Source organism: Mytilus trossulus, chromosome 1 (genome assembly GCF_036588685.1).
Source record: "Mytilus trossulus isolate FHL-02 chromosome 1, PNRI_Mtr1.1.1.hap1, whole genome shotgun sequence".
Taxonomy (NCBI): domain Eukaryota; kingdom Metazoa; phylum Mollusca; class Bivalvia; order Mytilida; family Mytilidae; genus Mytilus; species Mytilus trossulus.
In genome coordinates this window covers 88,108,941-88,232,076 of record NC_086373.1, presented here as the reverse complement: position 1 = coordinate 88,232,076, position 123,136 = coordinate 88,108,941, and the positions used below count along the sequence as shown (strand labels likewise).

Below are 123,136 nucleotides of genomic sequence, written 5' to 3'. Positions count from 1 at the left end.
TTTGTTAAGATCATTTGGATCTCTCATCACTAAGTCAACTTCTTTTTCAGTCATGGTGGTGCGTTACAAGTCAGAAAGGGTTCTTCCTTATGAATTACTGTATATACGTGATGTATGTCTTTATATTGGTGTATTCATGGTTACCATTTAATCGTTTCAATAAATGAACGTTACACAAATAGTCTATTGGTCTTCCATGTTGTCACGGAAAAATGTCTAATTTTGATTGACAGCTGATCTTCCTACAGAAAATATTTAAAGGACACAATTAATTGACGTTTTTTTTTCTAATTTCGATGATAATTGGGGTATCATGTTGAAAGTGTAACCTTCTGGTATTCAGTAAGAAATGCTAAAAAAGGGAAGGTTATCAAAAAGTGTGCATAAACTCGAACACAGTTTCTTTTCCCCTTCAAAGTTCAACATTTTTAGTCAATAATTTAAGGATGCTCAGATATAATTGACCATTTCCTATTATGTAATACAGATATTGGAGCTCTAATATCTTATTGTTTTACTATCGACTTTTGGTTGCAATAACGACCTATCACCGAAACACTTTCGATGTTTGTGTAAACAACAATTGTTTAAGGGCAACTTCAGAATTTATAATTTGTTAAACTCATATACATATATATTTAACCCTTATGGTCAACTGGGAGGCATTTTTGAATATTTTACACTTTATCGTATATCTGCGGCGCAAAAAAAAAAGCATATAAAACCTTGAAATACCACTTGACAACATAACTTGTATTTGATTACTTTTAAATACTCAAAAATGTGTGTTTTAAATTTATCAAAAATATTTTGTAACTGACACGCAATTATCAAAAACTTTAAAGAGTAATCAGATAAATATCAGTGAGAGATTACTATCAATCAAAGCCAGTAAATACAACCTTAAGATCGGCCTTTTTCTAAAAGTTCCAGCCCATTTTAAGAGAGAAGAGTTCAAATAGCCAAGCCTCTAATAAATTGTCATAGCACCGTTCTAATTTACTTTTGTTTTTAAAATACAAGATATATTTAAGCGGACATTCACAGTCATTCAGTCATTTACAAACTGGGAGATACACAGATCGTACAGAATTATCATGGCGGATCTTGATATGGTACACCGAGATCCTGAAAATTTGAACGACCATGTTAAGGTAAAATTTACAGCCTCTTGACTTGTAATAAATATGTTGATGTTTTTAAAGGGAAAATGATGTTAATTGAAAAACTTTTTTCCTCTTGTTATCTCATTTTTAATTTTGAGACATCTTCAAATTTCAATTGGAATTCTGGTGTCTGTTTATCAGATCGTCAAAATAATAAAAATGAACAAACGAATAGATCATTTATACTTTTTAGTATTTTATCTTGCATCACGTCTTCCTGTAAGCGTAAACAAAACTATATTTAAATGGCTTTTAATTACTTTCAAAATATTGAAAATAAAATGTCCATTTTAATCATTTTTAGGTCATGTTTGAAGACGTTTTGGGAGAGCCAGACGGAGCCCATAGCATTGACTGCGTTTGGAACCTCAGCTATAAGTGCTTCAACGGGGGGAAAAATTGTTGTTATAAGTTACTGACAACCCTGTGCGGTCTGTGTATTGGTTTACATTGGGGATGTACGTTTGCACAAATTACATTTGGACACGTTTGGTGTTTTACACCTGGATTAAGAGCGTGCTCAATTTATGCTGGATGTTGCCAGAAAGTTATTGGTATCTTTGTATCATGCTGCATGGCACCGTTCTGTGAAACATGTGGGCTACTGTTCAGTAAAATAAATATTACAAAAAGTTAGCAACTTATCTCGAGAATAAATTGTATGAACTTTAAAGAAAAAGAAATATGTATTTTTGTACTGTCATTATATTATCACAAAAACAATATCAACGTAAAGTTTGTATGTTAAAATCACTTATTTTGTTTACAAGATTTGTGTAATATTTGTTTATGTTTACCTTTTAGTAAAATGGCATTGAAAGATATTAAAGTGTTTATTGTCAATCATTATTATGCTAATGCATCAGTAAATACTGATACTGATACGCTTCCAGAAATGTTGATCATGTGTTGTGACGATTTGCTTTCTTCTGTTGAACATAGAATTCTTCCAAACTGAAGCAGATTAATTTATTTTTCGGCTTGTTTTATTCATAGACATATAAAGCCGCTCATGTTTAGAAAAAGGAGTACACATTTTCGTAAAAATAATCTAAACACATATAATTAAAAAAGAATTCCAATTAATTATCATTGTTGTCTGGAAATTTCCTTCACTTTACGGAATAAACAAAGAGATGGCGAGAAAAATATACCACTTGGAACACTTGGTTTGATAGCTTCCGTGTATTTAAAAAAAATATTGATAGTTAATGCAAGCTTTGAAATATCATGACTGGGAAATTTACGTTCTAATCGACTTTCCTTGGTTCTAAATTAACAATGAGACGTATTGAAATGTTGTAAAAACTAAGAAAATAAACATATTTGTTAGTGTTGTTAAATCGTACAGTTTTGCCTAACCGGATAGTCGGATAATCGTTCGACCGATTAACTGAATAATCGGTAGTTCAATATGGTTTTTAAATGCCTTATCTAGAGTTCCCTACGTATGTACGTTTTTATAATTCGATGAATTGAAGATGGTCCTTTGACATTATAAGGATTATTGGTGATGATTCCTGGAAAAGTTTGATTTTTGATAATCCAATACCACCGTATCTTCTATGGCGTTTGTCTCAACTTTAGATTGAAAAATAAAAATACTTTTTGGTCTCGTCGAATCGAAAATGTCTGCAATCGAGGATTCTTTCATTTCTCTTGATGTCACAGAAAATAATGTGGGGTGTTTCAATTTTAAATGATTAAGCCTGTTACTCGTACCATCAAGCATATTTTAATAACATTCACATCGGTTTTCATTTCACAATTTTTAAGTTAGCCTTTCGTTTCAGTGAGGTTTGACAAAGTCTTGCACAATAAAGATTGCACATTCAGAAGTATAAGTACTTGTAGACCCACGTTTTCGCCAAGTATTGATACATTTCTATACGTTTTTAGCAGGTTGAGTTGCGTTCCGCTAAGCTTTGATACGTATTAACTAGGTTTCTACTTTGTTTCAATTTGTTGTTGAATATTCAAAACATACGGGGCAGGTCCAGTTTAGAACAAAGGATCACTACGTTTCGATACGCTTTATTACGTATATTACCGTTTCGCAACGGTTTCAAAACGAAGTTAAGCGTAGCTCTTTAAACGTGACAGTGTGACTGAAGCTTTACTGATTTAAAATTCCATGTTCTATACTAATTATGGAAACTTAAGATCTTGCTCCGAGCTAAAAGACAAGTTGTCTCTAAGTTCTAATTATTTTTTATGTTTTTTTTATAAACAAAAGCAATCAATCTACTGGACAATTGATATGTTTAATTAATTACTACGACGATCATTCTTAAAAAGAACACATTTTTTTTAATGATTTCAATACACATTTAGATCAAATTTATTAAATTTAAAAAAAGTCCGATTAACCAGTTAGCGTTTTTGGTATTCGATATTCGTTCCTTCCGACGGTTAACCGATTAAACGTTGTCAACACTAATATTTACACATATGTACAGTATACAAAACTGGCACATTTAAGGAATTAACCTGGAATGAAGAAAAAAAATTGTTTGAAGTAACAAACACTTAAAATTTTACAGACGCCATCACGAGTTAATTGAACGTTACGTGCCACATGTGTTCTGCTCAACCTTCCGGAGCACCTGAGATCACCCTTAGTTTTTGGTGGGGTTTTCTATGTTGTGTCATGTGTTCTATTGTTTGTCTGTTTGTCTTTTTTATTCTTAGCCATGGCATTGTCAGTTTATTTATGAGTTTGACCCTTTGGTATCTTTCGTCCCTCTTTTAAAACAAAATCTGTCTTTAAAAGTCATATATTAGGCATGACAAGCTATGTTTTTAATGCGAAAACAATTCCCCTTTATTTAATAAAGTGCTTTTGTGTATTATTCTTGATGAGAAACATTCAAACCCAAAGTTGTTAGTTCAGTATCTATATGATAAAAATGTACTCGTATATAACTAGTATATATTTGTTTAGGGGCCAGCTGAAGGACGCCTCCGGGTGCGGGAATTTCTCGCTACATTGAAGACCTGTTGGTGACCTTCTGCTGTTTGTTTTTTTTTATTTGGTCGGGTTGTTGTCTCTTTGACACGTTCCCCATTTCCATTCTCAATTTTATCATAATGTAAAACAATGCCAAAATTCACAAAAGAACAAATTTTAAAAATTAGTTACATAACTTTTCTAAATTTATCAATTGTTAATTTATTCCAGAATCCATATCAGTTCCTACACGTTGTCTACATAGCTGATGAAACTGTAGGTAGTAGTAATTATTGGTTATGAAGCTTACATTTTAGTACTAGAAAACAAAACATATATTATATAGCTCGTGCATCAAACTCATTTACTTTAATTTTCCTTCATCAGTAACACTCAACTACATAGCAAAATGAAGATGTCTTTACATTGGTACATTCTAGTAAAAAATTACATGAAATAGTGCATGTTGATCATGTTTTACAATTTACCTAAAAAAATTGTAAATATTTCACATTGAACCGAAAATGAATTCAATATATATCATAAAGTCGGTGCGTCAAAATCGCTTTCTTGAATTTTCCTTCATCAGGGACGTTCATGAAGACAAAAAAATTAACATGTCTTCATCTAGTGCATTCAAGAGAAAATGAAGAAGAAAAATGCATTGCTACATTTTTCATGAATAACTAATGAAATATGTTAATATTTCACAATGTACAAAAAATGAATTAGTCCTTAAAGTTGAATAAGGGGTATTTGTCTTATCATTGAAGTGTATTTTCGAATAAATTTTGGGTTTGTTCGAAATATTAAAAAAACGTTAGACCTTTTAATTGTACTGTAAACTTTGTAACCATTGCGTAATATTACTAAGAAAATATTGCTTCATAAAGGATGAGTAAAAGATACCAGAGGGACAGTCAAACTCATAGAGCGAAAATAAACTGACAACGCTAAAGAAGAAAAAGACAAACAGACAAATAACAGTACACAATACACAACATAGAAAACTAAATACTTAGCAACACGAACCCCACCAAAAACTGGGTAATCTCAGGTGCTCCGGAAAGGTAAGCAGATCCTGCTCCACGTGTGAAACCCGTCGTGTTGCTTATGTGATAATACATCCGGTAAATAGTATAATTTGGTAGGTCATATTTGTGAAAAGGGAAGGGGATTGTAGTTATTTAACGAACATATCCGATATCATCTGTGAAACGGTAATTCCATAACGGTCAACCGTCTCGTGATGGTGTCCGTAAAATTTACGATGGGATGATTTAAACTTTACCATTTGGAACTCTTGGTTTAATAGCTTCCTTGTAACCAATCCTCTATCAAACAAATCGTGATAGGAAATACAAGCCCAGGAACACGTATCAATTTAGGAGATATGTACTCCGTATAAAGGCGCTGCTGGAATGTTGCTACATAGAAACGTGAAAGTTTACAATCGGGAAGCTTGAATTGTCTCTTTTGTCGTGAAGTTTTGTTTTCAACCGAACCTCATGTCAATTTCTAGATGTGAGTGAAGATATAGTGCAAACTTAACTGTATTTGTAGTATCCTTTAGCTTTAGTTCGATGGGATAGTTTCGTTCAACATAGTCATCAAATTTTGGATTATTTAGTGAGAGAACATAATCTATATAGCGGAAAGTAAAGTTAAAGGATATTGCTCATTTCTTAGCTTTCTTCCTAAGAAGTTCCTGTATGAAGTCAGCCTCATAATAATAAAGAAACAAATCGACAAGAAGAGGGGCACAATTGGTTTCTATTGAAATTCTGACAGTCTATTGAAAAAACACGTCCTCCAAACGTATGTCAGTTTCAGAAATCGGTACTAAAGATATAAGTCGTTTTGGCTCAAATCCGTCCTTAAACTTTATCTAAATTATGTAGCTATTGCAATATAATGTCAAAATTATTGTCAACAACCATGGAAAGAAAGGACTGAATCATTCCTAGGAATATTTCAAACTTAAAACAAAAATTTTATTTAGCAGTTCAACCATACGTTCAGCTTTTAATAAGTAAATATGAAATGATAATACTAATATCAAAACGTTTGATCTTTCGATCCTTTACACTACCATTCCAAATACTCGACTGAACGGTAGATTACATTTTCTTACTAAACATCACTTTTTCTTCAAAAATGCGAAGAATAAAGGCAACAGTAGTATAGCACTGTTCGAAATTCATCGATCGATTAAGAAAAAACAAATCCAAGTTACACACTAAAACTGAGGGAAACACATCAAATATAAGAGGGAAACTACGACTCAACAGAAACACAACACTAAAATGTAACACATACAGAAACGAACTATAATATATCATAGGCCATTTTTGAGACTTTGTATAGGACATTTTAAGAAAAAAAATGGTGGGTTGAACCTTGTTTTGCGGCTAGCCAAAACTGTCCGCATTAATGGCAATGTTTTAAATATAACATTAAAATGACAACATTAGATGAAAGGAATACGGTACAAATAAAAGAACTTGTTTTAAATAACGAATACTAATAATTTGTAAACAATTACAATTTGTTGACTACAGATGAGAACTGTAAAACTCGGTTTAATCCTTAATTTTCTACAGCAGGAAATGCCTGTACAGAGTCATGAACATGACAGTTGTTATCCCTTCGTTTGATGAATTTGAACTTTTGATTTTGCCATTTTAGAAGGGACTTTCAGTTTTGAGTTTTTTTGTGGTTCTGTGTTTTTGTTATTTTACTCTTCATATTAATTTTAACATCGGTACATTTTAGTTGCCTCTTATTTATATTTCTTAAAAAATGTCCATCGGTTAAATAGATGAATTAAAAAACAGATATGAGCATTCAATTAAATATAACAACTGATTTTCATGATTTCAATAATATAATTGTTGTATATCGATATTACTTGACAAAAAAAAACGAGGTTAAAACATGCAAACATGGGATGTCATCGAAAAATGGAACTTTGACAGCGACATGTAACTTTTGATTTGATGATTTCGGTTAATTTTTTATTGGTTTTGTTAAACAAAAAAGATCATGAGTTTTGAAAATCAGTAAACTACTATTTTTTAATACATTTCATTGATCATGAGGACTTACTTAATCAAACAATTTCGTATCCAATTGAAACATAAATATACACATAAAACTGAAATAAAAAAAATGTTTTTTTGTGCATAAAAACATATAACATATAGACAAAATGATGAAATGGGTGAATGGATATCTATATATCCGCCTGTATATAGAGTATAACAATGTCTACCAAATGATGCAATATTCTTGAGCTTTTCCTATTATGATTTCGTTGATAGAGGATAGCTACTTAGGCAAGATACATCTCAGTCGATAAATTATTTCAGCGATTACATTTCGTACTTGATATGATATTTCAGAGTATTTTTTTCCAATCATGATTTCTTGAATGGATGTTTTTTTCTTACAGGGAAACTATGAAATCGATAGTTACAAGTCGAGTCATTAAAATCACTCCCTCGACATTTATAAACACCATAACGAGAAAGTTTGAAATCGAAGGATATATACGTCATAAACATGCGAACTAGATTATCAAACCGGATCAACACATACTATTACTTGCCTTATGAATCTAAGGTCAACTTTGCCAGAGAGTTGGAACCAGTTTCTTAATAATTTCTTCATTTATCAGCAGCGATTTTAAGACTTCTATGTTATAAGTCATGACAGTACCGCATAATTACTCACTCAACTGATGACACCTCGGGAACTTAGTTCAACAGGAAAAATGAACTAGTAAATAAACTTATCATAGATACTAGGCTTAACGTTGTGCTTGCCAGATGTGCGTTTCGTCTCCAGAAGACTCATCACTGACGCTCGAATTAAAAACAAAAAGATAAACAGGTTAAATAAAGTAAGAAGTAAATAAGCATTGAGGCCCATAGAAAACAAAGGATCAAATACAGCTAAGGTAATCTATTCCTGACTTATTCGCCTTTGAAAAAAAATGACCGAACTGTTAAACATATCCAGAAAAAGTGTTTTCACTGTATGCCTCTATTGAGTTTAACTCTTTGTGACCACTTATAATAGCACCCAGGTGGGTAAGTCTAAAAAAAGGTACACAAACAGAAGTGAAGGCAAATTAAACATATTTTTAAGGTCAGGTTGGATAGTATTCTAGTGGAAACTATTGTTTAAAACAATCATTGATTTGAGCATTTATTTTGTAGTAAGTCTGATTCAGTGACCTAAACCAAACAATAAAACGTTGGTTCTTTTCCATCCTTTGTGTCACCCACAATTTTAAAGATCTGCTTCGTAACCGAGTTGCCCAATGTAGGTAGTAAATTGATTATAAATATGTCTTTTAGGAGGTTAATAGTTTCGCAATGAGTGTATATTTAGATATAAAAAAACTTACCTAATTTTACTTACAAAAGTCGAAATATCAGAAAGATTGACAGTCAATGACGTTCCATTTTATTAAGTAAGATTTAAAGGCTTTTTTAGTTCAATCTTACTAGCCGAAAAAATATCTGAACCAAAAAGGTCATTCGTATAAAATGGCAAATTATGGAATCTTTTATTGTCAACAAATGAAACGTTTTTCATAGATTGAAAATTGATGTAACCATTTGTCCGCCGCCTGTGTATTCGAAAGACAAAACAAAAAAATCCTATCGATAAAAAAGCGAGTCCTTTGAATGATTGGTTAGCACCAGTTAATTTAAGAAAACATGTTAGAATTGGCCTTGATATGAATTGAATAAATATAAAGCTAAAAAACCGTTGCTATAAACTTATTTTTTTTAATTATATGTTAAATTAGATAATATATTATTACCGAACATCTTTGGATCAATTTGGTCAAGAAATAAAAAAATTATACATCACTACTTCATGGGTATTTTACTTCCATAGACTTGAAAAATACGCATTCTTTATTCTTAATTCTAATTATTGCTGCCTAGTGAAATTTAGGGGATGAACGAATTATATCTGATCGTTAACTTCTCAATTTTGTTTTTATGCAAACATATCGAGGTTTTGTCCTATTTAAAATTATTTAGATTAATTGTTTGAAAACCAGATAAAAGCTCAAACAATGATTATTTGTCATTTGAACTGCTTTTGGCCCCCATTTTTTCTCATTTTTCAAATTCGGTTTTGGAAAGCTACTTATCATGTCAAAATATTCCCTGAGGTATGAAGTTTGTTTTGATGAACTTAGGAAAAAAACAATTCTAGCAACCGCTTGCGGTGAGGGGAGGTTTAAAATTTCGGTTATTATTTAAATATTGTAATTATCATTAACTTTGTAGATGTTCCGTACAACGAAATCTTAGTTTGTAAGTGCCTGCGCCAACGTGACCCAAGATTTTTTTTTATTCCAATGTCATGGGAACTGTTTGAACTGTCCATATCGCCATATTTACGTATTGGTACGCTTTTAAATTTTGAGAAGCTGTGGCAAAAAATCGAAATTTTTCCTTCTTTGGCGTTTTTTATGCTCTTTTAGCATTCTTAGCTGAATTTTGATTTTTTTTTCGGAATTTTGGTCCTCAATGCTCTTCATTCTTCGTACTTTATTTGGCCTTTTTAACTTTTTTGGATTCGAGCGTCACTGATGAGTCTTTTGTAGACAAAATGCACGTCTGTCGTATATTAAAAAAAATAGTCCTGGTATCTATGATGAGTTTATTTACCCCCCTCACCTCACCCATTTTTTGAAATTAACGGTTTTGAGGTTCATCCAAACAAACTTCGAACCTTAGGGAATATTTTAATGTGATCAGTAGCTTTCCAAATCAAAATTTGCAAAGAAATAAGAAAATAGTGGGGTCAAAAAACGGACCTTATCGTACCTTGTCCTTTCAATTAGCAATACCTTTTTTTATTTTTGTTTTGTTTTGCTATATTATTCTGAACGGATTACCTCAGCTGTATTCAGCAAACCTTACGGGATTGTTAAGCCTTAATGCTTTTCAACTTTGTACTTTATCTGGCCTTTTACAATTTTGATTTGAGCGTCACTACTGTGTTTTTTGTGAACGAAACTCGCGTCCTGCGTACACAATTATGAAAAATTTAAGCAATTGCTCACCTTGTCCTATTATACATCATCTTTTTTTTGTTTTTCGCCTACTCCGATGTTAAGATTATATGCGATGAATTATTAAAAACATCCGTTCCAATGCCTATAAATATTGGTTTGGTTCAATTATTCATTTCGGTAGAGTGTCTCGTCCTGAACATGTATGACATAGTTGACACTTGAAGTCCTATCCAGCAATTCTTATAACTCATTTCTATTGAGTATATCCGTTTGCGATTATTTGACCAAAAAATAATGCTGCTACGTCAGGTAGGAATTTGACTGTTACATCAAGTGCCTCGTACAGAGAGAATGCAATGATCGTTATATATATAGCTCGTTATATATGCTTGATTTGAGAGGAACACTGTAATCAAGATGCAGGTCTCTGATTTCGTTATGCTTACATGCTTCGAATTTTAATCAGATTGAAGGGGTAGTGCATATTTTCTATAGAGTAATGTCTAAAACATATAAAAAGGGTAAAGTTTATTGAAATAATAAAGAAATTTCAATCAGAAATCTGACACAGATATAGATTTCATGCTTGAAGCACCTGTTAAACATTCAGTTCAAAAATCAAGTACTGATCTTGAGCATCATGTATGAGTTTATGTAGATCCAATGTATAATGGGTAAATAGAGAGTTGTGGGGAGTGCATCCTTTTGCCATTAAAGATGATAGTATAGGCTATAACAGCAGCAGGGCTCAAGTAAGCAAGCGAGTGGTCTTTTTTTATGTGCTTTAATTTCACATTTACGACATTTTGCGTATATGGAAATTGGGTATGACTCTGTGAAACTTTATTCCAACCTAATTGCATGCCTTCACACAAAGTAGGGCTATCTAGCCAATGTATTTCTGTGTTTGTCTGTCTTTATTTTCTCGGAGTTGGTGTTTGCTGTGGTTTGTTTTACTGTCCAATAATTTCAGAATTTCTGTAACCCTTTTATGCTCTATGCTGATAATCGAAAGCATGATGATGACATATGTAAAAGCCTTTAAAGGCCTGTCAAGTAGCTTCTACAAATGTGAGTACAGAGAAGACCAATACTTTCACAGGTTATTTTACAGCATCAAATGTTTATGAAATGATGTTCTCAACTCTGTCAACTTTGACAGTCATCCTTTAAGTTGAGGAAAATTTGACAAACATTTCGAATACTCAAGCCCCTTTTTAAAATTCTGTCAAATATTCCAAATCCGATCCATCCAATGTTGGAACAAAATAATAATTTAGGTATATTCAATAAATTTTTAATGTTTATTAATTAATTTATTGTTCATTTATATTTATATACGAAGGATGACATCAGACTGTTATATTTGATGCTTCTAAATGTCTTTCTCTTTTGCCTCCTCCTGTTATCAACTTTTTTAATCACATGTCTTGTATATTGAAATGAATTGATTAATATGTATACATAAAATTGCTTACATCCACTCCATTTAAACTTTGGTGGAAAGTTGTCTCATTGGCAATCCTACCATATCTCCTTATTTTTATATTATCATATTAGTAAGAATTGCAATGGTTTTTTTTCTGCATAGATTACCTTAGCTGTATTGGCCAAACTTTTAGATTTTTGTTTACCTCAATACTCTATAACTTCGTAGTATTTGGTTCTTTTTAACTTTTTTTTTATTCGAGCGTCACTGATGTCTTTTGTAGACGAAATGCGCGTGTCTTGTTCAAATATAAGATTTCAATTCTGGTATCTATGATGAGTTTATTTCAATGATTATGTATTACTTAAAACAGCCAGTACATTTATCATTGAAAGTGACAATAAAAGACAACAAATATATAAAATCATATATTATTTTCTTGAAACATAAACGTCTTTAAATAAAGATAATTATCACAGATATTAACATTTTTTAAGTCAATTTAGCTATTTGTTTTGTACTTTTATGTTACTGAAGAATAGACCCATGGTCTCACAACAAGGAGCACAGAAACAGTCCATACAAATGCTGTAATACTTTCTCCATGCGCCACACTCGACTCTAAAAGCAGATAAACTGGGAGTGATACACCAGATATGCTCGAAAGCTAAACAGGCAAAACAACATCCCCAATATAAAGCGATACATATTCCACAGATTGCTGTCAAAAACTTATAACAGCAACTCTTTCCTCCTTCGAAACATCTGTAGCTGTTTCGCCATACACAATCAATGGCGTGAGCCCCTGGTACTTCTCCAATGGTATCTTCAAAGGCAATCTACAAAAAAATTGACTATAATGAAAGACAAATCTGTTCTTTTAGCGATGTTTTTATATTCTCTTGATTCCCGTTTAATTATACTGACAATCTGTATTTGCAAGAAAGTTTTTGAATTGTATACGTAACAGAATTTGTATCACAAATCTTGACCACAGAACAATAACATCTTATTCGAACATGCCAAAATTTTCTATTTAATATATTAGAATTAACCTAATAATAAATGTCCAGAAAACATGTCGCAAGTTTCCTTAAAAGTATGTAATGGAGTTATTGTTTTGAAAATTTGAATACAAGTTATAATCATTAATGTCTTGAAGGATAGCTTGTCAGACTACCAAAAGGCTAGATTATTTTCTTTTGTATAATTATCAGGTGTCCTTCTCTTTTTCATACACACAATTAATTTCTTAATTTCAAGTAGTAGTTTGATCATGTAAATGGTATACTGTTCATGTAAATGGCATAATGATTTCAAATGTAAATAGAAGGTAAGTCAATGAATAATTCAACATTTTGTGATAAAAGTATTTAGTGCATAATTACATACCTTTATATGATCATTAATATTATTAGGATCCCTGTTTTCCATATCTAATTGGTCTGCCATTTTTATGGTTTCAAAGAAGCCAAGGGTTCACCGAAACAACTATAATGAAATACTGTGTATACATCCATATACATTAGCTTTTATACGTCCACTCAGTACTCATGGTTACACTATTCTCTGCTCTCTTTAGGCTACATGAAGGTTTCAATGAAGTGCATTATATGATATTGTTATCATTGATAAAAGAAAATAAAATCTTTTTTGTTCTAAAAAGTTCAAAACTAATAAAAGTAAGAACCCAAGTCAGTTTTGTTGAAAACAATCAAGAGATTCGAAACATCTAATGAAACTACTAATTTATCCCTCTATCACCCTCGAATGCACGATGAAGCATAAAACCCAATAGAAACCTTTATATCAAAATCTAATAAAATATATAATAACAGATCTCCTTCTCTATTCAGGTAGAACTTAGATTGGGAAATGAATGTACCTTTTATTAAAATTTGAATTCACAAAATTCAATATGTTTTTATTCTTTGTGTTTTCTGAAATGATAACAAGCTATTTCAGTTTTTCAATATGACAATACTATCAAATGGGAAATATTAAATATAAAAAAGGAAATGATTGATATTCATATATCCTTCGCTCCATTTAACAATGCATTTCAATGAATATAAACTTTGATACGATGAGATGCTACTTATTTTGGCCTATAAATAGAGAAGATTTATAACCCCGATAACCACAAACACACACACACAAACATTTCCTAAATAAAATTTGTTTTCTGCAATGAAAAAAATCAAATTGAAAGAGTTAGGATATATAAACCCTTTGACACGTTGGACTCATGAAACAACACAGCCGAAATTCGTTCATTCTGTTGGAAATTTTTATGTACGGTTTCCCGTGTGAAACTAGAACTATCTAGATATAGAAATGGGCATATTAAATATTTTAAAATTTGTTTAAAGTAATTTCCCCCTTGATTTTCAAAGCAATAAAAAGAATGCTTCATTATTTGATGCAAACACATCATCAAGGTAATTAGTAGTATTGTTGAATTAATATATCGAATCTAGACGGATATGTATTGAGCTTGGTTTAAAACTGCTTTTTATAAAAATTTAAAAAAAATAAGACCACATGTTATTTAAGGGGCGCAAATGATGCCAATATAAATACCTACATCCTTTCGATAAATTGACTTGCCAAAACGAATATAGACATTGTCAGGAAAATTGCTTACTGTTGTAATTTTCTCATCACACTGCCAGTTAGTATGTAGCATACTTAACTCTTTTTAAAATTACTGTAGAATGTTTAATATGAGTTCTATCAAATACATACGCAATGACCATTAAAATAATTAAGACAACTTTTGGTAATATTGTGTGTGAGTGTTTGGTTCAATTTAATGTTGTCCACACTTTCACTGGTTTTGAGATTGATGCATGGTATGGACACTTGTTTATTTTTAAAGTGTTGGCCTCTTTATACGAGAATGACGGTAATGTTTGTATCTCCACCACTAATGAAATTTAATCTAAACAAGACTTATTACGCAAATATGATTTTCTTATATATTGCATATATCATTTAACATGTGAATAATGCACCAGTGTGCTTCCTTTTTATGTATATGCATATATAATTTCAATCATTATCCAAAGTTAACCGAATTTTATGTGTTTTGATGTTTTCTTTAAGTTTAGTTCATTTATGTTTTGGAGTTTAGTATGATGTCCATTTACACTGAACTAGTACACATTTTTATTTATGGGCCCACTGATTTTATCTGCGCTTTGGTCGGGTTGTTGTCTATTTTAAATATGCCCCGTTTCCATTCTCAATTTTATAATGCATTTATAATTTGACTAAATGTTCTAAAATATGCCAATTGTGTTAAAAACCCTAAACAACTTATAGGTACATGTATCTATAGCACGGCGTATTTCAGTCAAGATTCAAGGATACTTAGTTAATTGGCTCCTACTTAGAAAGTGGTCACTGCTTAGGAAAAAATCAGCTGACATTGGCTCTATTTCTTTCTCTCATTTCTTACAGCTAAGTCAAAGTTCCTAAATGTTCAAAAACCTAGTTGTCATAAAAGAGAGGCAAATGATACCATAGGGACAATCAAAATAAACTGAGAACGCCATGGAACAAAAAAAAAGACACAGCAGTTCACAAATCATAACATAAAAAACTAATGACTGAACAATACGAACCCCTCAAAAAACATAGATGACCTTTATTGCTCCAGAACGGTAGGAAGATCCTGTATAACCTGAGGCATCAAAATTTATCAAACTTCAATTAAAAGTGAACATTTGTAATTGTTGTATAAAAAACGTTAATGTAAATTATCACAATTCAAGAAATATTCGAATATTAAAATAGTTATAATGAAAATAGTTAAATCGTGTGTTAGTTTCTGTTGAAAATAGAATGCATTATTGTTACTTTCGTCAAGTAATTGTGACCTTAAAATAAGTTTAAGACAAGAATGTATAAATTCTTATTTTACATTTCACAATTGAAATTTTTTTAAATCACATATTTGAAAATCCTTCATGTGTCAAATAACGTATAACTATGCTATATTACAATCGTTGTAGGTGAAGAGCATAAAGAAACTCCATTTAAATAAACATTCAAAAGTTGAAACGGAATAATTACAGTTGTCAATATTGTAAAGATTGATCTAACCTTAAAAAACCTTCAGTTCGATTTGTAATGTATTCAGAATCTTAAGGTCAAGCTTCATTGTACATCTTTTGATGATATATTAAAACTAACATAATTAAAAATCAGTGTTTATTTGTAGTCTTGCCTACAGTCAATAACAATTTGATTTGTATATACTTAATAAAAAAAAAGGTTAAAATACTCAATTAAAACAAGTATTTTAAGTTTATGTATTTGCATGCATGATTTTGATTGTATATCTAAATGAAATCGTACAAAAACGTGTTAAAGCAAACCCAGTGAATAACTAAAACTTTATCTTTGAAAAAAAAAATAAAAAAATGTATTCTCCAGTGAAAAAAATATTTTCTCGGGCATCTGATAGAATTTTAATCAAGCTCTATATATATACAGCTAGCTTTTTATTTGGCAATCTAAATAAAATTACTTAAATATTTTTGTATAATATTTGTTTGCCATTGCAACTAAACAAAATCTATTAATATGCTATACAGAAGAATTTATTCGTCTATATTTGCAACGTTCCTATAACCTTTACTGTCTAAATGTAGTCCTGTCGGTCGCTCTCCACAGTTCGAAATGAGCTTGTACCTTTAATATGTTCTTAGAAAAATCGAAAGAATTTAAAATCTTACTATCATTTTTGGCCAATGCAAGATTCTAACTTAGCCTCCCATTTTGAATGACCTTAATAGATAATGTGTGGAAGATTTTTTATTTATTGGATTAGAGACCATAAGACAACCAACTACAAAGTTTGCCAGTCTCGTGTATGTCGGCAAATATGGTGTCCTTCTGTACAAGAATAAATACTTGAGAAACTGAGACTAGACCATTTCCATTTAGATTGGTTCTGAAATATCAATAATACGTACATTTTTTTTTGTTTCTTCTTTTTATTATAAATGTTACATTATGATATTTTTTTCAGTCTTCAAAATATTCTATATTTTACTTATGCTGCTGCAACTGGTTCTTAAAAGTAATAATCAATTACTACTGGGTTTTTTTCACATTTATTTTACAAATGCCCGCGTCACACTGTCCCGATTTTGATATAAGATGGACACCCGAATGCGAAAAATGTAAGTTCGTACGGAGTTAGTCCCGATTTCGTTAAAATACCAAAAAGTGACCGAAGCAAGTACGATGAATAACGAAGTCTATACGATGGTGCCGAAATTAAATACGATAGTAAAAGATGGACATACGAAGGTTATCCGAAGACGGGTATTTAGGCTTCATATCTCAGCCGAAGCCTACACGATAGATCACGAAGGCTACACGATGGATAACGAAGGCTACACGATAGATTACGATGATGGCGCGATGGCCATACGATGTCTGAAGTACCTTTTACCTGTTTTGAACTTTTTTATGATACGAACAGAATTACGACAACATATCGTTTCTGTACAATCTGCCATGAATGACGGGAAATCGATTTTTTTGTCTAATTCTTATACAAACTAGTTTACTATCCCCATCGCCTACTACATGTAAGTTGCGTGTAGATAAAATTGTTATGGGCACTCTAAAACAAAAATGCTCAAAACTTGGAATGGTGTTACTCGTTAAGAATATCTTGAGCGCTATTGACTTTCAAGTTCAAATGTCAAGGTCACAGTGGCAGTTGTAATACAAGACAATATCACCCTATGGACACTCTAAAACAATATGCTTCAAAAGATTTTAACCACATTTTGTATATTGTTCCTCCTTGTAATGATCTGACATTTTTTCCTCTTTGTAATGATCTGACATTTTTTACGTTCAGGGCCAAAGGCCAAGGTGATGCAGATGGACTTGTTTTTTCTCCTTGAAATAGCATAATACACAGGAAATTGGTTGCTCAATTTTTACCTGCTGGTTCAAAAGACAATATTAAAGGTATTTCCAGTTACTGAATGTTTTGGTTGATTTCTAAAAAAAATAGTTTATGAATCAAATATGCATATTCAATTTACCATTTTCTGCATGTGTCATATACCAATATTGTGTCCATATGTGTCCCCAATATGTTAACTTACATACGAGAGGATGCCACGCTCGGCATTGACTGGTTTGAACTGTAAAATGTTTGGACTAGTCTGAATAATCACCCATAATTATGCCCATGTTTACTGATCTATCTGCAAGGTAAGATAATGTTGATCCCTTTTATTCAAAAAGAGCTCTTTCGAGGAGAAAATCATAATAATATAGACAAAAGGAAGGATGTAGAGAAAGCAACAAATGCGGCAAAATATGACATATAGAAAACAAAATGGTTATGGTGTAAACATTTGTGTGACAACAACTCAGACGATACATAAAAATATCAGAATAATGAAGAAAAAGTTGGTTTCCCTATATATGTGTACCTGCTGTTGGTATAAGAGGCGCGTTTAGGATTTTCATTATATTACTTGATATGAAAAATTGATAAAAAATAATATTTGACTTGATAAATAAATCCTGAGCCTGTAATAGCTGCTCTTCTTGTTCCATTTGAATTAATAGAAACAACGCTATCGCCTTTCTTGATCTCATAGAATCATATGATATGAGCTCCATGTTGTGTTAACGTCTTTGTTAACTGTCGTATTAGACTGACCAGTGCATATCGTGCATAGCACTTTAAATGTATTTAAGCGCGAAAATTAACTTACATTAATATATTTAGCTGGATTTATTGCCGTCGTAGTTCTATCTTGTCGCCTTCGTACTTTTATTCGATGGCAACACGACGGGATCACGAGGTCTTCACGTAGTCGTGCTGCCATCGCAAGACCTTCGGGTAGCTTCGTGATTCATTCGTGTAGACATCGTAATGTCAAAACTGCCCGATGGAAACGATGGAAACACGAATGCAATACGATGTTCAAAGATGCATTCCCGGTGACATTACGATGGTGAGGATGGTGATACGAACTCAATACGAACCCTCAACATCGGACGCACCTTCGGGGATTTTTTAACATGTTTAAAAATTTAGAACCCTTCCCGAAGTTGTCCCCGAAGGCTAGAAAAATTCGCCGATGGTTCTATGATGGTTAAAGATGGCACTACGAATAGCCCGATATGGATACGATCAGACCCGATTTTGAAAATTTCCATAACCGTGTTACCATCGGCGTAAAAATCGGGACAGTGTGACACGGGCATAAAGCATAATCCCATTGTTTCACAGCATGGCACACAGTAACACTCCATGATAATGCTGTAATATCTCCTCCAAGCTGTACATTCTATTCTAAAGTACCGCAAAAAGGTAGTGATGCACCAAATATGCTCATATACAACACATGCCATAGGTCATCCCCAACATTATGCGATACATATGCCGCATAAAAGTGTCAATAGTTTGTAGCAACAACTTTTTGATGCCTCGAAACATCGGTAACTGATATTCCATACACAGTCATTAGAATAGACACTGACTGGTTCAGACAATTCATCTTCAAAGGCAACCTGAAATAATAATAGCATATAGTTAACATTTCATCATGAAGCAAAGTACTCCTTTGAGTTTCTAAGAATTTGTCTTTCGTCAACAAATAAAACGAGATGCATATGAATCCATGTTATAATAAACCAATCGAACGTCCGACGTAAATGTATAAAATCGAACTGCGTATTCGTTCATCAGTACATATAAACACACCCACTTCAAAACCCCACGGGACATTGTTGAAATTACTGCTGTTATCTTAAACTCCATTATTTTATATTTCACAATGGTACCATGATGTTATAATGTAACAAATATTTGCATGAGATAGTTTGCCATTGCAAATATTTTCTGGCCACAGGCACTTGTGTCAAAAATACCCATAATAATGTTATATTAAGGTATATGGGGGGGGGGGAAATTCTGAGACAAGTGCCTGTGATTCTGTCACCTTTTATAAGACGCATGTTAAACTTTGCACGTATCAGGATACTTGATGAAAAGTACCCGAGATTCGTAAATTTTGTACGTATCAGTGTACCTGATGAAAGTTATCTCAGATCCCCTAACTTTGTACGTAATAACGTATATATCTGATGAAAGTTATCTCAGATCCCCTTACTTTGTACGTAACAACGTATATATCTGATGAAAGTTATCTCAGATCCCCTTACTTTGTACGTAACAACGTATATACCTGATGAAAGTTATCTCAGATCCCCTAACTTTGTACGTAATAACGTATATATCTGATGAAAGTTACCTCAGATCCCCTTACTTTGTACGTAATAACGTATATATCTGATGAAAGTTATCTCAGATCCCCTTACTTTGTACGTAACAACGTATATATCTGATGAAAGTTATCTCAGATCCCCTTACTTTGTACGTAACAACGTATATACCTGATGAAAGTTATCTCAGATCCCCTTACTTTGTACGTAATAACGTATATATCTGATGAAAGTTATCTCAGATCCCCTAACTTTGTACGTAACAACGTATATACCTGATGAAAGTTATCTCAGATCCCCTTACTTTGTACGTAACAACGTATATATCTGATGAAAGTTATCTCAGATCCCCTTACTTTGTACGTAACAACGTATATATCTGATGAAAGTTATCTCAGATCCCCTAACTTTGTACGTAACAACGTATATATCTGATGAAAGTTATCTCAGATCCCCTAACTTTGTACGTAACAACGTATATATCTGATGAAAGTTACCTCAGATCCCCTAACTTTGTACGTAACAACGTATATATCTGATGAAAGTTATCTCAGATCCCCTTACTTTGTACGTAACAACGTATATACCTGATGAAAGTTATCTCAGATCCCCTAACTTTGTACGTAATAACGTATATATCTGATGAAAGTTATCTCAGATCCCCTTACTTTGTACGTAATAACGTATATATCTGATGAAAGTTATCTCAGATCCCCTAACTTTGTACGTAATAACGTATATATCTGATGAAAGTTATCTCAGATCCCCTTACTTTGTACGTAATAACGTATATATCTGATGAAAGTTATCTCAGATCCCCTAACTTTGTACGTAATAACGTATATACCTGATGAAAGTTATCTCAGATCCCCTAACTTTGTACGTAACAACGTATATACCTGATGAAAGTTATCTCAGATCCCCTAACTTTGTACGTAACAACGTATATACCTGATGAAAGTTATCTCAGATCCCCTTACTTTGTACGTAACAACGTATATACCTGATGAAAGTTATCTCAGATCCCCTAACTTTGTACGTAACAACGTATATATCTGATGAAAGTTATCTCAGATCCCCTTACTTTGTACGTAATAACGTATATATCTGATGAAAGTTATCTCAGATCCCCTAACTTTGTACGTAATAACGTATATATCTGATGAAAGTTATCTCAGATCCCCTTACTTTGTACGTAATAACGTATATATCTGATGAAAGTTATCTCAGATCCCCTTACTTTGTACGTAACAACGTATATATCTGATGAAAGTTATCTCAGATCCCCTAACTTTGTACGTAACAACGTATATACCTGATGAAAGTTATCTCAGATCCCCTTACTTTGTACGTAATAACGTATATATCTGATGAAAGTTATCTCAGATCCCCTTACTTTGTACGTAATAACGTATATATCTGATGAAAGTTATCTCAGATCCCCTAACTTTGTACGTAATAACGTATATATCTGATGAAAGTTATCTCAGATCCCCTAACTTTGTACGTAATAACGTATATATCTGATGAAAGTTATCTCAGATCCCCTTACTTTGTACGTAATAACGTATATATCTGATGAAAGTTATCTCAGATCCCCTTACTTTGTACGTAACAACGTATATATCTGATGAAAGTTATCTCAGATCCCCTTACTTTGTACGTAATAACGTATATATCTGATGAAAGTTATCTCAGATCCCCTTACTTTGTACGTAATAACGTATATAAATAAAGGCAACAGTAGTATACCGCTGTTCAAAACTCATAAATCCATGGACAAAAAACAAAATATCTGATGAAAGTCATTTCAAATTCAAAAGCTTTGTAGAGTTCAGCGTGTGCAATGTTAGATATTTTCTTATTTTTCATCTGGATCGGTTATGCAATACTTTTACAACAAGAATGTGCCAAACCTTTATATAACCATTGTGCTCATTCGGGTCTCTGTTGATAAGATCTAGTTCCATTTTTTTTGTCCTATGAAGACCTCTCCTTTTCCTTATTCAAACTCCGAACAGATATTTGTTCAGACTTCTTATTTTCTTAGAAGGAGGTATTCCAGGTTTCTAAATTATAATCCTGGTACCTTTGATAACTATTTACACCACTGGGTCGATGCCACTGCTGGTGGACGTTTCCACCAGCCCAGTAGTCAACACTTCGGTGTTGACATGAATATCAATAATGTGGTCATTTTTATAAATTTCCTGTTTACAAAACTTTGAAATTTTTGAAAAACTAAGGATTTTCTTATTCCAGGCATAGATTACCTTAGCCGTATTTGGCACAACTTTTTGGAATTTTGGATCCTCAATGCTCTTCAACTTTGTACTTGTTTGGCTTTATAAATATTTTGATATGAGCGTCACTGATGAGTCTTATGTAGACGAAACGCGCGTCTGGCGTACTAAATTATAATCCTGGTACCTTTGATAACTATTTCAAGCCTTTTGTTGCTAAGATGTATAGAACTTTAAAAGTCAAATTATAAATTAAAGCTTACAAACTGGCAGTTCTGCAAATTTTTGGTGTTGACAGAACCATAAAATGTGACAAACACAACACCAATACATATTGCATTGTTAATAATGTTTTCTTTCATGTTCGTTTAAGATAATTATATTAATAGATTCTAAATCGTAAATTACTTTACAACCGAAGTTCTTGTGTACAACTTTTGAAAGTGATTTATATTTGATTTTTTTTCTTACTTCATGACCTAGAATGGACAGTATTAACATCAAAAGTTTAAGAATGTCTCTTTATTTTATTTTTTTAACCCGACATGAGGAAAACTACCATTGTCGTAAGTCCAGTACGAGTATATACTCGGCGATGAAAAGTCAGAATTGCAAAGGAATAGCCAAAATAGGTCGACGGAAGGTAAAACATTTACGGAACTCGGGATAAGTAACACACTTGGAAATCCTACATATACACTAAGTACGCTTACGAAGCAGGAGAAGCAAAATAAAATCGGTTCTAATCTACTTTGGTGTTAATCCAAAGGATGAAGACCAGGAATTTCCATCCTTATATTGGATTCCTGAGCTTCACAAGAATCCTTACAAGGAAAGGTATATTGCAGGTTCTTTTCCAAGTTTTCCAATAAACCTCTTTCTAAACTTCTAACTGCCATACCCACTGCAGTCAACGGAGGACTTCAGAAATAATCCCGAAACGGCGTATTCAAGAAGTGGTGCTAATCAGATGTGGATACTGAAAAATTCAAAAGAATCTTAATCATTAAAACCTTTGATTTTTCAACTCTTTATACCACTTTTTCACATACTAAACTTAAAGCTCAACTTAAAGAACTCGTCAGCTTACTTTGTAAAAAACCATACAGAGTCCTAGGGCGTGTACAGAAAGGAGAAAAGAAATTAGCCCAGTCTTTTAATTACACCTTTCGGTATATTGATGATGTACTGTCTCTTAATAATGATAGATTCAGTGATCGCTTACAATTAATATATCCAAGTGAACGTGAAATTAAAGATACTACCGACACAGATAAATCTGCTTCATATTTAGACCTTTTTCTCAAAATGACTACTGATGGTAGGTTGAATACCAAAATTTATGAAAAACGCGATGATTTTAATTTTCCTGTAGTCAACTTTAAATTTCTGTGTAGCAACATCCCAGCTGCACCAGCATAGGGAGTATATGTGTCTCATTTGATACGTTACTCAAGAGCTAGCTCAAAGAACGTTGATTTTGTTGAACAAGGAATACTGCTTTCTCTAAAATTGCTAAGACAGACCAATTAATCAATCAGGTTAATGTCATCACTCAAGAAATTATACGGTCGCCATCATGAGCTGATTGGCAATTATGACAAAAGTGTGTCAGAAATCATATCTGATATTCTTCCTCAGTCGTAATAACCTTCCATCATTACCGAACTGTGCAAAGAAATAACACGACGGGTGCCGTATAAGATGCAGATAGTGCTTACCCCTCCGGAGCAGCTGATTTCACTCCCGGTTTTTTAGTGGAGTTTCTTATTTATTATTTATAACTGTTGATGTAAAGTTCCTTTGGGTTTTTTAGTCTTTGTTTACTCCTTGTTTTTGATTGTTTTTGTCTTCTGCCATGCATTTACACCACCTCTCGTGCTGACCCAAGTCTATACCTCTTCGAACGTGTCACTGCCCACAATACGACAATCTAATAAAGATGTCATACAGACGATAATAGAATTAAAGGATGTATGGCAGAGTAAATATTTCAGAGACCTTGTAAAGGTTTTAAATAGTCCATGACATAGTGAACATGTATGTGGCATTATGATGGTCATGTAGGGTAGGGTTTATGACAGAATAAACATGTCTGAGACATTGTAAGGAATACGTGGAGGTTATGGCAGAGTAAATACATCTGTGTCATTGTGATGGGTATGTGGATTCTATGATAGAGTAAACACATCTGTATCATTGTGATAGGTGTCAGGGTTCTATGACGCAGTAAACATTAAAATGGTCAAGTGAGGTCTGTTACAGAGTAAACATGCCCGAGACCTTGTAACGAATATTAAGAGTGTATGAGAAAGTAAACATATCTGTGACATTGTTTTGGGTGTGTGCGTTATATGGCAGAATAAACATGTCTGTGATAGTGCGGTTGGTATGTGAGTTCTATGACTTTGTTAATATATATGTGACACTGTAACAGACATGTTGGAATAAAGGTAGAGGTAATCATTATTAAGACTGATTTTTTATAGATCTTAATTTTGAGTCATGTACATTTATGATAATTTATAGAAAAAAGATATAGTAAGAAGCAGGCAGTTTTGATTCTTTAGTAATCCTAATTTCAAGTTTAACCTTTTCATTCCAAATATGTTAAAATTACATAAGTATGTAATGGTTTATATATGAATCGGACATCTAACTTTGATGTTTAAAATAAGACCTATAGTATTGTTAAAAAACTAGTATGATCAACAGGACAATTAGTGTAACCATGTGGAATGCACTTACGAGTTGAATTTACCATCAATCTTTGTATGGTAATAGTATTTATAAAGGTAAAAAGTTCAAGAATTGCTGATTGAATTAATTGCACCGGGCCCAGAGGAGAAAGTGCAAAAAAACTATAAACTCGATTTGGATTAGAGATAATATTCTGTCAGCAGTTTTCCCACTGTACATTTTCAGCCAAGTATAAACTCAGCATTTATTTTAAAGAAAAAATCTTATGAACCCTTGTAATACACATGCTATGGCATTGCTGTTGAACAATTTGAATATCTAAAGATATGATATCAAAATGTACCTTAGGTCAGGCGAATGAAATATGCAGTTCTACCCAATTATAAGATAAGTGATATTGCTTCTGATTTCATTGTTGTAGTAGTTAGCACTTTCTGCACTACAGCGACTCAAAACTTGGAAAAGGTCAACAATAACTGAAAGTAGATTGTGTGGCATGGCATATGGACAGACAATACTGACTAGCTAAATATGTAGAAGTTCAAAAGCGTTAAATTTATTCTAGTGACAAACAAGTTGCACTGATCTCTGACAGATCATAATGATGATTAATTCAGTAATGTAGTGTACATTTGAATCTTAAGTTCGAAACGGGTTTTTTTCTGAAACAAAGTCAAAATATTTCAGGATATACTAGTAGCAAGAAATATTGCCCATCGTATGGGTACGTATGCGTTCCTAGACCCCTGCCTATTATATCGTCTCCTCTTACAAATACTAACCTATAATACTGCACTAGTACAGTTTGCACTCAAAGCAGAAAAATATAAACTCATTGGTCACATTCTCGTTAATATTCTATAATAATTTGTCGGGTGTGAGTTGATTCTTAACAAAATGTTTAAATGTTCATTGTTTTTAATCCCAATTTGAATTTAGAAAAAAAAAATCCGACTAGCTTTCGCAAAAAAATATATAAAACGTTTCAAATATATCAGCTAAGTAAGTTGCATATTTTCAATGTTTCTCTTGATTATTTCATTTCATGGTTTGTTTTCTCGTATACACAACATTTGGATGAAATCCAATGAAGAACAGAAGTCTTATGTAATTTTTTTTTAGTCCGGATAGGGTCGAGTTTAAAAGACCACGCTAGGACCATATGTCATTCACATTGAGATTATCGAGATGGTTTAATTCAACTTTTCAATCCTTAAATTACGCAATAAGTGTGACTTATGGGTGATAAATTGTGTGTAAAAACAGGAGCTCCATGCTTTCAATTTACAATCTATTTCGTTTATTATCTGATGTTGTGACAACTGTTTAAAATATAACTACATTTACATAAATATTCAATTAGATAATATCAGATTACATAGCATCGTCAGATTTTTTTTAACCGGACGGGTTTTTTTGGCAAGGTATATCCATATCACAAACTGGTCGTACATAGTTTTGACTTTTCGTGTTATTTGTTTTGAACCTTTATATTACTGAAGAATAAACCCATGGTCTCACAACACGGACCATAGTAACAGTCCATACAAATGCTGTAATACTTTCTCCATGCGCCACACTCGACTCTAAAAGCAGATAAACTGGGAGTGATACACCAGATGTGCTCGAAAGCCAAACAGGCAAAACAACATCCCCAATATAAAGCGATACATATTCCACAGATGGCTGTCAAGAACTTATAACAGCAACTCCTTCCTCCTTCGAAACATCTGTAGCTGTTTCTCCATACACAATCAATAGCGTGAGCACCTTGTACTTCGGCGAGGATGTCTTCAAAAGCAACCTGGAAAGAAAGAGCTATAATGAAGAAAACAAATCTGTTATATTAATGTGTGTTTTATATCCTCTGAGTTACCCTTTATCACTAATACTATTTATTTTCTAGAAATTGATCGAGTGGCATACGCAACAGAAAAGATTTTACCACAGAAAGATAACATCTAAACTCAAACATACAAATACATTACGTTTCATTCGTTACTGGCAACAGATTAATCTAACCCCCAAAAATACAAAAATATTTTCTTTTACATATGTGTAATAAATGTAAGTTTGACTCAGATTGCTGAATATTTCTATAAGTGTGTCAATGTTTGTTTGTCTTTCAGTTTCTTTTCCTGGAAAAAGTTTTTTTTTGAGAAGTTTTCATAAAACAATATTTTATATTCATGGTGTTCAGTTATACTAAACGTATGACGAGGTTGGTAATACTCGATATTTTTCGTTTTAACAGGTACGGTTGTTGTATTTTTTTTTTATAAAAGTAGTTTCAAATTTTTCAAATTACTATTTATGATAATATTTGTTTCAATATACAGTACCTGGCCAAAAGTATTCGTCACCTTTATTTTTTTTGCTATCAATCAATATAAAAACACATTTCTTAAAAAAAAATATTTGAGGGCTTTATGGTTGGATTTTGTTCAACAAGGCCTTACAAGACGCAGAATTGTCTATAGTATGTTTGTTTCTTTGGTAATAGTTTTGTCCTCAGGTGTTTTTGTTTTCTCTTGATATGAACACATACAATAATTTTTTATAATTTAATTTGGTTGAACATAAAGCGAATTTCTGAACAGAAAATAATATTTTGTGTTTATCTTGTGAAAAAATAAAAATGAATGAAACAAAATAATAACAATATAATAACAAAACAATTTATAAACAAATAAACAAATAAACATGTCACAATTATGCTTCTATTGGTACCAATATGCTTAAAATCAAACCAAAAATGAGCCCAAAATATTTTTTTTTTTAAATTAGTTTTATATACAATATATTGGAAAACATTTGAATAGACGAATACGTTTGACCTCACTCTGTACCTTAATATGATTATTTATATCATTAGGATCTCTGTTCTCCATATCCAAACCATAGGCATCTCCACTTGATTGTTGTTGCTGTGACATGTTGAAATTATTCAAAACTTTCGTTCTCTCTCACCAGCAATTTGCTCCCTTGACGATACATAAAATCTTTTTTATATTTGTGTATGTTATGACCCATGACTACACTCACACCTGGTGCCCGTCATTGGGTAACACAGGGAGCAAGGATGGATAAACTTGCACTGAAGCATTAACATATTTTAACGTACAAAACACTTATACAAAATATACTATCGATATGGAAAATGTTGAGATATTGTAAATAACCCAACACTCTTGGATACATCAATGGGGAAAGTATTCTATGGTCTCTTTGTAAGCGTTCAATACGACTTACAATCTTCATTTTATACTTAATGATTAATATAGACAAATTTAATATGTATTATGGTCAACGGCAAAAGTGCTGTATCAGCCATCTATAATGGTATCTATATTAGTAAACGATTCTTTCTTAATTTCTCACACTTGACTGGGCGGGTTAACCGGTTCGCTTATCAAAGACTTGTCCATCTATAGAAAGTGTATTTAAAAAGTAAATAGTGAGACACAGTCCTTGATTTTCTTGTAAAATGGAGTTGAAAATTATGCAATATATTCAAAATTCTCATCTATAACACAGATAAATGATAAAAGTTTTAAACTACTCTATTCGTCCCATATAGTACACATAGTTTTTCATTCATCCGTTTGTGATACTGATAGGTGATTAGAAATAGATAATAATACTGTGATATTGCAAAAGCCATATGATACTCTCTATTCATAGTACAAAAAATGCATATCAAAATTTTCGTACCCTTAACAAGTCACTTCTGTGTTATGTTTTTAAACAAAGAGAATTATAAAATTGTACCATGTATTTTTTTAAAATGAATTCCCTCGTCGAGGAATCTGTTTTAATACCTACATTTTCATACTCTTTTCATTAGACAGCGACATAGCGCTTTTTTTTTTACTTTAATCGTCTTTATGTTCGTTAACACATAAGGCATCAACAAGGGACCACCAATTGGTTCTAATTTTCTCTATCTGAATTCAGGTGAAACCATTTTTGTTTTATATCTCTGCTGTTATATCTCTTCTGCATGTGCCTTTAGGTCTTCCAGACTTTCTTGTCCCTTGTGGTGTCCAGCACCTTTATCACATGCCGTTTGTTATCGATACGCAATATATGTCCAATATATTTTCACGGCCTTCTCATGATCGCGTGTACTGTATTCTTCACACCTGTTCCTTCTGATAGTTCACTGTTTGTGTCCATCTAATGTTAATAATTCGTCTCAAATAGCGTCCTTCGAATCCTTTGATTCGACTTTCTATTTTTTAGATGTTTTCCATGTTTCTGAACCGTACTTACACTGGACAAATTGATTTCCCATGAAATGACCCAGAAAACAATTAATTTTGTAACTAGTTGTGTTTATTTCATAAGTTTTGTAACTGTAAAGGCCAATTTCTTGTTTTGAATTGTAACAAATTTCGTTTTGCAAATTTATTGATTTTTGATGAAACTAATCTAGGTACATTGGTTACTTTCCCCATCATATTTTTCCCTGAAAATTGAGAAACGTGTCACGACAATTTTGAACCCTTTAATTTTGAATTATATAGAAATATCAGAGTCAACAAATAAGGTATGTTGATTTTTACATTTATTCTATGCATTTTGTGATAATATGAAAGTAAATTTAGCTATTTCAATGCCGTTGATGTGAACTTGAGACAATGATAAATATCGCCAATCTGATAATTGTTTATTTTCGAAAATACGAACTTTATTCATTGCTTGTGTAAATCCTAGATGTTACAATGACTGTTTACTATATTTTCACACCTATGTTTATATTTTTGTGAATGTTTTGAACATTGTTTTTGGTACAAAATCTTATGATGATTGCATTTTCTTTGTAGTCAATCTCATCTTACTGTTTATACTTTGGATCCAGTCACTTCACTGTAACTTGGAATATTTTGGAATAAACTTGAGGTGTGAATTGTGTTATATTCATTTACGACTGATATTAGTGGGAAATATTCATTGACTTATTTGACGAATATGAGCACGTCACAGAAGGAAGAACCCAGTCTATTAATAGAATTTGAAAAGTGAGGACACAGATAAGGTTGTCAGCAAAATAGATCAAAATATAATTTTGAAAAGTGTGGACACAGATTTTGTACAAACAGAATCAAATATGGATAAGAACTTTGAAACAAATAAAACGGATGAACAGGAAGCACAGAAGACCTCAGAGGCGACAGGCGGAGCTAGGCCAAGAAAGTATACCGATAAAGGTAAAGAATTTAGTGAAGAACAAATAACCAAATCCTATGATGGATTAAAAAGATTAAGTGAAAAAATAATAAGACTAATTTCTGATAACGAAACATTCGAGACAATAAGATTGCGCTATGATAATTGGATGCAGGAATATGAACAATTTTATATCCAACATAGAATTCATTTTGATAAACTTAATGCCCTTGAGCAGGAAGATTATATGAAAATTCATACTATAAGAGATACTTTTCTAATGAACAGTCAATTCAAGATACAAGAATATCTCAATGCTAACCCAGTAAAAGTGCAGGCAAGTGTTCATGGGAGGTCAGTTAGAAGCGCGGACAGCTCGTCAGTATCTTCAAAACGACTAGAAGTTGAAGAAAAGAGGATTGAGCTTGAGGCTTCAAGACAAGCAATGAAACGTAAGCGAGAACTTGAAATGGCAAAAACGGCATTACAGTTAGATGAAGATGAACTTCAAATGCAAACTGAAATAGCTGTAGCTGATGCAAAAGCTAAGATATACGACAAGTTTGAAAAGGGTGAAATTGACCATGTTGAAACTCCAAAAGTAAAACTTGAAAATGTTGAATTGAAATCAAAACCTTTGCAAAGTACAGTACAGCCAGCTATCGAAACAGCAATTTTAGATCCGATGGCAAAGGTATTTCAACCAGTTAAAAAGAAATCAGATATTTTGAAGGAAACAAGTATGTTAGATTTCGTGAATCTACCGTCTGTCAACATGATCAAAAACAATATTAAACTTCCGAAAGAGAATGTTCATGAATCATACGGACCAACTCAAAGATAACATCTGCGCCAATTCAAAATTCAGCTATAAATACTAACAGTAGTGTAGAAACAGCCTTTCAAAGTATGGTGCAGCATTTGAGAAAACCGACACCGGAAATAAGGAAATTTAGCGGAAATCCATTGGAATATAGGAAGTTTTTAAGACAATTTGAATCAAAGGTTGTTTTGAACTGTGAACAAGATGATGAGAAGATGAATTACCTCGAGCAGCTGACATTTGGAGAAGCACATAAGGTAGTATCTAGTTACAGTCACCTGCCAGGCGATAGAGCATATAAGGCATCAATGCGTCATCTTGAAGAGCGATATGGTGATACAGATGTGATGGCCTCAGCCTTTATTAAAAAGGCATTGGATTGGCCCAATATTAAATCAGGAGATATTCAATCTTTGGACGAATTTGCATTGTTTTTGGTTGAATGTCAGTATGGCACGGAGAGTATGGAAGCCGGAAGTGTTTTAGAGTATTCTGAAAATATCAAACGTCTAATGTCAAAATTGCCCTTCCATATGCATGATCGCTGGAGAAATGTTGTTTTTCGTGTAAAAGATTCACATAGAACAGTTAAATTTAATGACTTTGTGAACTTTGTAAAAGCAGAAGCCAAAAAAGCTACAGATCCGACATATGGCAACATTGCCATGAATTATTCAAATTCTAGAAATACGAATCAACAGCGACAACATGGACAAAAGGTTTCAAATGTATGTGATGTGGCAAAAAATGCACCTACTGAGATGCGCTGTTCCTATTGTGAAGGTACACATGCTTTAGACAAATGTAAACGACTTACAGCTCGTCCACGTGAAGACCGAATCGCTTACTTGAAATCTAAGGGATATTGTTTTGGTTGTCTTAAGAAAGGCCATATGAGTAATAAATGCAATAGGAGACTCAAATGCTCAATATGTGCGCGACTTCATCCAACTATACTTCATATTGACAATCAAATTAACAAACAATCATCGTCACAGCAAGAGCCATCTGTTAAAAAGGATGATCCTCAAATACCCACAAATCATGAAGGCACCCAGCCAGTTGTAGTTAGCTCCATTAGTAGTGATGTGAACTGTGCTATGGCAATAATCCCTGTGCGAGTTAAATTGAACAATAGATCCCAGAGTGTCGAGACTTATGCTTTCTTCGACTCAGGCAGTAGCATAACATTTTGTAGCCAGAAGTTAATGCGTCAACTTGGAGCTAATGGAAAGAAAACTCAGATATATATAAGTACAATGGGAAACACACAAACTATTAATACATGTGCAATTAATGGCCTTCAAGTGTCTAGTCTGTCAATGGAACACATGGTGGATTTGCCTAAAGTATATACTAAGGAAAACCTGCCTGTATACAAGGAACATATTCCTACTCAAAGAGAAATCAAGAAATGGACTCATTTGGAATCAGTGGATATCCCAGAGATTGGTGCGGACATAGGAATTATGATAGGTAACAACGTACCTGATGCTTATACACCGTTTAACGTATGCACGGGACCGAGCGGCTCCCCACATGCCACAAAAACTAGACTTGGGTGGATATTATGGAATGTTATAAGAGACAGTTCAAGCTTTGAAGTGAATAGAGTTCATATGCAAAATGAAGGATGTGATGAAACACAGTTGAACTTATTAATGCAGAGCATTAACTTAGACTTTCCAGAACGAATGAACGAAGACAAAAGAAAGAATTCTATTGATGATAAAACATTCATGCAGCAAGTTGAGAGCTCTATACATTTAGAAAATCAGCACTACTGCATAGCACTTCCATTTCGAGACCAGGATGTTGTTTTTCCGAATAATTCAGTACAAGGCATAAAAAGGCTAAACGGACTCCGACACAAGTTTGCCAAGAACGATAACTTCAAACAACAATACTGTGATTGCATGTCAAAGATAATTGAGAAAGGCTATGCAGAACCTGTACCTACTGAAGATGTAGATAGAAATGATGGCAAAGTTTGGTACCTACCGCACCATGGAGTTTACCATGCGAAAAAACAGGACAAAATACGAGTTGTTTTCGATTGTTCTGTAAAATACATGGGCATTTCTTTGAATAGTCAGCTATTACAGGGTCCAAACCTTGCTAACAATCTTTTAGACGTACTTATCAGATTCCGACAGGATAAAATAGCAGTCTTAGGTGACATCGAATCAATGTTTTACCAGGTGAAGGTTCCAGTTGAGGACAGAGACTTTTTACGTTTCTACTGGTGGGAAAACGGAAATGTTGATACTGAACCTAAAGAATACAGGATGACAGTACATTTGTTTGGGGCTACTTCTTCACCGAGTTGTAGTAATTACGCTCTACAAAATACGGCAAAAGAAAACAAGGATAGATTTGATTCTTTAGTGATTGATACACTGACAAAGAACATGTATGTAGATGATTGTTTGAGTTCTACCGATACAGAAGAAAGTGCTATATCGCTTATTAAGAATGTAACTGAATTGTGCAAAGAAGGCGGATTCAATATGACTAAATGGGTAAGTAACAGTCAAAATGTTGTGCAATCCATACCTGAAAAGGATTGCGCAAGAAATATAGAGGAATGGAATTGTGGAGATGATAGTCTCACCGACCGTGCACTTGGAGTGTATTGGTATATAAAAGATGACAAACTTGGATTTCACATAAACATTAAAGAAAAACCGTCAACAAGACGCGGAATTCTCAGCATAGTCAGCTCAATCTATGACCCTATTGGTATCGTTTCTCCGTTTGTATTGACAGCCAAATCTATACTACAAGGATTGTGTAAGAAAGAAATTGGATGGGATGAAGAAATTCCCAACAGCGAACTTTCGTCATGGAACAAATGGCTCAGTCAGCTTAAGGGATTGGAAAACATTAAAATAGATAGATGCTACAAGCCTCAACACTTCAAGTCTATTGTTTCATGCCAACTACATTGTTTTGCAGACGCAAGTGACAAAGGTTATGGTTGTGTATTTTACATACGGTTAGTCGATGAAGACGGTAGTATACAGTGTTCCTTTTTGTTAGGAAAATCGAGAGTAGCACCGCTTAAATCGATGACTATTCCGAGGATGGAACTGACAGCTGCTACTAGTGCCGTTAGGCTTGGAAACATGATTATAAGAGAGATAGAATACTCATTTGATGACATTTATTACTATTCAGACAGTATGTCAGTATTTCGATATATAGCAAACTCAAAGACACGTTTTCACACTTTTGTAGCCAATCGTTTGGCTGTTATTCACGAAGCAACTAAAGTAAAGCAATGGCACTACGTAGGCACAAAAGAAAACCCGGCTGATTTAGCTTCGAGAGGAGCGACTATTGAACAATTTAACAGAAATCCACAATGGCTTCGTGGGCCAGATTTCTTATGGAATAAAGACATTAAATTCCCACAGTGTACCGAGGACACTAGTTTTATCGGCAATGATCCAGAAGTTAAGAAACCAGTGGCTGTTTGCACTGTAGAATCATTTGAAGGAATGGAACGTCTTATTTCTTACTTTTCGAATTGGGAACGCTTAGTCACCATAGCAGCACGGTTCGTACTTGCAGCCAATCACTTTAGAAGTGTTAAAGACAGTATTGAAATCGATGGAAACGGAAAAACGAGTATGAAGATGTCTGATACGCTTACGACAAGTATAGTTGAGTGTGCAGAGAGGTCCTTGATTAGTTTTGTGCAACATAAACACTTTAATGATGATATACAGACACTTGAAAAGAAATGTCCTCTCAAAATTTCTTCTAAACTGAGCAATCTGGATCCATTTGTCGACAAAGATGGATTGCTTAGAGTTGGAGGACGATTGGAGCGATCGGATATTTCGTACGAATCAAAACACCCTATCGTCTTGCCTAAGGACTCACCGATATCAAGACTTATTATTGAGAACATTCATCGTTCAAATGGACATTTAGGAAAGAATTCAATCTTAGCCGTTCTTAGACAAAAATATTGGATTTTAGGAGCCAATTCTATTATTAAAGGCTTAGTGTCTAGATGCGTCAGATGTAAGAAATATCAAGGAACATGCTCAAAACAGAAAATGGCAAATCTTCCGAAAGAAAGACTTCAGGCTGATGATCCGCCTTTCACAAGAATTGGAATAGATTTCTTTGGACCCTTTGAGGTAAAGCAAGGAAGGAGTGTAGTTAAAAGATATGGTGTGATTTTCACATGCCTGACTATTAGGGCAATACACCTCGAATTGGCATATTCATTAGACACTGACTCTTGCATAAATGCTATAAGGAGATTTATTTCGAGAAGAGGAGTGCCAGTCTTTATAAGGACAGACAATGGAACAAACTTTGTTGGTTCAGAAAGGGAACTAGGAGAAGAAATAAAAAGATGGAACTTAAATCAAATACAGGAATTCATGATTCAGAAACGCATTCAGTGGGAATTTAATCCGCCGTCTGCATCACACTTTGGAGGAGTATGGGAACGCCTTATTAGATCAGTGCGTAAGGTATTCTATTCAGTCATGCACGAACAGAACATTCGACTAACTGATGAAGGACTTATGACTCTATTCTGTGAAGTAGAAAGTATTCTTAATGGACGTCCGATCACAGAAGCGTCAGATAGTATCACAGACTTAAATGTATTGACTCCGAATCACTTGATACTTCAACCTGCGGGTGAAAGCTTTCCACCTGGTGTGTTCTCTAAGACAGACAGCTATGTCAGAAGGCGATGGAGACAAATCCAGTATCTCGCTGATTTATTTTGGACTAGATGGCGAAAGGAATACTTACCTCTATTGCAGCGCAGAACAAAATGGACAAAACCGACAAGAAATATGCAAGTAGGAGACATAGTTCCCATTTCCGACAATGCACCGAGAAATTCGTGGAACATGGCTCGTGTGATTGAACTAATCAAAGACAAGGACAATGTTGTTAGAATTGTCAAAGTGAAAACCGCAAATTCTGTGTTAACGAGACCAATTGCGAAACTGTGTCTTCTTGTAGAAAGTGACTAAAAACCCACAGCTGCCACCAAACTCGTGGAATGATAGACATTTATTGAACATTATGATATAATTGTCCTTTTGATTTATTTTTGATAATTGCGTTCTAGTTAAGAACCCAATTTAGGGGCTGGTATGTAAAGGCCAATTTCTTGTTTTGAATTGTAACAAATTTCGTTTTGCAAATTTATTGATTTTTGATGAAACTAATCTAGGTACATTGGTTACTTTCCCCATCATATTTTTCCCTGAAAATTGAGAAACGTGTCACGACAATTTTGAACCCTTTAATTTTGAATTATATAGAAATATCAGAGTCAACAAATAAGGTATGTTGATTTTTACATTTATTCTATGCATTTTGTGATAATATGAAAGTAAATTTAGCTATTTCAATGCCGTTAATGTGAACTTGAGACAATGATAAATATCGCCAATCTGATAATTGTTTATTTTCGAAAATACGAACTTTATTCATTGCTTGTGTAAATCCTAGATGTTACAATGACTGTTTACTATATTTTCACACCTATGTTTATATTTTTGTGAATGTTTTGAACATTGTTTTTGGTACAAAATCTTATGATGATTGCATTTTCTTTGTAGTCAATCTCATCTTACTGTTTATACTTTGGATCCAGTCACTTCACTGTAACTTGGAATATTTTGGAATAAACTTGAGGTGTGAATTGTGTTATATTCATTTACGACTGATATTAGTGGGAAATAGTAACACAGCTTTATTCTGTACAATGACTATGTCATTATGGAACACGTTTTCCACAATCAGTGGTTCATTACGGGATTAAGTTTGTGCTTCAATTTAAATAGCTATAAATGCTTTAATTTAAGTTGCAGTATAAAACCACTATTAGGTCATTGTTATAAATATACACACTGTTTTGTTTCGGCACAAAACTGGGGAAGAGCGCGGTATAACTTCGCCCCAGTTTCTCACCCTCATATAAAAAAGTAAAATATATGTATAAACTCATCAAAGATACCAGGACTATATTTTGTATATACACCAGACGCGCTTCGTCTACAAAAGACTCACCAGAGACGCTCGAAACGAAAGAGCATATATTTTACTGATTGTATATTTATTTGTTGACTTGTTATTTTAGAAAGAATTGATGTTAATTCAGTTTATCATTAAATGAGATAGTGATAATGATAGTGACAGTGATAGTGGTGATCATCGCACAGAAAAAAATATCCAGTAGAGATTTGCCAAATATCTCTATTGTTGATGCTCTTTGTACAAATGCAATATATACTATTAATGAAATACGATGAAAGTTGGTCAAATGGTGATTATATGATAAACGTGAAAAGAGATTTTAAAATTTGGTTATTTATATACATATTACTACTGATAAATAAACTCATCATAGACACCAGGATTAAAACTTTATATTTTGACATTTTGTTCTATGATCAAATAGGTTGCTATAAAAAAAAAACTACAATAAGATATCGTTAAATTGTCACAACTAGTGTTTTGGTGATACCTTAGGGAATTAGACCAACAGCGCCAGAGGCATCAACACATTGGTAAATAAACTCATCAAATATACTAGGACTAAAAAAATGTCGTATTAAAAAAAAATCACGCGCGAATTAAAACAGTTGAAACGCCACAAAATACGGTGTTGACTGTTGAAGAGCATTGCGAAAAATTCCGAAAGCTGTTACCAAATACAGCTAAGGTAATCTATTCCTAAGGTAGAAAATCCTTAGATTTGGAAAACTTCAAAGTTTTGTAAACAATTAAAAATTTATAATTATAACCGTATCGATAAAAATTCATGTCAGCATGATATTGCTGACTTTGTGTAAGGAATCCATCAACAACAGTAGCAGCGACGCAATACTCCATAAGAAACTTCAACAAGACACGAAGCTGAAACTGTGAATTCAATGTTCTTATGGCTTGATATTTCTTTGCTTACTTGTATTGTATTCTATATATAAGAACTTTTAAGAAAATGCATATGGTATACGTGACTGAGAGGGCAATACCCACGACAATAATGAAGTAAAAAGCGTCTCAAGGGCATACGATACATTTTTCATCCCGTATTTAAAGTTTGATGAAAATTTCCATACAACAGTCAATTGACACTTCCTATACATCTCAAGCAAGATAAACTCTTGTTGGAGTTAAACGCAGGTGCTCCGGACAGGTGAGATGTCCTGTTCTAATACTAGTAGTTAAACCTGATATTTATATTAGGCTAACTGAAGGTATATAAACAAATAAGCTACTTCACTTGGGCAAAAAATGTTGCTAAGCAGGTGTTACCTGATTAGGCCATGCAGGTTTCTTGATGTTGATAAATTACGATTTATATATAAGTATTGTTATATAAATTTTTTATAGGTTTTCAAGTTTGGTCCGTTTATATTTGCGTCCATTCGTTTTGAGACATTAAAAACAAAAAATCAAAAACGAAAGTATTTACATTTTATCGAATGGACGCAAATATACACGGACTTATTATGTTTCAGTTTAATTCATGTAGAATTTACTTCCATGTAATGCAATCAATGAAATTTGAAGAAAAGAAAACTTATTTAAATTTTGAAATAGAATATAATTGTTTGGTGACGTAAGATGTGGTATGATTTCCCATCTCTAATTATCTATACTATACTTCTGAACCATGAAAGAGTTGACACGATTTTCATCGTACCATCGAAATTTAAAAAGCCATTGATATATATATATATATATAGTGTATTAAAAATTCATCTTGATTAACTGTTGAAAATCTTTCAATCAGAGGCCAGAGAATTTTCAGTCTATATAAAACAGTTTACAAGGAACTTTCTGTTATTTTGAATTTGTGACAATGGCGTCAAGACAATTGGTAGATCTAGAACACAGGGATCCTCATGACATTAATGACCACGTTAGGGTAAGTGGCAACACTAATTTGGATGTGGAAAATACGTTAACATGGATTGATGAAATTATTGTATTTTTTTTAATTTGTTGCTCTAGAGTTTATTAAATCATTGATTTCATTTACATTTACGACATATTTTGAAGTTCATTTTAATGAAGAGGATTTCGATACGTTTGAGGTTCGTGGAAATGTAAATCGTTAACCTTTTATGCTAAATTATCGAAACAATTATATGGAAATATCTACGACTATATATTTCAATATGACCAGGTTCATTCCACCATTTTCTAAATAGAAAATACCTGTACCAAGTCAGCAATATGACAGTAATTATCCATTCGTTTGATGCATTTGAGCTTTTGATTTTGTCATTCGATAAGTTCTTTTCCGTTTTGAATTTTCCTCGGACTTCAGTATTTTGGGGATTTTACTTTTTCATTGATTTAAAAAAATAAAAAAAGAAATTATGTTAACTCTTTTTTTTAAATATGAGAAAACGTTTTAAATCATTTTGCAATTGCAAAGAATCTCGTTTTAAGTAAGTCTTTTTACTGTCCATTATGAATACACATTATTTACATAAACTGAATTATTATTCTCAATTAAAACACACCATTTAAATAGATGTTTCAAGTAAATGCGTCAGTTAATTCTAAATAAAACTGGTTATGGCTAATAGGAACATAAAACACCTCGGTTCTAATGCAAATTTTGTATCAATTTAAATGAATTATACAACACAAAAACCATTGTTAAAATCCTATACATATTTTGAATTTAAGTTAATCATTTGTTTTGTAAAATAAATTTATTTGAATTTCTTGCAGGTTGCGTTCGAAGATATCTTGGCCGAACCTGATGGTGTCCACAGCTTTGATATCGTGTGGGATTGCAGTTTCAAGTGTTTTGAATGTGCCAAAAATTGCAGTTATAAATTTGCTTCAGCGCTTTGTGGTTGTTGTATTGCGTTTTATTGGGGATTTGAGTTTGGCTGTCTTGCTTTTAACTGTATCTGGTGTACTACACCCTTCCTGCGTCAATACAGTATAATAATGGGGAACCTACAGAAATATTGTGGAATTACCATCAACTGTTGTTGTGCTCCATTCTTTGAAGTGTGTGGTCTGTGGTTCAGTAGAATAACTGTTTATAATAAGTCATAACGAAAACATCTATGACAACATTTGCATAATGATGCAAGCGACATGATAATTTTACTTGTGATGTTTTTTTTTTGTTTTTTTTTGTTATCTTACTATCTTGTTTGATTAAAAGTCTTTCTTAAAAAAATATATGAATTTCGTTGTTGCTGAAAAACAAGTTCAAGTTTAATTGATTGTCAGAACAGGTTTAGACCGAGGGAATCACCAGCCCAGTAGTCAGCACTTCTGTGCTAACATGAATTATCATTGATATGGTCATATTTATAAATTAATTGTTTACAAAACTTTTGAATTTTTGAAATACTAAGGCTTTTCTACCTCAGGAATAGATTACCTTAGCTGTATTTGGCAAAACATTTCGGAACTTTGGTCCTCAATGCTCTTCAACTTAGTACTTTTTTTACCTTTTTAACTTTTTTTAATTCGACTAATGAGTCTTTTGTAGACGGAATGCGAGTCTGGCATAAAACAAAATATAATCCTGATATCTATAATGAGTTTATTTAGTACAGGTTTAGAACAAAATACATCAGTCTTTTATAGATAAGAATAGCATTCCATTGATATATACAATATGACTAAGCACAAGTAAGGACCAAGAAAGCAAATATCAATAATTTACTTTTATAAACCAAAAGATATTTTGAAGCATTTCCGGGAATAGCGAGTGAAGATCAGAAGGGATTCATACCTCGCTGATTATTTTTGTCATATAGGCAAATGCTTAATATTTCGAAATGATTGACTTCTATGACAAAAGGTAAAATCACAAAAATTCTGAACTCCAGAAAAAAATTCAAGAAGAAAACTCCCTTATCAACTGGCACAATCCAAAGCTCAAACACATCAAACGAATGGATAACAACTATTAATTCCTGAATTGGTACAAGTATTTTCTAATTAGAGAATTATGGATTAAACATGGTTTTCTTATAGCATTTACCTACTGGTTTTCTTATAGCATTTACTCATGGGTTTACTCAAGCATTTATCAACTGGTTAACGTGTATCATTGTTTATAATTGATGCTAGGGTTCTAGTCAAATGTTTTGTATGGTACAGCGGCGCAGATAGCGTTGATTAAATATATATACATCAAATGTGATCGCAATCAATTATTTTGGAGTAAACTAGTGGAAAAAGGTAAAATCACAAAAATACTAAGTCACATTTTCAAATAGTGAGATAACAGAACACGATAAATAATATATGCGTATAATGATATGTGGATAAAAACACAGTGTTTACCAGAAGTTTTGAAAATCCTCTGTGACAATCAAAATGATGATATTATTTGGTAGCATAATATCATAAATTGTGCTAATAATTTACAAGAATATATAGTATATTTGACAACGACGTCATCAAGTTATGTCATAGATGTCGTATAAATTATATATACAAGTTTTCGATGCAGTAAAATTTAATATAAATAAAGGAGTAAAAAACTAGAAACAACACTGTAAAAAAACTTTCTATCCGAATTGCACCTCAATAATGTCTAAAAATCCGATGGCGGGATGCTTAAAAACTGAGTCATGGAAAAAAAGTCATACAACCAAAACAAACATAATATAACGGAGATAAATAACGAATAAACTAAAAAATAATAAAAATATATACAACTTCATCACCTAAAATCTTTAACTCAAAACCATCTTGTAGTATTTTTGTAGTAGACTTGACACTTGAGTTAAGAAATATATTCTATTAACGCGGGTGAAACTAGTGTATTGCTGCATAGATGAGAATAATTTATAAATTCAAAATTGACAATTCATTTATTATCTTGATAAGAATATAACCTATAGACCTACAACGGAACTTCAGATGACGAATTGAAGGCACGAAATTCATAGAGTGTTTTTAAGTGTTTTAAAGGAAAAAGGAAAACCCCTAGTCAAAGTCACATTTTTACATAGTGAGATAACATGACACTATAAATAATATATTCGTATAATGATATGTGGATAAAAAAAAACAGTGTTTAATGGACGTCTTAAAAATCATCTGTGACAATCAAAATGATGATATTATTTGGTAGCATATTATTATAAATTGTGCTAATAATTAACAAGAATATATAGTATATTTGACAATGACGTCATCAAGTTATGTCGTAGATATCCATAGCTTCCATGAAGATGTGATTTCTTTTTGGAAGTTGGTAAATACATCATTGTACATTGTACATTGTTTCAACTACTTGTGCAATCCTATATTGATGGGGAAGATGGACATGACATTTATTAATAATAAATTAATAAATAACTTCAGATGACGAATTGGACCTACGAAATTCATAGAGTGTTTTGATTTCAATTTTAAATCATCAGATTCATTGCTTTTGTGTTTCCCCATTTATATTAATATTTTATACATCATTCTTTTATACTGATATTTCTTCTGATAATAATCAAAATAAATGTATTTCGTCAATGAAAATACAGAGTTATTAAGACAAGTATTATTAGTGAAATTCTGTTTATCCAAAATTTAATGAGTTAACTTTGGTCTTTGGATGCTATCGATTTTAACTATATTTAAGTAATCTATGTGGGAAAGATTTTTCGGTACATGGGCTTTATTTCTGGCAGATATATCAAACCTGATCTCAATAGAAATGTAATGCATTCTTTAACTTCTATTTTAACTTGTTTATAGTATGTTATGTTGTTGCTATACAATTTGTATTTCATTTCATTAATATCTCGTTATAGTTCAAAAGATTTTAATGATATATAATTCAAATTTTGGTTTTAATCAAGGTTGACGAATTACAAATTGGAGATTAAATTTTTTTGAATTAAAGTATATATGAATATATGTTTTTAAATTTTAAAAGTTATGCTAAACGTATTATGTATATCAACAAAATTGATAGCGCATCACACATCAATGGTATATCTCTCTACTTATATACGTTTTTGGGATAATAGCTTGAACATGAGATAAATTATAAGCAACAACAACAAACAGATATATGATACACAAACATAAAAATAAGGCTTGTTTCTTTAACTTCACTCTTACATAACTTAAGCACAGAAAGTGCAAACATAGAGACATGCTAGATTGGAATATGCAAACATGTTCACAAAGAAAACCAGTCAACCAATTGATTTGTTCCCATGCACCTGGCTATACAGTGATGCAATATATGTATTCATGCACTAAACGACACCACGAAAATCGTAACATATGAGTTGAATTATTTTGTTTATATTTTCAAAATGTGCATTGTAAACTGATTACTAACATGTGGAATTAACAAATGTTAAGCAAATTTAAAATAAAAAAACTACGCTTTATATGAGTGTTGACCAGTTCAAGACAGCTTCATAACGGTGATTTATACTCATTAATTCGTTGTGTCTAGAAGTTGGTAAACGGTCACCTTCAAAAACGGGTTTCCTCGTATAACTGTCAATGCCGGATATATCTAGTATGGATTAAAACACATATTAACATTAATGTTCCAGACAACGGTTAAGTGCTCGCAAACTTTATTTAATCACTGACAAACAATCATGGTATATCTCTTTATTTTTATATGTCAACGTCTTTTGCAAATAATAAAGAAGTTACAAGAGATTCAGATTGATAATATACCTAATTACCCAACGAGACCGATCCACATGGTTTATTTTTTCATTTTTTTTCGTTATTCTTATTTTAATGTTGTTGGTTTTTTTAACTAGGCAGAGAAGACGATATCACATTCCAAACTGAGTCGAGCAGAAATCGGCAACGCAAAGGAAAAAAACATGACTTTTTTTGTGTGTTAATACGACCACAAGTACATGTATAGCAAACCCTTCCGATTGCTACCTCAGCTAACATACAAAACCTATAGGTATGAATCCCAACGTACTGACGACTGGGTCCGTCTTTATGTGCGTCCGTTTGTTTTCGTTTTTTTTTTACTTTTCGGTTTCTCACAAAAGCAAATAGAAAAATGAAAGTGTCGACCATGAAATTGAAAAAAATATTCAGCAATCAAAAAGAAAATAGGTTGAAGGTTATGTTAATTTTTAACTCATGTTTGTGATTATTGTTGCTAAGAACTGATATCATAATAAAGTTTCATATGTCTATTTCTACTATATCAAAACGTTTATGAAATATTTTTTATATGTACGCATTTCCTCTTCCCTTTAACCAAAAAACGCCTCGTGTTAACCAATAACAAATATGAGTGTTTGTTGGGTTTTTTTTATATCTTGTACTTTTATGTTTGTTTATTTTTTTATTTCATGCATGTGAATTAATGAAGATTAGGAATTTATATTTAATTAGAATTAAAATATTCATGTAAGAAAAATTTAAAAAAAAAACTGTGTGAATGTATGAGAACTGAAATAAAAGTCTTCATCCGTAACGATGTATTGAAATAAAAGTGAACCTCACATATGTATACCACATGTCAAAGGACATGTCGGAAAAAATCAAATGTAATTGTACGAGCTTTAGAAACAAGAAGAAAGACACGGGTCGCCGACCCTTCCTCCTGTTTCGTAGAGATTTAATATGGTCTTTGTCTTTCAATTAACACCCATCACTTATAGCTTTAGTTGTTGAAATCAAAATAACCGCGTCTGATTTCTTTCGAAAAAAACTAGACATAGTTACATGCGGACCGAGAAGAGGACCCCAAAATGAACTGTCATGCAAAAGGGAATATTAAAAATACTACTAGTACTTCGGTACTTTCTCAACGTGGAAGAGGGGGAAAACGGGAGACTTTGTTGGTTTTCAATGCTCTTCAATTTTTTACTTGTTTGGCTTTATAAATATTTTGATATGAGCGTCACTGAAGCGCGTCTGCCTTACTAAATTATAATCCTGGTACCTTTGATAACTATTTACACTATTGGGTCGATGCTACTGCTGGTGGACGTTTCGTCCCCGAGGGTGTCACTAGCCCAGTAGTCAACATTTCGGTGTTGACATGAATATCAATAATGTGGTCGTTTTTATAATTTCCTGTTTACAAAACTTTGAATTTTTCGAAAAACTATGGATTTTCTTATATAGATTACCAGGCATAGATAACCATAGCCGTAGTTGGCACAACGTTTTGGAATTTTTTATCCTCAATGCTCGTCAACTTTGTACTTGTTTTGATTAATAAATATGACCGTCACTGATGAGTCTTATGTAAACGAATCGCGCGTCTGGCGTACTAAATTATAATCCTGGTTCCTTTGATAACTATTTGTACAAGTAAATATAGAGCAGAAAACTATCTGTGTATCTGTTATGTGTGCCATAGTTGTCTGATTGTAGGATACAGGATAAATGTATATCTAATTCAATGAGCAGAATGTGACTTTATTTGATAGTCAAGAGAACACACAGCCTGGTCAAAATGTAGGCAATTTAATAAATAAATCGATCAGAAATTGGACCACTTTAAGTTAAAGTCTCCAAATCGTTGTTTAATGTACTCAAAATTCTAGCTGTAAATGTCACCATTATTATTTTTGACAACATATGTGTTTTGCTTGGTGGATTTATCACATAGATAACTATAGATTTGTTTCGCATGTCGAATCGTTTATCAACGAACATGAATTAATCATGCCATGTGCAGCACGGCAGAAGTCTTTAATGGTATAGGAGCTCTTACCTTTCCAGTGAACCTGAGTTCACAACCTTATTATGGTTAATGTGTTTTGCTTCTAGTTTTTCTGTTCTCTTTTGGTCAAACCAGTCGTCAGTAGGACTCATCTGATAACATTTTGGGCGTTTTTGATGTCTCCTCTATGCGTTTCCCTCAGTTTTAGTTTGTTACCCCGATTTTGTTTTTTGTCCATGGATTTGAGAGTTTTGAACAGCGGTATACTACTGTTGCCTTTATTTCTCCTCTAAATGTTTTAAATTGTCTAAAATTTTTAGACAGTTCAAATAAAATTTAGCCTAAATGATATATAGGAGATTCTCATATCCCTTCGGTTGTGCAAAAAATCATGGCCAACAAGGATGTCCTATGTATTATAATAGGACATTTTCATTTTTCTTTTCTAATTTAAACTTCATACAATTGAGTTTGTGAATTTGAATTAAGGAATGATTTCTTCTGGTAAAACTGACATCAAACGTTTTTTTACTTACAAACACTTCTCTCTCAACTTGTTGACATATATTTTGCGGAGGTAAATTAGAAAGTTTAAAATTGAAATAACCTATTGCAAATGGATTTTAAAATTGCTTTTCTTCAAATAACAAATTTATGTGAGATTTATGTTTCATAATTCTTAAACGTCATTGTAAGAGTTCAACGTTTCTTTCAAAACGCAATTAAATGAACGATAACACCATAAATATATATCTTTCAATCAATAATATGGACATACTATTCAATAATATTACATTTCGATGTCAACAACATCCGGGTACATATCATTATAAATGTGCCTCTTATGTTTCCTCTGTAATAGGTTGATGAGAGTACCAGTTGACTCGAAGATTTGTATATATATTCCATTTGAGTACGTCGATATGAGATAATACAAAATTTTGATACTATTAACTGCAAATATGTTTTGTTTCGCAGATAATAAAGGAACAAACTTCCCCCTTTTTTCAAAATTTTTGTACAGGATGTTTTAATTATCTTGAGTAAATCTCGGAACGGTAATATCTCATGGTCCTAAGTAAAAGAACCCAAACACAGAAATTGAAACCATAATTTCAAGATGACTATGGATTCCATTAGGGACAATGCCAGAGACATGGGCTAAACGAGTAGAACTTGAACTGGACATTTTGTCAGAATGGGTCAAAACAATCAGGTCTGATAAAACGTCGCATTCATAAGTAGAAAAAATGTATGAAAAAACGACCAAACGACTTACCTTGTTTGTATTGGATAACTAAGCTTTTATTATAAAATTCCGTACAAGTAACTGTTCATTGCCGGCCTATCTACGTGTCCGACCAAAGAATTGTCCGTTCGATTGAAAAAAAATACCTCCACAGTGAAAGGGAGTCTTCAGAAATACTGTGAAACTGTTTACTCATGAGTGATTGAAAACTGTAAAGAGCTTCTGGATAATTTTATATATCTACTAGATCTTTTTTCGGAAATTAGTTCTATCAACACTTTTGGATTTTTCAACCCTGTATACGACCGTTCCCCATGTGAAATTGAAAAATCGTCTGAAAGAAATAATGCACAATGCTTTCCAACATAAAAATTGTAGCATACGCTATACATTTAGTACTTTGGGATACTATACGGCATATTTTGTTAATAGTGAACAAAAAGGTAAAACATGCTACACAGAGAAAAGTTATCAGTATGCTGGAGTTTCTTATTGTCAACAAATTCGTGAAATTTGAGGTAGACTTTTTGAACAAGTTGTCGGCATTTCTTTTAGAACAAAGTGTGCGCCTCTCCCTGCCGACCTCTTCTTATTTTCATATGAGTCGGGGTTCCTTAAGATACTTTAAAAAAGAATAAGATGAAAGAAGCCAGATCATTTAATTTCACATTCTGATATATTGATGATTTTCTTTCTGTTAACAATCCAAACATTCCTGATTGGGTTGCATTGATATCAACAAGAACAAGTGATTGAAGAAAAAACAGACCCAACAGCTTCATCCGCCTCATTTTTAGACTTATACCTCGAATTTGTCATACGCAGTCATCTCAAAGCAGGAATCATTGACGAACTAGGCGATTTTAATTTTTAAATTGTTTAAGATTATAACACAATGTTGATTGATATATCCCTATTTTAATGTTTTACCTATTATGTCTGTTTGTATTACATGTATCAATAAAATGGAATTTTTTTGGACTGTCATACAAGTGCGAGGTTAAGCTAGCTATAAAACCAGGTTTACTCCATCATTTTCTACAAAATTACTAAATTATTATTTTCTACAAATAAATGACTGTACCACGTCAGGAATATGACAGTTATTATCTATTCATTTGATGTGCTTTGAACTTTTGATTTTGCCATTTGATTGCGGACTTTCCGTTTTAAATTTTTCTCGGAGTTCAGTATATTTTTACATATTTGATATGTCCTTGCTCTTATATATACGACATAACAAGTCGTAGTTAATATATATGGTTGTTATTTCTTCTTATAAAAATATAAAACTATATTTACGATTAAAATCATAATAAAAACACACAAACTGCTATAGAGGAGAAGTTCAGTTTCACTTTAGACAATACGTAGCTATTGTATTTTACAAACTTTGGAATTATATCATACCATTGTTTTCAAGTCATATCAACTTATCTTGGTCGTCAGTTTTCGTGCAATTTCAGTCAATATTGTTTTATTTAAGGAAGTGGCTATGGATAACGAGGATATTCAATGACGTGGCTATGGACAGCCAAGATATTGAAGGAGGTGGCTATGGACAACGAGGATATTGGCCATTTTTTTTTCAAAGAATGCACTTTATTGGAATATTCAATAATACAAAAAAGCTTAAACAAAATCTGCATTAAACAAATTGTGGCTTTCTATTTGAATACGTGTAAGCAAGATGCCACACGTGTCGCATATAGGCGCAAAGATACATATGACAATGTTACCAATTATGCTGTAACAACATTCCAACATATATGCCACGACACTTAATGTTGGTGATATACACCATACATGGAAAAACGAAACTACGCCAAAATGGCAACCCCAACAAAGTGCGCAACACAATCCTATAAAAAATGTCAGCGTTGCATAGCAACAGTTACGAGCTCCGGTATAAGTACTGTGAACACAGTTCCAAGTGCAGTCTAAACTGTGGACACCTTCTGCTTCTGCCAGAACATGCTCAAATGTTACCTAAAAATTTAAAATTTAGAGTGAAACAAGCCGTGAATAAGATACAAATTTATCAATCATATATCAAAAATATTTGAAACAACGTTTTCGTCTTTCAATTTGAACACATATGCTAGTAAGGTTGAACTATGACACGGTTTTGATACATACAAGAAAGCGACCACATTAAACTCTTCACAATACGTCAAGTGAAACAATTCTCAATATGAATGGTGCTTATAAGGGAGCATCGGTGATCTGTTGTTCTTGGTTTAAGATGGTCTATTCCATCTGGAGAAGCTACCGTAACAACACTGGTATATCTTTTGTTGATGTCCGGATGCCGATAGACTCTCTCTTCAGTATATCAACATTAATTCATATAATCTTAATAAAAGCCGTAATTATTGGTAGTTATATCATTTTTGACGTCAACGTTTGATGCAATGTTTGTCGAATATGTATGTAATTAGCAAAGGTAATCAGCTTTTGTTTTTGAAGAAAGAAAAACAACTTTTACTATATTATATAATGATTAAATGAAATATGGTGTTCCGGTATACGTCATTCAAACAGCTACTTTACTACAGAAATAACCAATTCAGATTAGCCTTTCACAAATTGAAGTGTCAATGATATTACAACCTAAAGTCCAGAAATATGCGATATTTTTCATCCTAATGACCATACAAAAAATTAATGCCCGAATCAGTGTCTTTTGAATGAGGTGTAAGTTAGTCGTATGGTAAGGTGGTTAAAGAGGATTTGCCCCAAAACTGTGCTTATTTTAAAAGCATGTTTACTTCTAATCCATTGTCTTGACATTGATGGCTTAACGGATGTATGTATTTGAATGATGTGCAACCAAAATCACCGTTCTATTGTGTGTGTGTACATATATAAAGTGTGTATTCAAAAAAGATTTCACCTTAACGTAATGGTTAGAACCTTTTGGATCCCGCTGTACTAGGTCAATTATGGTCATACCCTTGCCTCGTTTTGAATAACGGATATCATTTGAGTCTAAAAATATTGTAACGAGATAATATTTGTAACGGTTAAGTGATTTGTTTTTACTTTTAGTTGTTGTCAGTTCCCAAGACAATGCCCTTTCTGTCAATTTTGATCTATAAAGGCAATTCCTCGCGGTTTAAATTACGAATCATATAGTTTTTTTAACAAAAGAATATCAAACTTATTTGACAATAACTATTTAAAAACTAAAAGACCGTGTAGGCTCAATGTGTACTATAAACCAGATGTCTCTAGGTATAGGTTATTAAGTTACGTTGGCATATATATTCAACCTTTCATTCTTTTTCTCCTTTTGTTTCTTTTTGCTTATTCGTGTAGGTAATTGGTAAATTTGAGATTTTCATTATCTGCTAAAGTCATTATGGAGACTTGGAAGGAAGAAATTGACATGCTTTACATTTTTTTCAGTGACATCTTTGTTACATGGCTTAAGCATTTTCTCTCCTTTATTTTTATTTTTATTTTAACTTAAACGGTCCTAATCAAGATTGAAAATAAAGTAAATGTTTAGAAAAGGGATTTTATTCACAACTGATTCCCACAGATTCAGGGTATGACATAAAATATTTTCTATTTCCCCTGTAGTTTTTTCACTGTAAGGTAAAAAATCCTTCATTTTGGTTGTGTTTAACGATGTTCCCTCTTGTATATATATGTTTTGTGGTTCGATGTTATTTTCAAGTGTTAATGGTTTGGTGGCCTTTATAGAAATAAGACATAGGCTAATTTTGTACACAATTTGTGCTGTTATATTAATGTATGAATTTCAAAAAAGATTGAACGGACTTTAAAATGAATCAGCCCTGATGAGAAATATATTTTGTATGAGAAGAATATTCGAATTATAAATTTGAATGGTGATATATCATGCCTCTCTGTCATTTGATTTTGAACATTCGGAAATAATAGTTGTCAATTACGAAGAAATCCTTTTGTGATTAGGTCAGGGTTATTTTATGATAGATCAAAGCTATTTGATATGCAATAGCATTTTAAAACATCGCATTATTGTGAAAATTTCATTTGGTCCCTATCCCACAATCAGGGTTGATTTGCTTTGTCAGAGACTTTTGAATCTATGATAGTTTTTGATACATTATATTTAATTTATGATAAGTTCGAGTTAATCCTCGGACATTCTATCAGTTTCGAATTTACATAACTCCGTTAAAGCATATGGTGTTCTTAAACCCTTTTCAAGGAAATGATCTAGTACTATGTTTTCCTAAACTGGACTGAACGCCACACTCAAACAACTGTCTATGAACAAATGCGTAGTGTTCAGCCAAAACCAGGCTAATGTTTCCCTCATTGTGTTCGGGATGTCCATGCTATCATTTTCCAATCAGTGAGTGACTGAGCGACAGTTCGTTTCATTTGGAACTATTACACTATCCATAGCCAGAAATGAGTAGTGGTTTTGCTAATTAATATTCATAATATGTAAATGAGAATTGTACCACGTGATAGTAGTTTGAACTGGACTGGCTTGATAGGCTTGATATCATTAAAATCTTTAAAACACGGATATTATAAGTTGCCCGTCACAGAGTCCTTACTTACAATCACTTTGATACTTCCGTAAAGTTGTCAGTTTTCGGTCAAAATCAAAACAATGAACGTGAATTTAGTGATTTTTTCGTGCTTTCGTGAGTTTATTCTTCTTGAAATAGTGACATTTTAATTTTACGTGGGAACCTAGAGTTCAACGACTACACATACAAGGTTTGGACTTGCTTATTCTTTGGAAATTCAAGTTTCAAAATCCACCCCGGCAACATGTTTTTGTAATGACCTTGTAATCCAATTTTCAACACGAAGTTGGAAAATTTGACGTTTCAGCCATTTTCTTTTTTTTTTTTTTTTTTTTGTTTAGCCTGTATTTTACACTGCAATGTTAAAGGCCTCTCGCTTCGATATTTAAAATAGCTCAGGAACCTGTATTTTTGCAACAACAGTCATAATGTTTCGTTTAAATGGTGTATATTGTTGTGTATATTCATTTTCTGCCCCGGCAACCTGTCTATCACTGAAATTAAAATTAAAAAAGGCATTTTTTTCAAAATACCCTATCATTTTTAGTAATTTCCGTGACCCGTATCCGATTTCTTTAGTATAATATTCAAATAAGCAAAGTGGCGTTGATTTCTGGATATGCATATTATATATATAAGACCAAGGATTTGTATAGTAAAACTTAGTTTACAAATCAGGCCTTGATAAGTTCTTATAGGTTTTTGTAAAGTAAGACTTAAAATTGAGAATGGAAATTAGGAATGTGTCAAAGAGACAACTTCTCGCCCATAGAGCAGTAAACAGCCGAAGGTCACCAATGGGTCTTCAATGCAACGAGACTGAAACTCCCGCACCCGGATGTCAGTTACTGACATGTCATCTCCAGACCTCAATTAAACTGCCGGATTGAAAGATTATGTCTTCATCATATGAATATCAGGCACAAACCCTCCTGTTAGGGGTTTAACATTATATCATCATCATATATATATGAGAAGAACATAACCCGTGTCATGCCAACAACTGGTTTTAGAATAAATGTGTTTAATTCCGATGCAAAGACCCTATTAGTGAATCAATATCAATTTATTAAACTGACACTGTTCTTATATGTTAAGGATGTCTGCTGGTCATGTTTTTGAATTCTTGTCATATTTTCGATTTTCTCAGGTTTTATCCATCCAAATGTATTAATTTTTTTTTTACACGACACCCCACTTTTGTCTTCATAAATCTGTTCAATAGATCATTTCAGATTTAGTGATCCGGCGGCATGAAATCCTTGTTATTTTTTCTTGGTTTAAAGGGTAAAAAACAATTCCAATGTTTACAAATAGTAAAGTCTGAAGAAAACCCTTTTCCCGCCATTTTCTAAATGTCTCGTATTTTGAAAACTACACACGAGACTAATGATTTTATTACTTTATTTTGTTTAAATATCAAAGTTGTTTTCATTTTAAGCAACCACATAAAATCCTTGTTATTTTAAATTAGAGCAGCAGACATCCTTAAATCTAAGTTATAGTTGTAAACCTCTATGGCATTTGATATCTGGTGGATAGTAACATACCATTGGAAACTATTCCACATCTTTCTTTTTGTTAAAGTAAAAAAAAGGCTTTTTGTTGGAAGGTTCCATACGAAGAAAGACAACTCTGACCAAATTTATTAATCCGGAACCATTCAGTTCTGTCCGTTGAAATATAATTTATAAGCAAACGTTGGTTTCCTGTCTTGGATTGTGTAACAACCTACTCACCAGTGAACTAGGTTTACGGTTCCCAGCAACACAATGACCTTTAAATTGCGAAGCTTGTTATGTCAGAGGCACATGATACTCTCTAAAACAATGAAGTGCAGAATACTTGTATTTCATAATTCTTGCTCATCTAAAACAAATGTGGATACTGAGACTTCAAAGTTAAAAACATCTCAACCAGGACTCCTAGAAACATGGTTTCATGGTGTTGAAAGATTCGGCAGATTAAATATATCGGTACCATTCAGCTTAGATATTGAATCGTTAGATCCTCAGGAATATTCAGACATGGGGAAATTGTTCATTAGACTTAATTATACCCCAGAAGAGAAGGAATCTAAAACAGAACCTATCAATAACATTTCACTTGCTGCTCTTACAAAGTTGTACAGTTTTAACATTGATACATCAGATAAAAATGACATTAAAATAACTGCCAAATTCAATACAATGGTGAATTTTCCAGCTACTTGTTCTATACAGATGCCAATTAATTATGGTAATTTATTTATATGTTGATTTTATGGCAATTGCACAAATATTTTTATGTCCCCAGCCAAAGCGAAGCGGTCAATAAGTTTTACCCTTGTCTGTATGTCGGTTCATCCCAATGCTGGTTTCTGTTCTATAACTTTAGTTTGCCTAAACCTAATGAGTAATCTTATGAAACTCACACAAAATGCTTATTACCACAAAACACAGATAAAAAAAAGTTTGGAGGCATGACTATAACTGTTCTAAAGTTATGCCCCTTTACAAATGGAAAAATTGCTTAATTGCTAAATTTTTCCTTTCTGTTCCCTTACTTTAATTGTTTGCCTCAACAAAATGTTAGGAAACTAACACACAATGCTTATTACCACAAAATACATACCAATTTTGAACTTTTGTAACCTTGTATTTTTGTGACCCTGAATAATTATAGTGTTACTTTAACTTTTTCGAGTTATGCCCCTTTACAAATGGAAAAAATGTTGAATTTTTAGTTTCTGTTCTCTTACCATGCTTACCTAAGTTAGCCTCACACAAATGTTATGAAACTTATACACAATGCTTAATTCTCAAAATACAGATCAAATTTGTATTTTGGAGGTGTCACTTTTCCATGTTCAAGAGTTATGCCCCTTTACAAATATAAAAATGCTATTTTTGTTTTTGTTTTGTTCTCTAACTTTATTTTGCCTCCACCAAATATTATGAAACTTATACACAACACTTATAACCACAACACTCAGATCAAGGACAAATTTGGGTATTGTCACTTTTATTGTTTTTCAGTTATGTTCAACTATAACTTTATATGATATGCAAGTAGGGGTATCATCTGAAATCAAGAAAGGCACATGAAAAACTTGTGGAAAAATTACCTTGCAACAGACCACTTGCATGTAGGGACCACTCTTAGAGATGTTTCAAGCTTTTATTATATATTTTTTTACGAAGAGAGAAAGGCACTCTCTCAGGTTTATTTTTTTATCATTTTTAATTATATATAGGTATAGTATATGTATCACACTGTCAAACAATTGTCCTTCTCCTTTTAAATACTGAGATGTTTTGTGACTGTCAATGAGACAACTATTCACCAGAATCCTAATGATCCAGATGTTGTACAACTATAGGTAAATCTATAGCTTCAACAATGAGTAAGCTCATACAGTAAGCTATAATAGACACGCCACTACAAAATGTGTCAAAGAGGCACAACATTTTTAAAAACATTGGATTTTTTTACTTGCCTGTGTGAGAAGTCCAGGTGACCATACTGCAATACCACAGTAAATCCTTTGGTGTCTCAAACCTTTACATTAAAGCTGGATTTTCAAATAATTTTAGGTAAAAAAAAACTATTTAATTAGAATAACAACTGAAGTTTAAACTTTCAACAAGAGATTGTAGGTGTGAGCAAGTCCAAACAACAATAAAATATTTTGGCTGGACTTAAAATGAATATAATCTCCTAGCATAAATATTATTTTGTAACTATATCATTCCCAGTATAAAAATAGAAGCTTTTCTTTTTTCTCTTACACAGATCTTAATGTTGAATGTACCGGGAAATCAGTGTCTGTTCGAAATTTGGAAACTAATGAAATCAACATTGCAACGAAGAAATCATTATGTACATTACGTAATCTGAAGGTACTTACTCTGTAGATTCACACTTACATGTACATGTAAACTCAATTTACTCATGGTTGATGACATTCCTTAAAGGTAAAGTGCAGCAATAAAAGCACATCTCCTCTGATTCATGGAATTTCCCATGGTACTATCAGTTGGGTCTATGTCATTTATATCTTCAAAATATATTTTTTTACACAAGTTTGCAGTTTATTTCATTATACATGTATGTGTTATACAGTTTACATACATTTCAAATCATTTCTGTAAAATATTATTTACATACATTTCAAATCATTTCTGTAAAACATTATTATAAGGTTTGAAACTCACAATATCTGACCATACAGTCAAACTTATGAGAACATTAAAACGTTTAATCCCGCTGCAAATGATTGTGTAAAGCAAAATTATATCCGGGTGAAATTTGATCCGGAGGAAAATATTTCCCTGGGATATTTCTTCCTTTGCCATGAAATTCTATCTGGGTGGTTAACTTATTGAATAGTCATTAGAAAAAATTATCCTTTACAAATACTATGAAATGATAAAAGTGTATTTGAATTAAACCTATTTTGTAAAAAAAAAGTATTTTAATGGGATTTATTTCACAAATAATCATTGAAAACATTTCCTGAAAAAATTCAAGTAAATATCATTCTTTTAAAAAGAAAATTATTATCAAACTTAAGAAAGAAAACCAGAAATAATTTCAAAGATCGTAATTGTGAAATAATATCACGATTAAATAAGGTAGGTGAAATACATGTAAAAGTGAGTTGTTTTCAGATCTCAGTACAAATATAAATTAAAATGTAAAGGTAGAAATATAGTTGCATTACTTCTGTTAACAGTAATGGAAGAATTTGATTATGATAATATTTTTAACTATATAACTAGTCTGGGATAAAGATGTTGTTGTTGATTATATGGAATTCAGATAAATTATAGCATAACAATATATTGGCACAAAAGCAATTTTAACAGCTGGATAGTATTTACCTGTGAAATAATATCTGTCTTATTAAAAACTAATATGTTGTAAGTCATCTTGTTATATAAATGAATATATAAAAAATAAAATTCAAAGAAAATTTTTACTACGAAATAGATTCAGAAATATATTATATTGAATATCTTTAAAAATATAAATTGCGCATAATTACCTCCCTTTGATAGATTATGCAAATTTGTTCTACCTTTGTGAAGCATTTTATAATTAAAGTCAGGTATATATTGATTGCGAGTAACTGACATACTAGTTATTGGGAGTATATTTCACAAGGTTCTGTGAAATATGATACGGCAAATATATACCGGTACATACTATCCGCATAACACAGATAGATTTTCACTCCTCCGGAAAAATTCTACCTGTGAAATACCATGCCTGGAAAAAAATTACAGTGATAAATTATCCTCAGGATAAAATATCACAGAGGAAGAAATAAACCGTTACAATTGCACCTGTCCTAAGTCAGGAATGTGATGTACAGTAGTAGTTGTTTGTTTATGTAATTTATATGTGTTTCTGTTTCGTTTTTTATAAAGGTTAAACTGTTGGTTTTCCTGTTTGAATGGTTTTACACTAGTAATTTTTGGGGCCCTTTATAGCTTTTTGTTTGGTGTGAGCCAAGGCTCCGTTTTATAGGCCGTACATTGACCTATAATTGTTTACTGTTATGAATTGTTATTTGGATGGAGAGTTGTCTCATTGGCATTCACACCACATCTTCCTATATCTATAGTACCTAGAGGGCTTTTACAGAACAACCAAACTGTTTCAAGTTTAAATATTTTGATGGACAAATTGTTCATTCTAATCATATTTCATTTTAAACTTCATGTATATATATAACAGTATGGTCTGTTGTTTTTTCACTATCAATAAATATTTGTTTTTGTATGCAGGATTTTATTAGTAATACAAATTATCTGTTTTAGGGTGAAAATGTGACAGTAAAGAGTAATGTTGGTGATATTGTTTGTCAGAAGGTTGTACAGGGTAATCTGGACATGGCTGTTACAGGGGCAGGAGTAAGCTTTTAGCATTTACAAATTATAAATGATTGTCTCAGTTAAGGATCTTCGCTACTCTTCTCTTAGATTTTTTGCCAGATATTAGGAATCCTCTGGTTTTATCCATGTTGAGTCATTAAAATATTTTGCCCATTAACCCCTACTGTTCTTTCCAGAATTTGAAAACATTTATTATAGTTAAAAAAAATTATCTATGAAAATATTATAAATTCCTTGTTATTTTTTTTATCATTTTTGAGAGAAAAAAAAGTGCCAATGTTAAATATATGAAAAATCTAGAGAGAACTATTTATTTCCTGCCAAAGGAGTAGGTCTGGTAAGGACCAATTTTTAGCCTCAAATTTCAGGTACATCTGACGAAAGATTTTGACCACTTTTTAAACACTTTTAAGTGTCTATTTTATTTGATTCAATTAGTTTATGTAAAATATTGAACTGATTTAGTCTTTAAAAACGATCAGATTCAAGCTTACAAATGAAAAATCTACCAAATATGTCGAAAAATGTCACTTTTCTGGTGGTTTTTGTGAAAAATGAAAGTGGCTGCATCCGTGTTCATCCTGAATCTTTATATACAAATGATATATGTTATGTTTTATCATCAAGTACAACTAACATTTCAATATCAAGGATGAACACGAATGCGGCCACTTTTGTTTTACACGGAAACAGTTTAAAATTTAACTAAAATGCTACAATTGTGAAGATTTCAGTAATTTAGCATGACTGGTTCTACTACCCAATATATGTCCATTGTAATGTCAAAAACAGCCCATATTTATGTAGTAGAAGCATCCTTCTGTCAAATAAATAACTAAATGTTTACATTTTAACAATTTGTAAAACTGCTATATTTTGGGGCCAAAAAGGGGTCTTACGGGACCTACTCCTTTTCAAGTCTTTCATATTTTTCTGCTGTTTTAGTCTCTTTATTTATATGCTATCAATTTATAACAGTCTTTTAAAAAGCTTGTTATTTAATAGGGGAGTAGCGATCATCTTAAAAAAAACATGTAATTTAGGATTAAGAGCAAAGACTGGTCAGCTTCTTATTAAAATAATGTGTCAAATTAGGATGACATGTCTTCCTGTGAACTATTACCTTGTTGACTATCACATTTAAAGTCCCACTCAGCATGTAGGTCTTGTACAAAGCAGGGTTAATAATTTTGTATTACATTACTTCGTTCTAGTCCTCGATATGCATTTAACTTGACACTGGGAGTTTAACAGCCATCCATCTATATTTATAACTAAAATAATGACTCATCATTGGTTATAATATATTTTTTTTTCATCTAATACAAAATCAGAGAAATAATGAGATGTTTATTATTATTGCTAGGTTGTGATTATGGGTGATATCTTTTTGTGCTAAAAAGTAACTCATTTGTGCCACAACTAAATTGTGCCAATACTTCTTTTGCACCACCTAATTTTCAAAACTATAGGTATCATTTGCGCCAATAAAATAATCATCTAATTGCGCAAATTTTATTTATTTTTATTTATATATAACAACTACATGATTGACTTCCCGCCTCCTTTATCCGGGCAGTTTACCAACTAACGGGTTAAAGTTGTTTTTAAAAATAACAAAAATTATTCTGAATTAAAACAGTCACTTGTATAAATATAGTTTTAAAAAACCATAAAATGTCTCTGTTCATCATTGAATTAAAGGCTGGTATCTGAAGCTGAGAATAGACACATCCATGTATTCACCTCTGCCTACTTCCTCACTCATTAGTTATGTCTCTGTTCATCATTGAATTAAAGGCTGGTATCTGAAGCTGAGAATAGACACATACATGTATTCACCTCTGCCTACTTCCTCACTCATTAGTTATGTCTCTGTTCATCATTGAATTAAAGGCTAGTATCTGAAGCTGAGAATAGACACATCCATGTATTCACCTCTGTCTACTTCCTCACTCATTAGTTGTTGATACTGTTCTTGAACAAGCTTCTGATTTTGATGGCAGCAGACAACATATTAAAGGAATATAATGTCCATTCTTAAAGCCATGCATAGATACAAATATTCTATAAGTAAGCAATTTATTTTTTGGTGAGTTTTCAAAAATTTGATGAGTATTCAGTTAAATCTAAAGTGGAAAGGTTAATTATAGTACAAGTATGATATAGGTAAAACATGTACAGTTTATGATATAGGTAAAACATGTACAGTTTATGATATAGGTAAAACATGTACAGTTTATGAAATAGGTAAAAATATTTACAGGTAAATGTGGTGCAATTTCATTTCATTTATTGGCGCAATTAATACCATCAAAATAAAAGAGAGTGACACAATTAATACCTTTTCAAAACTGCAATTGGCGCAAATTGATTCTGCCCGTGATTTTGATATTTATAAATCTTAAGTGACATTGGTCAAATATCTTTTGTTTTTGAAATACTAGTTCTATTCTGTTATTGACCATCCTATTTAACATTGAAAGTATTTTTTTAAGGTTTTCTTAGCAAATGGCCAAGGGGAGATAAGTCATGCTGAAAATTTATCATTTCTTAATAAGGCTCCCTTATTTTGTCCAAAAACTTTTGCATTAAACTTTTGACTAAAATGTACAATGAGGGATGTGGTCACTGAAAGTCTCTAATAATGATTATGAGTCTAGAAAAATCAGCTTATGCAGCAGCTGCAGCTATGTCATAAGTTTGTTTATTGATTTATTTTATAGCTATGATTATTGAAGTCAAAACTATCAAGTAACATGTTGTTTACAAATTAGCATTCATTTGAGGACTTTCAAACATTTATAACAATAGTGATTCAATATATAAAAATGAACATGCATATTGATACAAGAATGAGATGTTGTCAAATATCATGAAATGTTCTGTTGTGTTTTCAGAGTATTTCAACAGACCGAATACAAGGACAGACTATAAAATGTAGTGTTGAGGAAGGAAATATAAGTGCAACTTCTGTTTATAGTACTGATTCTGAGTTTACATGTAACCATGGTAACATTAATCTTATGAATACTCATGGTGTATCAAAGACAACTGTAAATGAAGGAAATCTTATTATAGGTACATGTAAAAACAATGTATAGATTAGTCCAAATTCATTATTCACATTCCATTATAGTGAGGGGAGCTGTGAAAAAAATTAATAAACTGTGATTGCACATCTTACAAGGATCTTATAATGCTCAATTCATCTTCCTGTTTTAGACACGTTTCAGGGTCCTAAGTTTTTTTCTTACTGAAAATGCATTCAAAAATCTGAATGAATTAATTTGATAGGCTGATTAAAAAATGATAAAAACAGAAAATAGAACCTGATCCCTGTGGGAAAAGTGTTGACACAAGATCTTTTTTGCAATAAGAATGGTTTTTTTAAGTTTTGACTGTGCTTTAATAGTTAACAAAACACTCTCTTAAATTTAGAGAAGAACAAAGTGAATACATTTGATGATCAGTACTATAGTCGCCGTCAGCTGAAAAATTTGTTGCGGTTATCCATAAAAATAATCTTAACTATCAACCACATTCACTCAAGATATAGTTTTTCACATTCCATTCATAAATCGCCAAAAGAAAAACCACTACTGACCTACCTTTTTTAAAAGTGATTGCACTGTGATAATCCTGACCTTCACATTTTCCAAGACAATTTTGAATGGTGGAATCCGCCATTGTTTTTACCAGAAGTGTTTCCAAGGAGTTCAGTTTCATAAAATTTGCATAAATCGCGAGAAACCTTATCACATCAATGAAAAGAACATTTCAGGAAACTGCGTTAGTGACAAATGTCATGTGTTAACAAATGATCCTCATAGAAACAAAGATAGCGGAATTACAATGGAAAACATTCTGGAAAATGTGAAGGTCAGGATTATAACAGTGCGTTCACTTAAAGGTAGGTCAGTAGTGGTTTTTCTTGTAGCAATTTATGAATGGAATGTGAAAAACTATATCTCGAGTGAATGTGATTGATAGTTTAGATTATTTTTACCAAAAACCGCTACAAGTTTCAGCTGACGGCGACTATAGTATGATATATTTTTTTAGATTCACTTGATGGTAGTTTAGAGGCTAAAGTAAACAATGGATCAACAGACATATTTATTTCTAGACCAGATGTTATAACCATAGAAACAAAAACAGGTAAACATGGGCACATGACTTATTTAAAACTTGAACCTTTTTTTGTTAACGATAAAGCAAGATGTGTTAGTTTAATAACCCGAGTGAAAATTATCTCCCCTGTTTAGTTTATCTTGTAAAAAGAATCTTTATTAGAAGATGTTTCAATACTGCATAAATGTATGTGATTGAATAATGGTAGTGGTGGATCTAGAAATTTTATAAGAGGGGGCCACTGGCTTCCTACGAGGGGTATTGCATCGCTCCAGTATGCTTTAGTGATTCTCTCTATAATCAACCAAGTTTTTCCCACAAAAAGGGGGCCCTGGGCACATTGGGCATCGCTATAAATATGACGAAAATTAGTAATAACATTGTAAATTGTATGTTGCAGGTGATATCAATATTAAAATTCCTGAAACTTCTACCTCGCTTGATTTAGAAGGGAACAGTGTAACTTGTGATGAAAAACTTGATATCATGGAGAAGAAGACAGAATCTCTAAAGAATAAAGAAAAACTTTCAGGTTTGTGCATACTTTGTACATGTTTTAGAAATGTTTTTTTTGCCTTACTTAATAAGTTGAAGTTAACTGTGTAACTTTAGTATGCAGTTATGGGAATCTCTGTTTTAATGTTTGTAATCTAAACTATTGGGTAAATCTATCAGAGAGTTATGTAATCGAAATATATCATTTTGCAATTTAAATCCCTCATAATGAAATCATTGTTTCTTACAAAATTTGACCTTGGAATAGGATAAATAAAAGCATAGTTAATTTTTATATTTACGATATCAATATTTTTTAATTACTCTATTGAAAATGTTTACAACTAAAGATTTAATGCAATTTCAAAAATAATATAATTAGTGTACAACAATGTTTTGACAATGACAAGATAAATTTTATGTGTTCTGCAAAAAATGTCTAAAGTGTTGGTATTTTTCAAGGTCTAAAAGGAGTAATATTTGTTTGTGTTGTATATTTTACACAAGTTCAACCATAACAAGTGTCACCTGAATAATAAGTTTTTAAGCCCTTTCTGTAGCTGAGGAGATATTAAGTTTTACCCTTGTCTGTCCATAAATTTGTACATCAGTATGTCCCAAAAAAAGGTTTCTGTTCTCTAACTTTAGTTTGCCTCAACCAAATGTTATGAAACTAACACATAAGGTTTATTACAAGAAAACACAGATCAAGTTTGAATTTGATGTCACTCATACCTTTCTTGAATTATGTCCCTTTAAAAAGGGAGAAAATTGTGAATGTTTTTTTCCTTTCTCTAACATAAGTTACCCTCTACCAAATGATAAACAACTAATATGCAATGCTTATTACGACAAAACTCAAACAGGAATGAATTTGGGTGGCATCAGTGTTACTGTTTTTGATTTATTTCCCTATATATACAATTAAATGCAAGTGGGGGAAGGACAAATTGCCCATATAATATTTTATTTATTGATTTTTCAATAGATAGTACAGTTGTAAACTGTATTTTCAGGCTATCTGTCTGGCACAGATGGACAAATCAAAGCAATCACTAAAGATGGAAGTATAAATGTGAAATGTTTGGATTGGATGGAATCTCTCAAACTCAAAGGATTTTCTGCAGACTGAAACAATTGTGTAGACTGTTGACTGTCCAATTTCATTTAATAATACTTTAAAAGTGAAGGAATAAAACATTCAGTACACAAGAGTTAGTAGTTATTGGTGGTTTGATCTTATAATCCATTACCAAGTTTCCTGAAATTTGAAAACAGTTTTGTTTGAGGTGACCACAAAGGATTTCATTTGAATTTAAAATTAAATGAATCATATCAATATCAACAAATGTTTGATTCTTTTAGTTCAGAATGCTCTCGTTGTCAATTTTGATTCTTTTTTATGTATTGTAGAAACAAGATTTTACGTTTATGTAACTATAGGTCATTGTTAATTCTTCAGCAATTTGCAAAAAACACACTGCAAGCTTATTTGTATGAAACTTTTTTGTAAGCTTTTTGTATAAAACTTTATATTTCAGAAAGCAAAAGTTCTAATATTGAATACCTTGTATACAGATGTCTCATTTTACAAAGATTCAATTTAGCATACCGGTATATTCATTCTTTGACCTTGTTTTTTTTAGGGTTAGGTGACTGCTTTAAAAAACTAAGATTTTGTCCTTCAAATACTTTAAGCAATACGTAAATTTTATTTTGTGAACAGAAAGATTTATTCAGATGAACATGTCTGCCAGACTGATATGAAGTGTATATATCTCAGCTCACTAATGGTATGATTTAATGGTCTTAGATCTTGAAATACTAGAACTAGTATATATATTTGTTTAGAGGCCAGCTGAAGGATACCTCCGGGTGCAGGAATTTCTCGCTGCATTAAAGACCTGTTGGTGACCTTCTGCTGTTGTCTGTTCTATGGTCGGGCTGTTGTCTCTTTAAAACATTCCCCATTTTCATTCTCAATTTTAGAATGGTAGTCTATTTTATTTCAGACTGTGATATTTTGGCTGAGTATGTATTTGCATGCATAGCAGAAGATGCTTAACCAGTCTATACACACCCATTTTCCCTTGGAGTTTATGGGATTCCCCAAGTTTTTGGGGGGTTTTACCTTGATTTGTATCTTCTCATTAGACTTGATCAGATTTGATTAAGTAAATAATTGTTGCCAGTTTTAGAATGCTAAACTTTCATTGATTAATGCATTTATTTCACATTTTTTTTATTTGACATCTGATTATACATGCATCTTTACAAAATAAAAGATAGGTCAAATGCTTGGAGATGAGAACCAATATTTTCTAGATGTCCAGTACTCTTCCATTATTACAGGACAGTTTTCTGTTAAGTTAATAATGTTATGCCATTTTTTTTTCAAGATAACACATCTCTATAGGGCTTTTTTTCAGGTTCCCTTGGTATCTGTTGTAGTTCTCTTAAACCCTGCAATAAACAAATAAACTTTATTGCAACAAACAAAATGTGAACAATTTCTGGTGTATTTAATCTACTGTAATTGAATTTTATTATTCGATCCTGTTTGTTTAAATTTGATTCGACAGTTAGCAATTGTAATGATTAAATAATTATTTCTTGCTTTAGACTACAAATATGACTTGAGTAAGACATTAAAAAATTCTCTGCATTTATGGAAAGGTACATGTTCAGCTGATATCCTCATGTACAAGTATGCACACAGGGGATATTTGTACTTATATAAAAAGTTGGTATGATTGCAGATGAGACAACTATCTATCAGAGTTGATAAGAAGTGCATGTAAGCAGTTGTAGGGGCTACCTTACAGCCCTCCAGAATAAGAAAAAAAACATACTGATAGTCAGCTATAAAACTATAAAAGGCACCAGCAGGAAGAATGTGTAAAAAAAAGTATATGAAAGACAAATACAACAGACATGAACCTATGATAACCACCAAACCAAAGGTTCCTGACCTGTGGAAAGCACACAAAAATATGGCTGATCATATACCTGCAAGTAAGTAAGGTATTTTAAAAATTTTCAAAAGTTAATATTAATATATCAATCAAATGATTTGCTTTTTTCCCTTTTTTCATGTTCACATATGATTTCAACTGATATTGTGCTAAGAGGTAGATTTTGCAGGTTACATTTTAGAGAGAATCCCCTTCCCTCTTTTTTTTTGCCTTTCTCCCCCCCCCCCCCCCCCCCCCCCCCCAAAAAAAAACCCTGAGTTTGTAACTAGATTTGGGAAATTGAAGGATCTGATCAATAGAGTGACACCAAAAGAAATAGGTTACTCAGCTAAATGTAAAGCTTATTAACACAAAATAGCCACCTGTCCATTATAAATCACAGTTCAGTTGATTGATAGTACTGACATTATATAGAAAACAGAACAGAAAGTTGATTTTTTTTTACCTCTAATACTACTTTTATGTGAGCTTTTACTGATGTGGCATCTTTTGTCAGGATCTTGGCTTTTTCATCTAAATTATCTGTTTTCTTTGTAATAAACTTCAAAGCTTCATCATGGGTAAGTTCTACATAAAACCCAAATCCAATATTAACAAATATCATTGATGTGTCAGGTCTGCAAAATAAATAACAATTCTTTGTTTTTAACAATTACACATGTACATTGGCTTTCTTTATGTGTTTTTTCATAAATACATTAATAAGTAAATTTGAATTTTAGCCATTTAAATCCAAATTAGATAAACTTTTAAATTTATTCAAATAATGAAGAATAAATTGACATGTGTCTTGGTAGTGAGTTATCTTCAAGATAAAAATTGTACACTCCATGGAATTCATGCAATGCTCATATTTCAATTGACTGATGTGTCTGCAAGACATGAATGCTTACCTATATGCATAATAATAGAAGCTTGCTTCAGAATTTTTTTTAATGGTTTGTGTTTGTGTTTGTTTTTGAACAAGTGAAGGAGGTAATGTTGTAATTTATTATCCTACAACCTTTTGTACCAATTTTTCGCGTTTATATATAATTTTCAATGAGCCAAGGCTCCCTTTTAAAGACCATCCTTTGACCCATAATGGTTTCACAGTGTACAAGCGGACAGTGACACAAAACGGAAGTTGCTGATCTGTCCGACGGCGATCGGCTCGTTGTTTTTCAAAAAAATATAGAATATCAACACAAAGTGTCCCATAATGGATTGTTCAGCAGCTCAAGGTAAGTGAATAACTACAATGATGTATTTTTGACCATTTAAAGCTTATTTTATGCTTTTAGCATCAACCGTCTTTTTAAAATAACTCCTGATCATGAAGAGGGGTCAAAATTTTGCGATTTTTCGAGTCATAAATCTTAACAAAACTCCGAAAATTCAAACATTTTCAAGATTTTTAATCGATACATAGTTGAATAATCATATTCCGCATACACACACAAAAGTTTGGTTCATTTTTTTTTATTATATTGTCACAATTGAATCTTTTCTATTCAAAGTGTACTGTCCGCCTCGTTGCCACCGTATGTTTTCATACTGTCCAATTCGTTGGTCATATTCATGATCGATATCTTAAGCAAAAGTAAGATTGAAACATGCAATTTATCCACATTCATGACCGATTTCCTAGGAAATATCAACATTTATAAAATGTTACTGATTATTACATATAAAAAGCATTGTTAATGCATGCACATGAAAATTTAATATACGTTTCTCTAGTTTGTTTTAGGAAAATGGGGCACGTAGGTGATTTTTATGGTATATTTATTCATACATTCATGTGGAACATTGTTATTTTTATCACTTAAAAACATAAATAGGGGTAATAACTTTTCATGAAAAATACAACCATGCAACAAAAGTTATTTCTAGGCCTTTTATAGCTGACTATGCGGTATGGGCTTTGCTCATTGTTGAAAGCCGTACGGTGACCTATAGTTGTTCATTTCTGTGTCATTTAATTTGTTCTCTTGTTTAGAGTTGTCTCATTGGCAATTACACCAAATCTTCTTTTTTATATTTATAAACGTTTGACACAGAAAACAAGCATGTTGTACAACTATAAGGATTACTAGTACTCATCATGTATATCTGAAAATATAAGCAAAACATTATTTAATTGATGTTCTTAAGTGCGCTGCATCACTCACTATCATCTACTGTTGTTTTAAAATAACTTTTAAACAAGAATGTGACCATAGTACACGGATGCCCCACTCGCACTATCGTTTTCTATGTTCATTAGGCCGTAAAATTGGATCAAAACTCTTAATTTTGCATTAAATTAGAAAGATCATGTCATAGGGAACATGTGTACTGAATTCACCATGCATTTATTAGAATATTATATTGGTAGAGAATCTAACAACAAGGTCCGCAAACGATGAATACGAGCAGCAGACATGAGTAAAGGTTCTGGAAGAGTGACCAATGTCCCCCTTTAATTGACACGAGATCCAAGCTGAATATATAATCTATAAATATTTTCCATATATAATCATAGACAGTATCTGTGTTGAATAAAGTTTAAATGTGGATAAATTGCATGTTTCAATCTTACTTTTGCTTAAGATATCGATCATGAATATGACCAACGAATCGGACAGTATGAAAACATACGGTGGCAACGAGGCGGACAGTACACTTTGAATAGAAAAGATTCAATTGTGACAATATAATAAAAAAAAATGAACCAAACTTTTGTGTGTGTATGCGGAATATGATTATTCAACTATGTATCGATTAAAAATCTTGAAAATGTTTGAATTTTCGGAGTTTTGTTAAGATTTATGACTCGAAAAATCGCAAAATTTTGACCCCTCTTCATGATCAGGAGTTATTTTAAAAAAACGGTTGATGCTAAAAGCATAAAATAAGCTTTAAATGGTCAAAAATACATCATTGTAGTTATTCACTTACCTTGAGCTTCTGAACAATCCATTATGGGACACTTTGTGTTGATATTCTATATTTTTTTGAAAAACAACGAGCCGATCGCCGTCAGACAGATCAGCAACTTCCGTTTTGTGTCACTGTCCGCTTGTACACTGTGGGTTTACTTTTACAAATTGTGACTTAGATGGAGAGTTGTCACTCATTGCCACTCATACCACATCTTCTTATATCTATAAACAAAAAATTGTTGGTCTATAAGACATCCTTACACTTTAGCTTGAACATAAAAGTTGCATCCTAAATCTATCTTAGTCTTCAGTTCTTCTTTTGTATAATCTGTTTGCTGTAAAATAAATAAAATAAAACACAAAATAAACATGCTAAATTATATCTCCTTATATCTATTTAAACATTGTACTGGTAAGTTGCAGTAATGGATTTGTTCCTGTCATTTCAGTATGTTATTAATTTATTTTTTGATGAAGTGTGACCATCTTGTATTTGGTTTATGCAATGAATTACTGGTCTGAATTCTATCATTCATCTATTAATATTATAAATAAGATCCCTACTAAAGTAATTATAAGTAGACTCATATTATTTACATACATGCAGGTCTATGAGATCACACCAAAACATTTTCCACTTAGCTTAATATTTAGCATTTAACTATGGGTGTTTTGGCATACATGAAGGTGATTTTCATGTGCTTTCTGAATTTTTTATGACCCTGACCTTTTGAAAAGGTCACATAGTACAAAATTTATCTAATGTCATCATGCTTTTCAAAGTATCAATCCTTATGTCTACAAGCCTTATTGGCAAGATGAATGACTTCTTTAAATTTCTTGACAAGTTTCCAACAGGGACTGAACCAGATTCATGATAGTAGTTTATGTTGATTTTAATTCATAATTCATCTCTTTCCTAATCTACAGTATTTTTCTAACGATCACTTCTTTCTCAGGTTTGACTAGATATTTGGAATTGTTTTCATTTCCTTTTTGAATGGAATCAAAGAGCTTTCTGTGAACAAAATGACTGCAAATGATTACTGTAAATTCAGAAATTATTGCGTGCATTTATTATTGTGATTTTGTCATTTTAGACTTAAATCCAATTTAAATTTTTACAATTTTGAGAAAAATCCTGTTAAATTCATATAAAATATTTCAAAATGCGAGTTTAAATTATTGCGCTTACAACTCAGTCGCATTTTTCGCAATAATAAAAACCTCGCATTAATTTCTGAATTTACAGTAACTGTTTTATCTGATATCAATGACAATTACATTCCTCTAGTAAAGATAATACATGTATAAGGTAATATAGGATCATCCAATATACTTACCTTAATTGTTTCTATTACTGTAGTAAAGATAATACATGTATAAGGTAATATAGGATCATCCAATATACTTACCTTAATTGTTTCTATTACTGTAGTAAAGATAATACATGTATAAGGTAATATAGGATCATCCAATATACTTACCTTAATTGTTTCTATTACTGTAGTAAAGATAATACATGTATAAGGTAATATAGGATCATCCAATATACTTACCTTAATTGTTTCTATTACTGTAGTAAAGATAATACATGTATAAGTTAATATAGGATCATCCAATATACTTACCTTAATTGTTTCTATTACTGTAGTAAAGATAATACATGTATAAGGTAATATAGGATCATCCAATATACTTACCTTAATTGTTTCTATTACTGTAGTAAAGATAATACATGTATAAGGTAATATAGGATCATCCAATATACTTACCTTAATTGTTTCTATTACTGTAGTAAAGATAATACATGTATAAGGTAATATAGGATCATCCAATATACTTACCTTAATTGTTTCTATTACTGTAGTAAAGATAATACATGTATAAAGTAATATAGGATCATCCAATATACTTACCTTAATTGTTTCTATTACTGTTTTTAATTGAAGATATTCAGATGTTTGTTTGTACACTTCATCTCTCTGCTCTAATAGTTTACTGAAAGAATGAACATGGACAACATGAAATTAACAATTACAATAATATTACATAGACTACTTGACTAATTCATTGTTCTTTGGATGAAGCTTGTAGAAGATAAAAGTGTAAACTCATGCTTGCTATTTAGAAATGTTGGCTCTGAAACATTTGTATGCTTGTGTGTTTGAATATCAGTATATCATGTATAGGTGTAATACCACCATTGATTTTCCCCCATTAGTCTTTGTTAAATTTGCACTTTTAAAAAAATTGTGCAGAATTTATCTTTGTTTCAAATAAAGAAATACTTGGCATGAGTAGAGTTTTATCCTGTCCAGTTCTATAGAAAAAGTTTCACATAACATTTCATTGCATATAAGAAAATAACCATCATTGGAAGTTAACCAATCAAATTTCTCCCCTTATTCTATCTGTGTACAAGGTTTAGTCACCATGTAACCTCAAGATTACAAATTTTTTTATAGAAATCACAAATAAAAAATAATGGTGTTTTGAAATACCCAAGACATATGTTTATGACACAGAAATAGTTTTACTGCAATAAAATGTAGGATTAATTACCTACAACGGTCAAATTAAAGGGAATATTTTTTTAGACCTACTTTCATATGCAACCGGATGTGACGTACCATGATTTGGTGGTATTACACCTAAATTATTACTATTTTTGCAATGTATGAATTATGCTTTATGTATATATCTAATGTTTGTTCATTGTTGTTGGTAAAGATTAGAAGCTTGTGATGTCATGTTATAAACATTTTCAACTGTTGACCATGATTGACTTTAAATGTTTTTAAGTAGGAAATTTTTCATAAGGTTACTTTGCTAATTTCACAATTAATTTCAATTATGATTACCTCGAAAATCATCACAGCACAATGGAGTTATGGTTATATAATAATGTGCCTAGACCAACGACTCATCTTTTCTTAACAAGTACAAAGAATTCTAATATATTGTTAAATTTGTATGTGCTGAAGATAGGGTAGTATAAATGCCCTTCACCCACCAGGTGTCAAACACTTTTGGCTACCTTTAGTGTCAAATCAGTTAAAATATTACTGTGAATTGTCAAACTATCCTTATTTACAAACATCAGAGGTCTCAAATAATAATTGTTACTGGTATTTTGGACAAAATTTAACATGATTCGTTGAAATAAGTCAATATTTTTACTGTCAAATTGAACACGGTTTTACACTAGTAATTTTTGGGGCCTTTTATAGCTTGCTGTTCAGTGTGATCCAAAGCTCTGTGTTGAAGACCATACCTTGACCTATAATGGTTTCCGTTTATAAATTGTTAGTTGGATGGAGAGTTGTCTCATTGGCACTTATACCACATCTTCCTATATCTATCTATCTATGTACATTTCATTGGCATGACCGTTAAAGTCATTTGGTAAAGTTTTAATCATTGCCACAACATAGGGTAGGGTTATTAGAAGCATAGATATTTTAAAATCAAGTTTACCTGTTAAATATGATATGCTGTACAAACCTTAAATCTTTTCTAAGCTTTTCGTTTAGAAACGTTTCGTATTGTGTAACTTTATCTCTTATGTTGGTTTGAGTTTCTTCTTTAGACATAATGGTTTGCAATCATTAAATGTATTCCGTCATATAAAATAATGACATCAATCATAATTTCTTACACTAATCACGGTTTTTTTTTTAATTTCAACTTGCGTTTTCTACTTTCATTTTACACACCGGAAGTCAATAAATTAATAACAAAACTGTTACCGAAATGGATGACAAATTACGGTATTGTTACAATACAATACAATACAATACAATATTTTTATTGTCAATCAAAGACGCCCTAAAAGAGCAGTATAATTACAAGCAATTTGTTACAATGATTATTATTAATTCTTAATGATATGCAAATGACAAAATATAGAATAAAGAAAATGAGCCCAAAAGTAAAATTAAAACCACAGATATTTATATATGCATATATTGAGCATGTAAAAATGATTTTAAGCTGTTTATGGATAACATTAGTGCCATAAAATTTTAATTTGGTCTATGAATGATTCACTGGGTCAGCGAATTGGCATTACAAAGTATTTGCATTTTTATCAGTTTATCCCTCTCAGTCCAGAGACTGATTATTAAATTACATAAGTGTTTTAGAACTTCTAGATTCTCACAACCCATTAGCCATATAAACATATTTTCATCATTACATTTCTTTAAATTAAGATAAGAGATACAAAGTTCTTTAATAAATGTCATTCTGTATGTTTCTAATTTTTTGCATTGCAGGAGAAAGTGGATCTCATCTTCCACCTCCTCCTCACAGAGTTTACAAATACGCTCATGAGCTGGGATGTTTTTGTGTCTCCCTGTTTCAATTGAAAGTTGATGGTCCCCAATTCTTAGTTTTGTTAATGCCTGCCTTTGTTGAGGATTTAGCAGGTTTAAATAAGGTTCAAAATTAAAATTCGTTTTGAATAAACGAAATGTGCGAAGTTTATTTTTTTGGTTATTACTGATACTTCCGTTACATCATTAAAAATGTTATTTTTCCATTCTTTTATATATATGATCCTTTAAGTTTTCCCATGACTATTTTTTTAATACAATATTTACTCTTATGTAGTAAACTGATGGGAGTGAGATCCAGAAGCTCCAAAACTTTAACAATATAACTATACCATGAAGTGTGACCTTTTTCATGTAGGCTTTTAGATAGTGCCAGAGCTTCTTTAAGTAAAATGTCTTTAGATTTTTCTAAAGTTATCCAATATTTAAGGATGCTTAATAAAATAGACAATTGTATTGGTAAATGTCACACTTCTGCCATAATCGCATTATTTGTGCTCTTTCTGTTCACACCAAGTATATATTTACAACTTTTTACATTCAATTTTTCAAGTATAAAATCATTACATAGTTTATAAAAAGAGGATGAATCCTTGAGTTTCGAGGGACTGCCAGCACCCCATATTTCTGATCCATATAGTAAAATCAAATATATGAATGAATGTTGGAATTTTTGGAAGTGTTACATATTAACTCACCGGACCCAAATGAGCTATTCAAATCTCAGTTTTAAATCACCTGCGTCCATCGTCGTTTGTTAACTTAGGTAGCAATACACAGTTAGGAAAAAAACTTTAAAATTGACACTCATAATTTCTAATGGTTGCACGGCTAAATTTTCCTATCTGAACATAATTGAAATATTTGTCACTGAACGATTAGCAACCAATAGGCAATCAATCATTATTTCGGGAAATTTTCTTTACATGCCGATAAAGATGCAAAAGCTTCCCCTTACAATTAAACACAAGTATGTTTGTCTGAAGTTCACTTACTAACTAAAGGATAGAGAAAAATTGAGGGTCATGCATTCATTTAACTTTTTTCAAGGTTGGAACTTGAACATAAACGGAAAGTTAACAGCTCTACGCGAAGGGAAAATGTAAAGATGTGGAGCTTTCGCGTATTTTTCAACATAATTTAATGATCGTAGTCCGTGGTCTTTCCCGCGGTTATTTCATGGTTCCATAAATGAGGGTTACAATCTTGTCGCTGATTAATCAGTGACATGATTGTCAGTTATCTTGTTATTTTTATTTTTGTATTTCTATTCACAGTTCACTAAAAATTAAATTAGCCCCATTGTTAAAACAAAAGCACATCAAACCAGTAAATTAAATCATTGTCTTTGTAATTGTAGTTATACTAATACATTAGTTGAAACCTATTTTATTTGCCAAATTAAAGCAACATGGATTATACATAAGTAAATCATACCATGCAGTTTTCTCCATAATGCAATATAAATAAATACAATAATGGTATTACGAACATGCATGTAAAGCAAACAGTTTAAAAGAATATAATACGCTGGAGCTATTGAAGGTTAAAAAAAAGAACGAACATTTACAAAGTCACATATACTATTATTTCTGTGATGGTGAAATCTGATTGTGATCTTTTGGTGAAATTTTGAACATGATTGTAATTTTGAACATTTTGTTCATTCGAAGGTTTCGAGTTTCCGCAAATAGAGAGCTAAAAATGTATCTTAATCAAAGTTTTTAGAAAGCTAGTTAAGATTACTGGAGTGAGATTTTTCAGCATGGAGTGTGTTTTCGACAAACAACGACCAAATGTGTGTGTCGTTCTCTGTATAGATGCTAATATGGTGGTAGAAAAATGCATTTAGTCTAGTCATGTTTTAATTAAATTTCCTTTTTACCACTTTACTTCAAAGTTTGTATACTTCTCTCCTTATTCTCCTCATTGTCATTTATATATGTAAATAGTTGTCTTACCTTTAATTTACTTCAGAAAAAAAATAATAACTCCTTTATCCGTGCAACGCACCTGCATAAAAGACAAAACGATGTTTGTTGAAGTTTCATGTCTCAGTTTATATTTTAAAAAAATCAAAAAAGATATTTTGCATACAAAATTAGTTTATTTTTCAAGCTCACTGTAACCTGCATTTTTTTAATATCGCCGGGAAGCTCGGAAAATGACAGATTAAGGCGGTTGCATCTTTGACTTATTTTGCAAAAAAATTTTGCATTTCTTACAAAAAAAGTTGACCATCTAAACATCAAAGACGAGCACTAGATATTTTAATCCTTAATGTACAACCTTGTCATATATATAAAACGATTCTTTAGAAAATAAGTTCTTTTACCAGTTAAATATGAGCATTAAATGCAGATTCTTTCTTTAAGCATATACAGGGATCGGAATAAACATGTACCAAATTTAACCTGGTCAGACTTTTTTTTAGTTTGCCAATATTGTTCTAGTAAATTAAAAAGGTGCTTGATTTTTTTCTCCCCACTTATTTGTCATTTTCCATCGTATAGCACATAAAGGTTCTAAATCACAAAGGCCTAGTGTTACTTTTCTAATAGTTTATTTTTCCTATAACATATTATCCGCATACTAATTCCATTTCTAACGTTTGCTGGTAAAAAAAAAATTGGGAATGCGAATGTTTTATAAGCTGAAAGTGAGTTTGACAATATAATTTGAGCAAAAATTTGTATGTGGCAATTTCATTTTGCTGCGCGATATTTGGCTAGTCCGATATGACCTCGGGCAGGACATTTATCGTAAAAAACAGAAATAACCAAGAGCTTATAAGTCAAAAGTAAATACAAGGGGGAAAAATCGAAAATATTGCCTTCGAGGTCATATGTCACTATTGTTGGTAAACTTTTTGAACAATTAAAGTAATTCTAATACGTTAATGTCTTTTTTTTCAAATTCACACATTTTGTATTTCACACATTTTGGTTAGAATGATCTAAAATGACACCCGGGTTTACCAGTAAAACGCGTCATACATGTGTAATATGTACATGTAATGTATGACGAAGCAAAATATTGAATATGTAAACAACGTAGGCTTCCTATACTAAGTGATCTGATTATATTTAAACTAGAACGGTGTATTTTTAGTCCACTGTGTTTTTTTCGGTCACGGGTTTTAAATGCCATTCAAGAAAATTATTTCAAAATGGTAGGAAGGAAAGAAGTTTTAAGCTTACTTGTTTCAACTGTTTCAACTACAGGTAAATAAAATTTTCCTTTATTGAATATATTTTTAATAAAAAGCTATGGTTTTCTGTAAAATATTATTCAGAAATCGCGATTTTAGTTGAAGAAAAAAACTTCTTTGATAATCCATAACTACCAATTATTATTAAGTGTTATTTTAATATGTATAATACTAACAACAAATTTAAATCGGTCAATATATGCGATATGCGATCTTTCAAAGTGAGCATTTTTCTGTAAATAGGGAAAATAAATGTATTTTACGCGGAAGCAAATACTTATACATAACAAACACTTTTTGATAACGAATGGCTTTTTAAGTGTTTATATGCTCGATAATGCATGTATCCTACATCAATGTGCATGTGTACTTTCAACTAAAGAATCGCGAATTCGTGGAATTATACTTATTTCTAACTATGTAAAAATTAACAACCATGATGGTTAAATATAATTAAAAATAAGTTTGTCTACAATAACTGGCATTTTTAAATATTTGTGCATTTGTATGAAATAGGAACTAGAATGAATCTGTATGTTTTCTTGTCTTTAAAGGAAAACTACATTAATCGCATAAGTAAGAGAAACTTGTTCCATCTACATGAGCAACAAACCTCTTTAATGTCAGTGAATTGAGTAAGGATGATGCTCATAAATGTTAATAAGACGACAATACTGTGACAGGTCTCAGTGGTGGATCCAGGGTGGGGGTCCGAGGGTTGGAACCGATCAATGCATTTGAATGGGGACATATAGTTGGAACCCCACCCCCTTTGTCCTGGGTTGGGACCCCCTTTTTAAAATGGCCACTTCGACATATCATCAAAATTCGTGTTTATAAAATCAAAACTCTATTCTTATGAAATTAGTATATACCACTATTTTCATTGATCAATACATCAAACAAAATCTAAAGGAATGAAGAACTCAAATAAATATTATCATTTTTGGTGCTAAATAACCTTCCTGATATACCCCTTAATCATGAAATTATATGTATAATAAGGGCTAATAGTTACAGCCTTAACAGCATCGTTATTCTTATCAAGCATAATGTGATTGTATACATAGAGGATCGTGAATCAAAGTCATGCAATACAACACAATTCTCTTATCATTCAATTTGTAGGTCAAATCTAAGACCAGAGACTTTTCAGTCCTTTTAAGCAGTAGGCATTATCCCACACCTACCAAAAACGATTTACATTTTAAACTTTAAATTTCGGTCATGTAATAACCAGTACAGGCAGCCTTTGTAAGCTCGTTTTACCATTTATGAATTTTTATTATGGGATATTAAAAGCTGATCTGTTAAATGATTATTGACTTTTTGCTAAACAATTTTTAAATTAACATATTTGTTTAATACCATTTGTTGTTTGTTGTTCTTTGTATCAAGTCAAAGTTATTGAAAAGGTTCATCAAAATATAAGTTTTCGTCTATTGCAGTTTCTTTTTCACAAAGGATTAGCATGTGAATTAGGGGATGGGGTATTATAAATATTCTTCTAAGCTTTCAGACAGTGGTAAAATACTGTAGGTTATTCGTTCTTTCTCTCTCCAAACGATTACCGAACAAGGCGTGCAAGTTTGTGTAAAATCATACCAAATCAGTGAAAATATCATATTGCTAAGCCATATATAAACGGCTTTCCTCCGTTGTTAATTCATAATGATGCAATGACATAAGTCAAATAAACAGACATGGTTATTAATGCATAGACTATTATTCACACCTTTTGTTTAACTGATAGAAAAAAAACGCGTCCCCCTTTTATGTGTCAAATAATCAATTGGTCACTTAATTTGTGTTTATTAATTTGATTAAATGTTGACGGTCTAGTTTTAGGAATAATAAGAAAATGCAGCGCAGTCTTTTTCTTTCATAAGAAGCGGGGAATCAACATAAGTCATTTATATAACGTGCACCGAGTTATGTACACGTTGTGAAATAACGAAAAATCTACCATTTACGTAACCAAAGGGCAACAAGTAGAACATGAACACTTACAAAGAAAAAAAAATATATGGGTTAAAACTCTTTTTGGATTCTTTCCTTTAACAAAACATTCATTGTTACGCTCAGTACCAAAAAAAAATACAAAATTAATACAAATATATAAAATCTGTACGTATACATTTAACTTCGTGACATATTCGTTATCCTTAAATTTTGAAAATCAGCTCTTCGAAAACATCCATCACTTCGTTGGTATTTCCATAGAACATAGATTAATAGTGCTACATATCTTAAAATGTACTCGTTTCCATCTGTTATTATTTGAACATAATATATTTATTGTATAATTTTTTCATATTGGGCTGAATTATATAATTGCTGGTATCTTAAATTTTTGTATATTGTACTTTATTTGTAGAGGATTATTTTAAGTTGTTATAATTTGTTTCCAAACCTATTGTCTATTTTGACAATAAAATATGTTTAAACCAAACTTTATCCTTTTACAGTAGAGTGTGCCAGAAGTTCAACATGTATGGCTTTAGATGGATCATACTGGAATAGTTGTTATTATGGTTGCTGTGGTAACTCAACATTTAATGGATATGGTACTGTACCCTGCTGCCAGTAAGTTGATTGTATATTATACTTATACCTGATGCTGTTTTAGGTGTTAGTATTGAAATACTTTTCTGTGTACGCGTATCGGTGCAGATTTAGGATTTTGAAAAATGGGAGGAAAGGAGGGCAAGCCGTAAGGCGGTTTTGGAGCGATACTTGTAATAAAAAGCTGCACCATGAGCGCATGATAAGTCCGTCGTCGTATGTGTGAAGTTGTATGCAAAAATCATAAATAGTTTCTAATATATGACGTGACATGTGAAAAAAAACCTTACTATATAGTATTTACAAAAAACTTAACTCTAAAATAAAATTGTGAATCATCACCAAGAAGTATACAGATCTTTGGAGTAATATAACAGTGAACTAAGAAGTGTGAAATGTTTTAAGCAATAATCATAAATCGTTTTTGTGATACAGCGCGACATGTGAACCCCCCCCCCCCCCCCCCCCCCCGCTTGTTTATACAAAAACTCAATAACTCTACAATAGAAGCTTGTATCATCACTAAAAAGTATACAGACCTTTAGAATAATATAACTAAGAAATGTGTAAAGTTTTAAGCAACATCCATCCATCCCTCCTCCCTCCTGCCCTCCCTCAATTCATCCATCCATCCATCCTTCAATCCCTCCCTTCCTCCCTCTCTCCATCCATCCATCCTACATACCATAATACGTATAAAGAGTCTATGCTTTTAGCATATGCTCATCCCCTTCTTAACCTGCCTCTGGTATGGACGGTTATTTGAAGAGCTGAAGTTAGCTGTAATTATGGTTGTAGTTATAATATGCTCTAGTACTATATATTTCAAGATGTCCGTCAATTCTAGTGTACATAATAAACTTTCTTTTTTGAAGTGTACATTATTGACTGTCCTAAGGTTACTGTTGAATATCTTTGTAGTACTATATATATATACTTTGCTGTTTGTAAGTATTAAACAAGTCATTGTGGCAGCGGCAGTGACATTGCGCCTAATGACTTTGCTTCAGTACTAATGATAATAAACAGAAATATGAGGTACACGACAATGAGACATCAACCAATTAAGACATCTAGATATCAACACAAAGTCCACAATAATAGTCAAGACTTTGTAGTTATTCAGTTTGGCAACTTCTGAATTATTTAGTCTGAAAAAAATGTAAAGAAATCAGCTCACTGATTAGTTTCGTATAAGTAGCTATTGCAGTTGTAACATTTGTAAGACAAGCTTCGTTACTTAAAGCAACTATTTTAAGAATGTAATGTTACTATAATCCAGAAGTTTTATTGTCTAACGAAGTTACTAAAAGTATATTTGATCTTGCAACACTTATCTGTCGTACCTGAACATTGTGTTGTACCATAATATACATATACCATAATGTCATAATGTCTGTGAATATTTGACAGTAGTGGTCATGGTGGTAACAGCACTCCTCATGCATCGTTATTTGATATTTTGGAAGGCTTTATTACTATACCATGCTTTTCGTAACGCCTTACGCATGCTTATTTTGATAACACTTTATTATTAGTAGTATATCGTGTCGTCCATAAGTTCAGTATGCTGTCCGTAAGTAATTAATGTAGCTGCTGGTATGGTAATGATGGCAACACGAGACTATTATCTACACAAACAACACTGATACTGATGGAAACATGTGATAAAATATTCATGTTTTGTTGATTTATTTCAGAAATGAAGACCCTCCTCAGTATTCCTACTTGTTGCTAGCCATTGGATTACTGATACCTTGTGCAATATGTTTAATGGTTTTGAGAAGAACAGGAGAGAGATGTCGACGTCCGATACCAGTAAATAGTCGATCCCGAGGCGAAGAGAATCTACGAGGCAGCATGCCGGGATATGGAGGTATTTAACATTATGTGCACAAAATTGAAATTAATTAATGCAAATTTACACTTTCGACAGTCTCATCATAAATAGCATCTTCGCTAGCCAAGGCTAGCGAAGATGCATAAATAGTGTCACGGGCGATCCAGCCATTTATAAAAGGGGGTCCCCCGGAACCCTCCCCTGGATCCCCCAATGAGTTTGTTTATGAATTATAGTGAGGGCCTTCGTTTTTCTGTGGCACTAAATTATACATTAAAAACCCCAGAAAATTCTATACATTGATATTGAGCCATATAAATATTATTTTCATAATTGATCAAATGTAAGGTCTATCATGCTATTTCCAAAATAATCATAAAAAGTGAATGCCAGCATGCGAAATATCAGAAAACCGGAGCGATGAGAGATCGGTTTTTAATTAGATTGAAGAAACATAAAATACGTAGAAAAGGGAAATTATATTGTAGAATTTCGAAATAAATTATCAAGTACATTAAAGGGGAAATTAGGAGAAAAAACTAGTACACTTTTTTCCGCTTTTCTCGCTAATAACAAAATAATTAAACCTTCATTACATTCTATTATGAAATAAACTAACAAGAATGATCTATCCTTTTCCTAAAATTTATTTATGAATCCGAAGTCGTTTTTTTCTATTCGTATAAACATAAAAGAAAATATCTTTTGAAATATGAATTCGAAAATGCATGCAAGTAGATTGCAATATTATATTCATGTTTGCTAAATATTGGTAAACACAAATAACCTAAATATATAATGGTCATGATAACCTCCATGAATTTAAATATTCCCATGGTATCTTAAACTTGAATTCAATTGTGTCTTTGTGAAAATTTATTGTCAAAATTGTGTTATAGTGTTAGTATGATAAGTAAGAGAAGGGGGAACACTTATGTATTGCAGTTCTTGGAAAATTGGGTGGACAAGATCAAAAACAAATAAAACTAGAGAAAGTATGTTGAAATATTGAAATAAGGTACATTTGATTTAATGACCAATGTCATACTATGATTGTGTTGCAGGTCGAAGATTAATGGTGACGACCATAGCTGATCTGTTAATGTCTTCTCGAGACCAACATCGTGATAGATGTGATTCAACTGCCGAGATCATCACACCACCAGCTTACGAAGATGTAGTTAAAGAATCAAATGATGAAAATTTACCGCCAGCCTATTCTGAAGTACTTAAAATGGACTCTGAATGTCCAAATCCATTATACGTGTTGTCTCAAAGTCATCCTTACTATCATTCCAATCATCAAACTACAGATGGAACAGTTATACAAGGACCATCTTCATCCATACACAGTCCGGACAATAGTGAAAATCATATTAGTATATCAGTAGAACATATATCGCCAGACACTGGTGAAAATACGATATCGGAAAGCTCGTTCGATAATCGTGGTTTTACACCAGAAACGTCTGGCCAAGCAGATCGATGCACGACCAGTCAAAGCAGTGAAACAACAACAGACAATCAAAACTCAACATGACCAATCAAAACCTTTTAAATTACTTATTATATATACATTGAGCTGTTCAAGTGTGGTACATTTGCTGTATACCCATTTGTTTCAGAATGGAATATTATACAAAAACACACATATATATGTGATTTTCGTGCGTGAAAAACATGTTTCTGTTATGGCCGAAATGTACTGTATCGCCGGTACGCTCTTGGACTTAAGTTTAGAAAGCCAAAAGATTTGAGAGTATGAAAATCAAAAAGAGTAGTCAAATGTTAGCCTTAGAGAATTGTTACTTTATAGTCTCATCACAATGCCTTAATTCTATGAACTGAAAATGTAGACATGTATAATGTACAATGATGTATAAATATGTATTCAACTGTGTCCTTTAGTCAGTTTTAAGGGTATATTCGTTCTCGGACCTCTTAAGTTTCCCTAGCCCGTTGCAGTTATTCATCTTTTATTATTTCCAAGTCATACATTTGACTTGCCCCAAAATGAAAAGAAAAAGAAATTTTCATTAAGAAAGACGAAATAATTAATATTTTTTATTTAAGTTTATTGTATATATACGGCTTTCACTTTTTTCCCCAATTGTTTTATTACCTCTTTTTATGTATACTGTATGTATTTATTGTTATAAAATATTTATTGTTTATACTCGAGTATTGTTTATACTCAAGTATTTATTGTTCATCCGCAAGTCGGACCGTCACAGAAAAAAGTTGAGCCCGTTTATACTCAAATATTTATTGTTTATTCTCTATAGTCGGACCGTCACAGAAAAAAGGGACCAATAGTTGATTGTGTGGTGGAAATAAGTCAGACTTATGCTAACAGAACATATTTTAAATATCCGTTCCGGGAATGTATTACAATTTCTGGAAACATAACAAAACGTGCAAAAGATTCTGGTGGACATAAACAAAAACTTGCAATAAAGTCTTTGTGATACAAAACAAAACTTGCAACACATTCCTGTGTAGTTCATAAGTTACATTCCAATATTGTTCACAAATATTTTCTTAATTTAGTGACAACACATAAAGGTGTATGTATATACTGTAAACAACGGTATATTTATATAATTTTTCTACATTCAGAAAACCTATCCAAGTGAAAAAATAAAAACAAGTGTACTGGAAAATTATATAAGGAGACTGAAAAGTAAACGGCCTTCAACATTCAAGTAAATATTATACAATTGAGACTTTTTGTATATCGAAATGAGGCCATTTGAGGGTAATGTGTATTTCGTGTAAAAAGAACCACTGTTCATGACAAATTTCACTGCATTGCACAATCGTGATAATTTAGAATCGAGCAATTCAAAGTTGAATAAGACATTAGGAATTAAACTCTCTAGCTTAGAAAATTAAATTGACATGTACATTTTTTTTTATCCTTTAAGCAAGTTGTTGCAGCGACATGTATTTAATTTCTGGTTCCTATGATGCTATGCTGAAAAAAAATGAACAATGAAAGCATGGAAGATATATTATCATAAAACGTGTATAACATAACTTTAGTCCACCATCATTTCGTCATAATATTGTTGATTTACTTTGTATTTAAAAACACAAAAACGGATAACGTTATTGATAGGAAGTTCGATAATTGGCTTATATTGAATCACTTCATATATAAATCCTTTGCATTTCCAGAGAGTGTTCATCTTTGAATATAAAAGCGAAAAGGAAGGTTACTTGACCTTAGAATAATACGTCTATATATTGGCCCCAGTTATGACCGTAGTTAGCATTTTTGTGGACCAATAGCTCATTATTTTAATATTCCCTATTATTTCAATGTTAAATAACCATGTCCAAATAAAATACACTTCACAGAATGTTATAACACGGAATTGTTACTGTTCTTTTATTTCTAAGGTTTAAGGTCACGTTTAAAATGTTACCTAACAAATTTAAACGTACATGCGTAACACTGACCTCAATACTTTTATGAAATTTAAATCTATGAAGTATTTATTAAATATTAATTTTGCTTATCAAAACATATCCATGAAAATAATCGGATCTTTTATATTCCCTCTATCGAAGGCTTGTTTTTTACTCCTACAATATCGTAATTTATGTGGCTTGGTTGATACAGCAACAAACTTTACAATTTAAAAACAAAAAATACGAAAATCCTACAATTTATATTTTTTTTAACTCGAACAGCCGCCCGTTTTTTAAAATAAAAAATATAATTAAAATAACCACTAAGGGAAAGACTTTATGGCTATGAAGTGGTGTAGCTTATTATACATTATTTCCTTTTCCTAGTAAGCAGAGGTCAGAAAATAAACACATGCAGCAGATGGCATGATTGGATTTATATTTGAAATACAGGTTCATTTAAATAGATCCAGACTCGATAACCACTCATTCGTTATTGTTCATCAAATAGTTTTTTTCTCCCCGAAAATTTGAAGAGAGAGGTGTGGAGGGTGTTAAATTTTATTCCATGTTAATCTGCCTAAATACTAAAAGGAGCAGTTGCAATTGAGTTTTTACGTCACGTTAACGCGATAAGAAGAAAACATTTTCCATTAACAATTTGTAAAAGTAATTTTTACAATTTTTCCATTCCCAACAACTGTAAAAAATCTATTGATTGAATTGAATCCCTGTTTATAACGAGGATGGTCCAGGGACAAATATTTGAAGCATGGTCAATTGACGGAGATATACCAGGAACATAATAAACATGATCATCCCCCGACGTATATTTTTTTCAAGAATATTATAAATTTAGACAAGATGAAAACAGGAATCTAACAAACATCATCAATGATTTGGTAGCGTCCACATTCTATCCGTATGTAGCTGCGTATTTGAGTATATAGCAAAGTCAAACGGACACACCTCTTAAACACGTGTTTGTCTGAACCCAAACGGTGACATCCCATAAGTCCGACAACCATTATTCCGACAGCCCATTACTCCGACAGCCCACTATTCCGACAGACCATTACTCCGACAGCCCATTATTCCGACAACCCATTACTCCGACAGCCCATTATTCCGACAATGCGTTTTTTTTATGGTATGGGTAATTTTTTTTCTAAAAAGACCAACTCCGTCCTCTATGGTATGTGTGGTTGTCCGTCTTGATTAGAAATATTCTTTCCATGCGGGATATTTGTCTCAGTATATTGAGTTGATACACATGCTTATAGCAACTGCTCAGTCCTTATCCTCGTCCAATATTCGTTTTTCGTGTCAAGGTACTTTATATTTCGTTATTTGTATGTCCAATATCAGTCTGTGCTGTTCTATTTCGCTAATTTTTGCATGTGTGGCTTGATCTATCTCTTTTTAAATTAGAAGATGTGGTATGATTGCCAATGACACAACTATCCACAAGAGACCAACATTACACAGACATTAAGTTAACAACTATAGGTCACCGTACAGCTTTCAACAATGAGCAAAGCCATACCGCATAGTCAACTATAAAAGGCCCCGATATGAAAATGTAAAAAGTACCTTATTTGTATTAAAATATGAACGAAAAACAAATATGTAACACATAAACAAACAACAACCACTGAATTACAGGCTCCTGACTTGTGACCGGCACATACATAAATAATGTGGCGGGGTTTAACATGTTAGCCGGATCTCAACCCTTCCCCTAACCTGCGACAGTGGTATAACAGTACAACATAAGAACGAATTATAAAAATCTGTTGAAAAAGGTTTAACTCATCAGATGGACAAAAATACAAGTGGACGTGGCCGGGTACTTGTACATCCCGACAACAAAAAGACACTTGGAACAGATCTGAGAGTTATCGCCGTTATCTGAAAGCTAGTTCAAAGCCACTAACAACTAATAAAAAAAATCATGCATCTAAGACTTAACTAGATCTTCGGTCCCCCTTTCGCGTATCAGAGGAGTGAGGTTTCCCCTACTATTAACTACATAAATAAATATATCGGAGTTGAATAACACTACCAACCCTCTTTGGTCGCAACACTTTCTCTTCTTGTATCAATCATCTGAGTTTTATTTAAATTAGTTTTGTCGCAGAAATATACAGTAAACGCATTTTGACTGGTCAAATAGAATGACTGCAGTATGAAAGCCAATAACAAACTAGTAAAAAAACTAAGACAATGTGTGACATTCTTGTCCTGCTTGTGTCTTTGTCAATTTGTCTAATTTTAAAAACTTGGTACATTATGTGTTTTGTTGGAAATTTGACACTTATTTTTCATTTAAAGATTGTTTTTAAGAAGAAGAAAAATATTTAGATATTATTGATTTTAAGAAAGGTAGTTCATATGTTAATTCACAATCGGTGCTCTTCCATTACATTTTAATAGAATTGAAAATGCTAGATACTTGTACAGCTGATAAAGTTGAGGATGAGAGTCATTTTTTAATCGAATGCTCACTTCATAATAATTTGAGGGAGGAACTCTTTCACAATATTTCTAGCACATGCAAGAACTTTAAAAAGTAAGATAAATATGATAAATTTTCGATGTTAACACAAGAAAACTTTACTATTATTGGGAGGGAGGGGGATGATGATTACATTGTTAGATCTTTTGAATTGTATAGTACATGTCTTGATACCGACTATTATTTGATATCAATGTGTTAGTTGCTTTTTTGTATATTGTCTTGGTAACTGAGGCTTATAGTGCTATAAAGATAATTATATCAAGTATTGTAATGTCTTAATGTCAGGAATATTGACCCAATCATAAGACCGCAGCTTTGAAAAAGTGGGGGTATACTGTTTTATATCTGTCTGTCCATCCGTCAGTTCGTCCGCCCGTCCCATAAATATTTTCGTTGCATCTTTTTCAGGAACTACATTACAAGGATTTCTGAAAGGTTTATTGAAGTTGGCTATGTCGTGTGATGCGTTTTCAAATTCATTACTCATTACATGACAGCCAAGTTGAAAATTGTCGTCACATTTTTCTCAGAAACTACAATTCAATGATTCACAACTCAAACATTTCCCGTTTAACGAAATGTTTGGGTGGGGGTATCACCAGCAGCTCGTACCCTCAATGGTTGTTCTTGAATTATATGTTCTTTAAAGAGCCTTAAGTTTGGAAAATGACATATTCTTTTCTGGTATATTCTATATACAGATTTCGAATTGAGTATATAGAAAGTATTCGAACAACCTAAGCCTTATTTTATATATACGGAATTATTTCTTAAAATATGTTACTACATATCTAGACGTAATATAATACAGACAGACACATTTTATTTTCACCTGATACCCTGGTACTGACTTGTTAAATGTCGGACTTATGGGTTGTCGGAGTATTGGGCTGTCGGATCAATGGGTTGTCGGACTATTGGGCTGTCGGACTAATGGGCTGTCGGAATAATGGCGTGTAACGTCTACGGCTAGCATTATTTTTATGCCCGATTCAAACCTTGGAATTTTCTAGAACGTTAAAATATAAGGCTAACCAAGTTCGTAGTTTCTGCAAAATAGGTTGACCGATACGAAGGGCTGAAAATATGGAGTGCAAGACTTTGAAAAGAGGGTACTTGTATGTATATATATAGAAGTATTGCCCTGCGAAATAGTCACAAACAAACCCCTCAAGTTGTTGCTACGATTATGTAACATACAGAACTGTGTTACTCTCTGTATACATCGTTATCATCCCCAATCAATGGGATCGCTTTTGACCTGTCGTGTCCGAGTATAGAGTACGTACATCCTGAAATGCACAGTCTCAACTCCTCTTACGGCATTGGTTTTACTTCAGTATGGGGAGAAGTCCAGCCATCTCGATGCCATTTTAATGCAGGATAACAAAAACGAACTAGGGCTTCATTTATTATTATTCGACAAACAGGGCTGTTCATCCATCTCTTTCTCTCTGTTTGGCCACACACTGGCACAACATTCTTGTCAATTGAGAAATTCAGAATAAAACAAATTTGTAATCACAATATTTAGTAAGACAATTTTCCAATGCACATTTAAGTTAAGACATGTCCAGATCGAATCTAAAATGTTCGAAAATATATAAAATACTCCCTTATTTCAGTCAGATTATATCTATTGTGACTGAGCATGTATTAATACCCCTCAATTCGGTCAGATCAATGACAGAGTCCATCAAAGATTGAATTTTCCATATAGACAACATTCAATATATTTTTTACAATTAGAAAAGAGAGTTTCACAGAAACTCAGTTATCTATTCACACATTCATGAATGTTTCAAAATTTGTAAATTGCAAAGGGAAAAACTCCTAGACAGGACAAACTGTAGTACTCCCTCAGTAAATGGAAAGCACATGGTATATAAATAGTGTGGGTTCTGACAATTACATTGACCTCGCTTCAATACATATGTTTCTGTACCTTAAAAAATGTTCTATCACTAAAGTTTGGTTAGGTTAGGATAAAGCTTGTCCCACTTTGCAAAAACTAAAAAAATGAAAACTAGGGAGTTAAACACTTTCTGTCACTCTAAAAAGTACTGTTAGCTAAATAAGGTTAACATTTTTGGTAGAGATTAAATTGAAGCCAAATAAACATTTCATCAGACCTTGACTTTTGACTTTGAAACCTTTATATCAATAGTGCTTTTCCTTCTCTCAGTGAAAAACATTAATCAAGGTTTGGTCAAGATCATATATGGATCAAAAGACAAAATCTTGGAGTTTATAACTGTTGAATACTGAGAAGCACATCATCATCTTAGCCCACTGACCATTCATCTTTTGTGGGTTTTCTTTTCTTAGGACAAACAATTTTCATTTAACTTTAATAAAGAAAAAAAACAGCATTATTGTCTACGTTAGAAAAAAACCATGCAGGAACAAGATTTTTTTAAATGGTGGTTATATTTTAAAATCTTTGAAAATGATGCATGTTTATATGTAAGAAAGGTCGATGCTTGTTAGATATGGCAATCATTAATTTAATTATTATTTACACATAAAATGTCTGTTTAAAAAAACCATTTATTTCTCAATATGAGTAAAAAAAATTGTATTCTCCCATCAGAATGTTTTTTATTATCAGACCACATAAATAATTTCCTTGTACAAAACCTCTTTCCTGGACGTACTCTGTATTATCTATTATCCATAGTAATTTCCTTGTATTAAACCTCTTTCCTGGACGTACCCTTTATTATCTATTGTCCATAGTAATTTCCTTGTACAAAACTCTTTCCTGACTGTACCCTTTAAGATCTGTTATCTAAATTTCCTGTTTTCAGGGAGCAAGGAAGAGAATGATACACATTAGAAAAATTGTTTATTAAAGTAACAATAAATTCCATACATTATTCATGTTTATATATATAATAAACAATGTGGTGTTAAATGAAGGAAAGAGAAAAAATAGAGTTTCATATAAACAAATACAAGAAATTCCACGTTTACTAATTTCCTAGCATTTATAAAGAAGTCGCAATCCAAATGCTCCAATCGTTTCATAAAATGTTTACCATTTTTTATTCATAAACAAGCCTAAAATAAAGCGATATAAATAATAGAAGAACAGAAAACTGACAGAAATTTCAACCGTTATCTCTTAAATTATACATTAAAAGTGCACTGCCATATGAAACATTTTCTTATAACTTGGATTTTGTATATTCGGATATCTAAGCTGATGGATGATTCTGTACAACTTCTTTCAGGTGACCAATGATATATGTGTTATATGACATGAATGATAGACCAGCCATTCTGTACAATATCAATTTGTTGGTGTTGTACTGGTGTCCTCTTCGTCATCGGATGATTCTTCATTCTGTGTTTGTACTTTCTGTAGAAAAAAAGTAACAATACTAAATTTAGTTATTGATTACAATAGAAAATGAAGGTTTTAATAATTGACCATCACATTGCATTAATAACTATATTTAGGTATAGGTTAAAATAATAGATGCTCATTTCAATTTATTATAAGCTGCAATAGTAGCTGAAATTTGAGGGGAATATTTTTTTCCATAAATATTTGGGTTTCTCTGTATTTAAGGGGTAAAAAACACCTAAGGGAGTTAACTCTTTAAAAAACAGTGGACAGTTCTATTCACATATAATTAGTAAAAAGAATCAAGCTTCTCAATGATAAAAATTGGTGTTTGTCAATTTGCTATACATCCAATGAAATTGCTCCTATAAATTGAGTGGTTAAGATTTCTTGAAAATATAATATTTTTGTCAACAGGTCAAGTTAATATTTTGTCCATATTTTATGAAAACTGAACAAGCCAAATCTTTTTTATTCAAAGTGTTAGGTACCTTGTCTAGTATGAGCCGCTGTACATTTACTTAGTAACTAACGTCACTAACGTTACCAATTGTTTACGTAACGTTGCCTTGTGCGCAACACCGCATAACTTGAATACAATTTGATATGAACACAAAGCCTTTTATTACTAACCCTCAAGCGAAGTACTAACCACAAGATACATGATATTTACCTCATTAAACTAGGGTTTTACAGCATATGTTTTTTAATGTCTTAAAATATCTTATAAGTGAATACATGACTATATCCAAATCGAAAAAGTTTTGACTTACCAGTTTCAGTAAATCCATAAGTTTGTAAGGATCTTGACCAGTAGCTAGATCAATAATATCTCTAGGAACACCACATGTTGCATATGGACTTGGCTGTACACCTTCTGGTCTGGCTACACATCTAAATGCTGGAAACTGTTAATAATTTTTTTTAAATTATAGATCACAATTTAATATAGTGAAAACTACTCAATTGTTTAAACATAAGTCAACCTAAATGCTGGCAACTGTAAATGAAAATTTGTTTTTTTATAAATCACGATTTGATACAGTGAAAAACCCTCAATTGTCAACGAGATTTATCATATATATTAAATGTAAAAACAGGGGTAAATGTTCTAAACAACTTCTTAATGGGAGGTGCAAATCTTCAATATCTGTGCCAACTTTCTGTGAAGTTTGCAAGGATCTGCATTGAAAAAAACCTGATTACACTAAATTTGGTATTTTTTTTTGTAAATTTTGCTGAAAATAACTTACAATTCACATTTGGAAAAATGAAAATAGATTCTCAAACAATTCCATACAGAGTACAACTTTAATATTTGTGCAAGCTTTATATGAAGATTTTGGTATCTGCTGTAAAGATTCATGGAGGAATAGATTAGAATAGATCGTTTTTGATGCGTTTTGTTATTTGATTTTGCCATGTGGTTATAGACTTCGGAATTGATTTTTCTCTAAGTTCGGTATTTTTGTAATTTTACTTTTTACATTAAAATTATTGCCCAATTTTCCTTGCATACCACTTAACATTTTCTGATTTAAAGCATGTTTTGCACAGACTATAACCTAGCTAACATCAAGTCTCACTCCAGTTAGTACTACACCCCTCCCCAGTATCTTACATCAACACTATCAGTACCAGTGCTCTCTAAAGATTCAGCCTCCTCTAATTCTTTCCATGTAAACATTAAACTATCTGTTACACTACCAAATGGATTGAAATCAATCAGCAATAATTTCCCCTACAAAAAAAAGATTAAGTTTAACACAATATGATACAAGTTTTCCAATACCTGAATTATTTAAAGTCAATAAACTTTTAATTGAGGTCAAGATCAAAGTCAAATGAAAAAAATCACTACTTTAATACCTTTGGAAATTGTTAAATTCAGGTTTTGGTATGGAAAGTCACAAAAACCTTTCAGAACAGAAATGAGAATAGCAGATACCCGGTATACAAATGTTTCCTGTTCAAGTTTGGTGATCCTGTCAAAGGGTGATATGGACAACAGAAGAGATCCATATGTTTCCCTACAGCTTCAGTGCAAGAAGACACACTAATTCGTCATCCATTTAAATCTGAATTTCCATACAAAATTGTTTTTTTTTAAATTGATATGAATGCTAAAGTGTAAATAGTGTTTTAGTGCTTTATCAAAACTTACTAACAGATTGGAAAAATATGTTTGAAAGACCACTGATACTAGTAATTCAGTATAAAATAACTTAATTCCCCAAAATACATACCTTGTCTCTTCTATACACATCAAAACTATCTGCAATATATATAATTGAATTATTTATTTTTATTTGCACCCTTGTAATATTTATTTTTTTAACGTGTCCCAAAAATTGCCAATATAGACCTATGATATATGTTTTTATAAAAATTGGACAATAATTGTACATGTGAGAGCACTTACAATACCAGACAAATGAACAGATTCTAGTATTTCTATCTGTCCGTCACAAAGCATTGTGTGAGGGGGACAACTTAAAGATGGGTTATATTGTAATAAGTGTAGCTGAATTCAAAGATACACAATCTACATCAAACAGAATTTAGGTGGTCCAAACACCTTTACTCAAATTAAATTGGTTCCTTAATTTCCATAAAATTATGACCACAATATAAACATTTTAAAAAATCTTGAACCACACACTTAATCAGGAAAATTTCATTGGATAGATAACAGTTTGGCAAACAATAATTTTGATCATTGAGAAGCCTAATATTACCTAAAATATAGTATGTGATTAAGATGTTTAGCTGATTTTACAGAGTTATCTCCCTGTATGGTTTTTGTGCTACCTTATTAGAACAAAAATTAAAAAAGAAGAGAATTTCATAATATTTTATATATTCCATTTTAGGAGTTTTTACAGGATTTTCTTCACATGTTCAATAATCAGTTTTTAATTGAATGAGAAATCACTGTGTTTCAGTACAAGTAATTTTATAATAACTAGTCATCAATAATAATTATAGATGATCTATGCTTTTTAAAACAAAATGGTGTTTCTTGGCTGCAATCTCATCAAAGGGCATTCTTGAGTTTGAAAGATCATAGATGTTCTGTTAACACAGTTTTACTCGGTAACATCAATGACCTCATCATGTTCTCTCTAATTGGCTGAGAAAAAAACATTATCAGCCAAATAAAATGATAAGAAAAATTATCACAAAAAAGATCAACATGAAATTCAGTAAAATATACTTTACACAACAACAGTGCATTATATCGATACTTACAATTTGAACACGAAAATTTTGGTGATACCATATGGTAGAAAAATGACTTAATATCTGCAACAATATCTTCTCTCTGATCCATAATATGTTCATAGTATATTGAGTGATGACGTTGAGAAATAGCTGTAAAGCAATAAATAAACTGTTAACACAGAGACATGGCTAGCCTGTTGTTTTATTTGATTGTAAAATTCAAAGCTGGAAAACTTGAAATTTAAACAACTTTATTTTTTTTTATTTATTTTTTTTTATTCTTATTTTTATTATTCAAGGAAACTATGCAAAACATTCAAAGACACCAGACAATGACTGAGGAGACAGGGCTTTAAAATTGCCATTGAGATTTTTTTTGTGCTGTTAAAAGTAGCTGCATCTTTGATTCATACCCACATCTCCTTGTCTTCTAATAATATTCAGAAATGTTTGTGTTTATTAAGTATTATGGTTGTTTAACAATTGACAAAAATGTAATTTTATTTTGTTTTCAGGAAATAGTGCATACAGCTATCTGTAATGCTTTCAAAATTTAAAATTAGTTTTTGATATGCCAAACTATCAAGTTGTAATTTTCGCAATAATAAAACATTGCAAAATTTCTGAATTTACATTTTATTTCCTTACCTAATAACTGGTTATTTCTGACATAACACCTAAATTCTGCTGCAGGATTTAAATCTTGCCATTGTCTGAGGATTAAATGATATTTTACTGTTATATCACTACTGTCTTCATCATAATCTTCACATTTACAAAATCTGAAAAAAATCAAACAGACACGTATAAAACTTTCCTCTAACAGAAAAAAAAAAAATCCTCGGAAATGAAATGATGCCAGTACACTGTTTTACAGACAGACTTATTTTTTTCTGTTATCTATATTATTATGACTGAGTTATCAAATTATCTTTCTCTTAAATTTGTTCCTTATATATGGAATGCAGTGAGACAGAGTACATTTAAATATAACATGTACAAGAGAATATAAAAATATGATTGTTAAAAAAAAACTGAAATGCTTTCAAAAGACATTTTAAAAAAAAAATAAGTGTGGCACTACATGCATCTATTTTATCCTTGCTGAATTAATTTTTATGATATCAATCTTTAAAATACTTACGGTTGTGTTAAATCATGTGTGATGAACTCTGAACTTTTTAGCAAGAGGTATATATCACTAGGACATGTACACTTCAATGTTTTATCAAATGATATCCAAGTAGCATCCTGAAAACATAACTAAATATGTTAGACATATAGATTCCACAACTGCATCAAGTGTATTACGATATTTCTACGCTCGAGACAGTTAAATTTTAATATTTGAAGCATGAGGCTTGCTGAGCTTTTAAATAATTAAAATATAACTTTTGAGAGTGGAGAAATACCTTAATATATGAGTTACAGTAGTGGAATCTATTTCTCTAATAATTTTTATCCTTCCTTTTCAAAGATTTGAGGAAAGTTGTGTACTTTTGATGTGACATCATCGGGCATGGTTGTCTTTTTTCATGAAGGCACAATAAGAAACTTCACAAGAAAATTCAACGTCACAATTAAATTTCAACCTATCATTTGCCGCAAAAAAAAATTCACTAGAGAGGAGAAGTATTTTTCTCACACTGGTCAGGAAATGTGAAAATAACACAAAAGTTAGAGAAATACAAATAAACTTTTTATTCAGATATTATAAAGTATTTGTTCATTCCATTTTACAGCAAACTTAAGAGTATTCTATAAATATTTTTTTTTTTTTTCAATAAAACCAGTATGGTTTTCATATCCTTTTTCCTTTGCATTTCTAACAAAATTCCTTCATTTGATTTTTCCGGTCAGTTTGTAGTTGATCTTAAGCTTTAACAAACCAAGCAGACAAAATATCCCATTTTTTACATGGTGAGTAGAAACTCTCCTTTTTCATTCTATATCTCCCCCACATGATTTTAATTGGTTTCTTTTAGTGTCAATCTCCTTGTTTTTAACTTTATCAATATATGAGCTTCAATTTGATAACTTTTCTTTTAACAAAAAAAAACCACTTGGATTTTTCAATTATATATTTAATTTGAGCAAAAGTTTCTGAAATTATAAGGCACTTGAAATAATACATGTATGAATCATCTATTATAATACATTTTTCCATTGGGCTAGCCCCATGGGCTTTTTGCCATGTTACAATTTGATATCAGAGAATTTTGCGAGTTCAGAAAGAAAGAAACAAAACACAGAAAATAGCACTTATTAATACTAGTAGTACATATAATTTTGAGTTTCTATATCAACTTGAATTTTTATTTCTGAATAAATTTTTCATGATTCCTTCTCAAAAGACAATGATATAATTGATCCTTATGTTTTTCCCCAGCTGGATGTGTTAGCCTACAAAATGAATGCTTTTTCAATGAATAGTATATTGTTTTTCTCACTATTTTAATTGAATGATTAATTGGTTTGTGTTTGCTTTATGCTGCCTCTTCACAAAAAGGCTACATCACAGCAACTTACTATCTTAATTTTATCATTTACATTGGTATACTTATACCTGTGGAGAACTCCAATTTAACTTAGGAAAGACTCTTCCACCACATGATTTTATCTTGTTTTTAATAGTTGTTTCAAATTCAGGAAAACTAGGCTCCTACAATAAAAGAGATAACTGTTTAATATTGATCAACATCAAAGTAAAAAAACTTTAAAGAAAAACATTTCATACAAAAACAATGGCGAGAATATAAAAGATGAATTGATAATCTTTCAGATATACCTTGCTCTTTATTTTGATGATTGGTTTATATGATTCTTAATTATGTGCCTGTTGGACAATAATAGACAATACTTTATTAATAAACCTCAGACACATAGGTGTACAAGAGGACATCATATATACACGTATACACATGTTTATACTCAATACATTCACACTAAACATAATAATGCTACATACATGAGAGAATATAGCAAATGTCAATTTACAAACTACCATAACTTTCAACTAAAAACCAACATAAATCACAAGTATCGTGTAAGAATTTTTTAAAATATTGCTAAGTTTTTGTAAAGTTCTACATGACAAAATGTTAAAAGCTGTTTCAATTTGTACTCCGTTGGATTTGCAGTATAATATTGTGGAATATATTTATTTCTAAGCAGTTTTATTTCCTGTTTTTGACATTTAAAAAGATAATGAAATTCATCCCCTATTCCATTTCCACAAAGATGACAAATTCGTGCATTTTTTGGAATTCCGGACCATCTTCCCGTTTCTACAGGAATTTTTAAATTTGAACATCTCAGTTTTGCCATATAAATCCTGTGACATAGCTTCAACTTTATCAAATAGGTTTCCAAACGAAATTCCTCTTTATAAAATGAATAAAATGCACCTCTTGAAGAGTTATTCATTTGTGAAAACCAATGTTGGATGAATTGATCAATCAGTTTTTGTGTTGGAAGTGAGGAGTATGTATTTCAGTTGTTCAAAATTGTAAATAGTAATATGTACTTTATTAAGAGAGAGTTAAACAAAGGTAGTTACAACAAAATTGTCTGAATTTTTGTTTTGTTTTATAGTTTTTCACATAATCAGGCTGTTGGTTTCCTCTTTGAATTTTTTCAAATTTTTTCATTTTGGCGTTATGTTGAAGGCCATTTGATGAACAATGCTTGTTTAACATCTACAACTTTTAGTTTATGTGGAAGTTGTCTCATAGGCATTCACACCACATCTCCTTTTGTTTTTGTATGACCATATCTGCAATGATCTATAATTTACTTGTATTAAAATAAACATGATAAAAGGTGATCTCTAATAATCAGTAGATACAAACCTCTGCTATTGGTCCACCATCATCATCCCAGTCAACATCAATCTATTCAATCAAAGCATCTGATTTTAATAATGACAAAACATGCACCGTTACATGAATAACCAAAGTTTTACTACTACATTAACTTTAAAAAAATAAACAAAAGAAAACACTTTAATTACTGTTCTTCATTACAAAGTCGTACTGACAGTGAGGTTTTCTGCATGATGATACACATACATCTGATTGCAATTTCAAGACATACCTTAGCTTTTGTTTGAGTAGAACTATTAGCTAGTGTCAATCATGCTACACCTCACTGCAAAAAACTTACTGATATTTTTTATGTCAACTTAAATTTATAGAGAGTAAAATAAAATCTAATTATTCATATGTAATTTGTAGTTATTCATACGTAATTTGTAGTTATTCATATGTAATTTGTAGTTATTCATATGTAATTTGTAGTTATTCATATGTAATTTGTAGTTATTCATACGTAATTTGTAGTTATTCATACTAATTTATATTACAATTCAACTTACTGGTAATGACTAAAGATAAAGCATTAAACTCACTATGTTGCCTTACTTATCCCTTTGTTCTAATTTTTAGAGAACTTTCTTATTTTAGTAATGAAAAGTAAAATCACTGCGGAAAGTCCATAATCACATGGCAAAATCAAATAACTAAACGCATCAAAAACGAATGGACAAGAACTGTCATATTCCTGACTTGGTACAGGCATTTTCAAATGTAGAAAATGGTGGATTAAACCTGGTTCTATAGCGCTAACCCTCTCACTTCAATGACAGTCAATGAGTTAAGTTGGTTAGTTATTGCATTGGCATCATTTGTGAGAATTTTTTAAACTACTATCAAAGAACTGGTTATTAACTTTTGTAATAAAGCTTATGAAAATAATGGTATTAATTATTTTTGGAGTGTTAAAAATTCTTTAGAGGTTTTAGATAAAATACATGCTTTCAATGGTCCTTACAATTCTGTTGACAGTTATGATTTTTCTACTCTGTACACTACACTTCCACACAATCTTATAAAGAAAAAGTTTTTGTATTTGATAAAATGGTCTTTCGAAAAATCTCATTGTAATTTTATTTGCTGTAACTCGTTTAAGGCCTTTTCTGTAACGAAAAAGGAAAGTATGCTAGATACACTTACTGGAAATGTGAGGATATGATTGAAGCTTTAAACTTTCTGCTTGATAACATTTATGTACGTTTCGGCGATAAAGTGTATCGTCAGGTAGTAGGTATTCCTATGGGCACCAACTGTGCCCCTTTAATAGCAGATTTATTTCTATATTGCTATGAATCTCAGTTTATGACCAAACTCAGTAAAGACCCATCATTGTTACATTTGGTTGATACATTCAAAAATACCTACAATTATCTGGATGATATTTTTTCGTTGAATAATCCAGAGTTCTCTAAATATACTTCAGAAATTTACCCAAACGAACTTACTTTAACTAAATCTAACATAAACAGCAGCAGTTGTCCTTTTCTAGATTTAGACATTTCAATTTCCAACGGGAAACTTCACACTAAAATTTACGACAAAAGAGACGATTTTTCATTTCCTATTGTTATTTTTTCCTTTTTTAGACGGCGATGTGCCTTTGGCTCCATCATACGGTGTTTATATATCGCAACTCGTTCGGTTTGCCCGTGTGTGTTCTGATGTCATAGATTTTAACGAACGTAATCAATGCATCACTGGTAAATTGTTGTGTCAGGGATTTCGATACCATAAATTACTTAAAACTTTTACTAAATTCTTTCATAGATACAAAGATTTGATTAGTAAATTTGGCTATACCTGTAGAAAGCTTATTAAAAATGGTATTTCTCATCCTAAATTTTATGGTAATATTGTACTTAAGGAGGATCGAGGGTATACAAATTTAAGAAAATATTAAACATTTGTTTTTCATTACAAATTTTATTTGTAACCTTTTGTAGTTGTAACTTTATCTTATGGTACAAAAATTATTCAAAACAATCATTCGTGTTGGCCCCAGATGACTTTTAAAATATATACATCAGTGACAAAGTTCCAAAATTATCTCCCTTTGGTGGAAAAATGCCATTTTTTGCTTTAAAATTGAAATATCTTTTTCAACTCATCGGTGACCTATATTTTTTTATATAATTTTCATATAAGCTGTACTTAAACTAAATTATTGTAAAATTTGGGCGATTTCTGTAATAAATTTCTTTTTTTATTTCGATATTAACTTTATTTCTCCTATTACTTCAACAGAAAAAACCCACTTTTACAAAAATGTATGCTTCCTGTGAAGGCAGATTGTGAGCGCAAATGAACGGTGACCCCAATTTTTATTTTATTTTTCTATTAACTATAAGATAAAGTTCATTTGTAGAAAAATATAGAGAAATCCTATATAAAATGATTTAGACCCGCGAACCCCCTTAAAGCGAGGAAATCACTATGTGATCCTTGTAAAATCATCGAACCTTTAAACAAACTTATAAGAGTTATCGTACCAATATTGTAATTAGATCTCTGAATATAGTTCACATTGGCACTAATATTGATTTTGTCATTAGCAAATTAAAACATAACTAAGTTTCATTATCTTTTGAGGCGAGATGTATAGGGGACACAGCCACATTAACTTTTATTTCTATAGAAGTCGCTCTTCACTGTACTACTACCTGTCGATACATTTATTTTTGGCATTGCACAAGTCATGTCTTCTTTGACTATAAATGACGTTAAAATACTAAATCCCTGTGATTTGTTTTAGTCGATTTAAGTCTCTGATGCATGATTTTTTACTATTAATTGGCTTTGGCTTTTAACTAGCTGTCAGTAACTGCGAGTACTCTCAAATCGTATTGTCTTGTTAATTCGACCTGTTGATACTGTTTATAATGCTTTTTTGTCATTTTTTATTTATATGGATCTTGTCTGTATACCAGCTTTGATTATTTGTAATATCTTCAATTTTTCACTTATTCTTACAACATTTGTATAAACTTCAAGATTATAAAAAAACGTTTTTTTTCTAAAGTGAACATTGATTGGTTAAATATTTCTCAGTGTGTTTGAATTTGTTTGTTAGCCTTTTGGTCATGAATGTTTGTCTCTAATATTTAATTAACTGTGCATTTGTATTCAGATATCGCAGATCAAATTTATTCGTTCATTGTGTAATCATACGTTTTTTGATTGAGTTAAGTCTGCCAATTGATATTTTATCGTATGTTTTTCTATGTTGTGATGTTATGCTATTGTTTCAGAAAATTGTTATTGACCTTAATACAAAATAATCAATAGCTTACCTCTTCTCCTCTCACATTATCTTCATTACTTTCCTGTGCGCTGGCTGTTATTGACCTTAATACAAAATAATCAATAGCTTACCTCTTCTCCTCCCACATTATCTTCATTACTTTCCTGTGCGCTGGCTGTTATTGACCTTCATACAAAATAATCAATAGCTTACCTCTTCTCCTCCCACATTGTCTTCAGTACTTTCCTGTGCACTGGCTGTTATTAACCTTAATACAAAATAATCAATAGCTTACCTCTTCTCCTCCCACATTGTCTTCATGACTTTCCTGTGCGCTGGCTGTTATTGACCTTAATACAAAATAATCAATAGCTTACCTCTTCTCCTCCAACATTGTCTTCATTACTTTCCTGTGTGCTGGCTGTTATTGACCTTAATACAAAATAATCAATAGCTTACCTCTTCTCCTCTCACATTATCTTCATTACTTTCCTGTGCGCTGGCTGTTATTGACCTTAATACAAAATAATCAATAGCTTACCTCTTCTCCTCCCACATTGTCTTCATTACTTTCCTGTGCGCTGGCTGTTATTGACCTTAATACAAAATAATCAATAGCTTACCTCTTCTCCTCCCACATTGTCTTCATTACTTTCCTGTGTGCTGGCTGTTATTGACCTTAATACAAAATAATCAATAGCTTACCTCTTCTCCTCTCACATTATCTTCATTACTTTCCTGTGCACTGGCTGTTATTGACCTTAATACAAAATAATCAATAGCTTACCTCTTCTCCTCCCACATTGTCTTCAGTACTTTCCTGTGCGCTGGCTGTTATTGACCTTAATACAAAATAATCAATAGCTTACCTCTTCACCTCCCACATTGTCTTCATTACTTTCCTGTGCGCTGGCTGTTATTGACCTTAATACAAAATAATCAATAGCTTATTTGGATGGGCATTCTGTTACTTACAATCTACATGTATATTATTCATCAAGTGAATTACAGAATATATAAAACTGCTTAATTCTTTTTTTATCTTAAATAGAGCAATATTATTTATACCATCAAATTAACACAATGGATGTGTTATGATTAATATTTGGCATAGGTAAATTGTAACTGTGAACATAATTAGATCACCCAGTCACAATCTGTATGTGCCAGACTAGGTCTGTAATTCAGAGGTTGCCATTTGTTGCTGTGTAAATTGTATTACAAAATGAACAAGAACTAACTATATAGTTGTCCTGTCAGTCTGTACTAATTTTGAGGACTGTGTTTTGTATATAAATCAAGTTGTTGATTTCCTTGTTTGAATTGTTCACATTTTGTTGAGTTGGGGCCTTTTACAGCTAGCTATGTAGTATGGGTTTTACTCATTGTTGAAGATGACTTTTGTACTTCCAAACATCTATTCCATCTACTGTCCCAGGTCAAGGGAGGGTTGGGATTCCGCTCACATGTTTAACCCTGCCACAATATGCATGCATGTGCCTGTCCTGAGCCTGTAATTCAGTGGTTGTTGTTTTTTGATGTGTTATATAATTGTTTTTCATTCATTTTTTGTACATAAATTAGGCTGTTTGTCTCGTTTGAATTGTTTTACTTTTGTAATTTTGGGGCCTTTTATAGCTTACTATGGGATGAGTGCTTTGATAATTGTTGAAGGTTGTATGTTCTTGTGTGGAGAGTTGTCTCATTGACAATCATAACACATCTTCTTTCCAATATCTATCCTTGGGTTTTTTTAAAACTGGTAAATATTTTTCATTTCAATTGAACCTTTCAAATGAGTGTTATTTTTGTTATTTCAAAAACTGCCATTTTTTTTGGTAAAAAGTTCTTTAACTTATATACATAGCTGATGACAATATAAATTATATAATATATAATATATTTACAATTAAATCAAACTAATAAGATTACTTACTCTGCTGGGAGAACAATTCCATCAGCATGAAGATAATCAATGAATTCTTGAGGGAGTGGAATCATGTAGCTAAAATATAAATATACCATAAAGACCATTTTTCTATACTGGTAGTATGAATTACTGTACTTTTTCCCTGGTTATTCAGTGACTTATTCACACTTCAAAGGGATACTTGAAAACTACTGTAGGTTGGGTATATTATCATTACAGCCAAGAAAAGTGCAATAAAGATATTTTTTGAAAGAAAAATTCTTTTTTTTCATATTTTTTGCCTGTTATTTGATAATGCAGTCTGAAACTTTGAAGATATTAAGAAATAATGCAAAAATAGAAAATATATGTGTGCGTTATTTTTACTTTAAAAAAAAAAATCATGAAAAATCATGAAAAAAAGCAGAGAAATAAATGTAGTACTCAATTTTGTAGAACAATAATTAATGTAATAATGGAGCTTCCAATGTTAATGCACATGTAACATTGTTGGTAGGATTTCATAGCAAGATTTCTTAAGATCACACATTTGAAAAGACAATGTTGACAACTTATTGAAAATTCTGTGTAGTTTGTTTGAATTTGTCAAAAGACTTTTTTAAGAGGCAAAAAAATTCTGGTTAAGTTTGTATTAATATCATTTGTTTGATATGTTTGAACTTTTGGCCTTGCCATTTGAATATTATAAGGGACTGCTGGTTTTGATATTTCCTTGGAGTTCAGTATTTTTTTTAATTTTACTATAAGTTTAGAATTTTAGTGTGGCATTTAAGACATTTTCTATCAAATACTGCTTTAGGTCAACTGCCTTTTTTTACCACTGTACATTGTAAATCATATATAAAATTCAAATCATGATCCTAAGAACCAATAGATATTGCCCTTAAAAAAATTATAGAGTGTAGTACTGTGTTTATTGATAATAAAGTAATTTTGAGATATATGTCAACAATTATGAAAATTTTACAATGCTGCCAGTCATCTGCAAAATGATTGAGTTTATTCTTCATCAAAAAGTATACCACTACAGAGCACTCAACAGAGAGGTTACACATGGAACTATGCACATTTCAACTCATCATTTGATTGAATTTAAGAGATGGTCAATTTCTTTTTTTCCAAATACAACTACATGTATCATCATATGTTCCCTAGGTAAAGTTTATCAGTTCTCACATTTGTTTTGAATTTGGGAGTTTAATATACCATATATAGACATCACAAATGTCCCCATGAAATTCAGACTTCACAAAAGAAAACAACTAACACCAAAACAGAAAAGTGATTGTTGTATGACGTCAATAAACTCATCATACATACCAGGACTAAATTTTGTATATTCATCAGACACACGTTTCGTCTACAAAAGAATCATCAGTGACCCTCTAATCCAAAAAAGTTAAAAAGGCCAAATAAAGTATGAAGTTGAAGAGCATTGAGGACCAAAATTCCTAAAAGTTTTGCCAAATACAGCTAAGGTAATCTATGCCTGAGGTGGAAAAGCCTTAGTATTTTAAAATTTCTAAATTTTGTAAACATAATTTATAAGTATAACTATATCAATGATAATTCATGTCAGCACAAAAAGTGCTGACTACTGGGCTTGTGATACCCTCAGGAAAATAAATCTCCAACAGCAGTGGCATTGACCCTGTGGTAGTAAATAAACTCATCATAGATATCAGGACTAAATTTTGCATATACGCCAGACGCGCGTTTCGTCTTCAAAAGAATCATCAGTGACGCTCGAATCCAAAAAAGTTAAAAAGGCCAAATAAAGTACGAAGTTGAAGAGCATTGAGGACCAAAATTCCGAAAAGTATTGCCAAATCCAGCTAAGGTTATCTATGCCTGAGGTAGAAAAGCCTTAGTATTTCAAAAATTCTAAATTTTGTAAACATATAATTTATAAGTAATACTATATCAATGATAATTCATGTCAGCACAAAAAGTGCTGACTACTGGGCTTGTTAATTTCTGATACCCTCAGGGAAATAATTCTCCACCAGCAGTGGCATCGACTCAGTGGTAGAAAATAAACTAATCATAGATACCAGGACTAAATTTTGTATATATACGCCAGACGTGCGTTTCATCTACATTTGTACAAAAGACTCATCAGTGACGCTCGAATCCAAAAAAGTTAAAAAAGGCCAAATAAAGTACGAAGTTGAAGAGCATGGAGGACCCAATTCCTTAAAAGTTTTGCCGAATCCATATTTCAACTGGCACAGATTCTTAGGTCTTTAGTTGAAGTCGTGGTCTAGTGGTTAAGACTGATGGCTAGTGCTGAAGGTCCCTAGTTTGATTGTCACTAGGGGTGCTAAAAATATCAGTACACCAGAAGGGTAATTTTGACCCTCTCAAACACATATCTGGTACCTAGACCGGAGTTTAAACTAGAATGGGTACTTTGTTGTCCCCTACTTTGACCTGGAGATCAATCTTCTGATATCTCTGGTTTGTCTGTTTCCAACCGAGTGGCCAGGTGGTTCTCTCCGAGTACTTGGGCTTCCTCCACCATAATAACAGACTTCCCAGTGTCCTAGCACTCCCTTTGTGTTGGGTGGGGATTGATTGTCCTTGTAAAAATCATTGTCGTATAAATATACGTTAGTCACACATCTCCATTAATTCCAATAGGGAGTGTTCATGGATGCCACTGTACCCTCGCAGCTTTCAATGGGTTCTTTGGATATCAGAGGCATTTACCAGAACATACATACACACAACCTAAGCAGAATTTCAAATATACACCACATTCATCAGGAGTATACATGTATCTGGGTACCTGGTTTGCATTAAAACCTGTATCATGATTAATCAAGCTTGTGCTTTTATTTAGTGTTCAAAAGTATGTGTACTTTTTCATATTGCTACAATTTTAATTTACCTCTTTATTGTTATATCCTTAAATTTATTATACCAAGAGGGAAAACTACATTGTAAAACTTCATCAACCTTCATGATTGGATCGGATTAAATACAAAATAAATTTCAATATACTATTGAGAAAGGAAATTTATAAAGTTTTCTGTAATGCAGATACTCTCAACAAATAAATAGCCGATACACCATAAAATGATGCAAGACAGTTGAATTTTTGAAACACATTTTCGTTTGTTGTTATTGCATCATGTTCCTAATGTAAACAACAGAGGTGTTCCGATTGGTGGCGATACTAAATTTAGTCGAATGACGGAATAGGTTTGTTTTTATAATTTAAAAACCAGTAATTACTTGGCTGAAATTCGTCTGCAAATTTGACTGGATAGCCTTAAGGTATAAAATGTAAATAAATTTGTAAGTGAGTGAAACCTGCTCACACTGTTATATTATATCCTTATTATTTGATTTAGATTGTTCGAGTTAGACGTTAAATTTTCAGTTAGAGAAATTCGTAATTTTGAGTTAGATAGTTTTTGAACACAATGGCCGATCGCCCTAGAAGAGAGGGAGCGGGACATAACTACAAAAGCTTAGCAGAGTATGGGCTTCCAGGTGTAGGTGAAGTCGAAGCCGAAGTAAAACCCAAAACTCCAAGCAGCGCCCGTAGAAGGTTAGAGGCCGCACAACTGTTAGACAGATCGTTCAACGAGGAAGACGAGAGTGATGAAGAGCAGCGATGTTTTCGCTTGTTCTCATGTTCTTATCGATGGTAGGCGTAGTAAATATTGTAAAACTAAAAACGAAGAGAAGGATAAAAGATCTGATGAATTATCGAATAAAATTTTAGAGGAGTGTACTATTTGTTCTGATTTGATTTCTGATATGCATTGGTTGCCTATTCAGGATAAATTTATCTCAGATCACGAAATTATTTTTAGCTCGAATATGTATAATTATGAAGGTGTTCGCATACCATTGGATACTCATTTGAATATTGATTTTTTCAAAATTATGCTCTCGGATTACCATGACAGAGATATATGCGCTTTACTAGAGTTTGGATTTCCTGTTGGTTATGATTATAAAAAACATATGCATGGTGCTTCTTGTACGGTACAAAATCATAAAGGGGCGATACAATTTTCGAATGACATTGATAAATATCTTCGAAAAGAAATAGAAAAAAAGGCCTTATTGGGTCCTTTTCATTCGAACCCATTTTCTCACGAAATCATCATTTCACCTCTGAACAGCGTTCCTAAAAAAGATACTGTGGAAAGACGTGTTATTCTGGATCTTAGTACTCATGGAGGTGGGGGTGTCAATGGTGGTATAAACAAGGATTTATATTTAGGTGAAGAAGTTCATTTAAAGTATCCAAACGTTGATGCTTTGGTTGAAATTATTAAAAGCAAGGGTCCTGGTTGCCTTTGTTTCAAACGGGATTTGAGTCGTGCTTACCGCCAAATAAATATAGATCCACACGATGTTCATTTAGTAGGGTACCGCTGGAGAGACCATTTGTATTTTGACCGTGTGTTATCTATGGGTCTATGTTCAGCAGCGCAAATTTGCCAACGTTTTACCAATGCAGTCGCATATATATTTAGATTAACAGGTTTTGACATTATTAACTATCTTGACGATTTCGCGGGTGCAGAAACGTCTGAAAACGCCTTTATAGCTTTTAAGGAGCTGGAAACTTTATTTTTGTCTTGTGGTATAGAGGAATCTACTCATAAGGCCTTCTCACCATCTCATAGAATGGAATTTTTAGGTATTATTTGCGATACAGTCAAGTTAACTTTAGAAATCCCTGACGATAAATTAAAGGATATTCGAAGTATTCTTGGATCGTGGGAGGGTAGACAATCAGCTAAACTAAGGGATATACAGTCCCTTATAGGGAAATTGAACTTTTTAGCAACTTGTGTGCGTCCTGGAAGGGTCTTCATGTCTCGTTTACTTAACTGGTTACGTGAGGTATATAACAGAAAGGGTTACATTTCTATTCCGTCGAGCATTATCAAAGATATCGTATGGTGGCAAAAGTTCGTCCCGTTATATAATGGCATCTCTATGATGTCGTTGGAAGAGTGGTCTAAACCAGATGAAATTTTCTCCTCTGATTCATGTATTACTGGTTGTGGTGGATGGTTCAGCGGTCGTTTTTTTCACAGAACCTTTCCAAATTTTATCCTAGAATATAACCTTCACATTAACTGTCTGGAGTTATTGGCAATTGTAATTTGTTTAAAGCTCTGGGGTCAATTTTTCAAGGGCCGAAAAATACGAATCTTGTGTGATAATCAAGTGTCGGTTACAGTGATAAACACAGGAAGATCCCGAAATGAGTACTTACAAATGTGTCTGAGAGAAATATGTTACTTATGTGCACTATCAGAATTCGAGGTGCGAGCATGTCATGTGCCCGGAAGTGAGAATAGAATCAGTGATTATTTGTCTCGTTGGCATTTGTCTGATTTGCATCGAACTCAATTTTTTAACTCTGTTTCCTCGAATTTAGAGGAATTTGAAGTTGAAGACAGTCTATTTGCTTTTAGTCACAGTTGGTAGTTTTTATATATTTGCATATATATAATTCCTTTTTTCAGATGCTCAGTTTAAACAGTTAGAGAAAGATGTTAAAACGTCTACTAAGTCTGCGTTTGCAGTAGGAACTCAGAAAAATTTAGTTTCACAATGGAGAGCCTTTTTGCTCTTTTGTTTTTATTTTGATGTTGCTCCCATTCCTGTCACTTTTAAAACGATTAGCTGTTATGCGCAATTTTTAAGTCGATCATTCAAATCGACGGATTCCATTAGGAATTATATCAATGGTGTAAAAATTATGCATTTTTATTTAGATCTTCCATTTCCCCCTTTAGATAATTTTGAATTTAAGTTGTTAATGGCGGGAATTTCTAGAGTCAAACAACACTGTCCTAGACAAGCTAGGCCTATTACTCCCGATTTGCTAAAAGAGATGCTTAATTTTTTAGACCTTGATAATTGTATAGATATTGTGTATTGGTGTTTATTTTTATTTGCCTTTTTTCTTATGTCTCGTAAGTCTAATTTAGTGCCAGATTCTGTAGATTCTTTTGATTGTAAAAGACAACTTACTAGAGGCAAAGTTTTTATGCATGAAAGAGTAGCTATTGTGGTATTTGAATGGACTAAAACTATACAATGTGGTGAACGAATTTTAAAAATACCGTTGGTCAAAATAGATGATTCTATTTTATGTCCCGTTACTGCATACAATAGAATGTGCCGCATGATTCCTGCTCCTGAAGAATCTCCTGCTTTTGTTATCAAGAGAAATGCTAGTCTTAAAACAGTAACATACAAACAGTTTCAATATAAGCTTAAGCGTATAATTTCATTGACTGGGCGAGATCCTCGCCTTTACTCCACACATTCTTTTAGACGGGGAGGTGCGTCATTTGCCTTTCAGGCTAGAGTTCCTAGTGAACTGATACAGCTGCACGGTGACTGGGCAAGTGATGCTTATAAGCTATATTTGAATTTTACTATGCAGGAAAAAATATCTGTTGCAGAGTCAATGGCCAAACTTTTATAATATTTTTTCAGACATAACCAACAAACATGTACTGGTGTTATCCGATTCAATCTGTAAACATTTATCTGGCATTTCTAACATGGACCTTCAAGCTTACAGTGGTGCTCGTATTTCCACTATTAAGAAGAAACTGGATCAAGGTGAAATAAACTTGAGTAACTATTCATACTGTCTTATTCATGTTGGAACTAACGATGTTAGAGACTTTTCTGTAGATCGAATTATTGCTGATTTTAGAGAGTTATTTGTAAAATTTAAATATTTGTCTCCGCATATCAAGCTTTATATATCTTCTATTTTACCAAGACCTGTAGATTTTGATTTAACTGGTTTTAAATGTGCTAATATTAATAAGCAATTACTTTCTGTATGTTCTAAATATAACATTATTTTTATAAAATCATATAAAAGGTTTCTTGTAAGAGGGCGTCCTATTAGGTCTCTTTTTGCCTTTAAGGACGGAGGGTTGCATCTTAATGAAGCTGGTCTATACGAGCTTCGCAGATGCTTTCAACATGTTATCAGTCATATATAATTTGTATTATGTATTTTTTGTTGTATGATAATCACCTTATGGTTTGTTTGTATGCTTTGTATATTGATAGGAGGTCATCGATGTTAATCTTATAAGGGAGTAATTTATCCCTTAGGATTTTGATCTTACAAAGAAGTGTACTATTCTTTGGGATCATAAGCTTACTTGAAGTTAGTGCACTTACAGGGGAGTCCGTCATATTCTCTGAGTGTGTCGTATAAAGGAAGTTTCTTATTCCTTTTTATTCAACTGAAACTTACAAGGAAGTGTTTCATTCCTTGGGTTTCAATTCTTCTATTGCGTGTGTGTGTGTAATTTGTGTTTATTAATCTTTTTTGGCGGGTTGTTTGGCGCATTTTGTTATTTCTTTTAGGCCCGCTTTATTAAGATTATTCGTATGTGTATCTTTTGTATTGTATTATATGAATATTTTGTGCGTAAATTATATTTATTTATGTATCTTATATGTTAATTCAAGCTGCCAAAATTAAACTATTACTGGTTTATATCTTCTTTATTTGAAAGCCCCCGTAATTGGTTTGTTTTTATAATTTAAAAACCAGTAATTACTTGGCTGAAATTCGTCTGCAAATTTGACTGGATAGCCTTAAGGTATAAAATGTAAATAAATTTGTAAGTGAGTGAAACCTGCTCACACTGTTATATTATATCCTTATTATTTGATTTAGATTGTTCGAGTTAGACGTTAAATTTTCACCCACCCACCCAAACCCATTTTACAAAATTGAAGTTTGCTATTTGAGTGAGCAGTTGTAGAGTTTTCGCATTTTGGGCGCATTTTGTTATTTCTTTTAGGCCCGCTTTATTAAGATTATTCGTATGTGTATCTTTTGTATTGTATTATATGAATATTTTGTGCGTAAATTATATTTATTTATGTATCTTATATGTTAATTCAAGCTGCCAAAATTAAACTATTACTGGTTTATATCTTCTTTATTTGAAAGCCCCCGTAATTAGCACGGAAACCCGGAAAATAAGTTTTTGGTACATTAAATAAGTGTGGACACAGATCATTGAAGAAAATATGGTTTGGATTTTTGACAGTGTTTTCTGATCTTTTCTGACAAAAAGAGTTATCTGGTATTTCCCCATATGATAGGGTTCATTGTTTAAAAGTGACATGAAAAAGCAGTGTTTTTCATTTAATAGTGAGTTTTAATGTTCAAGACTGCCGGTCATGGAGAAGACAGGCTACTTTACAGCAGTGTCGACCGTTCATTGCTTTTATTTGACTTGACATTTGATTTATTTTTATCAAATCTAAATATTGACCAGCATACTATGAGAGCTTCGTGTATATAATATTAACATTTTGTAAATAAATTTTATGCATGTGCAACGTTACATTGGTGGATTTCATTTCAACATCTAAACTTTGAAATAACTTTTATGTGAATACCAGTGGCGGATCCAGTGGGTGGTCCCACGGCGCACCGGACCACCCCCATGACACAAAAAAGACAAACAAGACATTCTAATTCGAACAGCTTCCAAATTCCATCCTGCAAAACACAGTACAGAAAAGAATCATATTTTCCAAGAACTATCACCGACTGGAATAATCTACCGGACAACATTGTAAATTGCACTTCAGTAGACTCTTTCAAATCTTCAATTTCAAAGCATCAATATTAACTCAATTACACCATCTTACTTTATTATACAAAACATTTTATATTTTTAATTTTTCATATTTTTAAAAAAAAATGTACATTTTTCAATCTATGTCTTGTTGCAAGTTTTCTCCTGTGACATAATCTTCAATTTGTTGAAGGCGGTCACTATATCACTGTGCTTAAACGGCCGTGGGTAACTTAAGTTACCCACAGCCCAAGATGGAGCCGCCTGGCTTCGGTTAGGAAGTTTGCTCCTATATAATTACAATACCATGAATACAAAATAAATGTTCAGTAATTAAAAAGTTATATAAATCTTTTAGGGAAACTCTGCAATGTTAAACGTGGTTAGTTACTACAAAATAAACGATTACAGCACGATTTGCCAGAACACTTATGATGTCCGTAACTTCAAAACAACTTGTCCGTAACTTTTTTCCTTATACCAATAGGGATGTCCGTAACTTTAGCATGATGTCAGTAACTTTCAAAGAGGTCAATCCTTAGCAGAAATACAGATGAATCAGTCCAAACCTCTAAAGAAGATATGTATGATTTGATACCCGATCTTATTGAACCCCTGAGGTCAATGAAACTGTTAGAAGATTTTAAATCTACCTTTATTACTATAATAAACTGACATATGTTCAATACTATAGCCTTCAATGTACTCCTAGATATTGGCATTTTTTCTCACAATCAACAACAAATCACACTAGATATAGTAAAGACCAATGTCCATACCTTTTTGGCTAACAATTCAGAATAATTTAAAGGAAAGAATGTCATTTTTTTTCCGCCAAGGACTCATCAGTGAACAATCTATAAAGCTAGAAGAATGTTAGATAAATTTCGCCGTACCGTCAGATCCCCTTTTATTCCGGGAATATTTTTTTCAAATTTAACGGAATATCCGTGACACTCTGGTTTACTTTTTCTCTTGTTTAGTTTGAAGCATATCGATTCGCTATTGTATGAATCTATGTAATGATTAAGGGGTTTGATAGTGTTTATTGTCCTTTAACTGTTGAAAATGTTAATCTTACAATTTTGAAAAAAAAGTTACCCACATCCGAATATAAAGTTAAAGACAGTCTGATTATTTTTAACTTGTAAGTTACGGACATCTTATGCATTTTTTAAAAGTTGGCCTTGCGCTAAAGTGAAGTCAAAATTAACGAATTTGAAGTGATGGTAGGTGATTTCTTTATTCAAAAAGCCTATCAATATTTACATAGATCATGAAAAACGTTGCAAAAAGTATATTTCGTATCAACTGTCATCTCAACGAGTTTAGAGTCCGCCATCTTGGGCTGTGGGTAACTTAAGTTACCCACGGCCGTTTAAGCACAGTGTATATGGTAGAATTGCCCAAGAACAGTAAAAGGGACACCATCCAAATTCAAAATTTATCTATTTTTTGTGGTAATTAGCATTGTGCATAATTATGATAACAAATATGTGTAGTACATTAAATAAGATGCATTATGTTTTAGGGAGCTACCATTTGATTTTTATGGGGTGGGGGCTAGGATGAAATTTGAAAAAAATAGGCAGGACAGGAGTTTTGAGTAAAAAAAAAGACAGGATTAGACACTTGCAAAAAAAAACTAGAGGCTCTAAAGAGCCAGTGTCGCTCACCTTGGTCTATGTGCATATTAAACAAGGGACACAAATGGATTCATGACAAAATTGTATTTTGGTGATGGTGATGTGTTTGAAGTTCTTACTTTACTGAATGATTTTGCTTCTTACAATTATATCTATAATGAACTTTGCCCATTAGTAACAGAGAACTATATTTGGTAAAAATTTACATAAATTTACCAAATTAATGAAAATTAATAAAAATTTACTTTAAAGGGCAATTACTCCTTAAGGGGTCAATTGACCATTTAGGTCATGTTGACTTTTTTGTAGATCTTACTTTGCTGAACAGTACTGCTGTTTACAGTTTATCGCTATCTATAATAGTATTATAGATAACCAAAAACGGCAAAATTTCGTTAAAAATTACCAATTGGAGGGCAGCAACCCAACAACCAGTTGTCCAATTCATCTGAAAAATTCAGGGCAGATAGATATTGACTTGATTAACAATTTAACTTCTTGTCAGATTTGCTCTAAATGCTTTTGTTTCATAGTTATAAGCCAAAAACTGCATTTTATCCCTATGTTCTATTTTTAGCCGTGGCGGCCATCTTGGTTGAATGGCCAGGTCATCGGAAACATTTTTCAAACTAGATACCCCAAAGATGATTGTGGCCTAGTAGTTTCAGTGGAGATTTTGTATAGGATTACTTAGATTTATGAAAAATTGTTAAAAATTGACTATAAAGGGCAATTACTCCTAAAGGGGTCAACTGACCATTTCGATCATGTTGACTTATTTGTAAATCTAACTTTGCTGAACATTATTGCTGTTTACAGTTTATCTCTATCTATAATAATATTCAAGATAATAACCAAAAACAGCAAAATGTCCTCAAAATTACCAATTCAGGGGCAGCAACCCAACAACGGGTTGTCTGATTCAACTGAAAATTTCAGAGCATAGATCTTGACCTGATAAACATTTTTATCCAATGTCAGATTTCCTCAAAATGCTTTGGTTTTTGAGTTATAAGCCAAAAACTGCATTTTACCCCTATGTTCTATTTTAAGCCGTGGTGGCCATCTTGGTTGGTTGAACAGGTCACGCCACACATTTTTAAACTAGATACCCAAATGATGATTGTGGCCATGTTTGGTTTGATTTGGCCCAGTAGTTTCAGAGGAGAAGATTTTTGTAAAAGATTATTAAATTTACGAAAAATGGTTAAAAATTGACTATAAAAGGCAATTATTCCTAAATGGGTCAACTGACCATTTTGGTCATGTTGACTTATTTGTAGATCTTACTTTACTGAACATTATTACTGTTTACAGTTTATCCCTATCTATAATAATATTCAAGATAATAACCAAAAACAGCTTAATTTCCTCAAAATTACCAATTCAGGGGCAGCAACCCAAAAACAGATTGACCGATTCATCTGAAAATTTCAGGGCAGATAGATCTTGACCTGATAAACATTTTTAACCCTGTCAGATTTGCTCTAAATGCTTTGGTTTTTGAGTTATAAGCCAAAAACTGCATTTTACCCCTATGTTCTATTTTTAGCCATGGCGCCCATCTTGGTTGGTTGACCGGGTCACTCCACACATTTTTTAAACTAGATACCACAATGATGATTGTGGCCAAGTTTGGTTTGATTTGGCCAAGCAGTTTCAGAGGAGAAGATTTGTGTAAAAGCTAACGCCGGACGACGGACGCAAAGTGATGAGAAAAGCTCACTTGGCCCTTTGGGCCAGGTGAGCTAAAAGGTCAGGACGATAATATAGGTAAAAAAATCAGGATAAACTAAAAAAAGGCAGGACCATACAGAGTGAAAAATAAAAAGGCAGGACAGAGATTAGAGGGGGAGGACAGGAGTTACCCTTCTCCCTTCTCCCACCCTCTTCTCCTTTCTCCTACCCCTCTTCTCCTTATTTTATTTATTTTTTAATTTACCAGAACTAGAGGCTCTAAAGAGCCTGTGTCGCTCACCTTGGTATATGTGAATTAAACAAAGGAAGCAGACAGTTCATGACAAAATTGTGTTTAGGTGATTGTGATGTGTTCGTACATCTTACTTTACTGAACATTCTTCTGCTTACAATTATCTCTATCTATAATGAACTTGTCCGTGTAGTTTCAGTAGAATGTTAGTAAAAATTTACAAATTTTATGAAAATTGTTAAAAATTGATTATAAAGGACAATAACTTCTTAGGGGGTCAATTGACCATTTAGGTCATTTTGACTTATTTTTGAGACTTAAATTGCTGAAAATTATTGCTGTTTCCAGTTTATCTCTATCTATAATAATATTCACGATAATAACCCAAAACAGCAAAATTTCCTTAAAATTACCAATTTATGGGCAGCAACCTAACAACGAGTTGTCCGATTCATCTAAAAATTTCAGGGCAGATAGATCTTGACCAGATAAACAATTTTACGCCTCGTCAAATTTGATCTAAATGCTTTGGTTTTTGAGTTATAAGCCAAAAACTGCATTTTACCCCTATGTTCTATTTTTAGCCATGGCGGCCATCTTGGTTTGTTGGCCGGGTAACAAAACACAAATTTTAAACTAGATACATCAATGATGATTGTGGCCAAGTTTGGATTAATTTGGCCCGGTAAATTCAGAGAAAAAGATTTTTGTAAAAGATCATGGAGATTTACGAAAAAAGGTTAAAAATTGACTATAAAGGGCAATAACTCCTAAAGGGGTCAACTGACCATTTTGGTCCTGTTGACTTATTTGTAAATCTAACTTTGCTGAACATTATTGCTGTTTACATCTAAAATAATATTCAAGATAATAACCCAAAACAGCAAAATTTCCTTAAAATTACCAATTTAGGGGCAGCAACCCAACAAGGGGGGGGGGGGGGGGGGTTCTAGTGTAAATTTAACAAATACGTCATTTCTGTTGATTTTCTAGATTTTTCACCATCAAGTCCATGACAATATTTCAAAGAGAAATACAATCAGTGAAAATATTTCCTAATCAAAATATGGAACATGCCTTGAAATTTGTTTTTTTGTTTGTGATAGTGTGTGTGTTTCTGAAATGTTAGAATTATTGTCTTGAAAATAATGTGTTTGTTAAACCATGAAATTTTGCCTCAAATAGTTTTCAATGATCGACAGCCCACACAAATGTAGCATGCACTGTTTGAGATAAAACACTGGAAATATTTTGTAAGGCTTTTAAGTATCTTGTTTTCATTTTTATCGGTGAGACACAATAACAGCTAATAAAACATCATATACTAAAGACAAAATATCATTCAGCACGCATCCGAAAGATAAGTGTTCAATTGTCTTAAACAGCATGAATTGTGAGTGCTTGATTTTTTCACTGTAGCAATGAACTAGTTTATGAGAATGTAAAAATCCCTGGCTATTTCCTGCCTGCAGTTTCAGTTCGGCTCTTAGTACATCAATGATTGGCTATGATAAAATTGCCCAATAAATGGGCATGAAATCTAGGATTGGGACAATTATTTGAACATTTTAAGGTAGATTGAACTGCAGACCTGAGATAAAAAGGAAACAACGATTAAATAAAAGCAGCAAAGTCTATACAAAGCTTGTTGTTAGTAATAAATAAAATGCTTGACATAACAGTCTGTAACTTCTGGAGCTAAAATCCATTTTAAACACTCCAGTTATTTACTAATTTCTGAATCTATCTCTTTGTATTGTTGATTCAATCCAATTTTCTAATTTTTCCCCACCAAGCTTGGCCCAAGTGAAACTACTCTTGGTTGAAATTTGTAACCTTGATCAGAACGTAGCTAATAATAATACAAATAAACTATATAAATTTAAACACTTTTTTTTTCTTTCTTTTTGCCAATGTTTTCTTAGTTCATATGAAATTGTCACAGGAAATTTCACCCAAATGTCCTTTTTGAAAATCAAGGTAAGATTAATATCCATGCACTACAATGGCACTATGTGCATTTCTTATTTTTCATAGATTTGACTTGTAACAGGCCTTCCACGGACTTCTCCAATAGTTGCTGCAAGGGTTCTAATGTACATAAGAGTTTAAATATTGAATCTAACTTCCATATTGTAACCGGACATGGTTGCATTTTTATACCCTGGCCACACAGCCAAACGGACACCCTACTTCGGCAGGAGTTATAATGCCTGTCTGAAGAACAAAAGAACTATATTTCTCATCCCCAGTCATCTGTGAGGTTTCAAATATTCATTAATGTAATTTTCTTTACCAAAAATAGTTAAAAACTTTAAATAAAAGATTTTCTTCTCAATGCAGTTTGAACTTTCAGAGACAGTAACAATGTGACTGTGAAGCATGTTAAGATAGTGCTTAATCCCTGTACTTTTGATTTACCATTTGAAAATTAAAAAAACAAGAGGCTCTCAAGAGCCTGAATCGCTCACCTTAATTTTTTTGGTTAAATCTCTCATCAATGATTATTTTGGCTTTTCAATTTATTTAAGGTGGCTCGGGTGTCTTCCTCCATCTTGGATTTTAAATAAGCAGATATCTTTGGTATATATATTTGATGAAATGTGCAAATTTTGAGAGTTGTATGTAAATTATGTAAAAGACTTTTGATATAAATATAGAAAATTGTGTGTTTTAACATAACTTAGGTTGTAATTTTGTAAAAACGCATTATTTGTGTTTGATTAGATTTTTTCAAACTTTGCCAAATAAGGGGAGATAACTCCGATAAAGTAAATTTTACAATAGAAAGTGTTATGAATTTACCTATTTCGATATGTAGCAAGAAAACAAGTTATTTGAAAGCATGTTATAAGAGCAATATTCTCACATTTTATCTTAAAGTTCTTATAGTACGTTTTTGTTTTATCACACAAAATTTAATTTTCCATGAATAATCTATACAAAATCTGACAATTTTGCGCAACCTGTAGCGTGAACAAAAGTCCGGTGACCCATACTTTTTAATACAGTTTTGAAAAAAGCATGATAAAAGCTTTATCTTGACAAGTTATCAAAAAATTCTGTCAGTTTTAATAAAGACGCCCCAGCCACCTTAAATGTTCTTTGAATCGTCCTGTTTTCTTCAGAAGCAAAAAAAAATCATTTTCTCCTATGTTCTATTTTAGCCATAGGAGCTATGTTTCTTGACATACAAGGAAATGAAATATAAAATTTATACTAGATACTCTGAAACTCTGAAGCTCATTTAGCCTAAGTTTGGCTGAAATTGAAACAGCAGTTTCAAAGGAGAAGATTTTTTAAAGTAAGTCAACATGATGAACAAATTGTGAAAAAAGTCTTTAAAGGGCAATAACTCCTTAAGAGGTCAATTGACAATTTTGGTCATATAAACTTATTTGTAGATCTTACTTTGCTTAACATTTTTGCTATTTACAGTTTATCTTTATCTATAAGAATATTCAAGATAATGACCAAAAACTGCAAAATTTCCTTAAAATTACCAATTTAGTGGCAGCAACCCAACAATTGGTTGTTTGATTCATCTGAAAATTTCAGGGCTGATAGATATTGACCTAATGAACATATTACTCCATGTCAGATTGGCTCTAAATGCTTTCGTTTTTGAGATATAAGCCAAAAACTGCATTTGACCCCTATGTTCTATTTTAAGTAATGGCGGTCATGTTTTTTGACGGATCAAAAATCAAAGCACACACTTTGTGCAGGATAATCTAAGGAACAATCATGCTAAGTTTTAACCAAATCCATTCAGTAGTTTCAGAGGAGAAGATTTTTTAAAGTTAGCAAATATGATGAACAAATTGTGAAAAATTGTCATTAAAGGACAATAACCCCTTAAGGGGTCAATTGACAATTTTGGTCATATTAACTTATTTGTAGATCTTACTATGCTGATCATTTTTGCTGCTTACAGTTTATCTTTATCTATAACAAGAGGCTCTCAAGAGCCTGAATCGCTCACCTGAATTGTTTTGGTTTAATCTCTCATCAATGATTATTTTGGCTTTTCAATTTATTTAAATGTTCTTTGAATCGTCCTATTTTCTTCAAAAGCAAAAAAAAATCATTTTCTCCTATGGTCTATTTTAGCCATAGGAGCTATGTTTCTTGTCATACAAGGAAATGAAATATAAAATTTATACTAGATACTCTGAAACTCTGAAACTCATGTAGGCTAAGTTTGGCTGAAATTGATACAGCAGTTTCAAAAGAGAAGATTTTTTAAAGTAAGTCAACATGATGAACAAATTGTGAAAAAAGTCTTTAAAGGGCAATAACTCCTTAAGTGGGGTCAGTTGACAATTTTGGTCATATTAACTTATTTGTAGATCTTACTTTGCTGATCATTTTTGCTGTTTACAGTTTATCTTTATCTATAATAATATTCAAGATAATGACCAAAAACTGCAAAATTTCCTTAAAATTACCAATTAAGTGGAAGCAACCCAACAATGGTTTGTTCGATCAATCTGAAAATTTCAGGGCTTATAGATCTTGACGTAATGAACATTTTTACCCCTTGTCAGATTGGCTCTAAATGCTTTGGTTTTTGAGATATAAGCCAAAAACTGCATTTGACCCCTATGTTCTATTTTAAGTAACGGCGGTCATGTTTTTTGACGGATCAAAAATCTAAGCACACACTTTGTGCAGGATAATCTAAGGAACACTCATGCTAAGTTTCATCCAAATCCATTCAGTAGTTTCAGAGGAGAAGATTTTTTAAAGTTAGCAAATATGATGAACAAATTGTGAAAAATTGTCATTAAAGGACAATAACCCCTTTAGGGGGTCAATTGACAATTTTGGTCATATTAACTTATTTGTAGATCTTACTTTGCTGATCATTTTTGCTGTTTACAGTTTATCTTTATCTATAATAATATTCAAGATAATGACCAAAAACTGCAAAATTTCCTTAAAATTACCAATTAAGTGGCAGCAACCCAACAATGGTTTGTTTGATTCATCTGAAAATTTCAGGGCTGATAGATATTGACCTAATGAACATTTTTATCCCTGTCAGATTTGCTCTAAATGCTTTCGTTTTTGAGATATAAGCCAAAAACTGCATTTGACCCCTACGTTCTATTTTAAGCAACGTCGGCCATGTTTTTTGATGGATCAAAAATCGAAGCGCACATTTTGTGCAGGATATACTAAGGAACAATCATGCTAAGTTTCATTCAAATCCATCCAGTAGTTTCAGAGGAGATGTTTGAAAAATTGTTAACGACGACAGACGACGACGACGTCGAGGACGACGGACACCAAGTGATGAGAAAAGCTCACATGGCCTTTTAGGCCAGGTGAGCTAAAAAGACTTGCAGTTTCTGATACAAACAGCAATATATTTAGATGGTATTGAATTAGGTTTTCCAAAGTGGTATTACATGTATCTATAATATATTTTGTATAAGTGAATAAAATGCATGCATCTTATTGCAATCAGGTACATTATCCATGTATTTACTGTTTCATTCAAAGACAGAATATTAAACATTTCAAAACTATCATCTAAGAGAATCATATTGCCTGTTGTTTCGAATGTATTTAAATTAAAGTAAAAATATGTATAGGGAAAACTCTTCAAAACAAGAGCTTGTCTATAGTACACAGATGCCCCACTCCTGCTATCATTCACAATGTTCAGTGGACAGTATAATTAGGGTCAACAATCTAATGTGCATTAAAATTAGAAAGATCAAATGGGGAACATTTGTACAAAGTTTAAAGTTGCTTTGACTCCATCAAAAACTACCTTGACAAAAAACTTTAACCTGAAGCAGGACAGAAGAACAGATGAACAGAAGTACAAACTGAAAAAAAATCCCCTAGGAGGGACATAAAATTGATGCTTCTAATTTACCCTGACCCAAAATTTTGTTTGAAAAGAGGCTAAATCAATCCGATTTATCGAAACAAATGCTCAACATTGTGTGGTTACTGAAAGATATGTAATGCAAAACGATATCATTTCATAGTATACAATTCTACCTTTTGTCATGTGAATACTTCATACAGAAATTTACAAATTCTAAATACAGCTTGTATATTTCAACTTTCTTCACATTGTACGTTTATGACATGAAGATTGACCCTATTCCAAATGACTCAAACATTCCCAACATTTAAGTGCAAGATATACTGCAAAACATGTCCTGTATCTTTATTACTAGTTGTCTAACATTTTATATGAGTATGGTTAGAAACCCGTTTCTCTAACTCTATGGAAATTTATCCCTTTCCGAACCCATTGTATAAAAAAATTTAACCAACGTGTGGTTGCTGGTGATCTCAAAAGATCATTGGATAATTTTAAGGGTCATGACCTTTTTAGCTAACTGAATGAATCAAAATACGATAACAGGTGTTAATGAAATTGACAACTTCGTGAAATGTGAAAGGCACTCGAAGGGGATTTTCGGTTAACAAAAAAAGAAAATGTCTTTTTAATCATTAGAGAAACAGATTCTTACATTGATACCAGTGGATTATCGGATTTATCCAATCTCGATAGTTAAATTATAAATTTTAAAGTCCTCCCCGAGGTGGCTCGGACTTTAAAATTGATAATTTAACTATCTCGATTGGATAAATCCGATAATCCACTGGTATCAATGTAAGAATCTATATATAACAACTAAATAAACTTTTTATAGATTTTATTTATTGCTAGGCATATGATTTATAATATACCATTTATAAGTATAAATATATGTACAAAATGATTACATGTTTATAGCTTTCTTTTATAAAATTACACAGCTTTGATATTCATGATAGTATTTTATATTTGAAATTTCCCTAGAACATGAAGACTAATCTATTAATCATATTAAATGTGTCCTTTATTTACCAAAACTTATACATATTGGTATATAAGGGAAACTTAAGTAGATAAGAAGAAGCATTAATGAACATCATTATCAAATATGTCAATACTATTTTGAAGGGGAAATAATAAAACAAAAAGTTGGGAGTGTTAAACTGTAGCACCTGGTTTTGGCAAACACACTTCTTACTAGTCACTTTCCTCAAGTTCTGTCTGTCACACATTTTGTCCACAGATATAAAAAAAAATATATACAAAATAATACTGAGACAGATTAAAGATGTTCCCTAAAAATTTATCAGTTGATTATGTTTTCAACTTACAAAGCCCCTTTCCCTCCCTAATTATAATTCTACAGGCTATTTTCCCTCAAAAACTGCCTTAATAAACAATGACAGTAGCTTTTAAAATAAGAAATCTTCTATTAACATACACAATTTAAAAAGCTATGAAAATAAATGCAAAATATTGTTTTATAAGATTCCAAGTCCCCTTTCCAGATTTTCCTTTTAAATCATGCAAAAATTTAGGAAGTGAGAACTGAAACTGTTTCTTTTTCTTTAATTTATATTTCACATATAGAATACATAAAAAATACTTCTTAAACAAGTATTGCAATATTTTCAACAATCTGAAGTGATTTTGTGTAGTCATGTGGTTGTGCTTACAAGGCAGTGTAAAAATAGTATCTTCATGTTTTACAATAATATCACAGTTATGATAAGTTTCAAAATTAAGGTGCAATACTGAAAATTTATCAACAAATCTTGCAAATATAGGTTGAATAATAATTAGTCATAAAGTAAACAGTAATGCTTTAAATTAGAATCCCTCTCTTTTTTTTGTTACCAAAAATATCTACTTAAAGAACCGCAGCAAAGTCTTCCCAGTAAAAAAGATCTATCCCAAATCATATAAATGTATATTGTACTGGTATTTCCAACCGCTTACAATCTTTGATGTTTTATAGTTTAAATCATGTATGACTGCAAAATGCAAATTTATTAATTGTAAACCACAAATTTGCATTTTTTTCTTCAGAAATAGTAATTCACCATTGAAATAAAAAAAATTGCATTAGAATATAAAAAACATATGACTTTACAAATTAAATGAAGATGCACACCAGAAATACCCGACAATCATCTAAAAAAAGTCTGATTGTATTCATGAACCTATTGAATTCAAACTGGATCAAAATTTGTCTATCCTAATATTTGTAAACCCAATTTACATGCTTAACAATGAAATTTCTGTGTTTTACAATTTCCTTATAAGCTATCACAGAATATACATCTAGGCGACATGCTTTAATCTTTCTTCTGAACAAGTATCCATTAAGGAATGGTTTAAAATGTATTTGCTGCACCATTTTCTATCTGAAAATAAAATCAATTATACAATCAATATAAAGCTATGTCATGGGTGTAGTACAAATTGGCTTCAGTATATGTATTCAAAACAAACAATGAAGTTGTATTTATTTTAAACAAGTTTTAGGAAAGACATAGATTTAAGCTGATATTTGAAATACTGCATACTTTGTGCTTGTATAGCTGGCATAAGCATATTTGTTTCACTTTCCAATGGTCAGCTATATTTTAAATGGATTATTGTTTATTTGTATTCCACTCTTTAATTATAAATACATTCCGCCAGTCGAGTTCAGGTTGCAATTTTTTCTTAATATCATATTTTCTTTGGCTCTTATAAAGTTTCATAACAAAGAACAAAAAAATTCTAGTTTATACACTGTTGCATGGATAAGGAGAAACATTTTATTTCTTTTATTTATTTGCTACATGTACCTACCATTTATAAAATAAGACTGCATCAGAATCGTTTAAGGAACTCCTCAGCACTTAATCTAGCTCTAGAATTAAGGGCTATCTTCATTTCACTTATTTCCTTGTCTATTTCTTCCATAAAATGAATTATAAAGTCTACAAGTTTATGTTTAAACATTTCTTCTGTATGTACATTCGTTACAAGAAAACTAATATCATACCCCTGAAACAAAATTAAAACATTCCAATGTTAGAAGTAAGAATCATAGAAACAAATAACTGAACAAAAAATAATAAAAGTTTTATTTAAATCTTCTACAATACACCTGTATGAAGAATTTATGAACCATGAATGAAATGCAGGGTTAAATAGTATAAATGTAACTTATAAAAGCCAATGCTCATAAAACTTTATATCTTATACTATTGACTTATTATATATGGTTTCCTTTAAACTGACCTAATCACAAACTTATATATAGTTGATGCCCAGCAAAGAAAATGCACACCATAGTCTAGCTTTTCAATTGTGTTGCCAATAAAAGTTAGGCATTTTTGCGCCTGTCCCAAGTCAGGAGCCTCTGGTCTTTATTAGTCTTGTATTATTTTAATTTTGGTTTCTTGTGTACAATTTGGAAATTAGTATGGCGTTCATTATCACTGAACTAGTATATATTTGTTTTGGGGCCAGCTGAAGGATGCCTCCGGGTGCGGGAATTTCTCATTGAAGACCTGTTGGTGACCTTCTGCTGTTGTTTTTTCTATGGTCAGGTTGTTGTCTCTTTGATACATTCCCCATTTCCATTCTCAATTTTATTTATCATTAACAAAAGGCATACATGTATTCTTGTACATGTACAATATAAAAATAACAAAGCAAATTCTATTCAAGACTGGTTTTTTTTATATAGTTAGATTTTCCGATTGAATTATGAATTTATACCTAACTTTAATTTCATACAGACTTTAATGCAGAACCTAATCTAATTTTCAGAAACATCTAAATATTTCAATCTAATATAATCAGCTTACCTCTACAGGTTTTCTCCTAAGAATAACAAAATTTTCGGCTCTTTGCATCATAAATCTGGTGAATTTGTGACATAAGATTTTTTCTATATCATCAGCCTGTTAAAAT

General features: G+C 32.0%; 11 protein-coding genes and 1 long non-coding RNA gene across 15 annotated transcripts in view; 6 read left to right on the top strand and 6 right to left on the bottom strand.

Annotated features, from left to right (window-relative positions):
* The window catches only part of LOC134710989 (caveolin-1-like), a 1,329-nt gene extending 1,206 nt beyond the window's left edge, over positions 1-123 (bottom strand). The window contains exon 1 of the mRNA XM_063571416.1: positions 1-123. This exon is cut by the window's left edge and continues 9 nt beyond it. Coding sequence (XP_063427486.1) covers positions 1-54 — 54 coding nt within the window. The 5' untranslated portion in view covers positions 55-123.
* Positions 124-12,009: 11,886 nt separating this feature from the next.
* On the bottom strand, positions 12,010-13,156 carry LOC134710979 (caveolin-3-like). The gene is made up of 2 exons (XM_063571404.1): positions 12,987-13,156; positions 12,010-12,433 (listed from the first exon to the last, which is right to left on the bottom strand). The coding sequence occupies exons 1-2, from the start codon at positions 13,044-13,046 to the stop codon at positions 12,101-12,103; spliced, it is 393 nt and encodes a 130-aa protein (XP_063427474.1). The 5' UTR covers positions 13,047-13,156; the 3' UTR covers positions 12,010-12,100.
* A 12,941-nt stretch (positions 13,157-26,097) lies between these two features.
* On the bottom strand, positions 26,098-27,839 carry LOC134710969 (caveolin-3-like). Its single transcript, XM_063571394.1, has 2 exons — positions 27,664-27,839; positions 26,098-26,618 (listed from the first exon to the last, which is right to left on the bottom strand). Exons 1-2 carry the CDS (start codon positions 27,748-27,750, stop codon positions 26,286-26,288), a joined length of 420 nt encoding a protein of 139 aa, XP_063427464.1. The 5' UTR covers positions 27,751-27,839; the 3' UTR covers positions 26,098-26,285.
* Positions 27,840-30,895: 3,056 nt separating this feature from the next.
* LOC134702183 (uncharacterized) lies at positions 30,896-31,661 on the top strand. Its single transcript, XM_063563277.1, has 2 exons — positions 30,896-31,537; positions 31,629-31,661. The coding sequence occupies exons 1-2, from the start codon at positions 30,896-30,898 to the stop codon at positions 31,659-31,661; spliced, it is 675 nt and encodes a 224-aa protein (XP_063419347.1).
* Positions 31,662-31,702: 41 nt separating this feature from the next.
* LOC134702081 (uncharacterized) lies at positions 31,703-35,438 on the top strand. The gene is made up of 2 exons (XM_063563205.1): positions 31,703-35,305; positions 35,382-35,438. The coding sequence occupies exons 1-2, from the start codon at positions 31,703-31,705 to the stop codon at positions 35,436-35,438; spliced, it is 3,660 nt and encodes a 1,219-aa protein (XP_063419275.1).
* Positions 35,439-35,485: 47 nt separating this feature from the next.
* LOC134710964 (uncharacterized) lies at positions 35,486-36,498 on the top strand. The gene is made up of 2 exons (XR_010106136.1): positions 35,486-36,138; positions 36,416-36,498. It is a non-coding gene; the product is annotated as an uncharacterized LOC134710964 (long non-coding RNA).
* Positions 36,499-38,474: 1,976 nt separating this feature from the next.
* LOC134710954 (caveolin-1-like) lies at positions 38,475-39,967 on the top strand. The gene is made up of 2 exons (XM_063571379.1): positions 38,475-38,733; positions 39,552-39,967. Exons 1-2 carry the CDS (start codon positions 38,668-38,670, stop codon positions 39,885-39,887), a joined length of 402 nt encoding a protein of 133 aa, XP_063427449.1. The 5' UTR covers positions 38,475-38,667; the 3' UTR covers positions 39,888-39,967.
* A 12,974-nt stretch (positions 39,968-52,941) lies between these two features.
* On the top strand, positions 52,942-62,980 carry LOC134688537 (protein FAM185A-like). The gene is made up of 7 exons (XM_063549326.1): positions 52,942-53,493; positions 55,030-55,136; positions 57,063-57,155; positions 60,038-60,218; positions 61,203-61,298; positions 61,672-61,803; positions 62,783-62,980. Exons 1-7 carry the CDS (start codon positions 53,028-53,030, stop codon positions 62,896-62,898), a joined length of 1,191 nt encoding a protein of 396 aa, XP_063405396.1. The 5' UTR covers positions 52,942-53,027; the 3' UTR covers positions 62,899-62,980.
* A 1,011-nt stretch (positions 62,981-63,991) lies between these two features.
* On the bottom strand, positions 63,992-71,384 carry LOC134710938 (protein UXT-like). Of its 2 annotated transcripts, none has more exons than XM_063571360.1 (5): positions 71,128-71,384; positions 69,567-69,648; positions 67,909-67,982; positions 65,187-65,358; positions 63,992-64,229 (listed from the first exon to the last, which is right to left on the bottom strand). In XM_063571360.1, the coding sequence occupies exons 1-5, from the start codon at positions 71,241-71,243 to the stop codon at positions 64,161-64,163; spliced, it is 513 nt and encodes a 170-aa protein (XP_063427430.1). In that variant the 5' UTR covers positions 71,244-71,384; the 3' UTR covers positions 63,992-64,160. The 2 variants fall into 2 exon arrangements, with proteins under 2 accessions (XP_063427430.1, XP_063427438.1); XM_063571368.1 differs by having other exon boundaries at positions 63,996-64,229; positions 71,155-71,382.
* A 3,548-nt stretch (positions 71,385-74,932) lies between these two features.
* On the top strand, positions 74,933-81,779 carry LOC134688526 (uncharacterized). Its single transcript, XM_063549314.1, has 4 exons — positions 74,933-75,211; positions 77,667-77,784; positions 79,464-79,639; positions 80,668-81,779. The coding sequence occupies exons 1-4, from the start codon at positions 75,157-75,159 to the stop codon at positions 81,141-81,143; spliced, it is 825 nt and encodes a 274-aa protein (XP_063405384.1). The 5' UTR covers positions 74,933-75,156; the 3' UTR covers positions 81,144-81,779.
* A 6,593-nt stretch (positions 81,780-88,372) lies between these two features.
* Positions 88,373-104,326, bottom strand: LOC134688514 (translation initiation factor eIF2 assembly protein-like). Of its 2 annotated transcripts, none has more exons than XM_063549294.1 (12): positions 104,055-104,326; positions 101,168-101,236; positions 100,101-100,155; positions 95,970-96,011; positions 94,685-94,780; positions 93,263-93,369; positions 92,767-92,900; positions 92,146-92,268; positions 91,140-91,168; positions 90,515-90,634; positions 89,667-89,801; positions 88,373-88,905 (listed from the first exon to the last, which is right to left on the bottom strand). In XM_063549294.1, the coding sequence occupies exons 1-12, from the start codon at positions 104,126-104,128 to the stop codon at positions 88,837-88,839; spliced, it is 1,053 nt and encodes a 350-aa protein (XP_063405364.1). In that variant the 5' UTR covers positions 104,129-104,326; the 3' UTR covers positions 88,373-88,836. The 2 variants fall into 2 exon arrangements, with proteins under 2 accessions (XP_063405364.1, XP_063405372.1); XM_063549302.1 differs by lacking the exon at positions 100,101-100,155 and adding an exon at positions 99,773-99,827.
* Positions 104,327-120,026: 15,700 nt separating this feature from the next.
* The window catches only part of LOC134688500 (actin-related protein 2/3 complex subunit 4), an 8,586-nt gene continuing 5,476 nt past the window's right edge, over positions 120,027-123,136 (bottom strand). For both annotated transcript variants that reach the window (XM_063549282.1, XM_063549274.1), the window contains exons 4-6: positions 123,031-123,126; positions 122,024-122,221; positions 120,027-121,590 (exon numbers count right to left, since the gene is read on the bottom strand). In XM_063549282.1, the coding sequence (XP_063405352.1) occupies positions 122,045-122,221; positions 123,031-123,126 (273 nt within the window). In that variant the 3' untranslated portion in view covers positions 120,027-121,590; positions 122,024-122,044. The remainder of the gene's footprint in view (positions 121,591-122,023; positions 122,222-123,030; positions 123,127-123,136) is intronic.

What these genes read in the sequence shown, in the direction of transcription:
- LOC134710979 (XM_063571404.1), bottom strand. Translation starts at nt 13,046, where the DNA reads ATGGCAGACCAATTAGATATGGAAAACAGGGATCCTAATAATATTAAT. An exon ending in ATATTAATGATCATATAAAG is followed by an intron (nt 12,434 to 12,986) that starts GTATGTAATTAT and finishes ATTTTTTTGTAG; the next exon opens with ATTGCCTTTGAAGATACCAT.
- LOC134702183 (XM_063563277.1), top strand. Translation starts at nt 30,896, where the DNA reads ATGGTGCAGCATTTGAGAAAACCGACACCGGAAATAAGGAAATTTAGC. An exon ending in ATGGACAAAAGGTTTCAAAT is followed by an intron (nt 31,538 to 31,628) that starts GTATGTGATGTG and finishes AACGACTTACAG; the next exon opens with CTCGTCCACGTGAAGACCGA.
- LOC134688526 (XM_063549314.1), top strand. Translation starts at nt 75,157, where the DNA reads ATGGTAGGAAGGAAAGAAGTTTTAAGCTTACTTGTTTCAACTGTTTCA. An exon ending in GGTACTGTACCCTGCTGCCA is followed by an intron (nt 77,785 to 79,463) that starts GTAAGTTGATTG and finishes GATTTATTTCAG; the next exon opens with AAATGAAGACCCTCCTCAGT. An exon ending in CAGCATGCCGGGATATGGAG is followed by an intron (nt 79,640 to 80,667) that starts GTATTTAACATT and finishes ATTGTGTTGCAG; the next exon opens with GTCGAAGATTAATGGTGACG.
- LOC134688537 (XM_063549326.1), top strand. Translation starts at nt 53,028, where the DNA reads ATGACCTTTAAATTGCGAAGCTTGTTATGTCAGAGGCACATGATACTC. An exon ending in ACAGATGCCAATTAATTATG is followed by an intron (nt 53,494 to 55,029) that starts GTAATTTATTTA and finishes TCTCTTACACAG; the next exon opens with ATCTTAATGTTGAATGTACC. An exon ending in GTACATTACGTAATCTGAAG is followed by an intron (nt 55,137 to 57,062) that starts GTACTTACTCTG and finishes TATCTGTTTTAG; the next exon opens with GGTGAAAATGTGACAGTAAA.
- LOC134702081 (XM_063563205.1), top strand. Translation starts at nt 31,703, where the DNA reads ATGAGTAATAAATGCAATAGGAGACTCAAATGCTCAATATGTGCGCGA. An exon ending in TTATTAGATCAGTGCGTAAG is followed by an intron (nt 35,306 to 35,381) that starts GTATTCTATTCA and finishes TCTGTGAAGTAG; the next exon opens with AAAGTATTCTTAATGGACGT.
- LOC134710954 (XM_063571379.1), top strand. Translation starts at nt 38,668, where the DNA reads ATGGCGTCAAGACAATTGGTAGATCTAGAACACAGGGATCCTCATGAC. An exon ending in ACATTAATGACCACGTTAGG is followed by an intron (nt 38,734 to 39,551) that starts GTAAGTGGCAAC and finishes AATTTCTTGCAG; the next exon opens with GTTGCGTTCGAAGATATCTT.
- LOC134710938 (XM_063571360.1), bottom strand. Translation starts at nt 71,243, where the DNA reads ATGTCTAAAGAAGAAACTCAAACCAACATAAGAGATAAAGTTACACAA. An exon ending in CAGTAATAGAAACAATTAAG is followed by an intron (nt 67,983 to 69,566) that starts GTAAGTATATTG and finishes TTTATTTTACAG; the next exon opens with CAAACAGATTATACAAAAGA. An exon ending in TTTTATGTTCAAGCTAAAGT is followed by an intron (nt 65,359 to 67,908) that starts GTAAGGATGTCT and finishes TTTATTTTGCAG; the next exon opens with ACCTGACACATCAATGATAT.
- LOC134688514 (XM_063549294.1), bottom strand. Translation starts at nt 104,128, where the DNA reads ATGAAGGTTGATGAAGTTTTACAATGTAGTTTTCCCTCTTGGTATAAT. An exon ending in ACAATGTGGGAGGTGAAGAG is followed by an intron (nt 96,012 to 100,100) that starts GTAAGCTATTGA and finishes TTGATTGAATAG; the next exon opens with ATTGATGTTGACTGGGATGA. An exon ending in AAAATTTTCGTGTTCAAATT is followed by an intron (nt 91,169 to 92,145) that starts GTAAGTATCGAT and finishes TATATATTGCAG; the next exon opens with ATAGTTTTGATGTGTATAGA.
- LOC134710969 (XM_063571394.1), bottom strand. Translation starts at nt 27,750, where the DNA reads ATGTCACAGCAACAACAATCAAGTGGAGATGCCTATGGTTTGGATATG. An exon ending in ATATAAATAATCATATTAAG is followed by an intron (nt 26,619 to 27,663) that starts GTACAGAGTGAG and finishes CTTTCTTTCCAG; the next exon opens with GTTGCTTTTGAAGACATCCT.